At 35.3% G+C, this 139567-nt stretch overlaps 15 protein-coding genes and 1 non-coding gene across 17 annotated transcripts in view; 9 read left to right on the top strand and 7 right to left on the bottom strand.

The window, feature by feature from the left end:
* Nucleotides 1–1359: 1359 nt before the first annotated feature.
* Nucleotides 1360–15842, bottom strand: LOC136823492 (uncharacterized protein DDB_G0290587-like). The gene is made up of 7 exons (XM_067079680.1): nucleotides 15797–15842; nucleotides 6475–6574; nucleotides 5743–5812; nucleotides 4083–4373; nucleotides 3236–3322; nucleotides 2631–3040; nucleotides 1360–1916 (listed from the first exon to the last, which is right to left on the bottom strand). The coding sequence occupies exons 3-7, from the start codon at nucleotides 5798–5800 to the stop codon at nucleotides 1824–1826; spliced, it is 939 nt and encodes a 312-aa protein (XP_066935781.1). The 5' UTR covers nucleotides 5801–5812; nucleotides 6475–6574; nucleotides 15797–15842; the 3' UTR covers nucleotides 1360–1823.
* Nucleotides 15843–18635: 2793 nt separating this feature from the next.
* On the bottom strand, nucleotides 18636–19643 carry LOC136823503 (rhodopsin, GQ-coupled-like). Its single transcript, XM_067079692.1, has one exon. The coding sequence runs from the start codon at nucleotides 19641–19643 to the stop codon at nucleotides 18636–18638; it is 1008 nt and encodes a 335-aa protein (XP_066935793.1).
* A 10262-nt stretch (nucleotides 19644–29905) lies between these two features.
* On the top strand, nucleotides 29906–31489 carry LOC136823488 (uncharacterized). The gene is made up of 3 exons (XM_067079676.1): nucleotides 29906–30016; nucleotides 30495–30638; nucleotides 30975–31489. The coding sequence occupies exons 1-3, from the start codon at nucleotides 29962–29964 to the stop codon at nucleotides 31286–31288; spliced, it is 513 nt and encodes a 170-aa protein (XP_066935777.1). The 5' UTR covers nucleotides 29906–29961; the 3' UTR covers nucleotides 31289–31489.
* A 6520-nt stretch (nucleotides 31490–38009) lies between these two features.
* LOC136823487 (uncharacterized) lies at nucleotides 38010–39711 on the top strand. Its single transcript, XM_067079674.1, has 3 exons — nucleotides 38010–38121; nucleotides 38600–38737; nucleotides 39171–39711. Exons 1-3 carry the CDS (start codon nucleotides 38067–38069, stop codon nucleotides 39482–39484), a joined length of 507 nt encoding a protein of 168 aa, XP_066935775.1. The 5' UTR covers nucleotides 38010–38066; the 3' UTR covers nucleotides 39485–39711.
* Nucleotides 39712–42940: 3229 nt separating this feature from the next.
* On the top strand, nucleotides 42941–47951 carry LOC136823490 (uncharacterized). Its single transcript, XM_067079678.1, has 6 exons — nucleotides 42941–44398; nucleotides 44606–44649; nucleotides 45279–45378; nucleotides 45679–45722; nucleotides 47289–47377; nucleotides 47720–47951. Exons 1-5 carry the CDS (start codon nucleotides 44326–44328, stop codon nucleotides 47364–47366), a joined length of 339 nt encoding a protein of 112 aa, XP_066935779.1. The 5' UTR covers nucleotides 42941–44325; the 3' UTR covers nucleotides 47367–47377; nucleotides 47720–47951.
* Nucleotides 47952–49483: 1532 nt separating this feature from the next.
* On the top strand, nucleotides 49484–51854 carry LOC136823489 (uncharacterized). The gene is made up of 3 exons (XM_067079677.1): nucleotides 49484–49623; nucleotides 50552–50713; nucleotides 51703–51854. Exons 1-3 carry the CDS (start codon nucleotides 49570–49572, stop codon nucleotides 51802–51804), a joined length of 318 nt encoding a protein of 105 aa, XP_066935778.1. The 5' UTR covers nucleotides 49484–49569; the 3' UTR covers nucleotides 51805–51854.
* A 2195-nt stretch (nucleotides 51855–54049) lies between these two features.
* Nucleotides 54050–56959, top strand: LOC136823493 (lipase ZK262.3-like). The gene is made up of 5 exons (XM_067079681.1): nucleotides 54050–54189; nucleotides 54657–54869; nucleotides 55256–55493; nucleotides 56120–56316; nucleotides 56555–56959. The coding sequence occupies exons 1-5, from the start codon at nucleotides 54119–54121 to the stop codon at nucleotides 56760–56762; spliced, it is 927 nt and encodes a 308-aa protein (XP_066935782.1). The 5' UTR covers nucleotides 54050–54118; the 3' UTR covers nucleotides 56763–56959.
* Nucleotides 56960–58478: 1519 nt separating this feature from the next.
* Nucleotides 58479–72545, bottom strand: LOC136823511 (uncharacterized). Its single transcript, XM_067079701.1, has 13 exons — nucleotides 72403–72545; nucleotides 71908–72005; nucleotides 67893–69826; nucleotides 67275–67483; nucleotides 65985–66892; nucleotides 64527–64832; nucleotides 63648–63851; nucleotides 63176–63341; nucleotides 62628–62824; nucleotides 61574–61657; nucleotides 61128–61266; nucleotides 59854–60024; nucleotides 58479–59427 (listed from the first exon to the last, which is right to left on the bottom strand). The coding sequence occupies exons 2-13, from the start codon at nucleotides 71977–71979 to the stop codon at nucleotides 58949–58951; spliced, it is 4869 nt and encodes a 1622-aa protein (XP_066935802.1). The 5' UTR covers nucleotides 71980–72005; nucleotides 72403–72545; the 3' UTR covers nucleotides 58479–58948.
* A 349-nt stretch (nucleotides 72546–72894) lies between these two features.
* Nucleotides 72895–86666, bottom strand: LOC136823494 (UPF0193 protein EVG1 homolog). Of its 2 annotated transcripts, none has more exons than XM_067079683.1 (7): nucleotides 86548–86666; nucleotides 76451–76513; nucleotides 75585–75779; nucleotides 74970–75110; nucleotides 74156–74256; nucleotides 73670–73761; nucleotides 72895–73419 (listed from the first exon to the last, which is right to left on the bottom strand). In XM_067079683.1, the coding sequence occupies exons 1-6, from the start codon at nucleotides 86621–86623 to the stop codon at nucleotides 73690–73692; spliced, it is 648 nt and encodes a 215-aa protein (XP_066935784.1). In that variant the 5' UTR covers nucleotides 86624–86666; the 3' UTR covers nucleotides 72895–73419; nucleotides 73670–73689. The 2 variants fall into 2 exon arrangements, with proteins under 2 accessions (XP_066935784.1, XP_066935783.1); XM_067079682.1 differs by having other exon boundaries at nucleotides 73411–73494.
* Nucleotides 86667–86716: 50 nt separating this feature from the next.
* LOC136823496 (uncharacterized) lies at nucleotides 86717–89041 on the top strand. The gene is made up of 5 exons (XM_067079684.1): nucleotides 86717–86815; nucleotides 87177–87327; nucleotides 88364–88443; nucleotides 88635–88720; nucleotides 88929–89041. Exons 2-5 carry the CDS (start codon nucleotides 87195–87197, stop codon nucleotides 89020–89022), a joined length of 393 nt encoding a protein of 130 aa, XP_066935785.1. The 5' UTR covers nucleotides 86717–86815; nucleotides 87177–87194; the 3' UTR covers nucleotides 89023–89041.
* Nucleotides 86896–86969, top strand: LOC136823512 (small nucleolar RNA SNORD53/SNORD92). The gene has a single exon (XR_010849043.1). It is a non-coding gene; the product is annotated as a small nucleolar RNA SNORD53/SNORD92 (small nucleolar RNA).
* Nucleotides 89042–91771: 2730 nt separating the features above from the next.
* LOC136823502 (uncharacterized) lies at nucleotides 91772–92482 on the bottom strand. Its single transcript, XM_067079691.1, has one exon. The coding sequence runs from the start codon at nucleotides 92480–92482 to the stop codon at nucleotides 91772–91774; it is 711 nt and encodes a 236-aa protein (XP_066935792.1).
* Nucleotides 92483–99220: 6738 nt separating this feature from the next.
* On the top strand, nucleotides 99221–111014 carry LOC136823491 (arginine-glutamic acid dipeptide repeats protein-like). The gene is made up of 17 exons (XM_067079679.1): nucleotides 99221–99684; nucleotides 101163–101233; nucleotides 101509–101614; nucleotides 102569–102668; nucleotides 102909–103065; nucleotides 103354–103437; nucleotides 103900–104076; nucleotides 104646–104744; nucleotides 105148–105228; nucleotides 105513–105660; nucleotides 105818–105887; nucleotides 106206–106237; nucleotides 106462–106716; nucleotides 107388–107458; nucleotides 107740–107838; nucleotides 108041–108673; nucleotides 108852–111014. The coding sequence occupies exons 1-17, from the start codon at nucleotides 99552–99554 to the stop codon at nucleotides 110628–110630; spliced, it is 4095 nt and encodes a 1364-aa protein (XP_066935780.1). The 5' UTR covers nucleotides 99221–99551; the 3' UTR covers nucleotides 110631–111014.
* Nucleotides 111015–116737: 5723 nt separating this feature from the next.
* On the top strand, nucleotides 116738–126458 carry LOC136823478 (solute carrier family 22 member 15-like). The gene is made up of 9 exons (XM_067079671.1): nucleotides 116738–116895; nucleotides 122564–123004; nucleotides 123249–123676; nucleotides 123912–124136; nucleotides 124543–124677; nucleotides 124947–125035; nucleotides 125158–125257; nucleotides 125492–125694; nucleotides 126014–126458. The coding sequence occupies exons 2-9, from the start codon at nucleotides 122564–122566 to the stop codon at nucleotides 126172–126174; spliced, it is 1782 nt and encodes a 593-aa protein (XP_066935772.1). The 5' UTR covers nucleotides 116738–116895; the 3' UTR covers nucleotides 126175–126458.
* Nucleotides 126459–128686: 2228 nt separating this feature from the next.
* LOC136823477 (uncharacterized protein DDB_G0290587-like) lies at nucleotides 128687–132302 on the bottom strand. Its single transcript, XM_067079670.1, has 3 exons — nucleotides 130597–132302; nucleotides 130163–130330; nucleotides 128687–128940 (listed from the first exon to the last, which is right to left on the bottom strand). The coding sequence occupies exons 1-3, from the start codon at nucleotides 132178–132180 to the stop codon at nucleotides 128878–128880; spliced, it is 1815 nt and encodes a 604-aa protein (XP_066935771.1). The 5' UTR covers nucleotides 132181–132302; the 3' UTR covers nucleotides 128687–128877.
* Nucleotides 132303–137639: 5337 nt separating this feature from the next.
* LOC136823476 (protein CIP2A homolog L-like) overlaps nucleotides 137640–139567 on the bottom strand; it is a 6422-nt gene continuing 4494 nt past the window's right edge. The window contains exons 10-12 of the mRNA XM_067079669.1: nucleotides 139283–139365; nucleotides 138949–139088; nucleotides 137640–138057 (exon numbers count right to left, since the gene is read on the bottom strand). Coding sequence (XP_066935770.1) covers nucleotides 137902–138057; nucleotides 138949–139088; nucleotides 139283–139365 — 379 coding nt within the window. The 3' untranslated portion in view covers nucleotides 137640–137901. The remainder of the gene's footprint in view (nucleotides 138058–138948; nucleotides 139089–139282; nucleotides 139366–139567) is intronic.

Raw genomic sequence — 139567 nt, 5'->3', positions numbered from 1 at the left:
ATCTACTTTATAAGAATCAAATTAATAACTCTTGATTGAAGGCTATATGCCTTTCAATAATTAGTTCTTACAAAGTAAACAAAGGATGGCGAAAAAGATGAGCATATTTATTTTTTTATAAGCATCTACTTTATAAGAATCAAATCAATTACTCTTGATTGAAGGCTATATGCCTTTCGGTAATTAGTTCTTACAAAGTAAACAAAGTATGACGAAAAAGATGAGCATGTTTATTTTTATTATGAGTTTCTTTTTTATAAGAATCAAATCAATTTCAGAATTTTTGTCGTTTCCACTGTGATAACATGTGAGCGATAACTTCTCTTTTTGAGATGTGAGCGACCGTCTATCGCATGTTATCTCAAAAGTAAAGTTGAAACCAAGCTTTCTTCCTCCGACTTAAATTTTATCGAAAACGAATTTAAAATCTACACATGCGTTATTTTGCTTACTTAGGGATATTTCGAAAGGAAGCTCTGCGGGGCATTCTTAGCGACAGCTACTTGCTAGTATAATATTTTTCGCTGAATCAGTAAAAACGGCAAATTCTGTTTTTTTTTTGCAAAATATAGTAGAATATATCTTTAAAGCTTAATATTTTCAGTTTCAGTTAAGCTTTTTTTCTAAAATTTTCACAGCTTATTCTATACACGAATGGAACTATTTTCAAAAGAGATTTGTTTTCAAAAACTTGATTAAGACGTTGTTAAATCAAAATTGTCATTTTGAAAATTTCTAAATTTTCAGTTTGAACTTTGCAGTATCGAAAATCTTGAAATATTTCATAAAAATCATAAATTTTACATCCATCGCGTCGTAAATTTAAGGAAAAACACAAATATGTTCATAGTTTTTCCCCCTATTACCACTGGGCTTAATAATTTGATTTTAGCTACACCTCCGTCTTGGGGGCCCCAAACCTGCATTTTGACAACCAGGGGTATACTGTAAAAATGTTATCAAATAAATTTATGCCCAAAACCCTCTAAATTATATTTCAAAACTATGGTCAAAGTTTTGTATTCATATCTTAAAGATATCTCAAGAAATCGCTAAAATTTCAAACCTCCGTTTTGGGGGCCATTAGAAAAAAGCTACCTATCTTTAAGCGATTGAAAAATATTGTTGAAATTGAAAATTTTGAAAAAGACTTTCCAGGAAATAAAGTAGAGATGTTAAAGGTTTTCATGCAGCAAAAATCTTTGTAAAATCTCTTTTCCTCTAGATTTGAGAGAAATTTCAAATTTGATCCCCGTTTTGGGGGCCACATACTGTTTAGTTATATTAATTTCCTATTGTTTAGAAAATGAAAACACATATAAGAGTCAAGCAGTGAAAAGTTTGGAAATTAATCGTAAAGAAAGTTTATTCAATGTAATTAATTAGCAGGTAATAAAAAAATACAATAAATTGGGAAAAATAAATGATAATACTCAAAAAATTCATTAAAAATAAAGCACATTGTGTTTCAAAACAAAATAAATTTGTCTAAATTCATATAAATGGAATGAAAAATATAATATTTGGTGATGAGTAATATTCTGTTTCGAGAAATCAGTGGAGGAGTGTTGGTCGATTAAAATAATAAACGGATAACTGTTGTTAGAGAGGTCAAATTTACTTGCCAAAAGTTTAACATAAGGTCAGAAAATCAAACCAGGTCTGGGTGTTGGTGTACGATTTTCTTCCAGATAAGTCCAACGTGTTCAATTACAACTTAAAAATATCGTTGCTATCATCAACATTTGGTTCTTTATCCTTATTTAGTGATGTTGAATTATATTCTCAGGGGTGTTGTCAATCATGGCACATATGACGAAAATTTAAAATTGAACTTCAGCACATGGTTTTCCATGAATGGCAAATGATCCAACGTCGAAAAAGTCGGTTGGGGCTGTCGACACCTCAAGTTTGCCCTGAAAAAGAATTTAGCGGAAATTTATAAACATCCCCTTCTCACAGACTTCGTAACATTTCTTCAGTCAGTGGGAAAAGTAACTGACAGAAACTCGATGGGGGTTCATATTCCCATATTTTTTATGAACGGGGATTTAAATTCTTTTGTTTGCAACTCAAAATTTCAGTGCAGATTGGAATATTAGCATATTAGCATATGATGATTAGTTTATTATGTTCATCGGGGACTAAGTTTGGAGGATAATTTTCCACTGGGGACGATATTTTGGCCAATTTTTCGAGTGGGAAGGGTTCCCAGTGGGTCTGTGAGAATTAGGCGTTTATAAGATAACTCTAGCTCGAAATTTTAGGAAAAGTATTATACCAGAAAGGGTTTGATAAGTGATTTTTTATAAGAACATAAGGCTTTAATGGCCAAAATATCAAGAACAAATTAAAACCATTATAACGCTTTGCAAACTCTATAACACTCTATGTCCAAGAAAAATGGACAAAAATACTAACAAAATGGTGAAAATAAGAAAATGTTAAGAGCATTTTAGGCTTAAAAACTAATAAAGTTAAGAACATCAAAAGGCTTCAAAGTTTGGGGATGTTCTTATAAAAAACGTGCATTAGCTTCTTCACCCTATTTTGCATAATTTAAGGGAACCTTGGCAATATATATAAGCGTTTCAAGATTCTTATAAAATGAATTGTAATCTAATACTCACGGTTAATTGGTCACATTTGCCATTGATGTCTTGAGTGATACGAAGCCATTTGTTTTTTGGAAAATCAGTGGAAGTGTATGATTTGGAGACGCCTTGGTAGTGAGTGAAAGTTTGAGTTGCAATAGTGGTTGTTGGAGAATCAATGGCTGATGATCGGCGAACAACAAAACTTAAACAATATTTCTGAGATTGACAAAGTGCTGCCCAGTCGATGTTTCCGAAGATACCATTGCATTGGCAATTGTAGCTCGATTCCACAATGTTTCTTGGGATGGTAGTAGTGCTTACGTCACCAGTGGCGGCACCACCAAGTCGAAGGAAGATAGATGGGGCGGGGAAGGGTGTAGTAGTAGGTGCATAAGTGATAGTTTGGGTGGTAGCTGGTGGAGCAGTCGAAGTCATAACATCTCCTGAAAATGAATAATTATAAGAATACGACTTTTAAATTAAACACAAGGATACCATTGAAAAAACATTACATCTGTGTATTGAGGATAGTTAATACAGGTATGTTCTAATTTTTTGAACAGTGAAAAAGAATAGGTATGTATTAAGAAATGCTTGATGAAACAAAGAGAGAAAGAAAATTAATTTTTATTTCTTACTTCTTCGTCTTCTTCGTTTGGATCCAGAGGAGACAGAAAAACCGTTGCTGGTATGAACACTGCTTGACGTGCTTGTCAAATCTTGATCTGAAAAATAAATAATAAAGTCTGAACCTTTTCAGTCCACATTATAGGTAGAAGAACATTTTGCCGAAAAATAAGATGCAACCTAGTTTTATTTTGATGAGCATACCCGGGGGGGGGGGCAGCTGGGCAAAAGGACCAACGGGAACGTGCGGGTTCTAAGGGTACCTTTTCCAATATGTTTAAAATGCACTGTAAGGGTCGAAAAAACTAGAGATGCACTGTAAAGGTAGAAATTTCAGAAAATTTTTGAAAAATCTAGATATTTTGACCAAAAATGCTAGAATTTTGACCATTTTTTTGCACCAAAGGGATCGAAAATTTGGGGGAAAATGCACTCTAAGGGTATGATTTTCATAAATTTTTGCTGCACTGTTAGGGTGCAATTTTAAAAGCCAGTTTTTGGCCCACACATACCGTCAGTCCGCAAACACAGTGCCCCCCCCCCGGGTGAGCATACCTTACTCTGAAATAAAAGGGTAGCTTTTATAAGAATTTTTAATGCCTAACACCCATGAAATAAGAAAACGACAAAACCTTAGAAAATATTTTTTCAAAATTTATCAAACTATAAAGTGGTCGAAAAGATGATATTAAAAATTTATTTAGCAAATCTCAGAGTAAGAAATCCAAACTAGGTGTGAGGATAATTTTCACTCTAATGTAAATATAAGCAATCAGAGAAACAATTATTGATTCAATAAATGTATCGGGATCTTATTGTGGAAGAAAAAGAAATGAATCGGTATTTCCTAGAACTTACCAACCAAAGTTGAGCTATCGCTTCCTGGTTCAGTTGGCGGCAATGTGAATTCAGTTGTTGTAGCTGGAGCAACTTTAGTGGTGGTTGCCGGGGTAGCAGTGGTTACACCAGGGGCGGAAGTAGTCACTCCAGGGGCAGCAGTGGTTACTCCAGGGGCGACAGTGGTTACTCCAGGGGCAGCAGTCGTCACACCAGGGGCGGCAGTGGTTACTCCAGGAGCGGCAGTAGATACACCAGGAGCAGCAGTGGTGATAGCAGGGGCAGCAGTAGTGGAAGGTGCGGGTGTAGCTGCTAAAATAGTAAAGAGTTTCCTTCTTTTTACATTCAAATGATAAACAATAACCGAACTTAATTTGAAGTCTGAGTTCAAATGTGTGAAGCGATTAGCCAAGGTTGAAAAATGAATTATGAAAATATTACGACATAAATTGCAGGATTTTCTACATTCGTCCTGTATATCTGGCAGCAAACAATGTCCAGGATCATACTTTACAAATTCACAGTCAGCTGCTACATCGTCACACGCAGCAGAAAAGAAATATACTAGCCATAACTTTAATTAAAGTGCCACTACAGCAAAACGAACACATAGAGTTGAATTTGCTTTCAAAAGGAATGGTATTAGCCCTACAGTAATTTTCACTGCTCATATGATCTGAGACAAAATTCAGTCTTCAAATGCTAACAAATGCGTCAAGGAAGTGATTTACAGTTACAGTTTCAAAAGTAAAGCCCATTTTGTTTTGGCGTCTACTTAGAGTGACATTCGTGCCTTGCCTTAGACGTTTTTTTATACGAACAATTTTATAAAAATACAATGCTGAAATTTGGCCAAAACCTAAGAACAAATTAAGAACAGTTTTTACTGAGAAGTACATATTTCCATTTTAATTAATATAACAAGAACATTTAAGCCCGAAAACCTCATAAAATTCAGAGCAGCCCGGCCAGAACAACAACTTATTGGTATTCTATAAAAACCGTGTATCTAAGGATACTGTTTTCATATGTTATTCTACTGATGTACACGTTTGTTTAAACTACGCGGAGTGCTTAATAACTACTTGTGGTATAAAAAAGGGAATTTCCCAAAAAAGGGAATTTCCTAGATTCATTAATTCTCCAAGGATAAGAAAAAGACAGACTTAATACCGGGCTAATATTTAACCGGTTAACCATTTAACCGGTATAAGAAGAGTGACAAACAAGTGCGCAAAGTTGTGAGTTAATTGTCCAACTATCCTCGGTTGCTTAAGGCTCCCTGCAGTGGCAATTATAAAGTAAAATATATCTTTAAGATCAATTTAGATGATGAAAGGTTTTTCGGTTTTTATGAGTAAAAACTAGTAAGATATTATTAAAGCAACTCTCTAAAAACTTTTTCAGATATATCCATTTTTATAAACTTTTATCTGATCAGAGATCCCATATCAAAATCTATTACGTGGCAATGTTGGTACAGGCGTAGTTGAGGTTGCTGGATCAGCAGTAGTCACTCCAGGGCATCAGATTTTTATGCTATTATAATTATCTTTTAATACCATCAATAGATAATTACAAAGTCATAAAAATCTCCTCTACTACACAAATTTTGCGCCCCTCTTGGTTAAGCAACTGATTACGTAATAATTTCTGCATATTCATACTATTAACGACTTACGCAGTCCAAGAGCTCCATCAAGAAGAACAACAACAGCGATGAATTTTGTCAACAACATCTTGATAGACAACTTAAACAAAGAAAATAAATAGTTTTAGTTTGTGAGCAGTTGGGCTTTTAATATAAGGCCCTACTTTATGGGTAAAAATTGTCTTTCTGTCCCCGAAAGTTTGTTCGCCTAAAGGATAAGCCCTAGATAATTTCAGCCAATTATCTTTCTGTATAGAAGGAAAGTTGACCAAAACTTACGGTGATTAAAATTAAGTAGCTGGGATAAAAATTGTCTCTAAAGCTCTAATAAAGTGACAAAAGTTTATTTTGCTTTCATTTCTTTCCTTATTTCATATCTTATGGAATTCTTTGGAGGTACGACAATATCTATAAGAAGGGAGGCTTGATGTCGACTTATTCTTTCATTCATTAGATTAATAGAAAAAGAGTTTATTTTGGGAAGAATGCTTACATTTTTGAGTTGCCCAGTGGTGGGACGAAGCCCGACTACCCTACCCTGTCCATTAGTTCGATTTTTTACAAATCTAAACTCCAGTTTTGCTTTCGGGGATTGTCGGTTCCATTTCACACTCATTTAGAACTTTAGGCCCAATGGCCACCAATCATTTCCAGGGCCTACTTAGGTGGCTACAAATATTAATCATTAACTTTTGTTGAAAGTTGATATCCAAAACGTTTGACCCAAAAAATATGTCTCTCTTGGTAACTTGAAGTTTATACCTTGTTTTTGTGTTTAATTTCTTCTTTTTTCTTTCAACTGTTGCTCTTTCTTCTTCGAATGCTTTTACTTGCTCGCTAACGTTGATGCTTGTGATCCAAACTAAAACGGCACCCATATTTATACCACCAAAAATTCTTGCCTTTTGATAAAAATGGTAACATGATTTAATAAGACCTATAATTAGATTAGTTGATTTGAAGTAAAAAGAGACGTCTTTTGATAGATAGAAAACACTCGCTTGTATAAGAACATATTCAAAAAGAAAATGAGGCTCAGTTTTGGTCAACCCCTGGAAAACATTGGGAAAAATTGCTGCTTAAATACTGTTTTTTAGCCCTAATAACTAGATACTATAGAACATTTCCAGAACATTGGAGGCTAAAATCTAAAAAGAAAGAGCCTCGACCGAAATATATTGGTTCTTATAAAAAACATTCAATAACTAACCAATTTTTTCTCGCTATGTCTCATATGTTATCGTAGAATACCAAATTAGAAAATTACCCCATCAACTCAATTATGCTGGTTTGAGAAAAAATCAAATTTGATAATGTAAATTAGCTATGATACAGTAAAGCTTAAATGAGCGGCACGTGTCAAGATGGAATTTTATCAGCGCTAAAAAGATCATCCTGAAATTCAGGGGTTTGATGGAGGATAGAGTAGAAACGACTAAAAACATATGATCCATGAGAAAAAGTTAAGTATAAGTGACCGAGAGTTATGTTAGAAAGTGATTTTCTTAAAAATTTAAAAAGCTTTAGACCATATTCACACGCGACTGTTCCGTTTCACACCGAAACGGAATGAAGAAATTCTATTGGTTAAATTCAAGTTTTACGTCACTTCAAACCAATAGAATGCCTTCTTTCCGTTTCAAGCAAGTAGGAACCGTCACGTGCGATTATCATTTGATAATATTGAAAGTTTCAGTATTTGCTTAGGTCAAAGACGTTCAATGTACCATTGATTCCCTCCGATTATTCTAGGGAGGGAAAACAGTCCTGAAGGAAACAATAGAAATCAAAAATCAAAAAGAGTTTTCGTATCTAATCATTAAAGAATCGCCTATTATGAGACATTGTAGAAGTTTCATTAAAGAAGTTTTCTGCAATATTGCTTGTTATTGCTGACAGTTATAGCATTTTCTTATATCATAATATACACGTAGATGTTGCTTTTGATGTGAATCCTTTATGGTGTCGCTTCTCAGTTACTCCAAATTTTGATTATTTTTGACTTCATTGTGTTAATGTGGATAGTATGATAAGAGTCACCGCTATTCACTCAAAGTCACTTTGAAAAAGAGCAGTATAGGATCACAAACAGTAATGCGCATGAGTACTTCGAGCTATTCGATTCCGAAAAACCCCAAATTCGCTAGTATACTCATAAAGCATATGGTATGTGCATATTAAGTATTGAATTAAGATAAAGATTGATAAATTGTTAATCAAATAACGACGTTCCAAATCGAATCTACAAATTCAATGAAGATGTACTATTATCGGAAATTGAATTAAAATATTCAACATTTTCGGTAATTGAAAAGTGGTAATCTTGATCTTGACTTGCTTGTGCACTACTGTGATCATTGAAACCCGATGATTGACAACCTGTCAATCAAACTGTCAATCAAAATCTCATGTTTGACAAGTTCAAGGTTCGAACCCTATTCGGTACCTAATTCATGTACAATACGGACACAATATAATAAAACGTACCTTCTAATATAAAGATCAATATTACATATCTATGACAAAAGTTCAACAAAATCTTATTTTCAGAGAATCAAAATAAAAAACACATTGTATTCTGACTTAAAGAAAAAATGACTTTCATTTTAGAGTAAAAATGGTACAAATTTAAGGCGTGAGCAATTTCCAGTAATGAATGGTGAATGGTGAATGGTGAAAATGTGAATATCGAAGACGAAAAGTATGAAGATCTTTTCTGATTGATAAATTCTATACTCCCCTGCTAAAAGTTAATTCGAAAATCTACAACTGAAATATATTTGATAGTTTTAATCAAGCTAGATAAAATTTAAAAGACTATCATATCATTTTGTGGCTTGATCTAAGTCAAAAATTTTTCACTATTTTGCAATTTTCATAACTTGAACAAATTTGGATTGCCTTTTGCGCGCTTTCAACTTAAGGAGGCTCTATTGTATTAGATTTGCAGCGAAACGAGACCAACTGAAATTCAAGTTTTTTCATCGAATCAGTTTTGTTAAAAAATGAAACTTATCAAATTTAGTCCGATTATTGAAGATCATTTTAATATAAAAAATCCTTCAAGTTTTATATGAAATATCTTCTTCCATGAAGACGAACTAAAGAAATTTCCAAAACTACCATATGATTTTTGCTTCACAACTTGCATCCGGAATACAATATACACATAATGTCAATCAGTATAACATTTAGCTGAGTATTGCACCAGGTACCAGTCTGGTCAATCGAAGCTTTCACTGGAAACGTTTAATCTAAAGTACAACTTCTTCTTCGTCTATTGAAGCTTTCTATCTCGAGCTTGCATTAGGTGTACTGTAAGTGTATTTCAACAATACCCAACTGGCACGCAACGTTCTTTTAACGTTTATCTAACGTTCACAACGTCCATATAACGTTAGATGAACGTTAAAACAACGCTGTGTGCCAGATGGGTAATTATTATATCGGAGAAAACCTTTATATCTCATTACAGAATCACTATTCTGTAAAGGTACAGTTTGCTTCTTTGTCAAACACCTTTGAGCTACGCGGTAAATATTTGAGTCTAAAGATTGTTGTTTGATGAGTCGTTGAATCGTCGTCTTGCGTTTCCGACGACGGCGTCGCAAAAGATTTACGACGAAATCGACATCTTAGAACGTCAAAAACGAATCGACGAAAATTGGACATGCTTCCCGTATAAATAAAACAGTTGATGATGTTATTTACACCAAGAAATCGGATAAAAAATTCGACTATTGTTTTTAGCATCCCTGAATCATCCCAACGTTGCTGTGAATCTGCAATAACGATAGCTCTGACCAGTTGACCGACATTGTTTAGAATAATGGTAACAGAGAAAATAATAAGGGCTATTTGTATAGCACGTATGATTGATCGTTTCTGCCGATGGAGAAGTGTTCTTGATTTACTTTCTACACCAAGTGTATTTTGACGGCGTTGAGCTCCATTCATTGCTTTGTGAATTTTGTAATAGAAAAACACCATCAGAGTTACCGGGATGAGAGACTGAAATAGAAGTCGTGCAGTAAAGTAAGTAATGTTTAAAGAACTATGTTTGAATAGGGAGGAAGGTGAACTGTGACACTTAAGAACATTTTGATGTTTGGGGTCTGGTGCGAGACTTGTCGACATGAAAATACGGTATATGTAATAAACAACTTAGTACCCATGCTCCAAAACAAATCAAATGAATATGTTTTTGTTCCATCTTTCGTTTAAGTGGATGAACAACTTCGATATCGTTCGTATATAATGGCAAACAACATCCAGCATGTGGCATACATTGCGACGCCAGTTGGTATGAATATCGTGTATTCGCATAAGAATTCACCAAAGGGCCAGTGACCGTTTGCTAAATCTTGTGGTAAGTAATAAACGGGTACTAAAATACATGCGAACAGATCTGCTACTGCTAAATGAACAAAAAATAAGGTGTAAGGATGACGGCGTAAATTGTGACCACCACGCGTCCATGCAAAGAAAATAATGATTAAAAGGTTACCAAAACATCCGATCGTTAAAGCAATGACCAAAAATGGGATGGATAATTTACGGACCATCGATGTCATTTTTGCTGAATAATCTTTGGCGCATGTTTTGCAGTTCTTTTGTTTTCTTGTATTCTTGAGGAAAATAAATTCTTTGAGACATTTAATTTAAATGTTATGCTTATTGACTTTTGAATACCATGGACACAGTTCCTCGATCCCAGTCAACCGTCAAATTTTATAATGGAATTGTTTTTTAAAGGGATACCCTAATGGTAGCACTACTCATAATGGTGAAAAGATTATAAAACGGAAAAATTCATTGAACTAAAAATCGACCCAAAATAAGTAGTGTTACCACTTTTCTAAAAACATCGATCAATGGCGGATACAGCTTGGTCCAAGGTATATAAAGGTCAGTTGTCTATACCATACAAAAATTTCAATTCTTCAGAATAAATTATGAACATAGTGTTTTAAATATACTTAGTTTACTCTAAGACATTAAATAAGTCATCCGTATTAGAGAATAAGTTATGCGATAAAAAGCTCCGAATCGAATTTCCAACAAACATTAAAACCAAGGAAATCGATTTAACAATCAGGTCAATTTATTGTGTTATTTATTTCTGCCTCTGACGACTTGACGACAGATGAAGATCAGACAATATTTTATTAATGTTTAATTATATTGTAGAGGTCGATAGAAATGTCATTTAGAATTCATCTATAGAAAAATGCGTAGTTGAATGTTGCAGAAAAATGAATTATGCATGAGATTAGAATATCCCAATGAGATAAAAACCTAGAGGGATTCTCAACTAGCGCTTGGCCAAGTAAAACTTCGGACGAAGATCATCCAGAGTCACTTGGAGAATCAAGAATCGCGCGGACATAGATTTCTGCGGACCCGTCCTAGCGACCAGGTCTCAAAAAGCCTACTTCCCCGCTCTATTACAATTTCCCACCGTATGCTGATGCGCGAGCCATGGTCGCATGCCTGTGTGAAGATGCTTGTTTGAAGATGCCTGTGGAGGGACGCCCTCGGAAACAGGGGCGTGGAATAGTTTAATCACATCACCTCCAGAAATAGTCACCTTCAACTTCCTAACATTATATCTTCAGTGGTCGACCTCTAAATTTCGTTATTATTACACAAGAACTACTACATAAGAACAAGTTATGAATGCGCAAACAAACCGTCCGAAGACGTTTCCGTCAAATTCATGTTTGAAACACTCATCATTTTTTGGCGCCAAAAAGACATTCGCATTGACAAGTGAAGACTGTAGTATATTTGAAAATTGATTTTATATATTGGAAATCATCATAGAGAAGGATATTACTGTACATTTTCTACAACAAGAATTTTTAAAATATAAACTTGAAAGTCACTAGAAAAATACACCCCGTTATCAAAGAGAGTCCCTCCCACTGGAAAAACATCGTCCCAATGGGAAATTATACCCCGCTCAAAATGAGCAAATTATAAAAATTCTTACCGAGGTTTATAAATTCTTTGAAAACTCAACCTCTGCTACTCAGGGTAGCACAAAATAGGCTCCAACGACTTTAAACGAACGATGAGAATGAGCTAATCAATAAGTTTCAGCTGAAAACCTACAAAATATAGTATTTGCAAAGGGCAGAAAAATGTCATTCAAAACTTTGAAGTAAGCACCCTCGCTTATTATGCTTGCTCGCTATGCACTTAATAGGATAGATTATGTTTTATGCATTATGTACCCGGGGGGGGGGTACTTAGGCAAAATGGGTGCCGGGTATGTACGAGCCATAAGGGTACCTTTTCTCATTCCTCAAAAGTCTCTCAAAGAGGTACAAATTCAAAAGTTAGTCTCTGAAAGGGTCCCAAAATCACAAAAATCAAAAATTTCTCTCTCAAAGGGTCACGATTTCCAAGAATTTTGACCAAAATTTGATGAAAATCAAACCAAAATTTGGAAATAATGGACCAAAATTTAGGAAAAAGTCTCTCAAAGGGTCCCAAAATCACCAAAATTTTGTCTCTCGAAGGGTCGATTTTCGATTTTCGGCTCGGACATACCCGTCACCTCGCAAACCTAGTACCCCCCCCATTATGTACCCGTCGGTTTAAAATAAGTTTAACCCTATTCGGTCTAGGGGGGGGGGGCTCTTTCTGTTCGGAGGTCAAACTATTGGTAATAGTACTTGAAATAATAGAGCTTTTGCCGTGAAATTTTCTGTAAATTCCTAACTTTTATTTAGCTTCAAAATAAAAAAAAATTTGACAACTAAATATTTTCACACCTTGAGCATGATGACATTTCTGACAACAAGGTGTCACAAAAATTGACACTTTTCTAATACAAATTTATTTTTGATGTCAAATATATCATTTAAACCGTAACTTTTTGAATATTTAGGATAAAATAAGCATTTTAAAGTCAGACAACTTTTTTCCTAAGCCTTTGTTAGAATACAATAGCTATTTTTAAGAACAAAGGAAATTTTCGGTTTTTGCTCACTTTGGGCCTGATTAATGACGTCATCGAAATTTTTTTTTTGTCAAAAGTTACCTTACGTGACAAGGATCTTGTGTGCCAAGTTTCATCCAAAAAGACCTACTAGATCAAAAGTTAAGGGGTGGTACAGGAAAAGCCCCCCCCACCTAGTTCTGAACCGCCCCTAAAAGCCTAGGTTGAATAGGGTTAAGAAATATCTATTTGGAAAGACAATAATACAATGAATAAGAAATGAAACTGACAAATAAATATGGATTTGTGTTGCAATTTTGCGATTACTTTTTAAACTTGAAGAGCTTTTCCATCATAACCCTAGGAACACATTTAAGAGGCGCCCCCAGCGGTTTGCGTGATGCGTGATTTTGGTTATTTTTCGCTATTTTTTGCGTGATGACAAATTTTAGCGATTTTCGTGATGCGTGATGGAGAATTTTTTTTTGCGTGATGGCGTGATTAGGGGTCCCGCTGGGGGGGGGGGCCTCATTTAAGATTGTTTATATGAGAATATTTTACGCATATTCAATGTACTAGACTTTAAGGGCTCTGACCATAGTCCAAAAATTGATTTTGGTATTTGAACATAAAAGTTATATTTCAGGTTCCTTAACACTTTTAACAAAGAATTGCCTTTATAAATTGCTTTTTAATCGAATCCCTTAAGAGTAATTAAGAATTTAATTGCAAAAATGACGTTATGAACTTTAAAAAGATGTTAATAATATGTTGCATCACCCTCTTTTACAAAAAATGCTTAGTTTTAATGGGTAATTAACATTTTTGTTTCAAAATTTCTTTACACTGTCCGCAAAGAATTGAACTATTTTAAATTTTGCGGAAAATTTTTCTACAAAGATGTGTCAAAAGTTATGACTGTTTTTTTAAGCAAAATCCAGATAAAAAATTGATGAAAAACCACTATTTTGAAGATTTCGAGACAAAGAAGCATTTACAAAAATTTTCCGCAAAAAATTTTATTGTTCGGTAAAAGATACACCATCTACTGCGAAAAAAATTTCAAAATGTTTTTTCTTCGCCGAAACTAAGCTCTTCAAAGTTGAAATACTCTTCCTCACAAAAGTCTTCATTTTTTTCTTCATCAAATTTTTTCAATGCAATTTTTGAATTTTCAGATTCAGGAATAGTTTGTCTAACAGAAAATGTATAACATGCCATTGTTTTGTTGGTTACATCAGTCAGAAAACACATTTAAAACACGGCAATTATGAAAAATTCACTATGGTCAGAGCCCTTAAAGAGTTTGGGTTTTATGTAATTTCACTGAAAACTGTTGAAAAATTTAATTGGTCGTTTGATACACGTATTCGCTAGCAAAGATATTTTTTTGTATTTGAGATTATCTATTGGAAAAAAATACATTTTAGTTTGTTAATTTCGACATTTTCATATATTATGGGCATTGCAACCTTCATGGCAAAACTGTCTTAATTTCGCATGATTTAATTAAACAGAAAACTAGCCATAAATCTTGAACTACTCTTCAGATTGACCTTGTATTTAGAATGTAGACTTACTGAAAGCATTGAAATAGGTTGATAAAAAATAACTCCAATAAACATCCGGGTTCAATTTTTCAATTTTTCGATACAGGGCGATAAGCATTTCCCTTTTTTGACCGGGGTGATCTTAGCCAAATGGAGCTTTAGTATTACAAGCAGGGAGTATAAAAAGCATTAGAACAATTTGATGCTTAAAATAACAATAGTAGTCATAGCATCAAAAGATTTTACTGGTCTTTATATAAAAAAACTGTACCCCGGGGAAAATTTACCTCAAATTTTCCAACCCGGCGCCTTTTTTCAGTCAAAAATCTGCCCCGGTGAAATCCTGTTATTTTCTTAGCCACCCGGTGAGCTTATTTTAAACGCTACCGGGTTACTGAGACAGGGGTGTCAAACCTTAAAGCACCGAAAAGCTATACTTTATAGGGGGAAAAAATGTCGGGGGAAATTGACGAAAATTTTGAGGGGGTGACGAAAGTTTCCCCCGACGAAATTTTTGGCCGATATTTTATCACCCGACCAAAACTTTTACTCGATTTTTTCATCCCCGACCAAAACTGTTACCCGATTTTTTAATCCAATTTCTTTACGCCTTTATTAAGCGAAATTAGTGCTTTAAACGTCGAAATACAAGATCCATTTTTGAGCAAGTGAAGGAAACCATTTTATTTGGAAAATTTAGTCGGTTTGAAGTGACAAATTTGAAATTTGGGTCGGGGAAAAGTGACAAAAATGCCTCTAGGTGACGAAATTTTTCCCTGACGAAAAAAAAAACCCACTAAATAAAACTCCGACATTTTTTTCCCCGATAAGGTAATGCCTTGTGTGAATACGGGTCCCGGGGAAGGGGTACTATGGTTGCGAGCTGACGGGAGGATGCCGCCCGACTTTCAAACTTTGGACCCTTACTGGGACTAAAAAGGAGAAAACAAAGAAATATTTTAGGAATTTTACGACCCATAACTGTACAAATTTGACCAATTTTGACCAAATTTCGATCTTTCAGGGGGTAAAAAGTTGAAATTTTCTTATTTTTCCGACCCTTAGTGGGACTGAAGTTTGATTTTCAGAATTTTCCGACCCTCAGCGGGACTTTGGAAGTTCAAAAAAGGTACCCTTAAGGGCGGCACATACCATACCCTCCATTTGTCTAAGTACCCCCCCCCCCCCGGGATGCGGGCTTAGTTAACTTAGGCAACGAATCCAATATCGAAATTTAATCGTCATTTAAATGAAAACACTCCATTCTCACAGACCCGGTAGGATTTTTTAAGCCAGGCGGTATGAGAAATGACCGAGTGAAACTCGATGGGATTGAATTTCTCATATTTTCCATGGCTGGGGATTTCAATTCTTTTGTTTTTAAGTCATATGTTTTGGCCAATTTCCTCAGTGAGAAGGGGTCCCAGTGGGTCTGTGAGAAGGGGGTGCATTGAAACAAAAAGCTTGGAAGGTCTCAGACTAATCTCTTCGAAAAAAAGTTTGGGAAATCAATTTATTTACTTTTCTAAAATTTGAGAAATGAGTCTAAAACTATAGAGTTAGCCAAATATATCAAATATAATACCTGCCAAGCATATCTACCTGCAGTTTCTTTGCCTTCCAGTATATTTAGAGTACGGTCCGAAGTACGATTACATGTTTTTTTTATAAGCATATGCAAGCTCAGTTTTTGGCAACTAAACAATTGCTCTATTGTTTAAGAACAATAGAATGCTAATCGTAATGCGAGCCTGGTATAGGAGTAGACTCTTGCTTATTGAAAAAAGCACGTAGCCCATTGTTATTGTTTGATATATTGATGGCGAAATGAATAGCATGGTTTGTGCTATTATCTTAAATCATCGCTTAAATTTGCTACCTAAATTTTATTTCGGTTATTCTTTCACTGGTCAAACTTTCTTAGAAATAAAATACAGCTTTCGAAATTGTGAGGGTAGCGCTAAATTCGAAATTTTCAACAGACTCTTTTTGAGTAGGAGGCAACTTTCAACATTAATTAGGCAAGGACAATTTGAGCGCAGCCTCCACTCCTCAGCTAATCCATTGAATCTTGCTTTATCTTAAGAAATGTATTACTGGCTTTGTAATACAACATTAGAGAGATTCTCGTCTGACAGGGGTTTTGTGTTGATACGTCCATACATGATACGTCGAAACGCAGATTTTACTGGTCCAAAATAAGAAAACTGCACGATTTTTCGGTCTAGTTAGTTCATTTGACGGCCCGTGTACATATTTATGGTGACCATTGGTTACTTGGTGATCAATCAATACACTAAACCTATGAAGTATTCGTTTGTCTAGATTCCTTAATTCTTCAGAAAAAAATTTCTAAATTCTGGCCTAGAAATACAAAGTAAAACCCCTGTCTAGACCGTTGGGTTTATACTTCGTCGATACAGCAGTTGCACAATTAAACGTTTTCACAATTACACATAAGGCTTATCGATGGCCATAATGGCATAATTGTAGTTGAGTCCCGACACGGGATTATAATTCAATCCCGACTAAATTTTTAAGAATTTTCGTTAAAAAAGAACAAAAATGGCGGGACTGAACTGCAAGTATATATATAGTAATTGGCGGGACTGAACTGCAAGTATATATATAGTAATTGGCGGGACTGAACTGCAAGTATATATATAGTAATTGGCGGGACTGAACTGCAAGTATATATATAGTAATTTGCGGGACTAAACTGCGAGTATATATATAATAATTGGCGGGACTAAACTGCAAGTATATATATAGTAACTTAACAATAATTTTTCTTTTAATAGTTTAGTCCCTTTAAAAGAAGGATTGGCGGCTTGAACTTTGAAAACAGGGAAGAACGGGGCTAATTATAAATAATACGCACTAATTATAAGGCTTTTAAGTATTTGTCAGGGCTGAAATTCAGTCCCGCCATTAAATCATCGGGACTGAAATACAGTCCCGCCAAGTATTTGGCGGGACTAAACTGCAAGTATATATAATAATAATTGGCGGGACTGAACTGCAAGTATATATATAGTAACTGAACAATAATTTTCCTTTTAATAGTTTAGTCCCTTTAAAAGAAGGATCGGCGGCTTGAACTTTGAAAATAGGGAAGAACGGGGCTAATTATAAATAATACGCACTAATTATAAGGCTTTTAAGTATTTGTCGGGGCTGAAATTCAGTCCCGCCAAGTATTTGGCGGGACTAAACTGCAAGTAATATATAGTACTTGGCGGGACTGAACTGCAAGTATATATAATAATAATAATTGGCGGGACTGAACTGCAAGTATATATATAGTAACTGAACAATAATTTTCCTTTTATTAGTTTAGTCCCTTTAAAAGAAGGATTGGCGGCTTGAACTTTGAAAACAGGGAAGAACGGGGCTAATTATAAATAATACGCACTAATTATAAGGCTTTTAAGTATTTGTCGGGGCTGTAATTCAGTCCCGCCAAGTATTTGGCGGGACTAAACTGCAAGTAATATATAGTATTTGGCGGGACTGAACTGCAAGTAACTGAACAATAATTTTCCTTTTGTTAGTTTATTTAAAAAAGTCCATACCAAAGATACACTATTATAATTTAAAGCCCATTACCAATTATTGCCCGTTCTTTAAAAGCATTATAGAAAGGGGTTATTCTAAAGAACGGAAGATACACTATTATATCTTATAGTCCATACCCAAGTATTGTCCGTTCTTTAAAAGCATTATACAAAAGGATTATTCTAAAGAACGGAAGATACACTATTATATCTTATAGTCCATACCCAAGTATTGTCCGTTCTTTAAAAGCATTATCATATTTCTTTCCAATTTTTTCACAAATAAGATCATTAATTTAGATCTGAAAAAATCAGTCCCCCCGGGGGACTCAAGTGCAATTATGCCGCCATAATATTAAGAACAAGTTAAGAACATTTTAAGGCTTTATGGATTCTATGGCACCAAATTTCGTAGGAAAATGCACAAAATACTCACAAAATGTTAAAATTATAAACATTTTAAGAACATTTTTATACTTCAAAAACTTTGGATGTTCTTGTAAAAAAGGTGCATTTAAAGTCTGTTTTATGGTGCTTCTTCATTACACACAAGCCAAATTGATAATTGATAATCAATCTTCAACATTCAATACTTATACTTCAATAATCTAATTCTAATTACCGCATAGCTATCCCACCACTCGAATCTTTGATCGTTTTTTGGTCTATTACGGTGTCGTGAAAAAAGACGTGTCCAACTAATACAGACAAGTTAATGCGTCCTTTCCTGAAATATTTGAGTCTCAGGAGACCCGGTGGAATCTTTTACTCAGACGTTTTTAGCGATGGGATCACAAAAAAGGAGTTCCCGTTGATTATTTTTTCGAAATTAACATTTAACACATTTAATCGTTCCAGTTTCTTTTATCAAGGCGCGTCATCACCGACACTGACGGTATTTGTCCGTTTTCGATTAACCGACGAGTTCATCCGGCTCAATATTTGATGTCGACATGTGAAAACATCCATAACAAATTTCCGAAAAGGTTTCATATTGCCTGCGTAGACAAAACAATTGGAGACATTATTTATAGCTAATAACCTAATAAAAAACTCCACAATCATACGGAGAGCAATAGATGTCTTCCAAATTTTTGGGTAGTACCGGGAAGCTACGACACGCACAATATGAGCCATATTATTCAAAAGTACGGTAACCGAGAATATAATGAGGGTGATACGGATGGACTTTAGGACTGCTTTGTTCCGTATGGGAGCCGACAAAGATAACGTACTGAAGGAACGTGTTGTAATAAATCGATTCGAATTTGATAATTGCTTTTGTATTTGAACGAAAAAATAAACCATGATGATAACAGGTATCAAGGCTTGTGCGATAAAACGGGCGATATAATATGAAACGATTGTTTTGATTTCAAGCTGAGAAACAACGTTATTGAGACAGTAATACTGCCCTGTATTCTCGTCACGCACGTGGTGCGTGGCCAGGAAATACGGTACATGCGCAATAGTGCTTACGATCCAAGTGCATGCACAGAATAAATGTATTTCCCATCCTTCGAGACGTCTTTTCAGAGGAAACACGATTGAACGGTATCTTTCGTAAAGTATACCGAACAATATCCAACATGAACTGTATATGGTGATCCCCGACGGTGCAAAAACAGTGTATTCACACAAGAAACGCCCATAATACCATCTGCCGGTTAATTCAATTGGTAAATTGTAAACTGGAACAAATATGCAAGCTATGAGGTCTGTTATTGCCAGGTGAACAAGAAATAGAGTATATTTGCTTCGTTTTGATTTACTTTTAGATCCATAGTAAACAATGATGAAAATGTTACCGATAGTTCCCATGAGAAATAAGATGACCATGGATGGTATTGAAATATATTTGATGATATTCACCATTCTTCTTGGATGTTCTTTACAATTTCTCTGTTTTATGGAGATGAAAAGCAATAAAGAAGAAAAAGAACTGTATTACATCATACCGATCCCTCCCCGATCTATTCATTGTTTTTTCCCACCAAAGCCTTCGATTCAAGATAGATGAAAATGCTGACTTTATTTAGCCTAGAAATTTAAGCTAGATAGGTTCAGTCACTTGGTTTAATCTGATGTTTAGTTGATTCCAAGAAAGCTCCAAAAAAACTTTATCGTCATGCATCTTAGCCTACGGGCTTTATTAACTAGGCTTCACTTTGTTCTGATTGATGAGAGACTGAGGTGCAGACAGAGCTTTGTTTGTCCTTCTATTGCCTTTCGGAAAAAGGAGAGAGAAATTCGAAATTAGAGGTTTCATTTTCTTTTGATTGGAAAAAAATTGTTTGATTGCGGCAGTTTTTTAAAGAAAATTAGAAAATATTATGGTGCGAAAAGCTATTAAAATTTTCTATTTCTTAGAATCAAGAAAATATTTACTTTCATCATTATAATATTGTGAAGAAAAAGCTGCTTCTCAGACTGAACTACACAAAATTAATCATTCAACTCATTTTATGAAAAAATTGCTTTGAGCACCCGCTGATATTATACCATATCGATGGCTCCAGCCTTAACAAGCTGCTTATAAAAAATGTGTATTCAAAGATTTTTTATCAAAAGGAACCTTGACTCGCACCCTCGTTTGTTCAAATAATCACGGGATATCAAGGCAAATGTAAGCAACTTTTCTGTGGACCATATGGGGCCATATTGGAACCATCGAGGTGGGGGGGGGGTGTTGTATTGAGTTTGCGAGAGTATGTCAGAGCCTAGTCTTCTGCTCATCCTCTAGCGAAAAGAGTTTCTTATATGTTATAATTATATCTAGAGATCTGCGAGTCAGACTAGTCCAAGCCAAAGTTCGAAAATTGACCCTTTGATTTTTCAACTTTTAGCTCAAAATTACCAGATGTTATGACCCTTTTAGAGTTTCGTAATTTTGGGACCCTATCAGAAAATTGATTGCTAAATTATCGTTTTTTTTTGTACCCCTTTGAGAGACTTTCGAGGGTTTAGAAAAGGAACCGCACATACCTGACACCCATTTCGCCTAAGTACCTCCCCCAGAAAAAGACTCTCATTTAAGACAAAACTTTTTAAGCACAAAATTGTTCAGCTTTGTTCCACTGATGAGCTGTTGATTGAGCTGAACCACATTCGTAAGAAGTCAAAAAAGCTTTCATAATAATTTTTTTCAAACAGCGTTAAGTCCTGAAACACAGTGGGTAACTATTCAGAAATGTTTAAAAGTAGGCGTGAGATTAAGAGGAGTGTTTCAAAAAGGAGGGAAAAAGAAAATTAACAAGACCTAAAATCCTGAACATACTAAAATTCTATTCTCGAGACCCATTCGTGCACTGTCAGAAGATAATGATCTAAGAAAGAAAAATGAAAGTGAAAATGAAGAGTTTATTACTTTTGGTTGTTTAAAATCTTCAGAATATGAAAAACTCGCGGGCGTATCTCTTATAAGATTTTAAAAAGATTCTAAGCGGTACATAAGTCCATTCTTTTTCTTGTCAATTTGGCCTTAAACGGTGAAACTCTCTTCCGCCCGTAGGATGATTGGATTCGGAGAAAATGTTAAGAACAAAATGTCTACATACTTTGGAGTTTAGCACGCCCTTTATGGTTCTGATAAATAATTCTAGAAATATTAAAAAAACACATTTATTTTACAGTTAAAAATCGGAGACTCTAAACTGCTAATACCAACGATATCTCCATAGCATAAAACCAGAGATTTGGAAAAAGAGGATAAGAAATGCGCTATTCATATATTTGAAGCTAGGCTGTAGAATCTTTTGTTTCTATTGAAATGTCTGCAGCCGATCGATTGTTTTCGTTTTGAACCAATCAGAGCGCTTGATTCGTTATGCGCACAAGACTAGAAGTACAAACAAAAAATGGCAGCCGTGATTGATATCGAAAGTGAATTTTCTTTCTTTCTAAAATCGAGAATTTTGTTATTTTTTATAAGCACTTTTTTACTTTGGACAAGACTTTGGGTTGCGAAACATCGTAAAAATGAGGTAAAAAAACTATGCATTTCCATCCAACCCAACAAATAATAGTGTATAAAAATTAAATATTCTTCCACAGTGTATATTATGTATATTTGAATTACAGATTGTCATTGTTAGTTTGTATTTTTTTTCAGTGCATAATATGACTTCGCTATTTCTCTGAATATAAATCTTCTTTGCAACTGCTGCAAAAGGGGGGGGGGGTTTCATGGTTGGCGGAGGAGCGGAATCGGCCCTTTTTTCGGACGGAGTGGCGGAATTTGGCGAAAATTTAGACGGAATTACGGAAATTGGGTTTTTGACGGAGACGGAAAATTAGACAATTTTAGTGCGGAAAAACGGAATTTAGCAAAAAAAATTGCGGAATTTCGGAATTGGTAAAAGATTTTCAAAATTTGCGGAATTTTCGACAAAAATATTGAATTTCAAAGGAATTTTCGGTGACGGAATTTTGGTTCAATTTAAGACGGTGTGACGGAAATTGGAGAAAAAATTGGCGGAATTACGGAATCGGGTACCCCCTGAAACCCCCCCCCCCAAAAGATTAAGAACAAAAAGACTTTTCAGTATAATTTAACTTCATTTATAGGCCTTTAAAACACCTCAAATCAATGTGTATTATTGCAGAGCATGATGAAAAATAGATCACCGTTGACTTTACTTGAAGTAAAAAGTTGGATATACAATAAAAACGACCAAAGCCTTTCCAACTATGCTCTTGAGTAGTACATTTCATACAGATTTTAAGACTTCAAAGCTGATTAAAAATTGGATTATTGCTCCATGAACACTAAATGCAAAAGGTGTTATGACTCCATGCTAAAAAAATTTAAATCTAAATTTGAAAAATATAGTTTAAAGATAACATCAGACTGAAAATATGAATATAAATTTAAATTATAGAAGCATTTCTGGCTCTTCCTGGTTTGTTTACATTTGGCAATTTTGGCCTACATGTTCCCTGATTTGATGACTTGTTTTGACCTGCTTCCCAAATTAAGGGATAGCTTCAGGGCAAAAGCCCCCAAATCAAAATATAGACAAATGAAGTAGACTTATCATCGCAGCACGTATCCATTTCATATATACCATGCAATATGTATTTATGCCTCAAAATTCAGTTTCCAAGGACAACCTGGATAAAAAACAAACATCGATCAATAAAGATTCCAAAAAGAAGTTGCATCAAAATCCACTTCGCCAGAGAACATTTACATAATAATGTGTATATCGAAATCCTCAATTTTCCATTGAACATTCTAATAATAAATATATCGACATCCATTTTTCAAAGGGCATACAGGTCCAACCGCTCAAATCCACTTTTTCGTTAAATATAACATCAAACACCATAGAATTATTATTCCATCCTGCTTCTGTTGAGTCAAATAGATATAATACACGTAAAGTTTTAATACATCAGTTCCCACTCATCTTTTAGCAGTCCTTTTCTGCTGGCACTGCAGAGAACAGAAGTGACCGTCAACATGCAAAAATGTCTGAATCTTGAGTCAATCGTCGTTGCATCAGCAACCTGTACTTGGATGGCCAATACTTCTATGGGACGGTGTTGTTAACAGTATTTCACAAAGAATATGATAACTAGCCTGAAAATATATAAAATGTAAATCTGTATATGAAATTACCCTAATCCGTTTAAATACAAAATGCAAATTCCACGGATTAAACAATATTTTGAGTGTAAAAGTACCAAAGCCTTGCACCTTCTAAATCATAATCCACTGACTGGTCAAAATCATGGCCCTTCAGGTAGTCACAATTTATAAATATCACATGTCAAAGTTATTTTTTTGAAATGTTTTTGTTGTTGAAACCTTGAAATTTCCAACCCAAAAATCAATGGTTTCCCTAGATAAAGCTAAAAGTACAACAGAGGAAATCAAGTATACTTACTGAATCTCAATTCCATTACCATGGGGCAAGTTTTGCTTAAAATTACATTTTTTTTATCTAAAAGTTGAAGAAAAACAACAAAATTATCAATTGATTTTGCCCATCTTAAATCAAAATGCCAAGACGTTTTAGAGAGTGCCGGGGTAAACTAATACTTACATGATCACTATCAACCTTCCTACTACCCATAAAAATTATGTCTGCAACACAAAAAATTCATTCAGAGCAATACAAGCCAGAAAGAAATTGGTCCCAATTTTTCAAAATTTCAAGCATGCCTCCATGTCCGCCATCTTTACTCCCAGAATATGGAATGATTTTCCTCGATTTTCTCAGGGGAAACCCCCAAAAGATCAAAGATTCACTCCCCAGTCTCTTTTTCACAAAGAACTCACTGGAAAGCTTTATTCAAGGACTTTTTTCTTGAACATTGGTTAACCTGTACGTAACGCCATTTTGTTTCGGCCTTCCTTCTTGCTCAACTATTCTACAGCCTTGCTTCTTCAAAGGGTGCCGAATTCAAAGGGAAAGAATAGGAAAACAGCGAGCGGCAGCGGCGTTTCTTATCCTCTTTTCCCAAATCTCTGATAAAACTATGAGCCACACGTTTCATATATGTTTGTGGGAAGATAATATCAAACATAGTATAACTTATTTCAAATCCATGTATTTAGAAACTCGATTTTAGGAGCTCTTAATATTCTAGATCAAGAAATTCCAGATATGTATTTACCATCTGTCTATCTTCTACAATTCTTCAATTGATCTTTTATAAATATATTCATTCCCTTCGAACTTTGATAAACCATATTAACAAACTCTGTCAGTACTTGTTACAGTAGGAAACACATTTCTTTCCATATCCGTTCAAGCAAATCTCCCGACATTTCTTTGTTGATGATTTGCAACGATTAACACGTCCCCGGAGACGTCCCATTGGTGAAAGATTTCGTGGATAGTTTAATTTAAAGTCTGTCCAGATATAATTGGCAGTGGAAACAAGAATGCCTGTAACTTTTGATAGTCAAACACTAGACGGTTCCCGTCGTCGCAAACGCCGGTTAACGGTTTTGCTTGCACATCAAAAGCCTTTAAAATACGATAATGTGGGTTAATTCCTGACCTCCAGGGGATTAAGGCGGGGTCAAAATGCTTGCAACGTTACAAATCATTTTCAGAAGCTCATTTTGGGCTCAAACAAAGCGTATGACTAAGTAGAATAGGATTCAGTCTAGGCAGATGTTTTTTCATTTTGAAATTTTGCGTAATTCGCAAAAATCCTCAATTTTGCGCTATTTTGATGACGTCATAAAAATTGAAATCCCAATAACTTTTGATACAATTATCAAAATAATTTCAAATTTTGACCAAAGATGCATATTATTAATGTTATCAGAATTAAATAAAAAAATTTATAAAATTTGATGACGTCATCACTTTTAAGGCAAAAAACTAAAATCCTAAAAAAATGCTGACGTCATCAAGATTTTGAAAATTTTTGAAAATTTTTTTGAAAATTTGCATTGAAATGCATCTTTGGTGAAAGTTTGAAATTATCTTGATGATTCTATCAAAAGTTATTTGAATTTCAATTTTTATGACGTCATCAAAATAGCGCAAAATTGAGGATTTTTGCGAATTACGCAAAATTTCAAAATGAAAAAACATCTGCCTAGACTGAATCTTATTCTAATCAGTTATTCGCTTCGTTTGAGCCCAAAACGAGCTTCTGAAAATGATTTGTAACGTTGCAAGAATTTTGACCTCCACGAACCCGCCTTATTCCCGTGGAGACATCGTTTTGGCTTAAAATGCCGAATACAATAATAAAAATTATACTTCTAAACTTTCTACATTAGTCAAAATTTTGTGTCTGTAAGCCTCGATTATATGTCTTTTCAAGATAACGGAAGTTTGTGTTCAATGAAATGCCATAGTGACCCTGTCAAAATTATGGAGGGTACCCGTCGTTGCAGACGCCCAAAGGTGTCTGAGGTGGTGAGAGGGTTGCTTCTAGGAAAGAAAAAGCCTTAGTTGTGAAGGAGAGGCTCGCGCTTTGCGGTTGAGCACTGAAGGTTTTCCCGTTTGTTGGCTTCACATGAAGACAGCTTAAGACCGGCGCATATGCAATGCAACCAACATTGAAACCTTTTTAAATAATGTTAGACGAAGTTTAATCATCAAACAACAATGTTGGATTTTGTTGCGTGTGTTGATATAAAATAATCCGAAATCGTGCAACAAAAATGCCACACCTCTTTATTTGAAACTTTGTGACGTCGCAGTACTTTTTCATGAAATTGACGTCAGAACTTTTTTCGTTTACAAATAGCAGTGTAGAGTCTTCTCTAATCCGAGTTTTCTACACTTGTCAAACTTAGCGTGAGACTTTTTGTATCGAAGGTGGATAGGTTTTCCAGCCGCGGCGTTCAAATTTTAGAAACCTTAACATATGTTACTGGGCTAGCGTTACAGACATTTTTCATAAACTCATTTAGTATAGTAAGATAATTATGGAAATTTTTTTTGCTTGTTTTAGAGAATCGAAAGCGCTATATTTGAATGTATTTTAGGTTGAAAAATTCGCTATTTTCAGTGGTCAAATTTGCGATTGTAAAAGTTGACCTTTTTTTCTACTTATGCTATAACGTTCATTTTTACACCAGTAGTAGTTCAACCTTAGATTAAGAAGTTTGTTAAATTTCAAGGCGAACAGAAAAGTCCTTCGGAATATATGGGACCCGAAATACCCCTTGGTAGCACTTTTCTGTGAAATATCAAATCTCCAACTTATTACTAAAAACGGGGGTAGTGATACGATAAAACAGTTTTTCGATTATAACACATTTTGCGATCTCTTTAATGACCTCATAGCCAAACTGTGTTTAGTGTTTTGGGAATTAGCAAAGTTCTTTAATGATTTAAAAATAACAAGACGACTTAAAGTCGAAAATTTCGCCTAGAATTTAAACTACATAGGAAAAACAAGAAGTAGAGATTGAAGCCAATTTGAAATCTACTTTACATCGAGCCTTGACGAAACAATTTTACAAGAACAACGAGGCTTAAAATCGCTAAAAAAGAGACCAATTTAAGAACAACTGTTGTTTAGTTTTTAAGAACTGATAAACAAAGGTAATATCACCGTCAATCAAAGGTTATTTATTTGATTCTTATAAAGTAAATGCTTATAAGAAAAATAAATATGCTCATATTGTGCGCCGTTCCTTGTTTACTTTGGAACAACTAATCACCGGAAGCTATATCACCGTCTATCAAGAGTTATTGATTTGATTCTTATAAAGTAAATGCTTATAAGAAAAATAAATATGCTCATATTGTGCGCCATTCCTTGTTTACTTTGTAAGAACTAATTACCGAAAGGTATATCACCGTCTATCAAGAGTTATTGATTTGATTCTTATAAAGTATATGCTTAGAAGAAAAATAAATATGCTCATATTGTGCGCTATCCTTTGTTTACTTTGTAAGAACTAATTACCGAAAGGTACATCACCGTCTATCAAGAGTTATTGATTTGATTCTTATAAAGTATATGCTTATAAGAAAAATAAGTAAGCTCATATTGTGCGCCATCCCTTGTTTACTTTGTAAGAACTAATTACCAAAAGGTATATTACCGTCTATAAAGAGTTATTGATTTGATTCTTATAAAGTAAATGCTTATAAGAAAAATAAATAAGGTCATATTGTGCGCCATCCCTTGTTTACTTTGTAAGAACAAATTACCGAAAGGTATATCACCGTCTATCAAGAGTTATTGATTTGATTCTTATAAAGTATATGCTTATAAGAAAAATAAATATGCTCATATTGTGCGCCATACTTTGTTTACTTTGTAAGAACTAATTACCGAAAGGTATATTACCGTCTATAAAGAGTTATTGATTTGATTCTTATAAAGTAAATGCTTATAAGAAAATAAAGAAAAAATCAAAACTGTTGAGCTCAAGACACAAAGATATATGACGTAATCCAAAGAAAACCCGCGAAAATCGTCCGTGGTTATACGAGCGTGTAATTTGTAAATTAAATTTAGTGAGTTCGTCCACCGTATCAAGCACTTTCGTTTTCTAATTTTTTTTCCGAGGACACCGCAGAAAGGCTATCGTAATACTTTCGCTAAGCGAAATTAACAAAGGCAATATAAGTTCATGGTTATCTTTTCAGTAAAAACAATTATACTGTGATTTCACTTCGTTTCGAAATAATCAATGATACCAATAATACCAATATGCACCAACAATTAGACTTTCCAACTTTTAATTTCACTGTTTAAAATAGATAACCCCCGTTTTAATTAGTTGAGCTGCAACCCATTGAGTTTCAAGTCCGAAGGGCTAGAGGCAAAAATTTAAACCTTCTCAGGCAAGAGAAATTAAGCCACTTATTTCCCATCCAAACGCGCATAGAATTTGCTTTAATCATGACGACAGATTGTATCTAGCGGTTCCTTTGTTTTCGAAGACTACATTTTTATCCAGCGATAGATTTTAGTTTCAATCCGGCGTTTGTGTAAAACCTACGCGCAGGCGTTCTGGATGGAAAATAAGTGGTTTCATTTCCCATCATGGAGTCTCGAAACTCAATGTTGCAACCATGGTGCCCGTATGAAGTCCATTATTGTGAAGAATGGTTTCCAACATGATAATGATTCTAAGGAAGAAATTTTTAGGCCTCATCGTCTCTCGTAATTCCTTTTGACGAAAACAATCTGGCAACGAAATAGGGTCAGCTCGAAGATAAGCCTTTCAAACTTCAAAGTAGCACCTTTTAGCTAGAGCTGCTGCTTTTTAAACTCGTAGCACTACTTTTTCAGAAATTTTTGTCGCACATTTGAATGATCTAATGCTAATCCTCTTTTTCGTCTTTTGAGCCCGCTTTTGTAAAAATAGTGCTCTCGGAATCTGACACCATCTACGATTTTACTGACGTTATCTTAAAACACAAAAAAAAGATCACAAACATTTATTTCTTGTCATAATATTAGCACATCCACTTTCATCTAAGATAGAAAATGGAAGATTTAAAACGCAAAAATCAACTTCGTTATCAAAACCACATTGAAGCAGTGAAAGAAAATGCCTTTACGAACAAAAACACCTACTTTGGACGGATTTTCACCATTCACAGACGGAAATCTTTAGAAAATGCGAAAACACCGGTTTTTCCGACATATTTCCAGAATTTTTGGTTAGAAATTTTTTTTCAAAAATCAGGCTCCATCACATTTTAGGTATTGCCATTTTGCATAAGAGTGCAAAATTTCATTTAAAAAAATATAAAAAGTAAAGCTTCAGAAATTCAAGAAAAATATGTTTTCCGGCGATTTTCGGTTGTTTCTCGGTTGTGAACTATTTTGTTTTGACTAACTACCAAATTATTCGAAACGAAAAAAAACAAAATAAAAACAAAAGATTTTTAAATTTTTGCATAATTTGGAATTATCATTGGAATCAAATTTTACCAAAAACAAAGACGAGGAAGTCAAAAATGCACAAGGAAATTAAAAAAAAATATTGCACACGAAAAAATAAATTGTCTCTTATTATCAAATCAACCAAAAATTTACCAAACTTTTTGAATCACCAAATATCAAAAATATTGAAAAAAGATGACTCATAGTTTAATGTACTATATAACGCCTCAAGCGCTTTCCACTAGTTTCCATCGCGAAATCTAAATACTAATAGACCTTTTCATAAATTACGTTACGAACATCACTTGCCTCGTTTTGAAATCATTACCATGGTGACTAACTCCAAGCGGATTTTAATAAAACTACTTTCTATTGATAAAAAAGTCATTTAATGTCTCAAGGGGCATAATCACCATGGTAATTATTTGAATACGAGGCAAGTGATGTTCCGTGACGTAATTTATGAAAAGGTCTACCAAAGATAGATCCAGATCAAGTTTCCAGGGTACACAGCAGAAGTGACTTATTTCCAAGCATTTTAATAATGACGAAATATATAACAGCAAGGAAGTCAATAACGATACAATATCTTAGTGTGGCATCATGCAAACAATTTAGTAAAGAAACCACAAAATTTTACCCTCAAACTAAAACCAGTTTGAACTATATTGAGCTGAAATAATTAAAATAACAAAATTAGGCTTAAACCCACAACATAATTACACCTATTACACTGTGTAACTTCCTTGTAGAAAAAAAGTATAAAAAGGTCAATGTTTAAGTGAAAAAATCATCATTCTTCAACACAACTTGTGATCAAACAACAAGAAACAAAAAGATTGACAACTAATCATCATTCAAGATGAAGATCTGGAAAGCATTACTTCTCATCTCTTTCCTCGCCTATGCTGTCCAGTGTAAGTTGATACAGTTGACTCCTCACTAATTCGAGCTCGAAGGGGGAAAATTTTTTGTTCGAATTACAGAGAGATTTGTTGAATTACAGAAAGTATTTTAAGAGGATTTCCCCTTCAGGGACTGGAAACAAATCAAATTATAAGGAGATTCGAATAATAGAAGTTCGAATAAAGGGAGTCTTAAGGTAATGACTGACATTCCCAGTCCCTTTCTATCGTAACATCTACATCTTGGATTTTCCGTTTCTTTCTGGGGTATAGAACTGGGGTTAAATTCAAATTCTTGTATTTTGAATTTTTAAAAGAGTCGATTTTCGAGCTTTAGCTCGAACATAGCCCTAAGCTTACCCCTAAACTTACATGCTCCCAGGACCCTTTGACTTGATAATGTTTCCCTTTTGTTCTTTTAATGGGTAAAGGTACGTCGTAAAACAGTTTTTATTGATTTTCATCATAAAATATTCTGCTTTATTTTCAGGCGAACAAGCAGCAGATGAAGAGAAAGAAGTTGAATCATTAGACGAAGCAGCGAAAGAGGTAGAAGACGAACAAACGGAAGTCAATGATGTCTCGGATGAAGAAGAACAACAAGATGAAGATGAAGATGAAGATGAAGAAACAGGTATAATAATAAGTTAAATGACAAAGCTTGTTAAGCAATGAGCTGTGGTAACAAAAATTGATTAGCGAAGTCTTCATAACTCGAAAAAGTTTTCTGGTCTCTTCAGTTAACAATACCTTATAAACTAATCTTCATAACTCGAGCGTTCGATATCTCGAACAAATTTGTATTCTCCGTGCCCGTGTTCGAGTTATAGAGACTTCAAAAGTAGCACATGGAGAGAGTCTACTTTAACAGATGATAAAGGTTCGCAGCTTAACATAACCACCATATCAAATCACATTTGAAAATTCTAAAGGAAAGAGGAAAGAATATATTTTAAAATCCGAATTTTAGATCTTGAAGACCCAACACACCGACGCCGATCACAATTCGGATACCGACATCGATCAGGATACGGACGTCGAGTCGTCGTCAGACGTAACTACAACGTCTGTAAACGTGTTTGCGTCCACCGTGGATGTTTAAGCTATCACCGTGTCTATAGAAACCGATGCGTTCGATACCGTAAATTTTGCCACAAAACACGCCTCTGCAAACGATGCACACGAACCTGCGTTCGAAGCTGTCATCGCCCGAAATACGGACCAAGAAAATGCGGACCTCTTCGACACTGTACACGAAAATGCGGACCATACAGAAGATGGTAGATTTCAAACAAAATTTGAATCTCAGACAAAACTGGCTCAAGGAATTTAGACAAGGATAATGGACACCAAACTGTCTTAAAAAAAATAAATTTTTTTATTTCAATTTCTCTCTTGTTCGAGAAATGAAATTTTCTTCTTCTGTATTTTCTTACTTTACCTATTTCATTCACTATCTATGTATTTTTTTTTTTGTAAATTTTGCTGGCAAAATATAGAATTCATTAAAAAGCAAGCAAGAATTGTATTCCCTTTTATCGTTTTTGGCACTGTGAACTATCCCTGTATCAGTGACACGGTCAGATCCGACCCGGTGGATAAATTTAAAACTGGTCAAAAATTAATTCAAAATCTCTACCCCGATCATTATTGGGAAATTTATGGTCTTACAACGGTTTAATTATATCAATTAGGTCAACCCGGTCAAAATCGGAGAAACAATATTTTAATGGACTCAACCAGACTTGCTAACACTTCCCCAGATCTCACTCCAGTGAGTTTTAATATCTCAAAGTCAAGCCAGGTGAAATTCTCCTTTTATCATAGTCATCCGGTCATAGTCCCTTTTAAAAGTAAATATCTTTGTAAAAATTACGCGAGCGAAGCGTGCACGAAAATTTTGTGGGTATTTTCTCTCTTTTTGGTTAAAAAATGCCAATTCTAAGGAGCAAAAACGCAAAGGGGCGCCGAAATTAGTAATAAGAGACGTCTTTTATCGCCCTTTGTATTTCGGCGCCCCAGAAAATCGGCCGCTGGGGGGGCTACTGGCCCATGCCACCACGCTACTGGTCACCAACACAAGGGTGTGTTAGACTAATAAGTCTAATTTTGTCGTCAATTTGTAGGCACAGAAAGCATCGAGAAAAGTTGTAAAGAACGTAAGCAATTCTCAAATCCATTTTACCTATCATCTGGAGGGGGCAGCTAGGAAAACTGACCGACGGGTAAATGTTTTTCAAGATAGCTGAAATGCACTGTGAGGGTGGACATTTTAGCGAATCCCGAAAATTCTGATTTTTTTGCTCTAAAAAGGTTGAAAATCTGAGGAAAATGCACTGCAAGGGTATGAATATTAACGATTGTTTGTTGTACTGTATGAGTGCGATTCTAAGATTGCAGCATTTCCATAAGAGTATTACTTTTTAGCCATAAGAGTATTACTTTTTAGCAAGTCATGAAAATGATAAATGACTTGTTGAAAATATGCCAAGTATCATGACGTTTAAGCTAGAGGAACTAAAAAAAGAACGAAAAAACTACTCTTGAAAGAATTAACCAAGATTAGCCAAGGTTAAATACTCTGATGAGAGAAAGTGAAATCTTTTTGCTTATTAGAGAAATTTTAAGGGTCAACTTACTTTAATGAAAAGTTGTCTTGAAAACAAAGTAATGGTTTTTAATTACCAAGTTCTTGTTTCTTACGAAATGCTTAGAAAGACTGCGTCGAGAACCAACTTGATGACAGAAATCTACTTGGCTAACCTAGCCTTCATTAAAGTAAGTTGACCCTTAAAATTTCTCTAATAAGCAAAAAGATTTCACTTTCTCTCATCAGAGTATTTAACCTTGGCTAATCTTGGTTAATTCTTTCAAGAGTAGTTTTTTCGTTCTTTTTTTAGTTCCTCTAGCTAAACGTCATGATACTTGGCATATTTTCAACAAGTCATTTATCATTTTCATGACTTGCTAAAAAGTAATACTCTTATGGCTAAAAAGTAATACTCTTATGGCTAAAAAGTAATACTCTTATGGAAATGCTGCAATCTTAGAATCGCACTCATACAGTACAACAAAAAATCGTTAAAATTCATACCCTTGCAGTGCATTTTCCTCAGATTTTCAACCTTTTTAGAGACTAGTCCAAGCCAAAGTTTGAAAATCGACCCTTTGAGAGTTGACTTTTTAAGTTTCGTAATTTTGAGACCCTATCAGAAAATCAATTGCTAAATATCTTTTTTTTGTACCCATTTAAGAGATTTTCGAGGGTTTAGAAAAGAGACCGCACATACCTGACACACATTTCGCCTAAGTACCCCCCCCCCAGAAAAAGACTATCATTTAAGACAAAACTTTTTAAGCACAAACATTTTCAGCTTTTTTCCACTGATGAGCTGTTGATTGAGCTGAACCACATTAGTAAAAAGCTTTCATAATAAAAGCTTTCACAATATATTTTTTTTCAAACAGCGTTTTTCAAAAGTCCTGAAAAACAGTGGATAACTATTCAGAAATGTTTAAAAGTAGGCATGAGATTAAGACTCTAAAGAGCTTTGAAGTGTTTCAATAACAGGGAAAAAGAAAATAAAAAAGGCCTAAAATCCTGGACATACTGAATTTCTATTCTCGAGACCCATCCGTGCACTGTTAGAAAGATAATGATCTAATAAAGAAAAATGAAAATGAAAATGAAGAGTTTATTACTTCTGGGTTGTTTAAAAATCTTCAGAATATGAAAAACTCGCGGATTTCGTATCTCTTATAAAATTTTAAGATTCTAAGCGGTGAACGATTTGGCCTTAAACGGTGAAACTCTCTTCCGACCGTAGGATTTGGGTTCGGAGAAAATGTTAAGAACAAAATGTCTACATACTTTGGAGTTTAGCACGCCCTGTATGGTCCTGATAAATTCTAGAAATATTAAAAAACCCATTTATCTTACAGTTAACAAGTGATACTTTTATGGACCTACCTGGTTATGGATTTAACACATATATAATTGATATATACGTGAGCGTGAGCATTAAACAATCATTCAGAGCAAAAATAGTGACAATCTATTAAAATTAGTCATTTGTTTCTTTTAAAAAAACGTTTAGAAATCAAAATTTCATGCTTTTGAAATATTTTTTCATATTCAAGACTTCGTGAGCAAAATAACATCTATCTCATCAAAAAATTGAGTATTTTGGCTGAGAACATTGATGTATGCTTATTAATAGTGATTCTTGTAGATAAAGACGCGTTTTTTGAGCTGAAAAATTTGTTTTTTACAAATATCTGCTTGAGCCATCTTATACATACTTTCCTGCAAAAAAATCAGAAAAAAGCAATGATCCAATATTCCACAAAGTCAAAAAATCCCGTTTTTTAGCCGTTTTTTGGCCCAAATTTGCCCAAAAACATTTTTTTTCGAAAATCGGGCTCCGTCACATTCGAAGGTTTATAGTTATGCATCTTTGTGCAAAAACTCATAAAGAATGAAAGAGCCAATCTCGAGAAAAGCTAATACCTAAGTAATTGATAATGTGCTTATGAAAAAATGTCGAATTTAGCCAGTTTTTCTATAAAAACACGCCAAGCAACCAAAATTTCATGTCTAAACACACATATTCTTCAAAAGTAAGCCCCATGGGCAAAAAGACATCTATGTCATAAAAAAAATGAGTAATTTGACTAAGAACATTGATGTATGCTTATTAATAGTGGTTCTTATAGATAAGCATGAGTTTTTTGAGCAAACAAATTTTTTTTGCAAAAATCTGCTTGACCCATCTTTTACCTATGATGGTACCCTACTTTCATTCAAAAATCAGAAAAAATTCATGATCCAATTTTTCACAAAGTCCAAAAACGTTTTTTAGCCGTTTTTTGGCTGAAATTTGCCCCCCAAATTTTTTTTTCGAAAATCGGGCTCCGTCACATTTTGGCCACCACCATTTTGGACCTTTGTACCAAAAATCAAAAGATTCCTATGATTCAATCCTGAGAAAAGTTAGTAACAGACGAACGGACGGACGAACGGGCGGACGAACGAACACAGGTTAATTTATAGGACCTCCACCCCACCGGGGTAGGTCCAAAAATGGGAGACTCTAAACCGCTAATACCAACGATATCTCCTCCATAGCATAAAATTATGAGCCACACGTTTCATATATGTTTGTGGGAAGATAATATCAAACATAGTATAACTTTAATTTCAAATCCATGTATTAGAAACTCGATTTTAGGAGCTCTTAATATTGTAGATCAAGAAATTCCAGATATGTATTTACCATCCGTCTATCTACAATTCTTCAATTGATCTTTTATGAATATTTTCATTCCCTTCGAACTTTGATAAACCATATTAACAAACTCTGTCAGTACTTGTTACAGTAGCAAATTCATTTCTTTCCGGATCCGTTCAAGCAAATTTCCCGACATTTCTTTGTTGATGATTTGCAACGATTAACACGTCCCTGGAGACGTCCCATTGGTGAAAGATTTCGTGGATAGTTTAATTTAATTAATTGAGCTGCAACCCATTAACTTTAAAGCCCGAAGGGCTAGAGGCAAAAATTTAAACCTTCTCAGGCAAGAGAAATTAAGCCACTTATTTCCCATCCAAACGCGCATAGAATTTGCCGTAATCATGACGACAGATTGTATCTAGCGGTTCCTTTGTTTTCAAAGACTACATTTTTATCTAGCGATAGATTTTAGTTTCAATCCGGTGTTTGTGTAAAGCCTACGCGCAGGCGTTCTGGATGGGAAATAAGTGGTTTCATTTTCCATCATGGAGTCTCGAAACTCAATGTTGCAAACATGGTGCCCGTATGAAGTCCATTATTGTGAAGAATACCCTGAGTATCAGAGGTTAAGTTTTCAAAGAAAATAGTAACCTCTGAAGACAAATAATAGAAATTTTATCGCGCATGTGTCAATCTAATCACTGTAGAAAAAATCAAAGATGAAGAGCAAATATTACCATATTAATGTCTAGCAGACTGTATCAGTATGCAGTTTACTATTTACGAATTCCCCAGAAACCTCCAAGTGTAGTTGAAATGAGTTTTTTTCGAAAGAAATCTTTTGCATGATCCCCAAATGTATAACAGTAATTACTAAACTTTTAATTATGGAAATGTCACTTTAATTGAATCGAAATAATAGACAGACTTTATGTCATGATTCTCTATCACTTACTCTTTTTAAAAAGCATTGATGACTTTTTGTAAGTTGTGTTTTCAACGACGGGAATAAAAATATCGACTATGACGCTCATCCAAGATCTTGGATGGTCGTCATGGTTACTTTTGTCTTCGCTGATTGCGTGATGAATAGAATCTCGATTCGTTGGCACAGCGTAAATATATGATTTTGAGCTGTGCCTTCACGGTATGTGAACAATGGTTTCCAACATGATAATGATTCTAAGAAAGAAATTTTTAGGCTTCGTCGTCTCTCGTAATTCCTTTTGACGAAAACAATCTGGAAACGAAATAGGGTCAGCTCGAAGATAAGCCTTTCAAACTTCAAAGTAGTACCTTTTAGCTAGAGCTGCTGCTTTTTAAACTCGTAGCACTACTTTTTCAGAAATTTTTGTCGCACATCTGAATGATCTAATGCTAATCCTCTGACTTTTTCGTCTTTTTTAGCCCGCTTTTGTAAAAATAGTGCTCTCGGAATCTGACACCATCTACGATTTTACTGACGTTATCTTGTGACACAAACAAAAGATTACAAACATTTATTTCTTGTCATAATATTAGCACATCCGCTTTCATCTAAGATAGAAAATGGAAGATTTAAAACGCAAAAATCAACTTCGTTATCAAAACCACATAGAAGCAGTGAAAGAAAATGCCTTTACGAACAAAAACACCTACTTTGGACGGATTTTCACCATTCACAGACGGAAATCTTTAGAAAATGCGAAAACACCGGTTTTTCCGGCATATTTACGGAATTTTTGGTCAGAATTTTTTTTTCAAAAATCAGGCTCCATCACATTTTAGGTATTGCCATTTTGCATAAGAGTGCAAAATTTCATTTAAAAAAAATATAAAAAGTAAAGCTTGAGAAATTCAAGAAAAATAGGTTTTCCGGCGATTTTCAGTTGTTTCTCGGTTGTGAACTATTTTGTTTCGACTAACTACCAAATTATTCGAAACGAAAAAAAACAAAACAAGAACAAAAGATTTTAAATTTTTTGCATAATTTGGAATTATCATTGGAATCAAATTTTACCAAAAACAAAGACGAGGAAGAAAATGCACAAGGAAATTAAAAAAAAAAATATTGCACACGAAAAAATAAATTGTCTCTTATTATCAAATCAACCAAAAATTGACTAAACTTTTTGAATCACCAAATATCAAAAATATTGAAAATAGATGACTCATAGTTTAATGTACTATATAACGCCTCAAGCGCTTTCCACTAGTTTCTATCGCGAAATCTAAATACTAATAGACCTTTTCATAAATTACGTTACGAACATCACTTGCCTCGTTTTGAAATCATTACCATGGTGACTAACTCCAAGCGGATTTTAATAAAACTACTTTCTATTGATAAAAAAGTCATTTAATGTCTCAAGGGGCATAATCACCATGGTAATTATTTAAATACGAGGCAAGTGATGTTCGTGACGTAATTTATGAAAAGGTCTATTCTAAAAGCAAAACCAAAGATAGATCCAGATCAAGTTTCCAGGGTACACAGCAGAAGTGACTTATTTCCAAGCATTTTAATAATGTCGAAATATATAACAGCAAGGAAGTCAATAACGATACAATATCTTAGTGTGGCATCATGCAAACAATTTAGTAAAGAAACCACAAAATTTTACCCTCAAACTAAAACCAGTTTGAACTATATTGAGGTGAAATAATTAAAATAACAAAATTAGGCTTAAACCCACAACATAATTACACCTATTACACTGTGTAACTTCCTTGTAGAAAAAAAGTATAAAAAGGTCAATGTTTAAGTGAAAAAATCATCATTCTTCAACACAACTTGTGATCAAACAAACAAGAAACAAAAAGATTATAACTACTAATCAACATTCAAGATGAAGATCTGGAAAGCATTACTTCTCATCTCTTTCCTCGCCTATGCTGTCCAGTGTAAGTTGATACAGTTGACTCCTCACTAATTCGAGCTCGAAGGGGGAATATTTTTTGTTCGAATTACAAAGAGATTTGTTGAATTACAGAAAGTATTTTAAGAGGATTTCCCCTTCAGGGACTGGAAACAAATCAAATTATAAGGAGATTCGAATAATAGAAGTTCGAATAAAGGGAGTTTTAAGGTAATGACTGACATTCCCTGTCCCTTTCTATCGTAACATCTACATCTTCGATTTTCCGTTTCTTTCTGGGGTATAGAACTGGGGTTAAATTCAAATTCTTGTATTTTGAATTTTTAAAAGAGTCGATTTTCGAGCTTTAGCTCGAGCATAGCCCTAAGCTTACCCCTAAACCTACATGCTCCCAGGACCCTTTGACTTGATAATGTTTCCCTTTTGTTCTTTTAATGGGTAAAGGTACGTCGTAAAACAGTTTTTATTGATTTTCATCATAAAATATTCTGCTTTATTTTCAGGCGAACAAGCATCAGATGAAGAGAAAGAAGTTGAATCATTAGACGAAGCAGCGAACGAAGTGGAAGACGAACAAACGGAAGTCAATGATGTCTCGGATGAAGAAGAACAACAAGATGAAGATGAAGATGAAGAAACAGGTAATAACATGTTAAACAATCTTTTAAAAATGACGGAGTTCAGTTAATGATGAGTCTTTTTAAACTCGAACAAGTTTTCTGGTCCCCACAAACAAATTTAAACAACATTCAAAATGATAGAGCTCCTCAAGCAGTGAGCTGTGGTAACAAATATAAATAAGTGGAGTCTTCATAACTCAAAAACATTTTCTGGTCTCTTCAGTTAATAATACCTTATAAACTAATCTCCATAACTCTAAAATTCCGTAGTTCGAACAAATTTGTATTCTCCGTGCGTATTCGTACTAATTATGAAGACTCCAAAGCAGCATATGGAGAGAGTCTATTTTAATAGTTGATAAAGATTTCCAGCTTAACATAACCACCATATCAAATCACATTTGAAAATTCTAAAGGAAAGAGGAAAGAATATATTTTAAAATCCGATTTTTAGATCTTGAAGACCCAACACACCGACGCCGATCACAATTTGGATACCGCCATCGATCAGGATACGGACGTCGAGTCGTCGTCAGACGTAACTACAACGTCTGTAAACGTGTTTGCGTCCACCGTGGATGCTTAAGCTATCACCGTGTCTATAGAAACCGATGCGTTCGATACCGTAAATTTTGCCACAAAACACGCCTCTGCAAACGATGCACACGAACCTGCGTTCGAAGCTGTCATCGCTCGAAATACGGACCAAGAAAATGCGGACCTCTTCGACAATGTACACGAAAATGCGGACCATACAGAAGATGGTAGATTTCAAACAAGAATTTGAATCCCAGACAAAACTGGCTCAAGGAATTTCGACAATGATAATGGACACCAAACCCTCTTAAAAAAAATTAATTTTTTTATTTCAATTTCTCTCTTGTTATAGAAATGAAATTTTCTTCTTCTGTATTTTCTTACTTTACCTATTTCATTCACTCGTATGTATTCTTTTTTTGTAAATTTTGCTGGCAAAATATAGAATCATTCAAAAGCAAAAATTGTATCCACTTTTATCACACCCATGTAATTAGTGAAAAGGTAAGATCCGACCCTGTGGATAACCCGGTGGATATGATTGCCTTAAAATGGCCCATTTTAAACCCCGGGACACGATCAAAATTAAAGGTTTTGTTTTTACATAAGTGTTCCCGTTTCATATCAGACACATATTTCATATCGGGACAGTGTCTTCCTATTGTTATGATGTTATGCTGATATAAGCAAAAAATGTTTTTCTTTTCCACTTTCTGACCAGATTCGTGTCGATCCAATGCGAAAAAGCTTGTAAATTAAAATTGACGAGTAAGCAAACGATATCACTCTTATGTAAAAACAAAACCTTCAATTCAAATTCTCTTCCCCGAAAAGAAATTGAGAAATTTATGATCTTTACAACGGTTTAATCATATCATATCAATTAGATCAACCCGATCAGAACAATATTTCAATGGACTCAACCAGACTTGCTAACCCTACCCCAGATCTCATCCCAGTGAGTGTTTTTATCTCAAATTCAAACCCTTTTATCAAAGTCACCCAGCTGGATTTCAAAACTTCACCGGGTCACCGACATAAGGGTGTATGAGACAGTCTAATTTTTGTCGGCAAGTTGTAGGCACAGGAAACATCGAGAACAAAGTTGTAAAAAGCAATCCTCAAATCTTTTTACCTTTCATCTTTATTAGATTTCTGGGAAGGGGCAGCCAGACAAATCGACCGAAGGGTATCTCCAGCGGTTAAGGCTTTTTTTTCAAGATGGCAGAAATGGAAATTTCAGCAAACCCCAAAAAGAGTTGAAAATTTGAGGAAAATGCACTTCAAGGGTATGAAGTTCAACTATTTCTTGTTGTACTGTACGGGGGAGATTCTAAAATCAATTTTTTTTTCGCCGCAAATATCGTCAGTTGGTAACAATGGCTTATAAACCATAACTCGAAATCGCTTTAACTCGAACCAATTTATGTTCCATGTGCAGGTTCGAGTTATGGAGACTTCACTGTATAAGCCAATAAGATTGCAACATTTCCATATAAGAGTATTACTTTTTAGCAAGTCATGAAAATGATAAATGACTTGTTGAAAATATGCTAAGTATCATGACGTTTAGCTAAGGGAACTAAAAAAAGAACGAAAAACTACTCTTGAAAGAATTAACCAAGATTAGCCAAGGTTAAATACTTTGATGAGAGAAAGTGAAATTATTTTGCTTATTACAGCAATTTTAAGGGTCAACTTACTTTAATGAAAGTTTGTCTTGAAAACAAAGTAATGGTTTTTAATTACCCAGCTGGCACACAACGTTTTTTCGACGTTCATCTAGCGTTCACAACGTCCATATAACGTTATATGAACGTTGAAACAACGTTGTGTGCCAGCTGGGTTACCAGGTTCTTTGTTTGTTACGAAATGCTTAAAAAGCCGCGTTGAGAAGACTTGATGACAGAAATCTACTTGGCTAACCTGTAAATTTGTTAATATCTTGATGATGGATACACGTGTTTTTTTATAAGAACATCCAAAATTCTTGACGCTTTTGGATGCTCTTATCTTGATAAGTTGTAGCATTCCTAATTTCACCCTTTTTGTGAGTGTTTTTGCCCACTTTCCTAAGAAATGGGGTAGACTCTATATAAAGCCTTAAAATGATCTTAACTTGTTCTTGATATTTTGACCACCTGTTCTTAAATAGTTTGTTCTTATAAAATAACGCATACTTAAAAAACCAACAATTAAAAGGAAAAAGGTGATGATAAGCAGTAACTGGAAACAAGTGTTTGATCTGATAAGGGTAATCTGGATTAATCTCAGTGTGAGTGTAGTAAGCAAGCAAGCAAGCACTTTATATTTGAAGTGACATATACGCGTTTTTTATAAGATAAATTTTATAAGAACACGAGGGCGAAAAACTAAGCTAAAACCTAAGAACAATCATGAGCCTCAGAGTTCAGACATTACCAAGAAAGTATTGATTTTAATAGATTTTTAAAATATTTTAAACCCATTTTAAGTTTTTAAGTTAAGAAACTAAGCCTATTAAGAACATCATAAGAATATTTAAGCTTGAAAATTTCAATAAAATAAGAACGGCTAAGCCTGTGCCAAAATTTAATGGTTCTAATAAAAATAGCCTGTATAATCAGTTCCATCAATACTAAAGTTCAACAGAAACAGCTTTTGGAAAAAAAAATGAAAATACTTTTTTTTTCATTTTGTTTGATTCAGTCTCTGGATCATGAGTAAGCGACAGCACATGTCGAGTTCAATTTTGCTACTTTTGGCATAGCGTTTTCATAACTGTTTTTCACAGTAGTACCTTTAGGAAGTACTGAGCAAAAACTAAGCAAGTCTAGAAAGAATTTTTTGTCTTGTCAGTTAGTAATTAGTTCGGTGTGACAGTGATAATATGATTTGAAAAATATGGATTTGCGCTGACTATAGGGATCAAAAAGTAAAAGCGCATGTTTACAAATAGTGAACGGCATTTACAGTTGACGCTCTCTGATTCGAATTTCAAGGGAAATTATGTTTTCATCGAATATGGGCGTGTGACAAATAGTAGAGCGTCGTTTACGAGAAATTCTTGTTAACAGAGATTTTATTCAATATTATCGAATAATGGAGCGTATCGAATAGTAGAAAATCGAATTAGAGAACGTCAACTGTATTTATTGCTGGTCATATAGATGAGATGGATTTTTCATAAGATACTTTCATAATTGGTCATTTGAAGTGATTAAAATGACGCGTTCTTTAGAAAAAGTAACAAATTGGTTATCGATCAACCAAATCAAAGAAGAGCTTGTAAAAACTCTATCTCGTTCCGGTTTATACACTTAATGGCGCGCCCATGTCAAAAGTCTCTTAAAGGGGTACAAAACTGATTAAAAAGCAAACTGAGTCGAAAATTTCCTCTCTCAAAGGGTCGTGATTTTCAAAAAACCTGGACAACAATCGAGTGAGAATCGACAAAAACTCTAAGGGTCCCAAAAACGCCAATTTTTTTCTCTCTCTAAGGGTCGATTTTCGATTTTTAGTTTGGACCCGTCACCTTGCAATTCCCCTGAGATCATACCACATTGAATACAATAGAAGTTTCTGTTCCCGTTTCTCAATTTTCAGAAATCCTTATACAGTGGAGTCTTCATAAATCAAACCTCTAAAAGTAGAATGTCTCCTTAACTCAAATAAGTTTTCTGGTCTCTTTAGTTAACAATGCCTTAAAAACCTTACTTCATAACTCAAAAGTTGAATAAATTTTTGCTCCACTGTATATTTATCATACAGAAAGAGAACAAGGAATACGATTCGGTAAGCCTCGCCACCAATACGGATTTTACTGACCCTGTATATCCCGTATCCCACCTCATGGCGCAGAATTGACGTTGCGCTTTGTGTCATGCGTTGAAATACATGGGGTTTGACGTCACTTTTTTACGTCAAAAAAAGAAGCTTTTTAAAATTCTAATGTTTTATAGCAATTTTGTATCATCACTTTGCACGGGAGAAAACCGGATATAACTAATAGTATATATCATATATAATAGACAGAACAAGGAATTCAAATTAGAAAAAATGACAACAAACAACCACGACAACACTACAACCACTGCCAACACTTTCACAACGTTATCAACGACCATCAACAACTTATTCAACACAACATCCGAAACTACAAACGACACAAGAGAACATTACATTACATACCCAACGACAACCACAACAACCACAGGAACAACAATACGACCTTTAACGGAAGATGAGCTAGCCGATCGGCGAAGATTTGCAACGATCGTTATAGTCTGTTTCAGTTTAGTAGTGTTGATAATCGTTGTCGTGGTAACGTACAATCATATCAAAGACAAACGTAAAAAAGCTTTACAGGGAAGTGAGGAGGACTTTGAAGATGGTGAACTTATTGATCTGACTGGACGGAAATGAAATATGAATAATTGTTTGTGAGAGCTGGACAATTCAATTAAGTAATGTGGTGAACATGGTTCAAAGGATAACATTAATTCACTATTTTTTAGGTAAAACAAGAAAACAAAGACGAAGCAATCAGAATTATTGAGTCTATTAATTGATTTTGAAGAACGGTCTTCGCGATGGACATTATTTTTCGCGATTAGTCGCCGTTTGAGTATTTTTCAGTTCGTGAGCTACATTTAAAAGTGCTTAATATTGTAACCGCTTTGTAAAATATTTGAAAAGTTCAATTTTTAAACTATAAAAAACCTAACCGCAATCTAAGAGAAAATCTCTTTGACTTGGAAAAATTAAGGTTTTGTAACGCAATTTATTTTTGATAAAAATACATACCAAGGGTCCAAGAAATAAAGTTGTATTTGTACCATAGAGAAGACGTTGTTAAGGTTTGCTTGCCTGATTTAATGTTTACCTCCAAGAGACAGATAATACCTTCAAAACTCAACATTGCATACAGCTGATTAAGTAAAAGATGTGGGTACCAAAACTGTCTTAGAATAAAGTTAATATTTGGTGAACTCTATTATAGTCGATCTTTATGGCAGCCAGGTAAATAATTACTGTCGAGAGCAACTATATATTATGAATATTCCTGCTATGTAATACGAATAAATTGCTTTATGTCAGTTGAAAATCAGAAGATGACGATGAATTGTGGCTTTCTTTTAATTTTTGGTGTTTTGCTGGTTTTTGGTAAGACAAATTTCTTTACAGAATTTCTTTCAGCGATCTGGTAACTAAGGAAGACTAGAATCATTCATAATAAGTATCATACAGGTAATATATGATAAATGTTAGTTTGTATGGAAATTTCCCTTATCGTACACTATTTCGCGTACACGCGAAATTTTTAAGTGAATTTTAATCTTTTCACAAAATAGTCTTGTTTCCTATTCACAGGAAGTGCAATCAATGGTGAAGACAAAGTCATTTGTTTACAAAAGGTAAGAAACTTTTTACATCACATACCCATAAAACGATCTACTTTAACCAGGCGGTTGGGCTCGATAGGATCGATCATCGGAACGGATCAATAAATTACTTATCGATTCCAAAATGGAATCGAATGGGATCGATACTCAATGATTTCCTGGTTAGGATCATGTATCGATTACTTATCGATCTTTTATTGATTTTTTATTGTTTCTTTATCGACCCGTTTCGACCCGATCATCCATCCTATCAAGCCCGACCGCCTGTACTTTAAGTTTATCGATCAACTAAATAGCCGGGGAATAGGGGATGAGCTGAATTCACAAGATAATATCTGTTTACGCATGCGCGTAAGCAAAATTTACAAAAAATTACAATATGCGGGCCCTAAAAATGGAAATTCAGTTTGTTTTTTCACGATTTTTTTCGTCTAGCCGCTATTCCACCATGTTTAGCCTCTGGAATATTTAAACTTTGAAAATTTCGTGAAAATTAGCGTTTTTTAAGAAGAAGTATTTGATATTGAGGAATGTAATGTTGATACGTAAACAGATATTAGATACATTGTAGTCAACAGTTTTAGGACAATTTCGAATGCGGCGGGGACCATCCTAATTTTATATCAATCTATTGTTTTCAGTGTCAAAAGGAGCGATTTCATTGTGGGATGTTTGGGAGAAAAGACTGCTCACAAATCTACAAATGTTATCAGATGTGTCAAAACCACATTACAAGCGAAGGTTATAATTCTTTCAAGTTTACTTTTCAGGGGAATCATTACCAGAATGCAAGTCGAGAGATACGTTCTCAAAAAACTTGAGAAAATAAATGGCACGCATTAAAAGGAAATTTTTCACATTGAATTCAGTATTCAACACAAAATCTCTCGATTTTCAGGTTCAACCCTTTAGCTAGCAGCCCGCCTTATTGTCAGCTTGAAAAGACCTAGCTGGATTGATGGGAGGATTCCTGATAGAAATATCGATTCACTAGGTGATAAAATAATTAGAATTTCAATTTCAATTCAATTTTCGTTTTAGCCAAAGTCATCGATACGTTACAGGAGGATCCAGACTGCTACAAGGTAAACAAGATTTTTTCTATTTGAAGTCAAAATCTCAAATAATTAAGATTTCATTCAGGGTGCACTGGAAACAGAAATGGTATTGAAGTATGCCTAATTTTAGTCTTCTGGATCTAGAATTAGATAGGCTTTGATACTCGTTGAGAAAATTTGTTATCGAATGGGATTCGAACCTAGTTTAGGTATAGACTTATTTCTTTTTTTATGATTTTTGTTGGCGAGAAACCATAAAAAAAGAAATAAGTTTATACGGAAACTAATTTGAACCAGGACTCTATTAGACAGAAGGAGGTGGTTGACAGTTTTTATGGTAGAGAGAGGTAAGTCAATCGTAATTGATATTTGATTAATTATAGCATAAAGGCCGGTATCCACTCTTGCGCAAAATGGACGACAATTTTTTTCTTAACCTTTTTTGCTTGAAGAAAAGATTACATCATAATAAAGTTTCGCGCAAACAAAAAAAAAGTTGAGGGAAGTTCTACTTTTTTGATCTGTTACGTCAATTTGGTCATTTTTCAACCGACCAATGACCTTACAAAAACGTCAAAAAGTTTTTGCTCATGTCGTGCAAAAGTGGAGGCCGGGCTTAAGACAACGAAAGCAACGAAAACAAGGCTGAGTCCTAGAAAACAGTTAGTTCTACAGCTTAAAGTCGGGAAGAAAATGGTTCCATGAGGTGTTCGAACCAGAACCCTCACAGACAAACAGAGTTGATTGGCAGTAACAAAAACAATGCTGACCATTAGTATAGACAGTAAGCCCTAGAAAACAGTTAGTTCTACAGACTTAAAGTCGGGAAGAAAATGGTTCCATGAGAGGTTCGAACCAGGAGCCTCACATACAGACACATTTGATTGACAGGTTGATTGACAGCTTAGATCGAAAGGTGGCAAATGGTTGTCAATCATCATGAGCCTTTTAGTATATGTGGCCCCACTTAGCCCTTATCTTTGAGTTTCGTGGCGGAATGGGAGCCAGAGTGTGAAGACTGGAGTCAACAGGAAAAAAGTAATACCTTTTAAAGTACTTCTGACCTCAGTAATTATTTCCCGGAAATAAGTACTCTTCAGTAGACCAATAGATAGAGGTGCTTCTGGCTGGAAATTAAGACATTTTTTTTTTGAAGGGAGTATAAATTTTTTAAAGAGGGGGCACTGATTTCTCAGGAAAAAAGAACCGGGGAATACTCATCCACTGGGATATTTGTACTCCGGAAGTACTTATTTACTGTAACACCGGGGTTGAAATTTTCGAAGTTTTAAACTATCTGATAAAGGGACTAAAAGATTGAAAAGAAGATGAAAACAATGATAGCCAACTTTTTACTCTTTTGGTAACTAATACAGGTTTTGGCTTATTTTGGCGCTAACTCAAAATCTTACCCAATTTTTATGACACCTTTTTACGATATAAACAATATGTCGTAAAAGAGAGAGGGAAGATGGAAAAAATGAATCCTCTGAGGCTCTGAGAGATAATTCCGCCTTATCAATATACCGTGATTTGTGATCTCCTAAAAAGACTCAAATGGAATTTTAATGAATATTTGTATTTTTTTTACAGTGTTTACTAGCAAAATACAGATGTGTGATCGAAGGGAAACTTGATTGTGATGTGGATTTGGTTTGTTATTGTCATTAATCAGTGGAAAGGTAAACAAGTGTTTTTTCCGTAATGCTAACATAATCCCGCCTCATTTGAAAACATAAATTCGGGATATTCATGACGTAATGTTTTATACAGAAGCACCCAAAAAAGACCGGGTAATTTAAAATTAGAGACTAACGCCCGGGCTATTTTGGATACTCCGTAAAAAACTTTACGTCATCGTCATCATGAATTGCATCGAGTTTAATGGGCAGACTATTCAGTGAATTGTTTAAGAAATCAAACATGGGCTGAAAACCGCTAATTCATAGTTTATAAGGGGAGGGTCGCGGGAAGAGAATTTTATCAAAGATCGTATTTGATTTGCTTTTGCAATATATTTTCAGATTTTCCTTGGGAAAGTGATCAGATGAACTAAATATCCATTAATTCCAGTGGAAGAAGGAAAGGAAAAGAAGATTTCCAGATGTAAATAATTTTTTTGATAACTTTTGTAGGAAAATATTGGTTTACTTAATGGTAATTATTGTGTGAAATTTGTTAAACGTAGAAAAAAATTTCTTTCATATCTTTTTGAATACAATATCCAGATATAATTGGAGCCAGGATCAATTTTTTGAATCTCTGCAGTGCACTTAAGTCTTATGCCTTACATCAAAATATACTCCCCTCCATTTTAGACAGGGATCAAATTTTAGTAATTTAAATTAAAAAATATGCACCTTGAAATTTACATGTACTTTTTTAGCTGATCAAACTGTTTGCCAAATCATGGCGAAATTTGGAGAGTTGCAATAATTACAAGCTCCTTGTATAACTATAGAGTGGAGTCTCCATGATTCGAACCTCTATAACTCGAATATCTCCTCAACTCGAACTCGTTTGTGTTCCCCGTGAAATACCATTTTGTAAATATTTTGGTGCAATTTCCAAAGAAATTGGGTGTTTTTTAGAGTCATTGAAGGCTTAAAATGTTCAACTTGTTCTTAATACTTTGACCAATCGAAGCCTTATGCTCTTGTATAATTTTTCCATCTCCACATTGCTAGTTGGAACACACTAACTACTACACTAACGGAATGGCATGGTTGTGAGCTCAGTGATGCTTTCGAATATAATGTGACAAATTCAATTTCATTAATGGCTGAACCATCATATCAATATTTTTTTGTAACCATGTTTAAACAGTTTTTTAAAATGTTGTAAAAATCACTTGCTCCGGAAGCACTGGACAGAAAAATAGTGTTTTTTAGCTGCTCCAAAAAACTTTCAAAGGTTCTGGTGGCTGGTCAGAAGACAACACGAGAGCGACTGTATCCACTTCATTGTAATACACAAGGGCAAATTTACGATTGATATAATTTGTTCCTATAAAAAAGGGTTTCAGATTAAAATGGTCACAAGAGCCCTTTTCACACCAAAAAGGATAAACATATAAAAAGGCCCAAAAAGGTTCTTTCGTGAGGAACAAACAAGGTGTAATGAATTTGCTGCCGAAATGTCACCAAAAACGATTGTCTGATTCTACCGAAAAAGAAAACAGAAGAAATACATATACACCTTTTTTTATAAGAACATCTAAAATTTTTGAAGCCTTCGGATGTTTTTAAGCCTAAAAAAATGTTCTTAACATGTTCTTATTTTGACCATTTTGTGAGTATTTTCCCAGTATTTTTGACCATTTTCCTAAGAAATAAGGTAGAGTCCACAAAGCCTTAAAATGTTCTTAACTTGTTCTTAACATTTTGGCTATCGAAGTCTTAAATTCTTATATAGTTTGTTCTCATTAGAAAATACGTAAAAAATGTTTGGAGATGTCTGTTTAGGTAGCAAACACAGCCGTCCGGCCTGTTTAAAGATGTATGGAACAAATATTTCTCATTTGTTAAACAAACACTTCTCTCCAGACATTATTACATTTTGTTATGACACGGAAGATGAAAGTTGAGATGCGGTTTTTCATAACAAGTGCTGCAATACGTAACTATAAATAGCTGATCAAAACAAACGACAAAGGTATTATTGTCAGCCTTTCAACCAATAGAATGTCCACTTGTCAACATTTTAACCAATAGAATGCCCGCTTCTTAAAATACTTAACCAATCAAATGGAATCAATGGCAAGGAAACAGTATAAATGGAGTTCTCTTCTCCCGGCAAATCTCATCACACAGCATTTCTCCATAAAACACACAAAAGCAACAAACTTCGGATCTCGTAACTCTCACAAATCAAAATGAAGTTAGCCATCGCCCTTGTTATTGTTTTGGTAGCATCTATCAATGCCCAAGTAAGTAAACGTTGTTTTTTATATAAGGACATTCTAAAGTTTTTCAGCTCTCGGATGTTCTTATAACTTTTTTAATTTTAAGCCTGAAATGTCCTTAGCATGTTATCCATTTTTCTGTGTTTTCGAGGCTGTAATGCCTTAAAATGAATAGATTAGATTAGATTCTTTAAAAAAACAAAAGATCGTAATTCACTCGCACTAGCTCTGGCATTCTTTCGATGTGCTTTGATTTCAAATTACTTATACTTCCTACACGCAAAAGGGCAATAGTACTTTTTTGTTATTTCACTAAGTGATCGAAGCCTAGATTTTTTCCCAGGTTGTTGTCGCAAAATAGAATATAGTATATTCCAATCTAGTTCTTAAATAATAAACATCAATTCTCCATAACTCGAAAATTCCTTAACTCGAACAAATTTGAATTCAGACAGGTTTGTTAATTTTAATGGACCTTTCCAGAAAAAAAACCGTATACCCCTGTTGAGGAGGTCCATTTCCGTTCCAAGGGGGTAAGGTTTGATATTTGGTGGAATTCCACAGGGAGATACAAAAATCTGTCAAAAATAACTGGAATTCCATGGGGGTAGCCTTTTTAAATCCTAGTAAAATTCAGAATTCCAGAGGGGTTTAATACTGAAATTGCCTGGGATTCCAGGAGGTTACAGCATTTCTAGCCACAGAGGGATCGACGTCCTCAACAGGAAGTATTCATGATATGCACCACTGGAGAGTCTTCTGAAAATTTTTAAGCTTTTTCCACCCAGTACGTCACTTAAACAAAAGAAAAAGTGACGTATTGGGTGGAACAAAAACAGAAAAGTTGCATAATTTAGTCATTGCAGTGGTGCATATCATGAATACGTTGTTTTCTGGAAAAGCCTAATGTAGCTTATTTCATCATTTTATTATTTTATCCTTCTTCTTGCAGCAACAAGTCAACAACTGTGTAAACTTTCCAACTTGCATCGCCCAGAAATTTCAATCAGGGATTTCAGGAATGGACCTGATTAAAGCCCAAGAAACATGCAGTACCGATTGGCTTGTATGCACTGGTGTTTCTGCAACAAAGGTTGAGGGATGTTGGGTTTCTGTAAGTCTTATTTAAGTCCATTCACTTTAATTGCACCTGTTTTTCTATCGTGTCGGAAACCTTTTTCAAGGCATTGCTATAGTTAGGCTGGTATTGTTTCCACATTGTAGCAAAAAAGGAGTACATACATTTAAAGCAATTGGCGATATCGGCTTAACGTAAAAACTCAGATTTGACCTCCGAAAATTGCCCACAATGCTTTGCGCGGAAAAAAGTTCACGGTGAAATCTTTTCCGCACAAAGCATTGTGGGGAATTCTCGGGGGTCAAATCTGAGTTTTCATGTGAAGCCGATATCGTCTATTGGACTTAAGTGAAAGTTTCTTACCCTAAAGTAGAATACTGTTAATGTCTTCATTGCATCTCGGGCCTATATATGTTCCTGAATGCAGGTAAGATATAGTACATTAGATTCCAACACGCTTTTTTTTATAAGAATGATGTTTTTTCATTTCATCATGGATATTTTTAACTGTTTGGCGAAAATCATCCAAATATACTCTTACGGTATTCTTAGGTTAAAATCGAAATTGGCGATAAGCAGGTTAAAAATGCATTAAAAATGGCATTCTTAGGTTCAGTTGCTAAATTCTATGATGGTGATATTCTTACCATATTCTTAATTTTTTGGCCATTTTCATCATGGAATTCTTATAAAGTGTATTCTTATAAAAAAAAGCGTGTACACCCTTTCTCTTTTATTTAAGAACAACTTTATAATAGCAATGAGGCTCAAATAGCCAAATGCACTGAGTCTGGAATAATTAAATTTCAGGGGTAGGGGTCAAATTGCAAATTGGATATAAAGCCCAAAATACCTCAATTTCACACTATAAATAAGAACAGGATAAGAACAGTCTAGGTTCACAGTGCCAAAATAATAAGAACACTCGAGCCTCATCAAAAATCTACTTGAGTGTATACAGAAAACCATCATCATTGGTTCAGGCCGACAAAGGTTTGAAGAAAACATTTTTCTCTATCTTTTAGTGCAACATTCGTGCTTGTTACAAACTGGATGTCGTTGCTGCAAAGACATGTTTCAATAACGGATTCCCTTCTTTCAGAAAATGCATTGAATCACCTAATTAATGTGTAAAAATTGTATTCGTTATTTTTGTTTAATAAATACCGTAACCTAATTTCTTCATCCCATTTCAATTCTTACTCATACCCAAACTCCTCTAATTCTATTGTTAGATACTGCATTACTGGGCGTTTATTGAATTTTTAAGATTTTAGAAGGGGCGTTTATTCGAGTGGGCCGTTTAAAAGAAGGGGGTGTTTATCAAATATTCTTTACCCAAGGTCACTTTGATAAAGTGAATGGGAACCTTATTTTGCCTTTTCGTTTACTGGAAAGCTTTTCCTTTAGGGAGGAGTGTTTATTCGAAGGGGCGTTTATTCGAAGTAAAACGGTAACAATGTCGTTATTTTAATGACAGAAGGCCATCACGTTGTTGTGGAAGTACTCTTAGAAAATTATAACCGTTAGACAGCCAGGTACGTAAATATACGTTTAATAGGGACCAAATACCAAGTAATTTAAAAAGACGAAAACTGAATGATTTTAGAAAGAATATAAAATTAACTTTCTAATGATGGTAAAATCCTTAAATCTTATTCTCAAGCTACAATCAAAGAAGAACCCAATTTTTCAAAAAATTAAGGCGTGCCAAAGGTTAATACTTTCTGGCTCCGGAGCTGACTTAAATCACGGAAATTAGCTACTGTCGGATGGTACTACTGAGTTTGATGTTCTCTTGAAAAGTAAAACTAAGGTTTAAAAAATGAATGATGTCGGCAATCTTTGGAAACAGCCTAAATTCCTGGTGAATACGATATGGAGAAAGCAATTTCGTTGTGATAATTGAATAAATTATACCGGATTTCAATCTTCCCAAGGTATATATTAGCAACCCCAAATATTAATTTTTTAACATCTTCTCTTGAAAAATATTGAGTGATAATTAGGGTTTATAATCGTAGGTGAATGGTTAGTATTTTAGCTCTGAGATTTAGTTAAAATTTTATTTTGAGGAGCAAAAATAATTCACGTTCAATTACAACAAGCTTCATAAAAAACTATCAATGACTGATTCCAACAGTTTGACCACCCTGTTTCGCAGGCTCGATATCACGCATAATATAAGTAGTCCCCAAAAGTTCTGGACCTTGGTACTTAATATTTCAAGAAACTTTCTCCTTGTTGTGAAAAAGGTCAGAATAAGAGTTCGGCAAAAATTAAAAGTGTCAAGAAATTCTATAATATTTGCAATCGGGGAACATTTTTGTCACAAACTTCCCAGAGGGTGAACAAACTTCATATGAAAAAAGTGCTGGGAGTATTTATTCCCCAGGAATATCAAGTACTCCGGGAGCGAGGTTAAACATTTCTATCGAAAGCCCAATGGAGATTGAAATTCTAATTATTCTCAGGTCAAAGAATCCACTGGGCATGGTTTTGCAGTGGAAATGTTTAAATTGAATTTCCCAATGGTGCTAAAATTGGAGGTTATTTTAACCACCGGGACGAAATTTTGACCAAATTTTCCAATGGGGAGGAGTCCCACCGAGTCTGTGACACAGGGTGTATTTGATGAAGTAAGCCTCTTCAAAAATTCAGCCAATGACAAGTAGGAAAATTGTGAAGGAAGAGTAAAGGTTTTAATTTTTAAAATTAGCTTCGAAAAAAATAAAGTCTAATTTACAAAATATTGAAAGAGCTTTTTACCATTGCATAATGCAATTATTGTAATTTACAACATTAAATCTAATCTGATTTAAAGGTTTTGTTTTTAAATAAGGCTGATATCGTTTGCTTACTCATCAATTTTAATTCACAAGCTTTTTCGCATTGGACACGGATGTAGAGCAAGATTGGTCAGAAAGAGGAAAAGAAAAACATTTTTTGCTTATATCAGCATAATGTAACGTAAAAATAGGGGGACACTGTCCTTATATGAAATATGTGTCTGATATGAAATGGGAACACTTACGTAAAAACAAAACCTTTAACCCCTGAAAGGTTTCTTCAATATATTGGGAAAAAAACATAATCTTTTACAGCCGTTTCTGGACTCATTTTTTCTATAACGTTTTGAAATAACTTATGAAAATTACATGAACAAAGCTAGTCCTGCCTCTGCAATTGAATCGAGTTCAAAATTCAAATAAGTCAATTACAGTTTCAGAGCTTTCGACCGATATTTTTATGTTTTAGATGAATAATTGATGCATGGAAAAGTGTCAAAAAATGGCCATAAATTACTTAATTACAGGGTTTAAAATCACAACTGGTCAAATTCACACCAAAGGCTCATATAAAAAGTCTTGGTCCCAAGCAAGGTCTCATAATTGAACCTGAAGCCTTCTATTGTGGAGAAATCGGAAAAATTCGAGAAAAATGAAATATCTTATGGTATTTGCAGTAGTGGCTTTCGTGGCGGTCAATTTGACAACTGCAGGACAATGCCCGTAAGTCAATAATCGAAAAGATTTTGAAACTGTCACTATATTTCTTCAGCACATTTTTCTTCCTTGGCAATCCGACTATAACCCATCCTAACCCATCCAAACCCGAAATTCATGATATTAATGACGTAGTGTTTTATTTTTCGTATGTTTTTTTAATTTTCGTCTACTTTAGTCATTTTTGATATTTTTAAGTGAAAAAAATAAAAATAAATTCTATTTTTCGTTCTGATAGGGTCCATTTTTCAAATTCCAGCGGCGAGTCCTGGTCCCTGGCATTTTTCAGTAGCTTTATCGCTTGAATTCAAAATTCAAAACTCGGTCTTTTTTTAGGTGCTTCGTTCAAAAATATTACGTATCCTTTTTGGTTTTCTTGTTCTAGATATTAATAAGTTACCTTAGCCTAGGGTAGCAGAATGGAGCCTCTCTTAAAGGACATTTATGAGAAGATTTTTTTTCTTCACGAACAGGGCAAACACTCATTACATCTCAATGACCGATCTACAAGAAGCTGCAGAATTTTCTGCCCTGGCGTACGTTGATGATGTCGTGTCAGTGAGTAACGGGTACACGATCATGAAAGTCATTGAAGAGAGTATCGACACAGAAAATGAAATCAAAGCTCTGGTGGCTGAAAATGCTGCCAAGAATGAAATCATCGTCTCTTTTAGAGGTGCTCAAGGGTAAGAAGAAGGGACGAGATGGAGTTTTTACAAGCTCTTGTTTGATTTGTTTGGTCTTTAACCAGTAATAAAACAATTGTGTTACTTTGTCTAAAGAACGTGGCATATTTATTACTTCATATGACCAATTATTAATGTATCTTATAAAAACTCCATCTCATCTGAAGAAAGAAGCGTTTCAGAATGTTTTGAATGTGCTCTCTTGAACATCAAGAAGCGTTTTTCATTTAATTCACGCAACGGTTATGAATTTAATGCTCACGAAAATTCTAAAACCAGGATTTTTACAAAGCCCCTGCATTTATTTTCCCCTAGGAAAATGAAAGAAATTAGTTAAAAAAAGCCAAAATAAGTTCTTAAAACTCTTCATACTAACGTACTTTCAGAACCGGCCAAATGTTCTCTATACTGGAAAGTTCTTTAAAGAGAAAAACCATTGATTCCTGGTTTGGATCATCGAGACAAAACATCAAAATCAACAAATACTTCTACCAAGCATTCATCAAAATCTTGCCAGCATTGGAACCATACTTGGCACTCCCTGGAAAGAAATACATCTTCACTGGACATTCGCTTGGAGGAGTCTTAGCAAGCATTACTGCAATGTACACAGCTAGACTCAACGTAAGTATTCCTATGGGTACGCAACGAACGTCTCATGGACATTCAATGGACGACTTTAAGACCTTTGGACGTCCTAGAAACGTACATTAGATGTCTAAAAGACGTTGCGTGCCCATTGGGTTGAATACCATTGGTTAAAGCAAAGTTTTTCCTATCAAAATGGAATCAACACTACAAGTTAGCCCAGAGTTTTCTCTCTCTCTCTCTCTCTCAATATTTTGCTAAATTTTAAGCTGGAAAACCCTCTTTTATACTTCACTGATACGGAAATTCACCAGGGACGGAAGACTTTTAAATATTGAAATACATTTTTGATCCAGCAAATCTATTAATGTTGTTTTGAGCCAAATTGAATTCTAGGCTGCTAACAGATTCGCGAACTGAAATTTGTGTATTTGCTTGTTTAAACTTGCCATTGCTTGATAAAAGAAAGTCGAAATAAAGACTGGAATCTCTAATTCATCATATAATAATTTCATAATGTTTTCGAAAAACCACGGGTTTTTTGCCAGTAGTTAACATTTAAGATTTGCCACTAACTGGCTAAAAACCAGGGTATTCCTGCAGAAAACATTTCGTTATAAGTATCATGAATAGTAAAATTATTTTAATCTCTGTCATAACAGAATGGTCCGTGGTCAAACCCTCAAACCTGTCTCATCACTTTCGGACAACCGAGAGTGGGAGATTCTAACTTCGCTCGCAAACACGATGAATTGATTCCAACCGTTCGAAAGATGATCTTGTTGAACATTCATGACCCGATCACTAAATATCCATTCGACATTCACTTCCTCTCTCTCTACTATCACCATACCAAAGGGTAAGTCATCATTTGCATCTTGTAAAATTCAGGGCTCGAAAAAACAGTCGGACATCAGACATTGTCAGACCCAAATAGCTTCATGTCCGATCCAAAAATCATAATTTTCAAGCTAAAGCAACCCTGATCGGACATTTTGTCCGACCCACTTGAAATCGTTATTTCGAGCCTTGAAATTGACAAATTTTTCGTGGGACACCAGCTATATTTACTGATCTTTTTACCTTTCAACTTTCAGAACTTTCCTCCTGAACACCGACAACAAAAATGACAAACAGATTTTGACGTGCACTGGCAGTTCACAATGTAATGTCCAACAAGTCGTCAAGACTGTCAACCATTACATGCAAGCTTACATTGATTACATCAAGACTGACACCAAACTGATTGGCAATGACAAGAAAGCCAAATCATCTATTGCTGAGATGTACTCCAACTTGTGCTAAGATGAAGACATTTCTTTCTTTCTTTTCCGTGAAGAAAGCTATCGCAGATTGGTGCGATTATGGTAAATCCTCATTGAAACAAATTACATTTATGGTGTAGGGCTAAGGCGAAACTAATGTATTGTAAATCATGATATAATGAATTCTGAATATGGAATTATTATTTGCTGTTTGAAATAGATGTTAATCGCAACGAGTATCATCCGCGTGCTAAATTATTTTTAGATCTCACCTTAAAATTGGACAACAAAAACTTTTGATCCTTTCATGGTTAAGGATAAATAAAAGCGAGCTTAATGGGCTTTCCTTGAACAAATTTGAATATGGGGGGAGACGGGAAGGAGGATATAAGATTTCTTGGAGATTTACCCCCTCCCCCTGGAGATGTGACTTTTGATCCTTCGGACAGCAGGTCTAACCGTCCGGACAAGCATTAGTTGACCCCTTGCCATTCAAAATTACCCTCAAACAGGGCGAAATTACCCCCAAACAGGGCGAAATTACCCCCAAGCAGAGCAAATTAACAAGGTAAATTTTATAGATTTTTCAGTATCCCCCGGACACAATATCCTTCAACCCCCATGTACGGACATTTTTTGAAAGAGCTTAATTATCCTTCCATAATGCATATAAAAAAGGATTCCAAGATTCAACTCGACGACCATAAAATGCTGAGTGGCAGTCAGTTCAATGCAAAATCTCGTATTACCATATTTGGAAGAAACCATTGCGTAATGTTATATAAATGTTCTACATCACACATAATGCGCATGCGTAAATTTAAACCACAAGCGATTATTACACGCGATGATATACCAGGAAATGAAGACTAAGGGGTGTGGAGGTTTGTTACAAGAAACATTTTTTATAGGAATATCGATGTTTTATAAGAAACACTGCTTATAAATATCGATGTTTTATAAGAAACATTTTTTATAAGAATATCGATCATTCCAGTTAGGGTTAGGGTTGGAGACCCAAACAATAGCATAATTATACTAATTATGCTATTAATGATGTAATCTTTACTATACGAGATTTTTCATTGACCGCCCTCGTGGGTAGCGACCTTAACACCTCCCGATATGTTTAAAATATAGCGATATTTTCTCAGATCGACATCACAAAAGCTCTCTAACCTCATTTAAAAGAGGGTTACAGGGTTCTCAGCGTTACAAATTTCTCCCTGGTAGTCTACATCTAGCAGCTTAGACATTTCTAATTTCATTTTGGTTGACAAAGCCGAATTTGAGGAAACTAAACCTTTTTAAAAGGCGTATATCAGTATCCTTTAGCGAAACAGGCAATACGCTTGCACATTTTGTTACACAAAATAAGTAATCTTAAGGAAAGCTTTCAGCAACAAAAGGATATTTATGGAGCCGGGAGGAGGTACTAGGTTTGCGGGGTGACGGGAATGTATGAGCAAAAAATCAAAAATCGAAACTTTGAAAGAATATTTTTTTTTTACATTTCTGAGACCCTTTGAGTTATTTTTTGTCAAAACTTTGGATGATTTTTCCCGAAAATTGTGACCCTTTGAGAGAGAAATTTTATATTTTAGTGATTTGACCCTTTGAGAGACTTCAAAGGCATTAAAAAGAGTATCTAATGGCTCGCACATACTCGACACCTGTTTCACCTAAGTACCCTCCCCCACCCTGGGTTTTAAAATGGTGACATAATAGAGCAGAACTGAAATTTTGTTGAAAAAAGTTTCAAATCAGAAATATTATTTGATAATGTAGTTTAAAATAAGATCAAATGAATTCTTTCCAGTGAGTGGATCGATTGAATTCGATACGGTTATGTGCACATCTAATTAATACAGTTAATGTTAAAATACAATTCAAAGCCATTAAAGTTATTTTCGTGGTAGTACAAGCTAACAATCAGTAACGGGACCACCATATTCTTTTACACACAACTAGATAAACTAACTGCTCACAGATTTCCCGTGGAAGTGTGTTCAGTTGACTAGTCCACCAAATTGTTTTCTATTTTACATTGGATTTTCGAACGTTCGAATTAATTTCGAAACATTCGAATCGCGCTGTTGACGACGAGAATTGAAAACATGGCAGACTAATCAGCTCTAAACCTGGACACGATTCAAATAAACGGATAGTCCGATCCAGTCAAGTAGTTTAGAGATCAGTGATCACTTCACGAAACGTCTTAGTGTGTCAGACCAAAGATTGATCGTTAGAATAATCAGGTGTTTGATCGTCATTTTGTCTCATTTCTAAGACCCCGTCTTCACTGTCATTATCATCATTGCCCTGCACCAGAGATTGCAGAGGAGTACTGTCTTTCTTCTTTCGTACCGCTGTCAACGAATGCATCACAACGGTGGCTTTGGGTTTAAAAGTATCCGTTATGGGTTCTTCAGGAGGGGTGGTTTCCTCCTCCGCCTCCTCTTTGTCATCTTCATCGTCTAAAATCAAACGGGGCGGTTCAAGGGCGGCTTGTTGGCGTGCTTGAAAGGAAGCATAACCAGCTCCTGGGGCGGCAGACATTGTATCACTTGTGCCAATTGCAATAGCGTTAGCATCAAGAACAGGTGCCACTGAGCTTCTTTTACGTGATTGTGTGTTTTTCGAAGAGGGCGGGGGGAGGCAGTTCATAGGGATAATGATAGCGGCATCTTCAGTGACAAGATCCTCTGTAGTAAAAAAATATATTTTTAGTTAAAATATGTGGCAAATTTTATTTGAAGCTATAGCATAGAAATAACAAAATAACAGATGCATTTTTTAAACTCTTTATTCAACAAATTATGACATGGCCACTTTTTTAACGTTTGATAGAAAAACATGCTTTAATATCTTCCGGATGTGAAAAGCTGAAGCATTAGATATATCATAAATCTTAACCCCATCTTAACATTATTTCGTAGAGGTCAATAGACCTGTGAAATACAATTAAATGATGATGAAGGTTATGCAGGCATTTGTTGATTTTCGACACGAAGTTTTTTATTCAAAAAATTAAACATAAGCTTTTCGACAGTTGTCATCTTCAGTGCAATATGATTTAAATAGAAAGTTGAAATAACTCTATGAATAATGAATAATGTCAAATAGTATACCTTCTAGTATAGCAGCCATTTGTTGTGCATGTTGCTTCTTAGACGGTTTGCCAGTCTTTTCATTCTCTTCCTCTTCATCGAGCTGCTTAGCTTTCTTGTCGCTGTTGACTTTTGTGAACTTCTTGTCACGCAGGGCTTTCGTGTGGTAACAGTACACCAGAACAATGATTACTGAAAATGAATTTAATGATACAGTTGAGTCTTCATCCCAGCTGGCACACAACGTTGTTTCAACGTTCTTCTAACGTTATATGGACGTTATGAACGTTGTATGGACGTTGAAATAACGTTGTGTGGCAGCTGGGATAATTCGAACCTCTATATAACTCGAATAACTAGAAGTTTTCTGGGACTTTCAGTTAACAAAATGCCTTATAAACCTTACTCCAAAACCCACAAATTTCCATAATTCGATAAAACTTTTTTCGTTTTTCGTGCGTGTTCGAGTTATGGAGAGTCCACAATATAACAATAATTGATAATTTTGTTAGCCAAGCTATTTGAACTCGTTGTGTGACGTCAATTTTTGAAATATGTAGCCTCCATGGAAGCTATATATTCGAAAATATTGGACAGCAAAGAAGCCAATCAAATGTCGCTATTTACGCGCGTCGGATAATAATAAGCAGTTATTGGACAAAGTCGAATCAAATATGCAAAAATATTGGGCGTGCGAGAAAAGATATTGGACGAGGCTTCGCTGAGTCCAATATCTTTTCTCGTAGCCCAATATTTTTCATATTGGATGAGACTGCGTCCAAATAAATGGTTTATTATCCGTTCATCGCTAAAATATTTCTCGTTTTCAAACATAATTCCAATTTATATGCTTGTAAATCTGTTTTTTTGGTAGTTTTTTATTCAAAAGTCTTATTTTATTTTGTGACGTAACGTCAAAGAGAAGATGCTCAATTGTCATTGAACTCGTTGTGTGACGTCAATTTTTGAAATATGTAGCCTCCATGGAAGCTATATATTCGAAAATATTGGACAGCAAAGAAGCCAATCAAATGTCGCTATTTACGCGCGTCGGATAATAATCAACTATATTATCATAACGAAGTAACAGAATATTTCAACTGAAAATCTACGTTTTAGCCGCCTGTAAAGTACTTTACGACACGCTTTGAATGATCTTGCAAACAACCAAATTTAAATGGATAATCAGATGTTTCGATCTCGTGGTCCTAAGCAAAACTCCAAATAATTTTTGCTTTTAAGAACCAAAAATCTCAAACAATCTGATTATCACTTTTAAGGTGATAAATACTTACGTATAAACAATCCAATCACAGCACCAATTGAAATATAAATGGGCACCCAATCCACTGTGACTTCCCCAATGGGCGGGATGGTTGGAGGAGGCGGTTTGGGCGTTGTTTGTGAAATGTCAAACATGTAAACGTCACCACCCTAAATATTATATTCATTATTGAATGTTAATTATTCTCGCATACGTATCTTTTATAAGAACAATCTATAAAAGTGCATAAGGCGTCGATGGCCAAAATATTAAAAGCAAGTTAAAAACATTTTTTAAGGCGTGGACTCTACTACAACACCTAATTTATAGGAAATAGCACAAAATACTCACAAAATCGTACCAAGAAGAACATTTTAGGCTTAAAACTCAAAAAGTTAAGAATATCGGAAGGCTTTAAAAATTTTGGATGTTCTTATAAATAAATCCTGGAATAAGAACTGAAATAAGAACTCTCACCTGGTTCATTTGAACTTTGAAGGATTCCTGTTCCATGATTTCATCCATCTGCATCTCGATATTGATGTTCCGTCGCTCACCAATCTGAAGAAATGAAAAACGATGAAACTTTTAAATCATCATTCATAACCCGGGTTATGTCATGCAAAATTAAAAAGTCAAAAACCTGCAATTAAGGTACAGCTACAATCGTTGCTAGTATATTATGGCACATTTCTGGCGGTCAAATTTAGATACAGGGCAACAACAATGTTGGTAGGCAAGAATCGGTCCTTTATCCCGCTCCGACAGCATTAGCAAGTTTATGTACCTTATCGGGGAAAACTTCGTCGGGGAAAACTTCGTCGGGGAAAATTTTTGTCGGGGAAAATTTTCGTCGGGGAAAATTCGTCACTTGCTGGTAGTTGGTAAACGCATTAAGGCCGGGGAAAATTTTCGTCGGGGAAAACATTCGTCACTTGTCAAAAATTTCGTCACTTTTGCCCGACGAAGTTTTCCCCGATAAGGTATTTGCACTTAGGACGGAAAAGTGACCAAAGCGGTTTGCAATATCGGGGACAATAAAAGTGCTGATTTCACGTCGTCTTCAGTCAGTCAGGGTTTATACAAAGTAAAACCTTACCGCCTCCGTCGCAGAAAAACACACATACATAAACTCGGTATTGTTTGGGGGAAGGGGAGAAATGTTCTTTTTGGGCTTTGTGCCATAAGTTTTGTCAATGATTGTAAGACTATAACTCAAACTCCCACAGAGAAGACAATTAAATTTCGAGTTATGAAGTAAGATTTACAAGGCATCGTTAATTGAAGGGACAAAAAAACTTGTTCGAGTTAAGGAGACATTTGTGTTACAAAGGTTCGAGTTAAAAAGACTCTGCTGTATCAGGGTTGAAGAAATATGCATGGATGGAAAGTGAAAAATCAATTTAGAAATATTATCGAATTTAGATAATACAGAATGTGGGAATATTATAGAGATGAAGTGAGATGAAATGGAACAAGTTGACTAGAATTTTTGGATTTGAGCAAAATAGTGTTAAAATCAAGTATATACCTTGTCAATGATGTAGAAGTGCATAATTATGCCGATGACGTCAGCAATCGTACACCCAGTGATTTTCATCCTCTTCATGCTAATACCGAGCAATTCACACAACTGTGTCTTGAACTTGGGGCGAAAAAAATCGTATTTGGGAGGTGAGCATCGGTTGTCGTCCGCGTAAAAGTACATCGCGTACGTCAAGTTGTCCGCTAGATGTGAACAATAAGATACGTTTAAAAAAATGAATTTTAAACAGATCTTTTGCAAATTAGGCTACATATAGCCACATTAGGATTTTTGCCTAATAAGGACAGAATTCATATCTTTATTAGGCTTAATAGTTTAAAATTCTTCACAATAGAGGAAGGCTTCAGGCAGCCTAAACCAACTACTTTTTTCGTAAAAAAGACGCGCTTTCAAAAAAGCTGAAAAGTTCGTGGTGATACGGGCGACAGTAATGAAAATAGAAATCGTTAAAATAAAAATATTACCACATACATTTGACTTGAAAAATAAAAGCTCAAAAAAGTCTTACGAAGACAGAGTTTTCTTGTTCTTACCTAAGAAAGGCGATTCAGTTGTCGGAGGATAAAGTGGTGGCGTTTTTCGGGCGGCAATCTTTCCCACCCTTGAACATTGGCAAGTCACTATCCCGGCTGTCAATAGTGTTTCAGTGATGCATTCAGATTCATTGAAAGAGCTTTTGTTTTCGTCCCATAATAAACACTATGAAGAAAATTTAAAGAGTCAAACGTAATCAATTCAAACCTCAAAGTTATCAAGGACATACTCTTAGGTTCCAAATAAACGGGGGGGGGGGGTTGGAAATTGTACTTCTGAAAACCCAAACGCCCATTTATTTTGAACCTAAGAGTAACTTTCTAGATAATTTGACAATGTTTGACATCGAAAAAGGAAAGAAGGGTAGACTTTTATCAGAAAACACAAAACAATGAAAGGGCAAGATTCAAATGGAGGTAAACTTTCTTAAACCCTCTTTACATATCAGTAAAAATCACAATATAATATTACCTGGATATCGTCACCTTTCTGCACGCTGGTATCGAGGAGCGGTAAATTAACTTCGAATGCGGTCTCATTACCCAAATCATGACGTTTATACGTCTGTTCGTCAGGGTGTAAAAACCATGCATCGATCTGATATATGTCAGCGATGGGTCCACCACTGTATTGGTTGAACAGATAGTTGTTGAACACGGAGCCTTTGTAGATTACCTAAAGTTGACAAAGAGAAGTTAAAAATCATTTTAACCAATCTAAATAAGTTTGAGTTTATCGACCAAGTAATTATTCATATTGGAAGTTTATTGTGGCTTGGATCACGAGATTAACGTGCTGGTTCGAGGTAGAGGAGGGTGTTTTCACCACCATTGCTGGTACTAAGATTTTAATCAAATTAAAAAAAATTTTTTTACGGCAGTTCTAGATACACAGTATATTGTCATCACAGTAGGGCTGAATCATTTAAGATTACCTCTGATCAATGCCATACTCTCTTTCTTATACATATACTCTCTCTAATCCGCTCTTCTTCAAGTGACCAAAAGATTTTTCGAATTTGAAAAAGATTCGGATTACAGAGAGTAATTTATACCACTTCCCAGCTGAGGAGACAAACCATTTTAGGTTTAATTACAGAAAGATTCCAAAATAAAAGTTCGAATTAGAGAGAGAGTTGACTGTACCTTATCGGGGAAAACTTCGTCGGGGAAAAGTGACGAAATTTTGGGCAAATGACGAATATTTTCCCCGACGAAAATTTTCCCTGGCCTTAACGCGTTTACCAACTACCAGCAAGTGACGAATTTTTCCCCGACGAAAATTTTCCCCGACGAAGTTTTCCCCGATAAGGTATACACAATCAAATACGAGCAGCTTGAAATCACTAACCTCACTAATGTAAAAACCATGGCATTTTTGAGCATTTACATCATCACTACAATTCCAAGCTTGATATTTACTTTTCAAAGCATCTATTTTCAAAACAGTATCAGGGTCTCCAATGGAATGGAAAGAAGTGTATTTCACACTGATTCGATCGGAAGTCCAATCTTTCTCTACCAAATATGGCGAGTCTTTGTCTTGTAGCATTTTCATAATGTATGGTTGAATGATTGAATCAAGAGAGGGTTGGATTATTGCCACGTTATCACCGTATCCTAACAAACCACTCAATGATTGAAGAACAGATTTGAACTGAAATGAAAATTAAAAAAATAATGAATAGAAGATTAAAATATCTAGTACATTTGACTCTCTCTACTTCGATCTTCAACTTCAAGGGATTAAAAATTTTCTTCGAATTAGAGAAGGATTCGAATAACAGAAAGTATTTTATACTGATTTTCAGCTGAGGGGACCAATATTTTAGTTCGAATTATAGAAAGATTCGAATAGTAGAGGTTCGAATTAGAGAGAGTTGACTGTATTAGGAAAAGTTGGTATGTGGAGGCAGGGATACCCGGGGGGGGGGCAGCTGGGCAAAAGGACCGACGGGTATGTGCGGGCCCTAAGGGTACCTTTTCCAATATGTTTAAAATGCACTGTAAGGGTTGGAAAAACTAGAGATGCACTGTAAGGGTAGAAATTTCAGAAAATTCTTGAAAAACCTAGATATTTTGACCAAAAATGCTAGAATTTTGACCATTTTTTGCACGAAAGGGATCGAAAATTTGGGGGAAAATGCACTCTAAGGGTATGATTTTCACTGACTTTTGCTGCACTGTAAGGGTGCAATTTTAAAAGCCAATTTTTGGCCCGCACATACCGTCAGTCCGCAAACCCAGTGCCCCCCCCGGGCAGGGATACTACCTCTGCCCTGTCTAGTCTAGACAAAAAGTGAGCAGGAATTTGGCAGCTAAAATCTCTGCTTGAAAAAGAAATAAGTTGTTGCATTGGCGTCAAAAAGGGTATTGTATTCAGACAGCCAACTTTCTGCCCACTTAAGCTTTGGTTTTTGTCATCACTGATATAAAGTGTTCAATAATTTGGTTTCCGAAAGTTTCGGAGAAAGCAAATGGTGCAGTTCCGCTCCGATGAAGTAAGTGGAGCGAGACCGTTATGTTCTGACAAAGTCTTTGAAGTTTCGAATTTTTTTTATGTTCACACAGCGTTTCAGAACCATTTCGGAACGTCGTGCGTAATGTCTAGGCATGGTATCAAAATCGAAATAGGCAGGGTGAAAAGTCGGGCCGTTCAAATCAGACATGGAATATTTTATATAAAACGGTATAATGCGAAAGGAATCTCAAAAAAGTAAACGAACGACTCCCGTTCTCAAAGGAATTAGAATTTGAAAAAAAAGGACGATTTTCAATATTTGACCAAATCAAGAAAAACATAATGTACCTGGAAACCATAATCAATATCTCCAGAAAGGTCCATAAAATCACTGTGTGACGTCACGTGTAAGAGAAAATCATTGATCTTGGAAGTCATGTCTTCATGCAGACGACCGTTCGACCTTTGAATCAAATAATTGATGGTATTGATAGCTTGGTCAATGAGCTCTGGTTGAAAGGGTGATGCCATGGTGATATCAATCAACTCAATAACATCCGTTTGAAGATCACTTTCTGGTAACGCTCTTCTACGGCGTTTTTTGACCACCAAGGAGTTAAGGTTAGGTTGTAAAATGAGTTGCATCGTCAAGAAAGCGCAACCTTCGTACAAGTTATACTTAAGCATTTCTTTCGTTGATTTACTGACCAGTGAGAGGAGGTTTGTATCTTGATTTGAAGGTTTGGTGAGCACAACTTCGTGGTCTACATAGTCTAACATTTCAACATCATTTCTGATTTGCGCAAAGATCTTCAGATTCTTTGATTCACCAGCTTCAAGGTCAGCCAGTAGAGGTAACCTTACTTTGTCAATATAATTCAGGCTGGTCCATCCAGTGAGATACTGAACCGGAATCAGATCGGTATCAGGGTAATACCCGAACCGGTACGAAAGCAATGAGTTTCCGAATCCTGATAAAACGTAATCCAAGTGAAATCGGAATTCAGTCGCAAGGCTTTCACCAGATTTTGGTTGACGCACCAAAAACGGCGAATAGATACGCGTGTAGGTCACTCTAGCGCTTGCAACATTTTCACCAAAAGTGCATTCACAAACCAAGTCAATCTCTTTTAAGAAAGTGAGGCCAGGGATCCTTAGAACAGCAAGTTGCACGTGATGCTTGGTCACACCTTGATCAATGGTCATGGATCCTGATTGAGTCATGGTTGATGGCAAAATGTTTTTCTTGGACAGATCTGCAATAGAATCATGAAAAGGTCATTTTTAAATCTATCGAACATTATCTGTTAACAGGAAAAAATACAACCAACACAAATTCCAAACTCATGGATCGACAAGCGACTCTCTTTCTTTGTCACCATCTCAAAGAGTAAGCTTTGTTATGTTAGAATGTTCACTTGACGTCTAGGTCACTATTTAATTGAGAAGTCCTAAAAGAAACCTTGCGAACCTAGACTGTCATAACATTTCCACGAATATAACAGTGTTTCAGTGAAAGGTTTCCTTTGCCAAGTAGTTTAAATTTGAAGTTCTAAGAAATTTGAAGTCCTAAGAAATTTGAAGTCCTAAGAAATTTGAAGTCCTAAGAAATTTGAAGTCCAAAGAAAATTTCCTTACCAAGACTGTCATAACATTTCCACGAATAAGACAGTGTTTCAGTGAAAGTGCCAAAGGCTTCAGCAACGAAAGCAACAGGAGAAGCTCTTGAGATTCGATGTTGTGATGAGTAGACAACCAACTGAGGTGTGTTTGGTGGTAAGATGGTAACACTGACTTCATCTTGTGCTGACCTTGCACCTTTCGTGTACAACAACTTGAAAGTGAACCTAGAAAAAAAAGTAAAGCTTATAAACTTACTGGGTTTTCTTCAGGCAACGAGAGACTACACCAATCAAACGATCTATAAGGCGTCCTATTTAGGGTCAGCGAACGACAAATTTTGTCGGTCCAAGGCACGGGAAAAATACAATTCACTTGTCGAAATTTCGGTTTATCGCCTCAATGAGATATTCACGCTAATCAATAAACTGGGACTGCTAATAATTCGCCGGCCTAGAATCTAAAAATCGCCGGAGTTAACTTTTCATTAACCAGCCTATCAAAAACAAAGTGAAATCCCTGATCTTTTAGTAAAAACGTAGCAAGTGATTTGAAATTCTATCCTAATCTAGCTTCGAGATACTTAGCTAGTGGTGACCACTCCAGGTTTGAAATCAAAAGGTGTTTCAAACTTACTTATTTTCAGTCGGTACTGATCCATTGACTAACAGTGTCGGGAAAGTCAAATTATTGATTGGAAGATTCCACATATCTCCAGTAGTGGTTATTGCCTGACCATTAATATCCAAACAAGCATTTCCATTTTCATCAATACAGCTCCATGCTTTTGTTTCGGTATCCGTCGTTTTCGAATCAGGATCACGTGATTGACTGCCGTCCAATCGGAGCACTTGATTCCATCCTGCCGTTAAGTGGAACCCACGTACGCGAGCTTCAAGCGGTCGGGCAACGAAAGTGAAATTGGCAGTCTTTGTGGTAATATTGACTTGAGAAGATTCATTGACCTTCACTTTGACTGTGTACATTTCGCCATCCTTTAACATTGATCTTCTGATGACGTAATGATTGACTGTTGTCTGTAAGTGAGAATCAATCTCTACATTCAAGCTTGTTGATGAATAGCTCCATTGATAGGTTCGGTTGCGATCCCCATCAAAGCACGGTGGATAATACAAAACAACTTCATAGGCCAAGTCTTGGTGAGCAATCCGTCGCAACTCGGTGGTTGGGAAACACTGGTAATCAAACGAAATGTTTAACACGCGGACCGCGCGGGCTCCAAACGCGTTTTCAGCTTCCACCCGTAATTGGTAAATTTCAGATTCATTGAAAATGGACAATGGTAAAGATATCTCTGCTTTGTTTCTAAAAGGTTCCAAGTATAAGGTAGCATTAGGATTGGTTGGTATTGGACGGGAATATTCTATAATTGCCGAAGAGGAGAACACTAGATAATCTTCTATCGAAGAAGAAGGCTGCACATTCATGTCTGCTAGACTTGTTGAAACCACGGGAGCAAAAGACGTTGCAAAAATATCGCTTGAAGTAGGGTCTACTGGCATGCTGGATGAGGCTTCCGGTACGAAAGAAGAAGAGATACTGCCAGTATTCAATGCGATACTCTCTTCAGTTATAGAAGTCGATTCTGATGCCTGTTCAATAGACGTGTTATTCATTGGTTGATTGTAGAATGTCACTGATGACGTAATCCCATCGGATATCGGTGATGACGTAATCCCATCATGCACCACTGTCGCGTTGAAAAGATATCCAGTAGAATTTAGATATGATGATGATGCGATCGACGACGTCATTGAGACAATATTAGATGACGTCATTAAGTCGTATTGGGTGCTCGATATTACAATGGATGAGGACGAAGGCGGGATTGCGGGTGGTGGTGGTAAAGGGAGATGGCCCACCCATTCAATTCTCCATATGATTTTTCTTAAAGCTCCGTAAGCCAGCCCCGTCGATTTGTCTAGGTTGAAGTGTAGATTACCGTCAGTGCATCCACACATTTGTTGACGTCCGTCAAGAACGAGGTTGTATGACGGTGCAGTAAAGAACGTGACTTCAATATCGACAGGTGCGAAATTCTTAGGGTTTGCATCAATAGGATAACCGCTTCTGACAATAGCGTATACTGAAGGTATGACCTCTATAGAAGTATCTGTAAGCTGTCGACAGATTGCATTCCACCCTAAATGTTTCTGCAAGGTAGATGTGTTAAACACAGTGGAGCAATCAGTGTAATCAAGAGTTTTGTTCAGTGTCTCGTTGAATGTGATAATGAGACGGCTTAAGTCGTTGTTAAACTTGGCTTCTTCCATCATGATTGAGGGGCGCCATGGGGTCGGTGTTGGCCGAGTAGTGGTCGGTATAGGGGTTGTAGTATTCATAAGTTCTGTATCATTGAGTTGTGTGTTATTTGAGTCAATGGTAGAATTGGTGTTTAAAGTTGAGTTAAGAGTGGAGTTGGAAGTTGAGTTAAGAGTGGAGTTGGAGGAATCTGTAGTAGAGTTTGAGACGTCTGTTTGGTTGAAAGATGTGTTAGTGGAATTGTTGGTGGAGCCATCCTCGGGAATCGTCGAGTTGGTGCAGTTAACCTATAATTATTTAATAAGTATTCAATCTTAATTTTTTGATATCTTTTATTGCAGGTTTACAATTTTCTTTGAGATGGTACCTTAAGTGGATTAATTGAGTTTTTGCATGAACAAAATTTTGCAAATTGGCCTCTTTTTCATCCAATTTCTCTCACTTTCGTAGAGGCCTAAATTCCGATTTTGAATATTTCGCGAGGACTAACTTTCGCGAAAAAATGGCCAAAATACGCGAAATTATCCACGCCAAATATGGTCGACTTTGGACAGTGTTGACTGGTACAGTTATGGGGGGGGGGGGGCGTAAAATTGCCGCCATTACTTGATACATTATTAATTGTCTTTATCAAGAATGGATAGAAGCTGTCATAAAAAAGTTTTCATCGTTACGATTTTTTACCCCTCGTGCTTTGACAGTTTCACGGACATTTTAAACATGAAAATATCGCCTATCGCCGCCAAAATCTTCAACAAACTTCTTTTACAACGTATCGTTCCAGTTCTTGATCCTCTTCTAAGAAAAAACCAAAATGGTTTTCGGAAGGGAAGAAGTACTCTTACACAGATTTTAGCCATCAGGCGTATTTTGGAAGAAATGCGAAAACTTAACAAAGATGCTTTTATTTGCTTTGTTGACTTTAAAAAAGCCTTTGATTCCATATCTCGTGTAAAAATGTTTGAAATTCTTAAATTGTACGGCATTCCAGAGAAACTCATTTCAGCCATCAGGGCACTCTATGTGTCCACCAAAGCAAAGGTCATTACAGCTGACGGAGACACTGATATTTTTGACATTCATGCTGGAGTTCTACAAGGTGACACCTTAGCTCCCTTTCTTTTTATCATTGTTTTAGATTATGTTTTAAGAATTTCTGTTGACTTATCTAATGACAAGGGAATCAAAATTAAAGTTCCCCTGCGCAAGCGTAACCGCGGCCTTTTTCTGACCGATCTTGACTTTGCTGACGATCTTGCCTTAGTTTCTGAGAGTATTCAAAATCTTGAAAGTCTTCTTCACTCACTTGAAACTTCGGCCAGTCAAGTCGGTCTTTATTGCAATGCTGGAAAAACTGAATTTATCAGCTCCTCTGGGATTGTTCTCCCTTTAACTTCCAAGAATGGTGTCAATATCAAACTTGTGAAGGATTTTAAATATCTTGGCTCTCATATTAACAGCTCTGAAAACGATTTTAAAATTAGGAAAGGTCTAGCTTGGAAAGCTTGTAATAAGTTAAACAAGATATGGCACTCTAATTTGTCTAACGCTCTTAAACTTCAAACTTTTAGAAGTCTTGTCGAGCCCATTCTTCTATATGGCTCGGAGACTTGGACCATGACAAAAACCATGCTGAAGAGCCTTGATGGCTGCTATACAAATCTTTTGAAAAGAGTCCAGAATCTTGATTGGCGCAACCACCCAACCCTTCAAGAGATATATCATGGACTCCCAAGAATTTCCTCTGTCCTGACTAGCAGGATGCTCTCTTTCTCAGGTCACTGTTTCCGTGCGAAAAACGAAATGGTGTCTGAGATCTTACTTTGGTGTCCTGCGGGCACTAGGCGCTCGAGAAAGCGCACTTTTCTTGATACTTTGAAACGAGAAACAGGGCTAGAGATTGAGGAACTGGGCACTGCAATGGCTGATCGAGAGCTGTGGAGGGAGGGTTATTGTTTGTTTCCGACCTAGGTCCATTCGGACCTAGGTCGAAGGATGATGATGATGAAACATGAAAATCTTTGAATATGATTTTTTAATCAGCGTATAAAGCAGATATTACATTTTAGGCTCACAATAGCTCGATAGAATGGCGAAAGAGAAGAGGATTAACATAGACATACTCTCGGGTATCTAATAGCCAGGGGGGTTGGAATAAGCGTGGGGGGGTTGGAAAAAAGAGGCTAATACGGCAGAATTAGGACAAAAGAGGGAACATTCAAAAACATTTTCCCAAAAATTGATAAGCAGGGGGTTTGAAATAAGAATGTTCTGGGTGGAAAAATTTACCGGAGAAAAAAATTAACGTACCCGAGAGTAAAGGATTAAATATCGGTGTTCATTAAAAACAAACTGATATGGTACATACCTGGTATAAGCAGTAAGAGGAAAGGGCCAGAAACCAGGTCAAATGAATAACGTAATTTCTTTGTATTCTCATGTCGAAAGAATTTACAATGATTTAGCCTAGAAGAAAAAAATTAGTAAAATTTCAAATTTTCCGTTTCTCGGAAAGAATTCTTCTTTGAAAATGAGTACATTTTGAGAATTTGACTAGTCTAGCATGTCAGACATCATATTCAGACATAATTGAAATTAAGCAAAACTAATGGAAGGAACAAAGTAGAGTTTATACAATATAACTGTTTTACATGGATTATAAACGACAACAATTAAATTCAAGAAGTTATTTTTTCTCCAAAAAAGCCCTCCTTCCTTCTTTGAAAGTGACTACGCATTTTGAGAATTTGACCGTATAAATATTATGTTTTTTCCTCGGAGAGAATTATTTAGTTTTACCATTCTCCTTTATACAGCATATCAGGAAATAAATAAAATCTGTATGGAAAAAGAAATAAAATACCTGTGATTATGTGATCATGATGGTGCAATGCGAACACAGAATTGACTATAATTACCACTTGAAATTATTTTAAAAAAATAGAATGACTTTTTTTAATAACATGTAATTTTTTCTACTCAAATATGTATAAAAGTTGATATTTTCATGAGAATACTTAAAAATATCGAATCGAATTTTTCAGATTTTTAGTATTCAATAGAAATTTTGAAATTCTATATTTAATTCTGAATGAATCGATGAATCGAGATGAATGTACCTTATGACAAATAGGATGAAAAGATGTTTTGCTGTTACCATGTTATCATTTTAAGCATTCAAAAAATGACATTCTTCTTTCAGGTAAAGGGTAGGGGTCCTTCGAGATGAAAAAAAATGGAAAACTAGGATCATCATTGAAAAACAAATGGTTAAAAAAGCGAGAAGAATTGCCATAAAATGGCTCGCTGATCAGCTTTTAAGCGTCGAATACTATATCGATTTAACCATAAACTCTTTAAAAACTAAAATGTGTATTTTCACAATTTAAAATTTTCTACTTACAACTTTCAAAATATACATCAAAATATACAAAATCACAATTGAAAATTAATTCAAATCAATATAGAAAATATATAAAACATAATAACTTATTAAACTCCGAAGCGTAATTAATCAAAAATAAAACTTTTTTGACAATACAATTAAAAATCGATGTTTTTGATCACAAGTTAAGTTTTCAGGTGTATTGGCGTGGGATAGAAAAACATGCAGTATTTCATTGGGAGCACTGAAACTGTTTTGATACATTATTCGTGAATTGTGTAACAATCAGTGGTCAAAAAAAGGTTTTTCGTCTGAGACGGAAAGTACATTCTACACAGCACATTTGCATACCCAGCTGGCACAAAACGTTATTTCAACGTTCATCTAACGTTATATGGTCGTTTTGAACGTTAGAAAAACGGTGAAACAACGTTGTGTGCCAGCTGGGTATATACCTGTATATACTTGAAACTTTGGAGAAGTATATGCAGAGTTCTGAAATGGAAGATCCTCTTTCTTAATATACTTCGCTGAGACTTAAATCCGTCTGAGACGGAAGAACTTTTAACACTGAAAAATAAAAAGAAGTTTGTTCTGAAGAGTGCTGCGTTTCCACCTGTTTCGCTAGAAGGATACTACTTTTTTTCCTTGGTTTCATGGTATTAGTCAGTTCCCCGCCCTTGAGAATGACTCTGTATGGAACAAAAATGACAAAAGAACAATGAAAGGAAAATAGACGTCTTACAAAGCACACCACCAACTGCATCATGATTCTTGTAGAGCCTTTGCCAATTCTGTTGTTCGCTTTTTGTCAATTACTTCCAAATCTCGGATTTTCTATGGAAGTGGAAGTCCCGATAAATGAAGTTATACCGAAAACATATTAATCGATTCAAAATAGTTAAAAAAATAACAATTACAGATATTATATTCATTGATAGCTAGGCCAACTACTTACAGCTTTCCTGCGAAGGTGTGTCCAGATTTTAAGTGCACTGTCGGTCATAGTTTTTCTATTTATGACAGATTTTTGAACGTTTCAATTTTAATTTCAAAGCATTCGAATCGTATGGTTGGAAACCAGAAATGAATACAACTAGTCAGCTCAAAAGCTAGTCAGTCACACTTCATTACGATCACTGATATAAACACCTTAAAAGAAGATTAAAATTGAAACGTTCAAAAATCTAGACATGTATTGTATCTGTTAGTTATACCCAGCATTTATTACCTGTGAAATTTCGGTCTCAATAAGGGTGCGGTATTGTTTTCCCTGGCCCAATTGCTCCATTTCTTGCAGGAATTCCCTTCGCTCTTCAATAGCTTGCAACACTGTAAAACAAGAAAATTCATTATGAAGTATTATTGACAAATATCAAAAGAAAAATTGGTACTTGAGAGACTTTTTCCAATTTTAATCTCAAAGTTACCAGAATTTATGACCCTTTGATGAGTCGATTATTGATATTTCGTGATATTGGGATCCTTTCAGAGATTCAATGGCTAATTTATTGTTTTTATACCCCTAGAAGTCTCTCTACAGTCTCTCTTGGAGGGTTTAAAAAAGGGACCCTTATGGCTCGCACATACCCGACACCCCCTCCCCCCGCCCAGGATAGCTTTCCAAGGTATGAATATCTTTGGATTTCCGTCAGCCCTAAAGTTTTGAAAAAATTGAACAGTACAGGCTTCAAACACCATAAAATACCTAAAAATATTTTGCACTTAACTAGGGATTCGGCAGCCCCCGATGGTAGAATTTTGGGCGACCCAAATCGATCGCATGATCTTTCAGGGCAAGGGGGTTCCATTCATGAAAGGGGCTGTTTATAGGCTGTTTTTTGAAACAGCGGCGGTCTGAGATAAAGGTTTTTACATCACACATTACCACACATTCTTGAAACTTTGGAGAATTATGCAGAAATTTGAGGTGGTAAAACCTATTTATATACTTCGATGAGACTGAAATCCGTCTGAGATAGAAAAACTTTAAACAGTATTGAAACAAATTTTCTCCCGAATGAATATCATAAATATGTATATACCATCGTCGAATTCGTCTTGTGGTGTTGGAGGAGGTATGTCTTCGAATTGTATTTGTTTACGATTGAGTGACGGTTCTGGTATGTCCACACCATATGACATCTTGTTCTGAAAAGCACGTTTGTCTTTTGCAGTGATAAGCTCTAAAAGAATAAAAGCAGAAAAAGAATGTTCAAAATTCTCAAACCATTTAGCACTTTTACCTGTTCTGTCCGAAAGCTTGGTCACTACTTAATTACACCCCTGTGTCACAGACCCACTGGGACCCCAGCCCCACTGGAAAACTTGGCAACAATTTCGTCCCCGGTGGGAGAATACCCTGGAATTTCACCCCCACTGGGAAAATGACTTTGATTTCATCCCCATTCGAAATTCAATGTTTAAAAATTGTACACCAAAACCATCCACACTGGATTTTTCAGCCGTGGAACTATTAATTTCTATCCCCATCGGGATTTCAATAGGAATTTTTATCCCCACTGAGGAAAAAAGTTCCAATTATATTTAATTATATTGAGTCAGATTCAAAATTCTGATTTTTAATTTAAACAAAGTAACGTATCAGATCAATTATTAAAAGTGGATGGATAACTAACAAAATTGTGGAGAGCACTTACTTCCTGGAGAAGGTTTATATTGTACAGGACTACTATCTGACATCACTTCTATGGTCTCTTTCTTTCTTTTACCAGCAGAACCAACCAGATGTTTACCAGTCATTACTTTTGGTGTTGGAGCCTTGACCGGCGATCTTGCATTAGACCTTGTTTGACTAGATGTCGGATTGCAATGGACTGGTAGTGATTTCCCATCTATTTTGAATAAAAAGAAGTTTGATGTGTTGGAAACACAATATATATCCCTTGCCTTTACCCACTAACTACTCACAGATTTCCTGTGAAAAAGTGTGTGTAATTTTAAGTCAACATCATATTGTTTTCTAATTTACCTTTTAAGACTTTCGAGCGTACGAATTTCAAAACATTCGAATCACACAGTTAACAAGATACATTTTTGCCAGACAATTTGATAACAAAAAAACAAAAACTTAATCCGATGTCGAAATCAAGAAGATGAGCTTATATTCGGATTAAGTTTTGTTTTTCACATTTTACAATCAGAACTGAAAACAAGATGGCGGATTAAGATCAAGTTAAGCTTTGCAGTATTGTTATAAAACATACAAATCGGGCTAGACTTAAAAAAATGTCACTCGACCTTAGATTTTGGAGTTGGGTCAATCTGTCGAACAAAAGCACAAGGGAATTCACGATTCTTATAATGCTTAAGATAGAACGAGACAGTAGACACAATAGAAGTTCGGAAAAATATTTTCTTTTTAAAAATGGCAATAAATTTTTTTTGGGTCGACAGGTTTTGAGGTAGGATCGGTTGGACCCTCAGCAAACAACCAGGCATTAAAATGTTTCTCTACTTTAAAACAATGAGAAAATGGAAATTTATTTGGAATAAGAATAATTACCTTTCAGTCTTGAAGAAAGTTGCTTTCTTTGAAAATTTGTAAGCTTCGATTCTGTCATCATTACTTTGATAAAAAAAAGCAAGAAAGATTGAGAACTTTACTAAATTTAAACGCGGCTTGTGAAAATTTCAGATAAAAGGGGTGGCTTGGGGTTAATTTTTAAGGGGGGGACCTGGAAGATTTTGGTAATTTGCAAAAGAGTTTTTTCCACTTATTTTTTAAATTTTGGTAACCTAAAATATCTTACACTGTATCTGTTAAAGTAATTATTGAATTCTTTTTTGAATTATTCATATAAGAATTCATATTATTGAATTCTTCATTTTGATATCCTTGGAATATAATTTTAGATTGTAAGAGTTTGTGCGTAAAAGGTTGAAAAAAGAGGGGGGTTGAATAAAGGGGGGGGGGTTGAAACCCCTCTGCCCACTATGTTCCCACAATTTTCAAATAGGTAAAATACAACTTTCGTTCATACAAAATATGAAAATTTACCCATAATGTAAAAACTAGTTTCTAATTTTGTGTTTACGCTCTCATTCATTGTTCACATAAATTTGATGGAGCGTCTTACTTAAGCACTGAGTAAATAAGACCACTTTCGTTGTTATTGCAGATTTTGATATTGCATGGGGAATGTGTTTGTCAATGTGCTTTATTTATGTGTCAACTCAGTCAGGAGTTTTTGCCTAATTTCCCCAACTTTCCTAATTAGGAAAGTGAAACTGTTTTCATAAATTTTGTAAGAAATATAAAAAGTTGTATTCCCAACACCAACCTCCTCTAAAAAAATTTAATGTGAAGAAATTCATAGGATTTCTGTCCTACTATATTCTTTCAGGAGATTTGAGATTTGGGTGGCAGAGCAGCATATGCATCATCTTTTATATAATATAGGAGTCTATAAAGAATTCTGTAGGGAATTTCCCTTCTGTCCACTATTTCTCTCAGTTTGAACCACAAGTGATTTTGTGGTTTAGAGATACTGGGTAAATCGATCGGGCCAGCCAGGGTGCAGTACGCAGTGATGATAAGTCCATTTGAGTCCTTTCTTTTTTATTCTTAGGTGACGTCACTATCGATGCTGACTTGACAGTCAGTCAGGAGTAATACCTTAAACAAGGCGTATACCTTGTTCAAGTAAGAATTCCAAATTTCTATTGTTTGATACTTCCTATTTAGGAAGTAGTGGGAATATTTCCCAAACTAGTAAAAAGGGCACTCTCACGTCTATACCATTGGAAAGAGCACAAAAAAATTAATTCCCGTGGTGATTTTTAGAAAATTCCACAGCCGGAATTGATCACAATCTTCAATTTTAAAACAACCTTATAAAGTCCAGTCTACATCGGCTTTTTTAAAGGGTGTAGAGAAAGGGCTTTACGCAGAAAATACAAAACAATTCAAAATGGTACCCTACAGTCAGGAGTAATACCTTAAACAAGGTATATGCATGTATCTTGTTTAAGGTACATCCTATCCTAAACAAGGTATACACCTTGTTTCAAAGTATACACCTTGTTTAAGGTATTATTAACCATTCTTCTTTGCTTTGTGTCTTCCTCCCCTGAATTTATGGTATACCAAACTTAAATCAAATATAAAAAAAGATTCCATCTGTAGATTTTGATAATTTTTTCACTACTTGGTCAATCAAATACTCCTCTTTCCTTTGTGCTAAAATTCAACATGCCCTTTTTCCTATAACACATCTAAAATCGACGTTTGTTCAAGAAATCTTAAAAAATACCTTAACAAGGTACCCCAACAAGGTATATACATGTACCTTGTTTAAGATACATCCTAAACAAGGTATACGCCTTGTTTAAGGTATTACTCCTGACTGACAGTAAGAACAATGGAGTTAACCAATTTTATCAATGCATAATTATTACGAACGACTGAGAAAGTTTGTGTGACACAAAAATTGCGCGATAAACAAAGCGCTAGAAAAACGCCCACTGAAAATTGATAATAGGAATTTATTGGATATTTCACAAACGGTGTTTTTTTAATTGTAATTATTATAAATTCAAAGTTTTCAAATACTATTTTTTGAAAGGCACGTTCTGAGATCAGAAATTAGACGAGACTAAACGACGGAACGACGGGGGTGTTTTAGTATGTAATATTAATTTATCATTTTTTCATTTTTATTATTCGCAAATGCAAAATGAAGATTTTTTATTTTTGAATTAAAGAAATATAATGTATGCGTTTTAGCAAGTTCTCCCTATTTTCGTTAAAATAAATCTCGCTAAAACATGCCGAATCGACAGATTGCTAAAATTTATCCACGCAAATTTCACTAAAATAAATCCAGTATGTTTTTCTTTCATTTTTTATCATTTTCATAACCGGGGATGGGGGCGTACATTTCCAAGTTTTTCTGTTCTCAGTCAAGAGATTTTTTACGACATGGGACTGCATTGATTCTTGTATTAAAAAATATTATTTTATAATTTTGGTTTATTTTATAAAGATAACAACATCTTCCTTTCGTTTCTTATTTTCTGGTGGATTTGACCCTTGCACTAGAAAAAAATTCTGTATGTTCATTGACCTACTAGTTTCTTTTGGCTTGCTAATTTTAATCTTCTACATCTTCATCGCTGATTCTGGATATTCCGCTATGACCAAATCGTTGTTAAGTTTGTAAATTTTTACAGCTTTTTTGTTTGTAAGAAAAGGACTAAACTTTTTTCAGGGAAACATTTCGTGCATTAATTCTTTCTTCAAAATCGTTGCCCTTGCTAAAATTAATCCACGCGAAATTTTTGTCAGACGAGTATTCACTAAAATTTATCCACACAAAATTTTTTGAATTCGTGATTCCCTAAAAAAATAAATCCAAAAAAAATCAAGATTTTCCTGACTTGCTAATATACGCTAAAATTGGTCTCGCTAAAAGTTCTACGATTAAAGTATATCCTATTTGATTGTCAATGCCAAAAAATATTTCGTTACTTTAAGAATAATCTACTGTGTTGCTTCGACATTTACCCCCGGATTCTTTTAGTAGGCACTTCAGTCACATGACTAAAAACACGCATATGTTGAAACCGACTGACTGAAAGAGTAATTACATAAATTATTGTGGAAGAAGTGAACGCTTCAAACAAATGTTTGGGAAATCAAAAAGACAACTTTTGTAAGGATGTCAAGTTTTTTGAATATCCATGTTTGTGACGGACTGTTGAATTGTTGTTGGAATGTTTACAAGACTCCTTGACAGAAAATCGTTTTGTTTTATTGTCAATGATGATAGTGCCATTATTAACTTTGTTAGATCTGATATATTGATGGTTGTAAGTGCACTTTACAGTTTTGATTCCCATTGAAGAATCATATTCTGGTTTTCATGTTATTATATGCTGTTTTAGAGCTTTAGTTTTTACAGCTAGCCTGTCTTTAACTTTTAGATGGTGCAGTTCGGAACCCCACACGGTGCGATGATGTGATTGGTCAAAATATGATACCGGTATGAAAACTTAATAATCAGAATTGAGAAACTAAGTCTCAGAAACTCAGACAGTCGGAAAAGTGAAAGACAGGATGAGAGAAAGGAAAAAAATGAAGGTAACTTTGGGCGATCCGATATAACTTCTTCCCTAAGCTGTGACACAGTCTGTGTTAGCCATTCCGGCTTTGCTTGTTTTTTATTTGACGCTTATGAAAATCTTCAATTTTAGGTCCAACTTTGACAAGCAATTGTTCTTTGTGTAGTTGAGCTATGAAATTAATTATTTTTGAGTAATTTAGAGCTTTCTTTTAGCTTTCCAACCATATATAATATGCAGGTGTAATATTCTAAAATTAATTCTTTCATTTAAGTTATTATTTTACTTTTCATACTTCAGACATTTTCAGCCTGAAAATGAGGACTAGAATTATAGAGAGTGGTACCACTGAAAAATTTTACCCTTTTTTAGCCTAAAACAGTTATTTATATGCCACGGGGAATTTTTCCTCCTCCTTTTAGGGGTAGGGGTAAAATAGCACTATCTTTAAATCCTACTGTGCTAAAGTTGTTTTGATGCATTCCTACCTGAATAAGAATAATCTGAAAAAAATTTTCCATTCACCTCTAAAATATTCCTTATCCTGCTCCAGTGCAGTGCCAAAATCGAGATTTCCTCTATGGTGACCATTTGTATGAAGTTTAATGTATTTTGCTTAGCCAGTATGAAATTTTGAAAAAGAATTAGGTAGCTCCATTTTACCATTAGGGCTTCCTTTCCAGGTATATTTTCCACTCCTGAAAGTTGAAAGGCTCTAATACAATCAGAAAAAAAGTTATCTTACATAGAAAAATGCTGTAGACAACCAGACCTACCCCCAAAAGACCCCCATTTTACGACTTTTGGATGATTTTAGAAAAGTCATAACTTTTGAACCTTTTGAGCTAATGGTCTGAAAATTTCAACATTTCATCATCTTATTATATAAAACATGAATGCCAAATTTCAAAAATGGAAATGTCATGGGTCAGATGTCATCATGTCAAGTTGACAAGCCTAAACTCACTAGTTCCGCATGATTTTGTGACCAGTTTTTGACCTCAAAACTGACTTAACTGCTTCTGAAAGTGACTCTAGTTGCTTTATTTTTTTAGTTAACCATGAATTAGCATCAATACCCTCCAGCTATGTTTTAATAATGATAGAACATCAACAATCAGAATTTTCGGGGTTTTAGACCCTTTTTGTCAGTTTTTGGTCCGGCAATTCCTGAAAAATGCATGAAATGGAAAAAAAATTTCAGATAATTGTTATTCAGGTAGTAATGCAAAAAAACAAACTCTAGCACAGTAGGATTTGAAGATAGTGCTTGAAAAATGGTGGTTTACCCCACCCCTACCGCTTTATAACGTTTTTATTGTTTTTTGCAATGCAATGTCTTCTTTTTCAAAAAAATGTCTTTTCATTTCTTCCTTGAAGTGTTAGCAAGCCATTACAAAAGGAGTTTGATAAAAGTCTGCAGTCAAAATGAAGATATTTGGATTTTTTTTATTGGATTTTGAAATTGGAAAACCATCAAAAAGTGTATATTTCTGGGTTAAATTGTCAACCTCAAATGTCTAAAAAGGTGCTATTTTAGCGGAACCAAAATCTCAATATCTCCGGAAACGCTTATCATTAGGAGGTCAATTCGGTAAATTGCATAGATCCGCAACGTTGCAATATTCCACAATGTTGCGATTTTTCGTAGCGTTTCCCCAGGGTTGCGCTGCTATTTTACGCAACGCTTCCAATTGAAGCTTGTGATTATGAATACCAACTATGACAACCAATTTTCGCAAACAGAAGCAAATTAGGCAAAATCTGGCATATTTGAAAAAGTAGCATTTCTTCCAAGAATGATTGTGAATAATCGCTAGGTTAGGTAGGAAAAGTTTCCTTTTGAGTTGTTCTTCAAAATGCACATTATTTTGGGACCCCGGTCCAGGCCCTGCGATGCCGGTTTTGGTCCATAGGCTAGGGCTGCGAAATTTATGCACCGATAAAGCTGCGGAATTTCGCAGCGTTGCGGAATATTACAACGCAAACAATGCGAAATTACACAACGTTGTGGATCTATGCAATTTGCCGAACTGAGGTGTATGATCCCTCATTTTGTTTCTTTTTTGAAGCTCTACAAGATGAACTAGGTTTGATTGCCACCAGATAGCATCTCCAGAAGATTTTTCAAATTTTAATTTTTTTTCAAAACCTATCCTATCTTGTAGAGCTTTGAAAAAGAAAGAAAATGAGGGGTCATAGGCCTCCAAAGGATAAGTGGTTGTAAAGATATTCAAATTTTAGTGTCAAAGATTTGACTAAAAATGTCAAAAAAAAGGTTAGGAAAATAGCTTGGAAAAATTCGAAAAATGTGTCAAAAAAGAAAAAAAAGAAATTTTCCAGTCATGCCTCTTCAATTTTGCACATCTCTTTTTCTAGTGTAGCTAGAGACCTGAAATTTGGAGGGAGAATTCTTTGATGGTGTTAGAATATTATTATATAAAAATATTTATTTATTTATTTAGTATATTTATCAAAATAATAAAAGATATATATCTTTTTGAAAAAAGAAGACATTATTGCATTGTTTTATTTTTGTTTTTGAAGAAAAGTAGCTTGGAAAAGGTTAAAATGAGTCAAAAAAGGTGGTAGGACCCATTTTCAAGGGGCCTCTGGAAATGGAGGCACAAAAACTTATGAGAAAAGAATAATTTTTTCTGAAAGGAGACCCCAAATGAAAAGAAAATCCATTTCGACAGAAATAAAAACTTTTTTTTTGGGACATTACAATGCAAAAGAAGCAAAAAAGTGAAAAAAACTACATGAAAATGAAAGAATTCAAATTAGCGAATGTGATTTTTGAATTCCTAACCCTTTTTCTGATAAACATACAAAGTTTCAGCCTTCAAATACATTTTCCTCCGTTTCCAGACACATTTGTTCATCGATAGTTGGAATTTTTTTCTCCCGTCAGCGAAACAATTTTCAAAATGTTCTGCATTTTACCAATTTTTTGCCGTCTTGCCCGTCAGTTAGCCGCACTAGCGTCCCACCAAAATACATATCAAAGATTAATGCTGCGAAAGCGCTATATCGTTTGCTTGACTCTCAATCAAAAAAATGCACTGCATAACTTCTAAAGGGATTCATGAAAAAATAACCCAGCGCTTTTTAATGAAATTAACATTTTCAAAAACTTTGAGAAATTGCCTAAAATTTGAGCCATAGATGAAAAAATTTGAGCCAAGCCAACCTTGAAAACTAATTTGAAGATCAACTTCCCAAGAAAAAGATCTATGGGGGAGGCGGGACCCACCTAGATCCGCGCACTACCGGATAGGCTATCTCCCGGAAATTTTGCCGGACCTCAAACAATGACCCATTTACATGTGCGTAATTGTTTTTACTTTAGCGTATAAACAAGGCGTTAAAAATCGAAGCGCTGTCTCGGGAATTGAATGACAAATTTTGGTTGGTTGATTTTGGCTGCTGCACGTTTTATTTTGTTTCCAACTTTCAAGTTTTAATTAATATTGTCTTGCGAACTTGATTCAGGTAACTCTCATCCTTGTTGTTGAAATGTATCCTGTAGATGACTGATGTAGCGACTCCAGAAGTCATGCAACTTTCGTTGACGTCAAACCAAATGTTTCATTTTTCCGTGAACTTTGAACCCTTGGAACTTTACTTCTATGTATGCTAAAGCGTTCCGGTTTTTACTAAATGAAAGCCCGTGATCTTAGCTTTCCAGCGGTATATAACACTGTGGACACGGGCTAGACGGCAAATTGGTAAAATGCCGAACGTTTTGCAACATTTTGAAAATTGTTTGCCGACGGGAGAAAAAAAATTAGCAACTATCGAAGAACAAATGTGTCTGGAAAAGGAGGAGAATGTATTTGGAGGCTGAAACTTTGCATGTTTATCAGAAAAAGGGTGAGGAATTCAAAAATCACAATCGCTAATTCTAGTTCTTTCATTTTCATGTAGTTTTTTTAACTTTTTTGCTTCTTTAGCATGGGAATGTCCCAAAAAAAAGTTTTTATTTCTGCCGAAATGGATTTTCTTTTCATTTGGGGTTTCTCCTTTCAGTAAAACTTATTCTTTACTCATAAGTTTTTGTTCCTCCATTTCCAGAGGCCCCTTGAAAATGGATCCTACCACCTTTTTTGACTCATTTCAACCTTTTCCAAGCTATTTTCTTCAAAAACAAAAATAAAACAATGCAATGTCTTCTTTTTTCAAAAAAAGATATATCTTTCGTTATTTTGATAAATATACTAAACATTTCACAAATATTTTATATAAATATTTTTTAACACCAGCAAAGAATTCTCCCTCCAAATTTGAGGTCTCTAGCTACACTAGAAAAAGAGATATGCAAAATTTAAGAAGCATGACTGGAAAATTTCTTTTTTTTCTTTTTTGACACATTTTTCGAATTTTTTCAAGCTATTTTCCTAACCTTTTTTTTGACATTTTTAGTCAATTTTTTGACACTAAAATTTGAATATCTTTACAACCACTAATCCTCTGGAGACCTATGACCCCTCATTTTCTTTTTCAAAGCTCTACAAGATAGGATAGATTTTGAAAAAAAAATTAAAACTTGAAAAATCTTCTGGAGTTGCTAACTGATGTTGTTTTTTCTGAAAGCTAGATTTCCTAGTGTGACTAACTGCCCGTGTCCACAGTGTTACATACCAGACCCGATCAATCGAACTTGTCAAACCAATCGAACCATCGAACTAATCAAACTTCATAGAACGATTAAAGTTCGATTAAAAAAAATAATCGAACTTAATCGAACACTCACAATTTTACCGGAAATTGGAGTTCGATTAGTTTGGTAAGTTGCTTCAGTTCTATTAGTTCGGTAGGTTTGTTATATTTTAGTATAGCAAAGACAAACTCAGGAGGTAAGGTAAATTGCGTTTTGACTGCTTTTAACTGTTTTTCTAATAAAGAATATCTTCAAACTTGACTTCACTGCCCTCCTGGAATGGCTATCTGTCAGTTACATCAAAATGCCTCGAAAATGTCAATATGAAAATTGCGTAATCAGAGAACGTATGTCTCGCTCATTATAAAAAGGCCGAGACAAACTTTCAATAATTGGATTGTAACATCGAGTTAAGTCTCTTTTGTTAAGTCACCAGGGGGTAAATAAAACAGACCTTGATACATTTATCGTTCGTTTCAACTTGACCATTTGTTTAAAACTCAGCCTCCTAAATATTTGGGGTAGATAAAATATGTACAAAGAAATTCATACTTTTCCAACCCGGCCAATCTTAGGGTGCGCACTCGTCGGGATTTTTTGCGTGGAAAAAGTCGAAAATCAAAATTAGAACATTCCATCCATCATAACTAAACCTTAACAACTCCAAACTTGTTCATTCTTTTTTTTTAAATACTCAGAATTTATCAGAGAAAACAAAGAAAAAAACTCCATCCCATTACCTACCTTCAATAAAAAGATATATCATTTATTAGACATCAAGGTGAAAAAATGGCGACTCGGAATTCGTGGCACCACCGTCTACCTTGACCACCATTTTTCAAATGCCTATCGCTAATGAGCTGGATTAGTTATAGACTCGCGGTTTTTTTTATAAAACGCGGGAAAGATAGTACTTTAGTTTTTCACGTGGTAGCCTTTTCGATAATCTACGGGCCGTCTTTAAATCGAGAAAGAAGAAGAAATTTCGATTTTTCGGCACTTTCCTGAAATTTTTATCAGGGCTACCACATATGGTTGGAAAGCTAAGGGTTTCAGCTTTTCATTGGTAAAATTTGTTTTTAGCTATCATTTCCAGCTCATTAGCGATAGGCTAAAGTTTAACAGTCATCGGGCCGATTTTCAGACCGCGCCAGCAAAACTCCTCACGCCCCGCCACACGGAAGGCTAGATTTCATCCGCCATTTTTGGCGCGATTTTGGTGCTTCATTAAAATTATTTCTTGCTGGCGTGGTGTAAGGAGGCGATTCTTTGAAAAGGTGGTTTTTTTGTGGTTTGAAAATGGAATAACTTTGGAACTACTTAACCAATTTTAACAAATGACCCCTCATTTTTCTCACAAAGGTAAGGACTTTCAAATAAAATTAGTTTGGTTTTCAAAATTTGAGGGGAAAATTTTGGCCTGACCACCCTACCAATCTTTAAAAAAGAAGCGAACAATAAAATGTAATTACCCTTTCCAAATAAACCTCTTCGGTGGCGAGCGTAGTCTACTCTGACGTAATTGTAAACTTTAATGGGAGTTTGACATAGTAATGTAATGTTGTTGATCTATGATGTTGTTTGGGGAATTATGAAGTTCTCTGGGATTTCGATTGCATTTATTCAGGTTGATTTTTTATGACTTCTAATGGTACTTTTTCTAACGAGTTTGATTACTCTGTTCTCACACTTATGTCTTTTTTTTTGCGTCCTTTTCCATGATTACTTTTATTTATATTTTTAAAGACAGGTAAGAAGGCATATTGATGTAACTGTCTGTGTGTGCATGTCTGGGGGGTATTTCATTTGTGAATAAAATTTGAAAAATGTTTTGGTTCAACCTCCTTGAATAAAAAAATACACAAACAACTTACAATTTAAAAGCTCTTGAGTCTCTTTGCTGACAGAACATTTTGCATAATTGAACATTGCTCCATTTTTGGCCGCCATCTTGATTTCCGATGCTGTGATTTGTTTTCGAATTTCGCAAAATCGGGAAATGTAGTACACTCTGTATTTTGCCGAACGAGTTCAATTTTGATATTTTGCCCCGGTAAATATCGGTCATGCTATATAATGCTTCGATAAAGATGGTAGAGTAAGCTACATTCATCCTTTTACATCCAACAGCCGAAGGCAAAGGTAAGCTCTAAGACCATGAAGGCGATATCTATCTTTATCTAAGTCATCCGACCACCACATCAAGTACTTTTTGAATCCAAACGCGATGATGACAACACAGGTATTGATAGTTCCTGAATTTCAGTGACGAAATACCCCTTGGCTGTCTGAGCTTTGAAATAAGGAGTAGCTGTTAATTTTTGTGTCACATTGATTTTTCTAAAAACTGCTGATACTATCATTTAGTTATCACAGTCATTCATTGAACTGGTGAAGGAAGAAAGCACTACACCATTGGTGACGGACTTCACAGTTTATGAAAATATGACGTTTTTAGTAAATATGGTTGGAATACTATTAACGTATCATATTTTCTTTAAAGACAACCTAAGGTTTCAACATGGTTAGAATCAGCGTGTTAAATGACTGCCTTAAAAGCATGGTCAATGCTGAACGAAGAGGAAAACGACAAGTCTTAATCAGACCAGCATCAAAAGTTGTCATGAAATTCTTAACCGTCATGATGAAACATGGTAAGCTGAGTTTTTATACTGAGGCAAAAATAACAAATATAGTGTTTCTGGTAATCAACCGGGTGAACAAAAGATATTTTTTGACCCAGCTGCAGATCGAGTTTTGTTCGTAAGTAGTTCATACATTAGTTCTCAGGCTTAATTTATACTGTTTGTACATGAAAGATCTTTGAAGTTTATTTCAATGATCTTAAAAACAGCATAGAAAATGTTTTCTGGCCGGTCGCATGACAGCTTTTTTCCTTCACCCACGTTTTGGAAACACTACACTTTTTTATTTTTGCCTGATTAACTTTTTTTTATATTGACTTTAGTTACATACTTTCTTATGATGAATTTAGCATATTCTGACACCTCTTGTCCGAGGCTTTTTGCCAGTGAACAGAACCAGCTACTTATGCCTGAGGAAAGTGATATTGATTTTATATTTGACTCCAGTAACTAAATACAGCTTGTTTGGCCTGCCGATTTGTCCTGTGTTAGGGGTAGTGGGTGTTTAGATTAAAGGTTGTTTCAAATCCAGAACATCAATTTTTTTTCTTGCCGTGTTTCTGTTTGATCGCTTCGTCTGTGTTGAAAACCAAAACAAACGGCCCGATGTTTATGTCTTTTCTTTAGTTGATGACCCGAACGGTCCTTGAATTTTCTAACCTAAAATAAATTTGTGAGTGACCCCTTATCCCATCATATTTACCAATGATATATTCTATGTAAAATTTACAGGGCACATAAGTGGAGACTGGCCTTTAGGCTATCTGCAATTCAAGTCTGCAGGGCTAATGGCAAATTTTTTCTCAAACCTACCTACAAGTTTTTGTTTAACACATTTTTGTTCTTTACTGATTTCTCACTAGTAATGTAAATGTAACGAAGTCTTTCTTTTTATAGAGGATCAGTAGTGATGACTTGCACTGGGTTATGAATTATATGATTCGCTCAAGCATGACTGAACTGATCTAAACAAATTTGGTTTTGCAATCGATGGATCCTTTCCATTTACAAAATGTAATTTGAAATTTGTTCGTTTTTCAATCAGGATACATTGGTGAATTTGAATACATTGATGACCACAGAGCTGGAAAGATTGTTGTCAACCTTAATGGAAGAATTAACAAGGTATTTTGAGAAAACTTGTAAATTTCATGTAAACTAAATTTCAATGATGACCTACAAGTAAAAGACTAGAGTCTCAGAAAATCATGTTGAGACGTCCTTGCACAACTGACGAAATTGATCAGCTTTAAATGCACATAGTTAGCTACAGTAGGTGAACAGTCTTATAAAAACAATATTTTTCCATTTCACAGTGTGGTGTTATTTCCCCACGATTCGATGTCAAATTGAAGGATATTGAAAAATGGTCTAGTTACTTGTTGCCATCTCGTCAGTTTGGGTAAGTCTTTTTGCTTTCGCAATTCTTACTGGTTTTGAATTGATTTTTTAAGTAAATGCTAAGCACAATGATGAATTGGGTAAATGCCAGTTCTGCTGCTGATACGTGATGTGGAACTTACCCTCAATATCTGAGTAGCTTTAGAACTTTCATGCCTAATAAAATATACATTTTGACATCTTTTAACCTTATCTCTCTTTCTTAACAGATTTATCGTAATGACCACATCAGCTGGAATCATGGATCATGAGGAAGCCAGGAGGAAAAACACTGGTGGAAAAATTTTAGGATATTTCTACTAGAAGAATTCTGAAAAATAAAGATCATTTTGTTCTTCTCTTCCGTCCTTATTAAGTTTATGAAAGTTTGAAATTTTGACCACAGAAAATTTGGCGATGCCGTACTTTTGCTAAAAAATGAGCCTCCAATAGGTAGGCAGGTCACGGGCATACTGGAGAAGTGGGACGGTAGTGGGACGGTAGTGGGACGCTAAGGTGGGACGCTAAGGTGGGACGGTAGTGGGACGCTCTCTCGTAAGGCTTTTGTATTTTTGCTTCTCTGATAATTATGTACGAGTAAAAAAGAACTCAATATGAGTAAATGAATACTTTCAGTATTAGTTGTTATTCTGATCGGAATACTCTCAAATGTATAAAAACGACAAAATAACAATGAAAATCCTGCCTATTGTTTGTATGCGCGAATGAAAATGTTTTACGCAATTACATTACGTCATTTTTTATTACTTTTTATGGTAATATAGAGACATTTGCTCTCATAGAAGAAACATGACTAACTTGCTCAGTCGGTAGAGCATCAGATTCAAGATCAGGTGGTCCAGGGTTCGATTCCCCCACATGTTTTTTTTTTTCTTTTCTAAACTAATCTATCCACAGGGATCAAAAATATTTCAGACCTGATCAAAAATATTGATTTTTCAAGCACGGAGGACGAGAAATTTATCTTTTTAAATAGCAGATCTTGTTGTTGTCCTTTAATCTTTTGATACTTTTGATACAATTTTCATCCATCTGTCTTTGAATCATACAAAGTTCCAATACACTTTCCTCGAGATATACACGGGGGGATATTGGCAAAAAGGGGTACGGATGCTCCGGGGGGGGGGTACTAGGTTTGCGAGGTGACAGGTATGTCCGAGGCAAAAATCGAAAATCGCCCCTTTGAGAGACAAAATTTTGATGATTTTGGGACCCTTTGAGAGATTTTTTCCCTAAATTTAGTTTAAAGTCTGTACTAGACGGACACGGTCCTCCGCCTACTTTGAAGTGTTAAAAATTGGTTGGCTAGTCAGACAGGCTAATAACGTTTTTTCTGAAACAAATATTCTTTTGACACTTTTTGCCGGACAAAATCGGTTCGGAAAAACTGGAGCAACCTTCGATTGCCTTATCGGACTTTTTAGCTGTTGGACTAGATGATGTCGGATGCATGACTTTTGAAGACTCCTCCCCCCAGTTTGTGAAATCATCATTCTGAGCAGTTTTCCAAGAGAAAAATAAATAAAATCTGTATTTCCAATTAAATAAGACAGGCTATGAATTTTCGCATAGGAAATTGATTTTCTGTGGTTTCTCAAGGGAATAATAATCTTTTTTTTCAAAAAGAAAAATTCAACTAATGATTGCTCAAGGAATTTCAGTTATTTTGTATTTTTTGCAAGGGAAATACCTTTTCTTTCAAAAGAAAATCAATAAAGTGCTGTGATTTTCCTTGGAGAATACGTGAAAATTGATTTTCCTGGGAAAGAACGGAACAAAGGATTTTCCTTGGAAAATACGCAACAACTAATTTTCCTCAGAAAATACGGACCAGTGATTTTCCTTGGAAAATACGCAACAACTAATTTTCCTCAGAAAATACGGACCAGTGATTTTCCTTGGAAAATACGCAACAACTATTTTCCTCAGAAAATACGGACCAGTGATTTTCCTTGGAAAATACGGTCTAGTGATCTTCCTTGGAAAATACGCAATAACTAAATTTCCTTGGAAAATACGCAATAACTAAATTTCCTTGGAAAATACGCAATAACTAAATTTCCTTGGAAAATACGCAATAACTAAATTTCCTTGGAAAATACGCGATAACTAATTTTCCTTGGAAAATAAGGGACAACTAGTTTTCCTTGAATTAATTATTTTAATCTTCTTATCTTCTAATCTTTCTTATCCTTTCGGGCTGACCTTCCAGCACAGCTGGTTTATTCCTTTTTTTTTTTTTTTTTTTTTTTTTTTCATCATTAATTTCTTGATCTCCAAAAGTATATTGGTTCTTCTTACAAGAAGTTGAAATATTTTATGTATATGTTATGTATATAAATGTATATAAAATTCTATGATTCAAACTGATACGAAGTGGACAGCTAAACCATTAATGGAAGCTTAGTGGGCTGGTCGGCTACATAGTATAGAAATAGTAAATCAATGGGCAACCTAATATAGAAGACGCTGAAAAATAGGTTCGTCTGATAAGATGATATAGATAAAAAAAAACACATAGGTCGAATTGTGCAGGTTGTCAAAGTCCTAGTTATGCAATGAAATAGTAAATATTAAATATTAGGGAGAAAAACTACTTATATGATAATATTTTAATATATTCATAGGAGATCAAACTGAGAAGAAAATTCGAATTTAGAATAGACTAGACGTAATAGCGCAACATCGAATTAACATCAAAACTAAAACCATTCAGTTAAATTTGTAGATATTGTGATGGCAAAATTGTGGAATGGCTGCGGTAAAATAGAATATATATAGGTTCGGTCTCATTTAGGAATATAAAATGCTAGAACAATGTTTTAGATAAAGTAAAATAAATATTAACATAAAATAAATATATCAAAAGGGGAACGCTAGAATCGCTGGTGGGCTAGAAAACACAAGAAGAGTGAGTCCAAATATATAGCAAGTGATTGAAAATAAATGACCTTAGAAAATAGACTAGGCTGCAAATGCTAAAGACTAAACGTAAGTATCAGATACTAGATCGACTGTGTTGATTAAGTTTGTGACTCGAGGTTGAATTGAATTAGCTTAGAGATTTGGCTAGCGCCCTATCAAAATAAAAATTCCAGCATTTATCAGCAAAGCTTTCCTTTTTGTCAATTCGTTTGATATCAACAGGCAAGTTGTTGAAGCATTTTGCGGCCTCATGTGCAAAGGTGCCAGTTAGACGAGATGTGTCCTCAATGTCATGTGCGACCAAATTACCATTTCGGAGCTCTCTGTCTGGATCCGGTTGTCTATTGAGTTTGAGGTATGACGGCCAGCTGGGGTTGTGGAAAGCGCTATGGGCAATCTTGGCGATTGTTAGATCAACCATCTCAGAAACTGGTAACCATTCGAGATCGATTACGTCACTGGTTCTGGCATAACGTTTGAGCACGAAGCCAGCGGCGGCGTTCTGGACTTTCTGAAGACGCTCAATCTGGGCTTTTGTAGCATCGGATAGTAAAGCGATGCCATATGTCAGTTTACTGAGAACCAGTGACTCCATAAGCATCTTGCGCTGCTGCCATGATGCGGTGTTCTTGAATCGTTTTAAGCAGCGTAACGTGGCAAAACAAGATCTCATGGTATGGTTGACATGTTCAGTCCAGTCTAGATGCTCATTAAATCTAACACCGAGAATTTTGAAATTTTTGACCTGTTCAATATCCTGTCCAGCGCTTTTGATAACCGTGACGAGTTCCGCGAGGGAATGGCGTTGTGCAAGTTGTCTGGTCGAAAAGATTGTCATTTTTGTCTTTTTTGTGTTTAGACAAAGATTGTTTTGCTCAGACCAAAGGTTGATGTTGTCTATTTCATTTTGGACCGATTCGATGGCGCTCTGCAGTTCTTGGATCTTTGTGTGTCGGAGTAGCGTAGTATCATCGGCATATAGCAGGTATGTGCTCGGACCGTTGGTGTTTATAGTGGTCACATACAAGTTGAACAAGATCGGGCCAAGTATACTCCCCTGTGGAACGCCAAACTGTACGTCTAATTTGCTCGATGATTTATCGTCGATTTGGGCGTATTGTTTGCGTTCTGATAGATAATCTCTAATCAAATAAAGTACTTTTCGAGAGAAGCCAAGGTTACTAAGTTGTTTTTAAAGTTCGATAGTCAACGGTGTCAAAAGCCTTTGAGAAATCGGCAAATACAGATAGCGTTACTTCGCTTCTGCTCATTGCAACTTTAATATCGTTTTTCAGCTTGAGTAGGACGGTTATAGTTGAATGCGATTTTCTGAAACCAGATTGACTCTCGAGGTAAATCGATTTTTCTTCGATGTGCTCGGTTAATTGTTGGAGGATAATTCTTTCAAAGACTTTTGACAAGATTGGCAGGATGCTGATTGGTCTGTAGTCTGTCAAGGATTGGGGGTCGGTGACTTTGGGAACTGGGCAAATTCGACTAGTTTTCCATTCTTCTGGGAAGGTCGATGATTGGATACAGTTATTGATGATATCGGTTAGAGGTGATGTGAGATATTGGGATACTGGCTTGATGAATTTTGAAGGGATGTTGTCGGGTCCGGTGGAACAATCTGATCTAAGTTTCTGGATAGCTCTCGAAACTTCATCGTACGTAGCAGGACGGAGATGGAAGCTGTCTGGATGTTCGGGTAGTTCTTCAATGAACGATTTTGAGAGGTGTCCTGCATTTCTCTTTAATCCTAGGAAGCGTTTCTCTTTATAAAAATAATTTTACATAAAAATATAGCATGCTTTTGTTTCGAAACTGCTGATGCAAGATTTAATTACAAAAAAATATAACATGATAGTTTTCAAGTGTTATACATATTTAGTGCAATCGGCTCTTGCATGTTGGAAATAATCTAAAATCATTTCTTTAAGAAGTCAATACCTTGACAGGGTAAAATTATACAAGTCATGGCAAAATAAAGGTCTCATGATAATCATTGTTCACTTCTCTTGCACATCAGCTGCGTGGCCGAGTGGATAAGTCGATGAAACGGCAACTTAAGGGTAATGATTATAGAGAGTTTGAATCCTATACGGGTGCGACGAAAATTGTGTTATTTTGTCTGTTTTGTCAACATTGATCAAACTTTTTCTGGTTTTATGAGCTCTTATTGATATTTTTGAAAATTTCCGTTAAAATTTTAAGAAACAAAAATTGGGGGGGGCAGTCAGGCAAATTGACCGACGCCGCGACGGGTATCTGCAGCGGTTTAGGCTATCTGATATTCCGATGGCGTATGGGGCGGCCGCCCACGCTAAAGCATACTGTCAATTGGTAACCCCCCCCCCTCAGCTCAATGCAGTTTGATTCAAGTACAGTATTTCAAAATGGATAAGGTTGATTAGCGGGTGGAGAGTCAAGAGTCAAGAGTTATGACTTTCCCTTGTCTTGAAAATCTAATGTTCCAAAACTTTCAACTAAAAAAATGCTAAAAAATTGGCTTTCGTCTTTTTTATTATATCTTATAACACTTTTTTCAGAACCACGATGAAAAGAAAAGCAAAACTGACTGAATATGCTGCCAAAAAAGTGATTGACAGGTCTAGAAAATGATTGACAGGCCCGGGTTAGATATTTCCGTGAGCAATCTCGTTATATTTATCAAAAAGTAATATACTTGTGGAAAGCCCAATTATTCTACTTTTTCGAATGCTGTGTCATGGAATTTTTTTAACAATTAAATAGAACGGGGTTTTCTCTGATGTAAACAAACCTCGAGTCCTATCCTGAAAATTGACATTGAGCGTAGAAAAAAAGACAAATGAAAGTATTTTCCTTTTTAATTCATATTTCCAATAATTAAAGACTAACTTGAAAACACCAAGAGTGAAATGTAGCTAAATGATTAGAACGCCTTGCGACTTAGAATTTTTTTTCAAAACTGAAAATTTGACCCTGGCTCGAACTACCAAAGTCTCTTTGTCAATGATTCTGAGTCCGGCACGCTAGCAATGTACTATCGAGTCGATACGGTACTACGCAATTCAAAAATCCTTATAAAAAACACTACTGCATATACGGGTGAACTGACCTTGGACCTCATGGGCTAGGTCTTTGTAGCTTCGATCAAATTGATTATGTTATTATTTTATAATCCATTCACTATGAAAAAAGTCAAAAACATTTCGATCGATCTGTGTATTGTTTTATAAGTACTTGACCTGTCCCTCTTCACTGTATTATAAAAAGAAAAAGACAAAATACATATAAAAGAGCGTCCCACTACCGTCCCACCTTAGCGTCCCACTACCGTCCCACCTTAGGCGTCCCACTACCGTCCCACCTTAGCGTCCCACTACCGTCCCACTTTAGCGTCCCACTACCGTCCCACCTTAGCGTCCCACTACCGTCCCACTTGAGCGTCCCACTACCGTCCCACTTGAGCGTCCCACTACCGTCCCACTTGAGCGTCCCACTACCGTCCCACTTTAGCGTCCCACTACCGTCCCACCTTTAGCGTCCCACTACCGTCCCACCTTAGCGTCCCACTACCGTCCCCACTTAGCGTTCCACTACCGTCCCACCTTAGCGTCCCACTACCGTCCCACCTTAGCGTCCCACTACCGTCCCACCTTAGCGTCCCACTACCGTCCCACCTTAGCGTCCCACTACCGTCCCACCTTAGCGTCCCACTACCGTCCCACTTTAGCGTCCCACTACCGTCCCACCTTAGCGTCCCACTACCGTCCCACTTGAGCGTCCCACCTGAGCGTCCCACTCGAGCGTCCCACCTGAGCGTCCCACCGTCCCACGTCCCACTTCTCCAGTATGCCGGTCACGGGTGGTTCGGTGGAATCATGCCGTAAGTTTTGACGTATTTTTTGTATGTTGTGTCACGTGATTAAATTTAAAACCAATGAAAAGCGCGCATGCAACATTCTATTTTCCTTATAAGGAAAATGACGGCATTTTTAAAATGTTGCTAAATGCAACACGATATCGGCACGATGTGAAAGTTGAAAATGTTGCTGAGCTTTTTTAAATGTATGTGGATCGTTGAGTTGATCAAATGAATTTGTTGGTGAGAGTAGCAAGTGGGACTTGTCTGCGCAAGGTTCGTGTTGAAAGTTTATAGATTTCTTGACAAGAGTTTTGTGACAAAAACTACTTTCTTCTCGTAATTTTCTATGGAAACGTTATTTAATAAAGTGATGACGTAACATACTATTGATTTTTCACATAGCTTCTCGTATAATTTTTTTTATAAACACTAAATACTCTCTGTGGACATTTTTGAGAAAAGCCTTGAAGAAATTTCGCGATTTTGTCTTAAATAAACAAATGATTAATCTTTTTATTATCTAATGAGAAAATGAGCACAATGTTATTATTTTGTTCATAACACGCTTTTGTCGTTTCATCCTAACAATAGCCATCTGTCTCTCTTGAAAGTTGAAATCCTCTGCAATGGAGAACTCTATAATATGTTCTCAATAATGTGAAAAGTGTATTTAGATCGTGGTGGGTTGTCTGGCTCTAGCGGAATGAACGGGTTAAAAAGTTAAAAGAGCATTTAGCTATCAATTTTTTTGGTATAAGATTTCAAGATATTATTTTAGAAATATTTTGTCAATAATTTAGAATAAAAATTCATTAAACCATGTAGTAAGAAAAAGGCAAGATAAAACAAGGCTACGGCATACCAACAGTTTTGTTTAAAATAACAACAAAATAACAAGCTTTGTTCTAAACGTTTAAGATATGTTAAACTTTATTTAGTTTTAGTGTTCCTAAGTGTTATTTAGTATGTGTCGATGTGTTTTTCGTTATAGTCTCTTGGATTGATTAGAAATGAGTTGTTTTTCTCACGGGGATTCGAAAATTGGTGGACCATTTTGATTTTTTTCTCTTACTTTTTCTTTAATGCACCACTTTTTCTACATTTTTCACACAGCGAAAAGTTTTCGTTTTGTTATCTCAAAACCCGAAAAAAAGATGATATCAGAGAGAAGTTTCCGAGAAAACTGTCTTTCTTGAATAAGGGGCTTGGAGAAATTCTATTACGTTGTTGTTTTTACTCTTTTTGGTTATTTTAGGTTTAAGTTAGTAAGACTAGGGAACTGGGAAACTTTAAGTAATTTTTTTCATCAAAATAGATTCTTTTTTGTCTCTACGTTTCTACAATTATCTGGGTCGCGTGCTTATGATATCAACATTTTACATCAAACTTTTTTTAATGTCAATTTAAAAAAAAGAGAAGTGAGTTCGAATTACTTAACAGTTAATTCATCGCTAATGTGTCCTTTTTCATTAAAAAATGTTTTTGTATTGAAAACCCTACTCACTTTGAACAAAGTTAGACACAGTTTGGTTTGTTTGAAAAGTTGTAAAAGCTTTGTGTGAGTTTGCTTTTTAACCAAGAAATCTGGTAAGCTGATATTATTTCTAGTTTGTGAAGTGGTAACTAAAGGACGGTAATTACGACATTAGATAGAGAGAACGGTGTACAAATTGCCGCTTTGTTTTATCTTGAATTGATTGTTTATCAAAAGAGTCGATCGATCCAACTTTCACTACGTAATTCTTCGTCTTATTTTTGTCAATCGACAGAAAAATGATACCCTTCTTTTAATTTTAGCATTTTCTCGTGGGTGGTGGAATAGATAACTTTATTGGAAACATTTCCGAAGTATTTTTCTGGCAAAATTCTAGGCTTTTGGAACACAAGTTAAGTTCATTTGAAAGAGATTGTGTGATTTAAAAAAACCAACTTTGTATTTTATTTACTATTAGAAGTGGATTTTGTTTTTGTGAATTATGCATGCGTTTGACCTGTGTCCCTGTGAAACGTGTGAAAAGAAGATATTTTCTTTTCTAGCCAAGTTACACATATCTTTTTGTTTTATATTGCTAGAAATTGATTTATCCCTCATCTCAAAATACATGAAGTGAAAAGAGAATGTATAGTTCATGAATAAATTATCGGCGAATCAAATTTAGACGGATTTTCTATTCAACAAAAACACTTCCATTTTTTGAAGGTTTGTTGGGGGTTCTCTTTGTGATAGTGTACACGGTCTCTTAAAGCTTTCTGCCTGTCTCTTAAACAAAATATATAAATTGTGAATTTTGTGTTCCGTTAAAAACAAACCCATTTTGTCATTTGGGTTTTTTGCATTGACATTTTGGAAGATGCTTGGGCAAGCCAAGACTCCCTCCTCTTTTTATCTATTAAGACTTTCTTTTAATGATGTTGGTGTTGTTTTAAGAATGTTCTTAAGTTTAATTGATAAAAGCTCGGAAGCTAGTCTCATTAATGAAAAAGTCTTGCTGTGTAAACAAGTTGAAGTCTGTCCATTTATATAAGAAAGTTTTTTCTTTCGACCCTCAGCTTGGCGTGAATGATTGATTTTTTGAAAAAAGTAAAATATTTTTAGGTTTTGTAGTTTTAGGGTGTTTACATTTTTTTCGTAAGGTCATGTGGGTATAAAGTAGTTTTGGTTTGTTGTTTGGCCTTACAAATCTTCCCGGTATAAAGAAATTAATATGTGGTATAAACAAACGGTTTCGTTTTACGCCCTGATGTTTTGATAATGTATTTAGCCACCTCTGGACTTGAAAATACATAACTGTCAACAGAAAGGGATTTCTCTCATTGTCTTGTATACGTGTGCGCTGTCAACTGCTGTCAAAAATGTTTTTGCATAATTACACTTCTTTTCTCGGATGATTAAGTTTTTAGTAGCACGCCTGTCTCTGTTTCTTACATTTGATTTAATGGCAACACTTGTTTCGTGGGAAATTCGTAAGCTTGCGACTTTTAGGTTATTCTTTTTTTGGTTTGATACATTTCAGAGGTGGTTGGTTTTGCTTTTTGTCTTGGCTCATTCGGAAATCTGCCATGTCTTTTACATAGTTTATTTCGATTTTTGTTTTTTTTTGTGAGAAAACCCAAATGTTTTTGTATTTAAAAAAAAAGAGTTTGATACAAAAACAGAATTAGAAAACAGTGAATTTGTATTTTTAGATATGCGGCTGTTTTGAGTTTCTCACTCAAGCATGAGTGTAGTACCGTGAAAAAGGGTAACTTGCATCAGTGGAGGCTAACATGCATATCCCTCAAATGAAAGACCCGGCTGGTCATTAAAATACGAAAATAAATCAAAACAAAAATAGTAGAGTAGAGCTGCCAGCGGAGCTGCGTATGTGTATTTTAATGACCAGCCAGGTCATTCATTTGAGGGCTATGCATGTTAGCCTCCACTGATGCAAGTTACCCTTTCTCACGGTACATACTATACACAGATTGGGTGGAATTAGAAATGTTGTTTTGAGATGTCAGAAGGATTATTTATGTGCAGTTCGAAGAGAGAGAAGGAGATTAGTTTTTTTTGTAGTGTCAGTGTAGTATTAGTTTTCGGCCCGTTTTTTGTATGTCAAAGTCTTACACTGTATCGGGTTGTTCATTAGATTTTAGTTTTCCACGAAAATATCCCAAACAATATATTTTACTGGACTGTATGTATTTTCTCACTTTTTACCATGCTTGCTATTTATTACTTTTTTCAGAGATTCAAGAAAAATGAAAATTGTTTAGTTTTGGATGACGTCATCGAAAGGAAAGTCTGTAATAAAGAGAAGAGATTCAACCATTCTCAAAATTCGCTCTCACCCTCGCTTACTCACATATAATAATTGAGCAGGAGAGAAGAGAAAAAAGGCGACCTCGTGTTTTTTGTATGAACATTTCTGTTGCATTTTTGATGAGATAACAAGATAAAAAAGAAAGAAGCGAGCGATCACACGAATCAATGGTTTCGTTGAATAATTTATCATTTGTTTGAAAGATCAACCAACATTTTTGTTCCAAAAAGAAATTTTTATTTACATAACGAAAAATGACAATGGAGAATAACGAGGATAGCAGCAGCGGTGGAGGGGGGAAGAAAAGCAATGATAAAAATGGTGGAAATAAAGAGGATGAGAAAATAACGCAATACTCCGATGGCAAAGATATTTATCGTATCAATGGTAAGAAAATTCTACCTTGTTTTACGTTTCAATTTTGTTTGATTTGTTTCGTCGCTTCAAACAATTTCACTTCAAAAACATTTGTAAACACTTTAGTAAAAAGAATGTGTTGCCCAGGCAAGACCGTAGTCGGGATAAGTTTCGGACGACTTTCTCAGCCTTTTCAGGCGTTTTTAAGATATTTTGACTAAATTGGGTTGCGTGGCCTTCTTGCAAGTCCTACCTGCCTGGTTGCCTGCATATAGCTATCAAAGAAACGACTCGTCATATGTTTTTTTTATAAGAACAAACTATATAAAAACTTGAGGCTTTGATGGCCAAAATCCTTAGAACAAGTTAAGAACATTTTAAGGCTTCGCGGGCTCTGAAACATCCAATCTCTTTGAAAAATGGTCAAAAATGCTAAAAAATGGCGAAAATAAGAACATGTTAGGAACATTTTTAGGCTTTAAAACTCAGAAACAAAAAGTTAAAAACATCCGAAGGCTTCAAAATTTTGGATGTTCTTATAAAAAAAATGTGTATTCGTTTATTTTTATAAAACGACAGACAAATCAAAAACAAAGTTGCCTTTTTAGCAAACTTCGGAAATCGAATCAAACTATGTATTGTAAACGAAAACTTTCCTCCCTTTTCCCTCGCTAAAGATTTCTATCATCTTTATCTTTTTTCGTTTTAAAGCTTTGTACGTCTGAATTTCGTAAACCAAGGAATTTGTGCAAAGTTAGTTTTCTTAGTAGAAATTGTTCTTTTAAAGAATCGTTTTATGACGCATTCTGTTCAGGTTTTAAGTTAAAGTGAGAAAGATTGAGGGGAAAGAAGGAAGACTTGTTAATCCTTCATCGAAACCTTATGAAAGATTTGTAACTTGATTCCCCTAACTTTCTCATTCGTGTGTTTTCAAAATAACATTACATAAAAATAGAAGGATTGTTGTTTCATAGGATGAAAAGGAAAAATAACACTTTTTTGGTTTTTCTATTTTTCTTTTTCATCAAGAAATTAATTGTACCCTCTTCTACAGCAGTTTTTGTTTTCTTTAAAGAAAGTCTTTTTTTTTCCTACAAAAAAAGCCCAATAAGTTCAGACTTGATACATCGATTCACAAAAGTCATTAAAGTGTAGGTGTTTAAAATTCAATATCTTGCTGTAATTGCCGGCAATCATAATTTAATAGCTGATCAATCATTTCCATGAGTATAAATAATTAGTAAAAAAGTGACATTAAAAAACGAATTTTGTCTTTTTTTTGCAATTTTAGCACAAGCAAACATAACTGCCTCCCACAGCCGGTATTTCCTCTTCCCAGAAAAGCGGCATAATTTCAAAACAAAAGCCTCGATATGTCTTGGTATCTATTTTTACGGGATTTTTACTGAAAAGTTTCAGCTATATTATCAAAGCTATTGTATTTTTGTAGCTTTTTATTCGAAAAAGATTGGCAGTTCTTATAAGAAAAATACTTTTGTTTTTTTTAGATACAGTCTACATTGAAAGTCAAAGGCCTGATCTTCCGTATTACATTTGCTCCATCAAAGATTTTAAAAGGGTAAGTGTGTTTTTGGATTTGAAATTCCCTCAGTCAATTTTTCAAAAGAATCTTCGGAACTTCGTAATCTTATGAAAAGTTTTGAAACTGTTACATAATGAATGAGTTTTTCCACTATTGCTGAATTTTTGTCATTCGAGTGTAAATCAAAAAAGCAGCGGAATAAGAGATACGTCGTAATGCGATAAAAATGGCTTGATAAAAAAGTGACATATAAAAAGTCATCATTGAAATCAATAAGCATGTCTTGTGGATTTCTTTTCTTCTATTTACAGAGCAAGAAAGATAACATCACAGTCGATGTAGTGTGGTTTTACAGACCATGTGAAATTCCTGCCACCGTTTATCAATTATTGCTACAAGACCGTAATGCCGAAAATGGTACGAGATACTTTCCCTCCTTAGTTCAGTAATTGGAAGTCCCTTCTTTTGATGCTGTTTGATTTGTATTGAGTACTTCCTTTTTTATATAAGAATGGTATAAATCAATTTAATCATGGATATTCTTAACTTTTTGGGGAAATTCATCCTAAAATATTCTTAGAGCAATCTTAGGTTAGGATCCTAATTCAGACTAGATTTAACATTTAGTACATAGGTCTCAAGCATAAAATGGCATTTTTGTGAAAGGAGTGAGGCTTGCTTTGGGGTAATTGACAATTTATAATTGAAAATACTCTAAAAATGGCATTCTTAGCTTGAGTAGCAAAATTCATGATTCCATATTCTTAGCATATTTTTAATTTTTTGGTCATTTTCATCATGTACATTCTTATAAAGTGTATTCCCCGTGTATTCTTATAAAAAAAGCGTGTACTTCCTTTTTTATATAAAAAAAGTCATGTCATCTATATGCCATTTTAATAAAGTTGTAAAAAAGACATACACTTCTCAAAGTGCCTTTTAAGCTAAGCTCTAATTACTATGAGTATTGTTATTCAAGTAATAATCTGCATTTTATTCGTTTTGAATAATCTTGGATCCTCTCTTATTTCCCCCCGCTTTTACTAATCAATTAGTTATCCCAAAATCTATAAATGAAGTCAGTCTAAACAAATAACATGTAAAACACTTAAGCTATTTTGATGTGTTTAAAACGGTTGTGTGATTTTCAATCATCTTATATCCTTTTGTCAAAATAAAGTCTGTCATCCATTATTGACATAGAGGATCAAATGACCTCTTTATCTTAACTGTATACTGTTATCTCTTCAAACAAATGTCTTGTCAATTTTTTGTTTCCTCCTCTAAACTAACAATTTTATAATTAGTTTATTTATACAAAAATATTGAAAAATAATCCTTTTTTAAAATAATGTTGTACTTTTTTTTAAGGATCGGGAGAGCACAATGTATTGCTGGACAACCCGGTGGTCAAAGAAAGGGAACTTTTTGTTTCCGATTTTATCGATATGTTTCCGGCTTCGTCTTTACGGTATGCGATTGATTTGTTTGATTAATATCTAAATATTTGTTGCCTTGCCTTTCCATTGTCAACTCTACAACAGATTTCATGTTTAAAACCGTTTTATCGTCGTCTCAAAAAGAATTATAAACTTATTAAAGAAGCATTAGAGACATAAATTACTAACATATTTTTAATTCAATAAGTCGTCAAGCCCCATATATTCGTTTTTATTGACTCAATTTGATTTTTGTTTGTTGGTCTTTTCAGAGGTCATGCGCGTTGTAATCCTTTTAATGATGTCAAGGATTATATGATGGAATATATAGCAGATAAAGACAGTTGGTATTATATCTTACGTTACAATCCTGACACAAGAAGAATGGCCAACGCGAAAGGAGAGATTCGTATTGGGGCTAGTCATCAGGTATTCTTTCTCATATTTCCTGTCTCTTAATCATCACCCTGTTCAGAAGCAAAAGAAAAATGAGAAAAGCCAATTAAAAAACAATTGGAATGTCTAATACAATATTCATGGCAAGATTTACATCGTTTGTGTAATTCTTTGACAGTCAGGCTCTTTAGACCGGCTGTTGTGCTTTTTTTTAAATGATAAAACAAATCCGACAATCACTAAATGTAAACATTTTCCGATATAAAAGTTTAGGTTTGCCCTTCTACTTTGTCTAACTTCACCGTCGATTTTTGTTATTAGGCAACTCTTCCAACTTGCATTGAATACCACAAGAGAAGCAAAGAGGATCTGAAGGAATTGCACCAAACATGCATGGAAGACATCGTAAGTTGATTTTACGGACCAATTAGCCATACGTTTTATGCTTTGGTTTTGTAGGTGTTTTTAGCCTTAAGACCGCTGACCTATTTATAAATCTTCGACTAAACTTTATCCGCTATATTGACCGGTGTTCTTTGGAAGTTTTGCCCATAAAGATGCCATTGAACTGCATTGAAGTGTAGAAATCAACGTTAAATGGTGCTACAGCATCACAACACACACAAGTATTCAAGAAAAAGTAGATCTAGCGCTCTCGATGCATTTACACCGCTATTGACTAGTGCTACTATTAGGGTGTCACTTTTTTTAAACTCCTATCAAAGATTTTGGTCGGACGCGGGAACAGCCTTTAGTCAAGAAGAGAAACCTCCTCCATCAAATGGATGGTAAGAAAAGAAAATTGGGGAGGGTTCCCAGAACCATCCGGAGGTTTTATAACGCTTAAATTCAATATTGTTATTTTAGATCTGGGATCCACAAGGAATTGCAAATTCAAAGTTGGTGGTGTATCTTCGCGCTGCTGGAAGCATAACTTCCTATAGTGGATATTGGCAAAACACTCAAGAAAGTGGTCCCTGTATCATCGACAAAAATTTAAACATGGTTTCCCAAGATTTGCCGATTCAGTACTCTTACGATATGGTGAGTGTATTTTTCTATTAGGTCTTGACAACTACCAAGAATCTATAGTATAACGATTCGTTTTCCCTTCCTTTGGTCAATCCTTTCAAATATGTTGACAAGAAAGTATTTCGTAAAGGTTTTCGGTGATAAGCAAGCCCGTCTATAATCAACTCTTTCGATACCAATTTTAGGTTGCCGTACAGTTTATTGAGAACCTTTTTCTAAATTTGACATGTCAAGAAATAAATTGTGAAAAGAGCTTTCCAACGAACCCAAACTTGAACTACCGGCTTTTTCAAAACCGTGGAATAGAAAAAGTTTCTTCCGTGTACTCTAATTCTACTTTCGGAAATTACTAAATTTTCACTAATACAGTATAGTCTTTTCAACTCGAACCTCTTTAACTATAATGTCTTAACTTGAAAAAGTTTTCCCGACCCTTCAACAATGCCTTTTATATACCTTAGTCCATAACTCGAAATTTCCTTAACTTGAACAAGTTTTATGTTATCCGTGCGTAATGGAGTTATAAAGACTCAACTGTACCTCTGTATAAAGTTAGATCGTTGTCTTTTCATATTTGATAGTTGCACGGGCACAACTATGATTTATCAACGGCATTGCAAGATCTTGTTTGTAACCCGTCACCAAAGAAAACAATGAGATCGTGGTCAGATGACGAAAGAGTGAGTACCTTTCATAATGTTGCTACATCAGATTTTACTTAAGGCTCTTAAGCATTTCAGACGAAACAATACACGAAATCGATTTTGAATCATTTTCTACATTTGAAAAAACTGAATAAATTCGCATAAAAGGTATATAAAGGTTTCAGGTCTTAACTTTTATTCGAGATTCAAAGGGTTTGTTATAGATGCAAGGCAAACGAGTGATGACATGTTACTTTTCAGTTCGTTCGTCGGCCGTGCATTTTACTTGATGCTGAAATCTTAAGTGGAAAGGGAAAGGTCCTTGAGTAGTACGTTGTAAAAGAAAGTGGATTTAAAGCCGTGTGTATTTTGATTTCCTAAGGGTTGTTTTCCTTCTATCTTTGGCTCTTATCTTCATCCATTTTGTTTTTGTTTATAGAAAAAATTCATGAAAGGTTTGAGATCATATGGGAAAACATTTCATCGAATCCGTAAAGAGCTGCTTCCTGACAGAACCACCGTAAGTCCGAGACTTTTTTCATATCACATATTAATTTTTCATAGGAATGTTGTAAAGTTCTCTTTAGACTTATTGTAATACGGGTTTTATAAACTCAATACAATCCATTGTGACATGTTGAGAACCTAGAGACTGATTTATAATCAACCAACCTCATCCTTATTTTCTCGGCTTATAAAAACAAACCGCGATTTTTATAAGAATATCTTCATTGAGGAATTTAGATTTGACGAGATGAAAAATTCCTGCTTTAACTTTTGTTCCTTTGTTTTCTCTTCTCACAGAATGATCTTATCCAATATTATTATTTTTGGAAGAAGTCGTCAATTGCATCAAGTTCTCGACCTCACAAACGTGGCGGTAGACGTCATAATGTGTTGGCTAGAAAGACCAGAACCACAAAACCAAAAACAACAGAAACCTCTGAATTTTGTAAGGCCATTTCACGTGTCAAGAGATTATTATAGTTTTGCTTCAATAAAATAGGATATTGTGGTTTCAAAAGCGTTTAGATTATCAAAATAAGACCTCACAGTTTGTATTGAATCCCTTGGATGTATAATTTATGATTCTTTTCTTTTCTTTTCAGTGGAATTGAGTTCGTGCAGTGAAAATGAATTTGATGATAGTGATGACAGCGAAAATGTTCGCGACTTAAGGTATTTTTAAACTGTTTCTTTAAATGATCACTATCGTCCGTTAGATCTTCTAAACCCACATGTGTGATGCTTAGCGTCGTGGTCGGCCTTTTAGGGATTTGTAAAGAGTCGACACAGAACGTTGCCCAAAATAATTAACCCCTTCTCAGTCATATTAGATTCGTTTCCAATCTTCTCGAAAGCTGACCATGCCGTTAAGAATGGTTAGCTTTGTACAGGGAACTATTTTTAAGTTAAAATTCTAAGATCTGCTTTCCAAGTCTTTTTTTTCCAGAAATTGTGATCATGTCTGATTGTTATACTTTTTTCCTGTTTCAGTTTATACGCATGTCGCCACTGCTATACAACTAGTAAGTTATGTTTGAAAGTTCTAAATATTCTTTGCAAACTGATTTTCGAAAGCTCTAAGCCAAAAGAAATGAAGAATTTTAATTATTTGAAATGAGCTTGATAACGCTTGACCGAGCTGCCTTTCAAGCGGTAGAGAATTGAAGTGGGCTAACATTTCTACTTCGTCATCGTTTAACGATAGAAAAATTCTGTTATTTCGAAAACTCGACCCATTTTTCTTTAGAATCACCAAACTGGCATCATGCTGGCAAATCGAAGACTCTTTTGTGTTACGATTGTCGGTTATACTTCAAACGGTATGGAAAAATGCGTCCATTAAGGGAGGAAGAAAAGAGAGACCCTCCGCCGTACATTTATAAAGCAGCTTTTGAAAATTTAGAAGAACAAGTGCCTTACACTGGACGCATGCGCACTAGAAGATCTTCGACGCCTGTCTTTTGTAATCCTGCTACAATGAAGAATCGCATACTTCAAGATGGTAAGACTCTTGTGCTTATAGAAAATTATATTCGAGTACAGTAAATTAATTATTAGTTCTTTGAAAATCGGCCCCTATAATGTCACGCCAATCTTGAGCGGACAGTATTTCTGTATTTTAAGCTGAGTAAGTAGGTTTGAAATATAAGCTGGTTTACGGGTGGAAATCTTATTTATAACATTTTGGAATAGACAAGTTTTTGTCGAATATTTAGTTTTTGAATACTGAAGGAATCAGTTCATGTACTTCTCCGTTGAGCTCTCTCTTCTACTTTTGTAATATTCCTGGATGTAATATCTCATCTCTATACTAGACAAGTCTTCTTTGCGTGTGTTTATATGTTTAATTTGAGCTTATTAATACGAGAAGTAATGTCTAAGTACGAAAAGCTGTGTTTTTCATGAATAGAAACGAATTTCTTTGATAGTCAGTCAGCTTGATAAGATTAGGGAAGTACTTTTCTTTAGGATATCTTCTCAGTTAGCTGTTATTTTGATGAAATATAAGCCAAAGAAAGAGTTTTGTTTCTCCTGAAAAGTCTGTTCATATGAAATTCCATAGAAACCACATTATCTGATGTTTTTAAAAGAAACAAACCTCTCACTATCAAACTATTCGCGTTTAATGTTTATGTTTTGATTACTTTTTATGATTTGTTGTATTTTTTTTAGCCAAGAACAGTCGTAATAAACAATCAACACCACTACCTACCACACAAGAAGCCGAAGAAACGGAGCCTAAGGTTTGTTTGTCTTTATCTCTCTGGTCGTCGTTAGAACGTAAAAAAGTGCTCCTCGTATTCGAGTAAACACGCTTCATTTGTAAACAACAAACCAGAATGAAATGTTTGATTTGTAATCTTCTCGCTTGTCCTTTTTTGAAAATCAAACGTGTTATATTGGAAGTTTATCGTGGCTTGGATCACGAGATTTACAAACGTGTTAGTATGTATGTCATCATAGGTGTTTGCATATCATACAGCGAGACTATTCCTAAAACTAGATGCATTTTTTCTTTACGTAGGCAAAGAACAAACGAAAAGCCCAAAATGAAGAGATGGAAGGAAAGGATGAAGAGAGTAAGAAAAGCCGCGTAGAAAGGAATGAATCGGATGATGCACTGGTAAGAATGATTCTTTTTTGCTGTTTTTAATGTAGAAAACATAGAAAATTAGTTTCTTTTGTGAATTTAGAAGTGTTTAATAGAACCTCTCCTGGAGTCAACCCCACAAATCGCGTTTATTTCATGAAACCTTTTACTACCATTTCCCGATAACGAAGATATTTATCCCCTGTAGCATAAGTTCATTCTTTTATTCACGTAGGACGCAGATGACGAATCTGAAGATAGTGAGTCAAGCAGCCGTGCAGAGAGCAGCAATGGGCCTTCCACTGAAAGCTCGCGGTCACAATCACCCGTTCAGACAACCACAGTGAGCGAATCTAAACCTCAAGTTCACAGTACAACCACTGTCATTGCGTCATCGTCAAGTGTATCTAGTGAAATGACACCAAGTATACAACAATCTGTGATCTTGCAGAAACCGACCATACAACCTGAACAACAAATGACGGCTGTCAAACAAACGATTCAAGCTCCGCCTCAAGATCGGGTGGAGAATACTTTCCAACCAATTAAAGAAGAAAACGATGAAATTAAACCACGCACATACGCCCAACAACAACAACAGCAACAATATCAAACACCCATCAATAAACCCCCACCCATGCATCACCATCAGCACTTCATGAACGCCCATCATTCGCCCGCTGTTCAACCGGAACTTTTCTCAGGTCCGCCCTCGCCGGAAATTCCCGATGACATGGAGAAGTTGGAGAAAATCAACCAGAGATTCGAGTTGAGAAGGACTGATCCGCAAAGTACATGTTCGAGATGCGAAAGAATTTACACTTTCAAAAGACCGAAGAAACAACGAAATCCTGAACAGGAGCATCAGGTACACCGCTGTTTTGCTTTCTGCAATGTTCTAATCAAATAAACTTTCTGACTTAAAATCATCTTGCGGGCCTCATTTTGATAGTACTTTTACCAAGATTCTGCTATGTCATTCGAAACTAAGTAAAGTAATTAGCATGAGTATATTTTCAATGTTGTCTATTTTTTGTTTTATTCAGAAACGTATGTTGGAAGAGCAACATGCTTTACTTCGCCAACGTGAGAAGGAGGCAGCTCTGAAGCGTCGTGAAAGTGGTAGTCCTGTGATCAGTCATCACCAACCTGCACAAATTACGTCACATTTTGAGATGCAACGAGAGAACATGCGAGAGAACATGCAACGAATGTTGCAACAACAACAACAACATCATAGAGGAAGTGGAGAACGATACATGCCTTACTTCTCCCACGACCACCCTCATCGACCGGGAAGCCCTCCACTTTTTGAAGGCAAATACCCTGCACTGGTTAAAGGTCTTGAAAGACAACCTACTGACCATCGATCGCAGCATGCTACATTGCTGTCGCCTCACCCATCGCATCCAGCTCATCCCTTCGTACCACAAAGAAACTCAGAAGCTCTCGAGTTTCACCGATTATCTCAAAGCGGCCGTGGCCCCCATCCACCGCACCCTCCACATCCAACAAGTGCCGCCGAAGCATACCTTCGTGCACATCGCACGAGTGGAGACTCAACACCTGGTGACCGCCCACATTCAGCAATGGATCGATCTGCGTTGGAACCTCCACCAGTGAGCGGATCACTAGTTCAACCTCATTTACACGCCCACCACCACACGCACACCCATTTACACCTTCATGATGAACATTTAAGAAACGCCTCACAAGCAGAACCGAGCAATCCTCACCTTGAACGCCGTGAACACCTCAACATTCCACCCACACCGCCCATCCCAACGCATAGACCTAGCTCTCGACCAGGAACTGCTGTCCCTCGTGAACTTTACGAATATCCGCATCACTCTTTCGCTGCTGCCAATGAAGCTCAAGCTCGTTTAGCGCGCGAAATGAGTCGACATCGTGTTCCGCACGGGCGGGAAAGCCACCCTCCATCTGTTGTCGGTCGTGAAGGCGCTGTTAGTCCAAGTTTCCCTCATGATCCACAAGAAATGATGAGAGACCCTGTTGCATATCACCATTATGTTACACAAAGAAAAAATTTCCCACATGGCACACGTCACGGACATGGCCAAGCGCCTGACCTCAGTCCGCGAGGCTTACCACAAAATGTTCGTCACAATCCTGAGGCGTTTAATCGGGAGGCTATCGAAAAACACTTGAATGAAAAATTGACTTCGACTGCACACTTTGAGAGAGCTGAGCGTGAGAAAATAATGCGCGCAGAACATGCACGTCACATGTTACTTCAAGAGAGAGGACCTGCTTCTGAGGCTGCCTTAAAAATGAAAGGAGAAATGCTACTACCGCCTGGTGCAGAGCGTGGTTTTGGGCGAGAGGATATTCATTCTTCTTATCATTATGACCCCGTGCGTCGCTCTTTATATGAACGCTCTGCTCACCCAGACGCTGCTTTCCTCGTCCACGAACGAGAAAGAGAACGAATCGAACGCGAGAGGGAACGCGAACGAATGGCGCGTTCTTCAGTTTTCGATCGATCAGCTGTTAGTGAGCGTGAACGAGCGCTAAACGAACACATGCTTAGTGAACAGCACCGCGCAATGACGGAGCGTGAACGTGAACATCGTGCCATGAGTGAACGTGAACGTGCTTTGAACGAGCAACGTGCTCTACATGAGAGGTATATGAGACAGGCTCAGGAAAGGGTGCCTCATGCTCGTTCGCCTATGGAACATCATTTAGAGCGACAACCTCATGACAGACTACCGCCGCATGAGCGCGCGGCACACGAGAGAGCGAGTATAATTAGTGGACATTTTAAACCAGAGACAATCGATCTGTCGTTATCAGAGGATTAATAAAGTTCTTAAATGTTGGCGTTGTGTTAATGATGATTAAAATATTCTTAATGCTTGAACTGATTACTACATGATGTGTTTTAGCATCTTACAGAATTGTTTGCGTGAATTTTACACTTGTATATTACCCATTCTTTTGTTATTCATTACTTTTTTATACAGAGACATTTTTCACAAAGGGGGGTTGGTTGTTGGTAATCATTTCGCTGACCAAATAATTTGGTCTTTTGCATCCTGATTTTTTATTACTGATGTATATATAATCTGTTAGTGATCATTTGCTTCATATTTTTTAGGATCTTTCTTTTTTAGAAGTCACCATGTTATCATTAGATAGAATTATATTTCATTTATGAATTCAAATGAATTGTGTGTGATTTCTCTAAATCCAACCAAGTCCCACTCCATTTCCGAAAGAAATGGTCAAACCGCCCCAAACCTTGTGTGTGCTTCTATTTCTATTCCCAGCTTAACCGCCCCACTACAAACTGCATAATTATCATTTCTTCATTTAGTCTGGTAGCATTATCTTAGCCCGAACCTTAAAAGTATAATATGTTGCTGAAATTGCTCAAAGGCTCCTTCGGGGTCCTGTAAGTAACCACAAAAAAACGAAAGTCGATTCGGAAAATTCGGAACACTTTTTGGGCATTTTATGATGACGTCAATTTTCATTACTACAAGCTCTTGCTAATAATTTTTCAAAAAGTTTCCAAAAATGAATTTCGACTTTGGTTATCTTATTTTATCTAAGTAGTAAATATTTTAGGTCATATTTTCCAATGGCCCTGCAAATGTAGGTTAGCAATTTTGGCAACCTTGTTATGACGTATACTTTTGGTATTGGGTTGAATCTTCCACCGTAGTTTCGAAAGTGTTAGGTTATGTTCCACTATAACATGGGCGATAAAACTAGAAAAATGTACCTGTTTTATTGCAACTATTGGATGGGAACTTTTCTATACCCAGGTTTTCAGAACCTTCCTTCGATACACGCTTTTATTTTTATAAGAATATCTTCTATAAGAATATCAGGGTGAAAATTGGCCAAATCATAAGAATACCCTAAGAATACCTTCTAGGGTGAGTTTCACAGAATTTGGTAAGAATACAGTCAGTTTGTATTTGGTTAACAGAAAAATACTGCTTCTTTTGTGAGACTTAAATATAAACTTTCAGGCAGAAAAGTAACTTTAGCTCCAAATGTTTATTTAAAAGTCCAAAACTCTCAAATTGATCATTCCTCATGTTTGTAAAAAAGTCAAGTCTAAAAAGTAAGAATACGTTAAGAATATTTCACCCTCAATTTTGGCAATCTCTTAAGAATACTTTACCCTCATCCAAAGTACATTATTCTTATAAAAAAAAGCGTGTACTCATGACACCCCATTCTCACAGACCAAGTAGGATTACTTAAGGGCTCTGACCATAGTGAATTTTTCATAATTGTTGTTGTTTTTCATAATTATAAAATGTATTTTTCTGACTGATGTAACCGACAAAACTAAGGCATGTTACTTTGATCGTAGAAATTTTAGCGAGACTAATTTTAGCGTTTTAGCGAGTTTTCTCTATTTTCGCTAAAATAAATCTCGCTAAAACACGCCGAATAGACAGATTGCTAAAATTCATTCGCGCGAAATTTAATTTTTTCTTCAAAATCATTGCCCTTGCTAAAATTAATCCACGCGAAATTTATGTCAAACAAGTATTCTGAAAATTGCATTGAAAAAATTTGATGAAGAAGAAAATTAAATTTACATTTGCGAAGACAAGTATTTCAACTTTGAGTTGAGGACCATATTTTCGATGTAGAAAAAAAATTTTAGATTTTCGGAAAATTTTGTAACAGCTTCTTTGTCTCAAAACCTTGAAAATAGAAGTGGTTTTTGACCAATTTTTCGTACAAAAAGAGTCATTTACCTTATCGGCCCTAATTTTAGTCACCTCGTCAAAATTTAGTCACTAAGGGCCGACTCATAATTAAGTTTTGACCATTTCTAAATTTTTAGTCGGCCCTAATTTTAGTCACTTATAGGGTCAACTAAGTTTTGGCCAATAAGGTCGAACTGAAACTATCTTCATTGGTTCCATCAAATAAGTATTCAGCAAGGTATCACCAGGGTTTCTGGGCTATATTTTGGGTAATATGAAATGACGTTCTTCAAAAAAAAAAATACTAGGATCATACGAAGACGTCAATATTCGTTACGAACCCCTGCAAAAAAAAATTTCAACAAGCTAATCCGGCGATTTGGAAAGTTCCTGTACCAAAATCAGTTTCATTGAAAATTGAACCATGCTTAATCGTGGACATTCTTATAAATAATGTTTCTGTTTGAAAAAACAACGACATAAAACGAAAAAATCCAATGAAAATCCGTGAAAATCTGCAAACAATTTTTTCTCAAAAATCGAACTCGACCATGTTTTGAGCATTGCGAAAACGCATCTCTCTGCAAAAAAAATAGAAAAAACTATGAATGACTGTAACGTGCTAAAGCACTGGGCTCAACTTCAGTATACGTGTGAAAGTGAAAGGCCCAATTGTAAACACTTTTTTTAAAAGGGCAATTGGTACTAGGGATAAGAGATTGTAATAAGCCGATTGTAAATCCGTTGTGAATGGTGATTGGAATAAGAGAAGGCTAAGTCGTAAACCCATAGGGTGATGAGTAATCAGGACTAGGGAAGGCTTAAAATTGTAATCCAAAAGTGATGGTTACTCGGAATAAGGCAGGGCTAAATTGTAAAGTTTGGTTGATAAGCCTACGTGGCAATCGTTCACATGAAAGGGAAGGCTCGATTGTAAACCCAGATAGATGGATACTTAGCAGGATAAGAGAAGGCTCAGTCGTAGGCAATTTAAGGAATAAACAAAAATCGGAATGAAATATCTAAATTGCAAAAATTTAAGTAGAAAATTTTAAGGCATTGAGATTTGAAAAGTTAAAAAATGATATTTGACGTCAATAAATTCATTTACGTCAATGAATCTAAAAGAAAATTTAAAAAATATTTTTTGACGTCAATTATTTTGACTTTTATGACGTTAAATAAGCGCCAAATCCCGGTAAAATGGGAATAACTCGCGAAAAAAAGCGAAATTTAAGAAAATAAAAAAACTACCCCTAAGTTTTAACATGAGGAGGGCGTGTGCCAAATTTCAGCTCCGTCAACCAATTATTCCGCTCTCTACGCTGCCCCAAAGTTTGTGGACAAACTCACAAACTCACTCACAAACATTCTGAGATTCTAGCTCAACTGAATTTGAGAAAAATTCGAGAAAATGTCAAAACTCCGGTTTTTCCGGCATTTTCGGCCGGAAAGAAATGTTTCTTTAGACAATCGGGCTCTGTCACATTTTAGCATTGCTATTAATAATGTTTTAGAATGAAAAAACAACCAATTATAAGGAAAAAGTCCAATGAAAATCAAGAAAAACGGCGATTTCCGGCATTCTCGGCCGGAAAAAAAATTTTCTCAAAAATCTGACTGGCCATGTTTTGGGCATTGTTAATACGCATCTTTGAGCAAAAAATCAGAAAAAACGAATGATAAAATCTCGAGAAAATGCCAAAAAAACAGATTTTCCGGCATATTTCTGGCATTTTCGCCCAGAAAATTATTTTTTCAGAAATCAGGGTTCGGCACATTTTGGGCATTGCCATTTTGCATCATTGTGCCAAAATCAGAAAAAACTAATGAGCCAATCCTGAGAAAAGCTGGTAACAGACGGACGAACAGACATCGGTTAATTTATAGCACCTCCACCGGGGTACCCGGAGGTAGGTTCAAAAAGTTTTCATAACATTTTTAGTTTTCTCACAAACTACACTTTTCTTTTTTTTATAAGAACAATTTTATAAGAACAATGAGGCTCAAAAATGCCAAAAAATAAGAACAATTTAAGAACAGTGGAGAGGCTGAAGTTAGAGAGTTATAGCAAAAAGAATCACTGGTTTCTAAAATCCTCTAAATAGTAAAGTAAATAGCCAAAACTTGTTTTTTACCTTAGAAAAAATAAGAACAAAACAAGAACAATTCAAGGCTCAAAGTGCCAAAAAAATAAGAACAGCCGAGCCTCAGCAAAAATTTACTGGTTCTTATATATAAAAAAAAGTGTAACGTCAAACTTGTACACTTTTTTCTGAGACACCCGGTATAATTCAACTGAAAAATTTCTGGGGAACAGGAAGACTTTACAGAAGGAAATTCAAACTGAAAATAAAGGAATTATAAATTATATATTCTGTATACTTTTTTATTATCAATCATTTTTAATCTATTATTAGAAAAATATTTATTTTCACAAATGAATCTTTTTAAGAGTCAGACACCAGACAGTTTGGGCAAGGTATGTACAGTGTGTCCATAGAAAAAGGATATACCGTGAAGGTGGGTAACTCGCATCAGTGGAGGCTAACATGCATAGCCCTCAAATGAATGACCTGGCTGGTCCTTAAAATACAAAGTTAAATCAAAACAAAAATGGTAGAGGAGAGCTGCGAGCGGAGCTGCGTAGCTTATTTGTTTTGAAATTTTGCTACGTTGATTGGTCAGTCATTTGAGGGCTATGCATGTTAGCCTCCACTGATGCAAGTTACCCGACTTCATGGTATGCACTTTGGTATACAGAAAAATCATTGAAAAACCTTTTGGAGTTCTGTTTCTTTTTTTATGGACACCATGCCACCTGTAGAGCATCAAGTCTTTTTAGTTTCACAAGAATTTTAAATAAAAATAGCTACCTAAAATTAACAATGATAATTGTTTCATTATATCTACTCTAAAAACTTTCACAGTGAAACATGTGTGTTGTAATAAAATCTAAACACAGTTAAGACGTGAAATAAAAATAAACAAGAATTTCTAGAACAATGTTATAAAAACAACCACCAAAAATCTTGATTTCAGTTAGATTAGAGGGTGTTTCACTTTTTCTTTTTATAAGAACAAACTATATAAGAACATAAGCATAGCTGTCAACTCCGCCTCGCAAAAATGCGGGAGAGGTTCAAGCCGATAATCCAATTTTTCCAAATCAGAGAATTTTTCGTCCCAATTTTCCAAATTCAGGAAATTGTGCCATGCCGCTTTTTCAAAATCTGAATTTTTTTCAGGAAGTCGGAAAATTTTTGGAAATGTGGAAGATGCGGGAGAAAATCTTGAAAATGTGGGAGATTTGGCTGAATTTTTTCCCGTGGGAGAAAACGTTGGCATGCGTTAACAGCTATGCATAAGTGGTAAAATTTTAAAAACAAGGTTAGAACATTTTCAGGCTTAACACTCAAAAAAGTTAAACTATCCCTTCCCTAAGTTAAAAAAAATTTTGATTGTTCTCATAAAAAAAACAATTTTATCAATTCAATTTCATAGCTAGTGTTTTATATTAAAAAGAAATACAATGTAGCAGTAGGTTTCTGGAAGAACTTCTGTTCTTAATTAGATACAATAAGGCAATAACATGACTGGTTTGCAATAATGAATGAATGATGGTAATGTAATGATATGATGCAGCAACCCACATACACACAAAAGTACAAAAAAAGTCAAGTGTTGTGTGTTCAATACATTTAGCCGCCCTTTTGTGAAAGACGGTTGATGATGAAGTTAGATGTATCAAGGAAACGTTCAACACAGTTCCCGAGGCAAGATTGTTGTTTTGTTTCTAGTTTTGCTCCAGTTTTATCAACACATTTGTCCCAGCACACTTCAGTCAAATTGTGAACATGTTGTTGAAATTTAGCCTTCTGTGTTTCAATCGCGATGAATCTTTGCATCTCAGGGTCGACCTGTTGGTTTGCCATGATTAAAAGAGTTGTAGGATGGACAGAAATATAACAAAAAATAAGTCTTTCTTTGAAATTTTAACAGCGCAGCAGCACAAAAATCAAAAAATAAGCCGGTGCATGTGTTCAGGGGCCGGTGTAAAATTTCATGAAAGTTCAAAGATTGAAAAAAGAGCAGTACCGAGGGAGCTAAATAACGCCCTCCCCGCCTAAGAAAATTTTAGCCAATGAGAGATTGTTTCATAGTTCTAAGGCGTTTCCGCGGTGCGTGCCCTAATGAATATAGCTCGTTTAGGTAATGGAAAATTAAAAATGGTAGCTCAAATCAAAACTCATCAAAACAATCAAAAACCAAAACAGGAACAGGAAAAAGAGAAAAAGATCAGGTAGAAGAGCTTTAAAAGAAAGCAGAAAACAAGAAAGCGAGTAAAGCTCAAAGGACACACAACCACAAAAATCAATGAAGTGCTAGGGTACGTACATTGTTTTTATTCTACTGTATAAGAGGGATTTTGAGCCTCCAGTTAGAGTCCCCTGACCACGCAGTTCATTCACTGCTAGTGGTGTTCATTATACTAGCGAAGCCATATTTTATCTAGGCTACAGTGAGAGGTCCTAAATCCGACACCACTGCCTAATTCCGAGCCCCCAAATAACTGTTATGAAAAAAAATTATATGTTTACAAACATTCCCTCTCCAAGTTGAATGATAAACTATTGCTAGAACTCTCGAAACAAAACATTATCTAACCATCTAACAAGATAGCTGTAATGTCAAGATGTCAATTAATGTAATTAAAAAGTGTGAGTTGTAAAAATAATTACCTTTCAGTTAGTCACACTAGCGTCCCGCCAAAACGCTTATCAAAGATTAATGCTGCGAAAGCGCTATATCGTTTACTTGACTCTCAAGCAAAAAAATGCACCGCAAAACTTCTAAAGGGATTCATGAAAAAATAACCCGGCGCTTTTTAATGAAATTAACATTTTCAAAAACTTTGAGAAATTGCCTAAAATTTGAGCCATAGAATAGATGAAAAGATTTAAGCCAAGCCAACCTTGAAAACTAATTTGAAGATCAACTTCGCAAGAAAAAGATCTACGGGGGAGGCGGAACCCACCTAGATCCGTGCATCGCCGGATAGGCTATTTCTCGGAAATTTTGCCGGACCTCAAACAATGAACCATTTACACGTGCGGAATTATTTTTGCATTAGCGTATAAACAAGGCCTTAAAAATCAAAGTGCTGTCTCGGGAATTGAATGACAAAATTTTGTTGGTTGATATTTGGCTGCTGCACGTTCGCAAACGGTCATTTTGTCTCATTTTAAGTTTTCAAGTTTTATTAATTGATTGTCTTGGGATCTTGAACTTGAGTCAGGTAACTCTCATCCTTGTTGTTGAAATACATCCTGTAGATGACTGACGTTATTTTTTCTGAAAGCTAAATTTCCTAGTGTGACTAACTGCCTTTTATTCTGGATCAGTTGCTCATGTTTAAAACGATAACAGTCAGTGTAGACCTAACTAAAGCTCTAAAACAGCATCTAATATTAAACATGAAAACCAGAATATGATTCTTCAATGGGAATCAAAACTATAAAGTGCACTTACAAACATCAATTTGACAGATCAAACAAAATTAATAACCGCACTGTAATCATTGACAATAAAACAAACGATTTTCTGTCAAGAGCCTTGTAAACATTCCAACAACTTCCATCAAAATGATCTATCACAGCTCAGTCTACCATTTTTAGCGCGGTCCGAGGATTGATCTGAGAACGCTCCGCGAACTCCTGCGCGGGTGAAAAATTCAATCTGCCAATCAACTTCTCAAGCGAAGAGTACGCGAAGCGATTCTAGCTTTACGATAGTGCCGCGGGACATCAATGGATAGTATTCAATCATCATTTTCCCTTTATTTTCATTCCTAGAACTTTTGCAAAAAAAAGGAAAAATAGAAAAGTTGTATTTTTTACTGCTCTATTCACATACTGAATTTGAAAGATCTTCTATGTGGCGTTTTTTTGCAAACTTCAAAAAACTGATTTTTGTCCCTCTTTTGCGGGACTTTGGCTTAAGTGCTTGTGTGCAGCATAGGGTACAAAGTCCAAACATGCGTTTCCCGTAATTTTTGTGTGAAGAGTTAGGTCTACACTGACAGTTTTGTAATAAAAGTAACTTGTGCGGGAAAAATACAAAACAACTTGGGCTGGATGGTTTCCATCAAGAAACAAACAGACAAAGTATATTAAGAGGTCAAACCTGACTGAAAGGGCATTTTCCAAGCACATTTTCCTTACCACTGTTTTGGTCTGAAAATGGAGGTTCAATGCAGTGGCACTGCAGTTAGAGTCTACCGCCCAGTTGGTGACCAATCCTATTTTGCAACTGAATGTCTTCAAACCCAGAAAAACCATACAAAAATAAACTTCAGAAGAATTTCTTTTATTCTTCCTTGACCTATCTACCAAATGAGAAACAAACAAGTAAAACACATTTAACTTTTTCCGGTAGCACCCAAAACAACCTGTCACTTGTGGGCGTAAAAGCTTCATAAGAAAAAAACACTTCAACTGCCATTCATAAAAGTACATCATGCCCAAAAGGATGATTACTGTTTTAGAAAGTTGTGGATTGTTGACTTCTTTCAAGTTTTTGCACCTGTCTCAATCACATTTAATTTTAAGCGTATGTGTTTTTAGTAAAGTGAAAGTGGCTTGGGGCAGCGTAGCTTTTAACTCTTTAACACGAAACACATACTTGAGCTTTGTGCTCAGCCAATGCTGCACACCACAAGCACTTACCAGTATATCCATACAAAATTTAGGGGAAACACATATTTGGACATGCTGCATGCAAGCACTTAAGCTAAAGCTAAGCTGAAGCAGGACAAAAATCAATGGTCACATTGTTCTGGTCTTATTGACTAGAACTTCTGCTTTCACCAAAGTCATTCAAAGTTTGCAAAAGAACGCCACATAGAAGATCTTTCAAATTCAGTATGTGAATAGAGCAGTAAAAAAACAACTTTTCAGAATTTTTCTATTTTTTCCATTTTTTTGCAAAAGTTCTAGGATTTAATGACAATTGAATACTATCCACGGATAATCTGGGCACTATCTTAAAGCTTTAATGGGTCGATTCTTACAAAACTCTATCCTTGAACCACATGTGTTTGTTTTTGAAATGGTAGCACAGATGCAGATCATAGACCTTAATTGCTAGACACAACATCATATTGGATAATTTAACCATTGTTTTGATGCTGGAGTTTTTATATTTAACATGACATAGTGTCTAGTGAAATTTCTATTCTGATGGAAGTTATGTAAATGTTTTATCTTGACAGAAAATCGTTCGCTTGATTGTTAAATGATGACAGTATATACTGCTATTAATTTTGTTACATCTGACAAATCGTTAAAACTGCAACAAGAATCAGTCCGACAACAGAAACTTTGATTGATCTAATTCTCACAAATAACTCATCAAACATCAAAGACACAATTGTTTGTCCCTTATCGATTGGAGATCACGACATATAATCGGTTGCAACAGAAAATTGAATTGTGCAAAATATGAACCAATCTTTAAATAAACAAGAGATTTTAAAAACTATGACCCTCTGGCACTCTTAAATGACGTGAAAAAGATGGATTGGAATCCTTTGTACCAAGTTATGTAAACTCCTCATACTACTAAAGTAATCAAAGGAAAACCGTCTCCATAGCTACGAAAAGATCTGATACTGCTCATGAACCAACGCAATCTAGCTTTACGAAAGGCACGTTGAACAAAATCCAAAGACGATACAAAGAAATACAAGAAACTTAGAAACAAATGCAACGGAAAATTAAAAGATTCAAAAAGAAAACACTACAAAGAAACTCTAGAAGAAGACAAATCAAACCCGAAGAAATTTTGGGACACTGTCAAAAAAATATTCCTGACAAAGTCAAAATCAAGTGTACCCAGAAGATCGAAAACGAACGAACAGCAATCATCTTCTCTGATTATTTTAGCGAAGTCATCAAAAAGCTAAAATCGACCTTCTCAGTGTTCACCGACCGCGTTTGGAGACCACCTAAAATTCGTCCACCAAGAACTCTTCAAGCCTTTAATTTCACCTACGTACCGAAAATTTTCGTCGAAAGAGAATTGAAAAATTCAAAGCGCAACAAACAACAGGTGCAGATGATTTACCTCCTGGAATGTTAAAAGACTGTGCCACTGAGATATCCAAACTTCAGGAGAAGTTCCAACACTTTGGAAACAAGCTATTGTCTCACCTATCCACAAATCCGGGGACAAAAAAACAGAAAACTTTATTCTCATATCGATCTTGCCAACGTTTTCAAAAATATTGGAGAAAGCTGTTAGAAGCCAACTTTCTGACTTCCTCAAAAATAAAAACCTACTGACTGATCGTCAATTTGGAAACCAAAAAACCGATCAACCAAAATTGCTAGTGCTCTACTGTTTGATGACATTAGATCTTTGATCGACAAAGTAAAACTAGTAGGAGCTGTCTACATCGATCTGACAAAAGCATTTGACACCGTTAGTCATGCTATTCTACTGCAAAAGCGTCAAGAATACGGGATCTCCGCAATAGAACTGAAATGGTTTAAAGGTTACCTATTTAATAGAAATCAGCAAGTCTGTATCAGTAACTCGTTATCAAACAAACAACCGTTGTTCACTGGCGTACCCCAAGGATCTATACTAGGTCCTCTGCTATTTTTAATCTTATTCAACGATTTCCCAGAATGTTTGGAGAAATCAAAAGTCATCATGTACGCAGACGACACCGTAATATATTGCAACGGAAAGTTAAAAACGCAAATCAAAAGTGATCTGAGTCATGACTTCAATAAAGTTTCTGAATACTTCGACAACAACGAATTGATCGCTAACTTGAAAAAGGGAAAGACAGAAACTATGCTCTTTGGAACAGCTATACGTCTCTCAATGATCGACAAAATCCTTAACGTTTTTTACAGAGGCCAACAAATTAATTACGTACAGGAATACAAATATCTCGGAAACAAAGTTGATCCAAATCTGAACTTTAACAAAACCTTCGATACCTCCTACAAAACAGCATCCGGTCGACTGAGACTTCTCCAAAAACTCCGTTCTTACCTCACTAAAGATGCAGCCTATTCTATTTTCACCATGATGACTGTTCCAATTCTGACGTACAGAGGCCCGATCAAGCTGACATACACCGAAACTCAGAATAAGCAGTTTAAATCACTTGAATCTAGAGCTCATCGACTGACGGGGAAACGTATTCCATCCATACTCAACTTGATCCATGCAGAAGCACTAAACTTGATTAAAAGCTCGATTGATAATGAAACTTGTTCAAACCTAAACGGTTATTTTAAGCTGAGAAAATATACTAAAACAAGGAACAATGGGTATCTGATGGAGACCTCAAAAATGAAACTCGAACTTGGAAAACAAAGCTTCAAATATAGTGGAGCTAAACTTTTTAATGATTTACCAATTAAAGTTAGGAAACAATTTCTTCTAAGGATTTTTCTGACGCCATGAAGGTGCACCTGAAAGTTTAAGCAATATCTTTTTATTGCTTTTTTTAAGAGCTCTACAAATTGTCTATCCTACTTTTTAGCTTTTTAGCTAGTTTTTAGCTTCTCTACTATGCATCTTCTTTACTACACATCTCAGTCTTAGTCTCACACCACTAGTCTCTCAGCCTTTCTGGCCTCTTTGACCACGATACTCATCCTTTGATGCATATTCTTAGACTAAACTCAGTCTTTCGAAAACATTAATTAGATTTTAGATTTTATCAATTTATAATTGTATTTATTTTTAGTATTTATGTCATTTTATGTAATTTTTATCTTGAGTGTGTGTATTGAGGTGTGATGTGAAGCGAGTGTACGATTTGGGTGAGAGGAGTGACGTTGATATAGCAGTTGTAAATTTTTATTTATTTAACTGATGTATGCTCCTCTTTAAATATTAATAAATGAAATGAACTGATTTTTTGAATGCATTTTATGGTTTTGAATCCCATTGAAGAATCATATAATAATCATAGGGTAGAAACAATAAATAATGGGCATTTCCTTTTTTGATAAAACCAACTTTTTTTACAGATGAGTGATAAAGAAGAACTTTTGGGAATCGAAGATGTTGATCTAGATGATGATCTTGAAGATGACTCTGAAGTGGAATTTGAATTCCCACTCAAAAATGTTGTTGGTGGTGAAAGCAGAAGTTCTAATCAAGAAGACCAGAACAATGTGACCATTGATGAATACCTTATCAAGACTGGAGAATGTGGAAAATATCAAATCATTATGGTCTTCCTGATGGGATTTGCTATGATCCCAATGTCGTTCCCACCTCTCATATTTTATTATATCGGTTATGATCCACCGTGGAGCTGTACTGCTAACGTGTCACATCCAAATGGAACTTTCTGCACCACACATAACGCCTCACAATTATTCAAACATACAGAAAATGATAGATGCTCTTTGAATCAAGGAGAATGGCACTACATGAATCATGGAAGATCCAGTGTAGTTACTGAGGTAATGGTTACTTAAATAAAACTACTTCAGTAAAATTTTTGTCCATGACGTGTGTAGTCTTTTAAAAGTAAATTGACTTTGATATCTTCAAACAAAAGTCAACCTTTTTTATAGTAGAAATGCCTCTTTAAAAATAGACAAGTGTAAGGCTTTTGATTTCTACCGTCTGTACTCTCTAACGCTATTCTTATTTTGTGCTATATTAGTCTTATATGAATTCAAGAATAATTCTTTTTCATTTCAGTTTAATCTTGTCTGTAAAGATGCATGGTTAGATGCGTTGACAGGATCTATTGTATTCGTTGGTTGGGGAATTGGAATATTGACTTTGGGTTATCTCTCTGATCAGTATGGTCGAAAGAAGATTCTTTACCCTGCTATGTTGTTGACTCTGTTAGCTTTGATGGCTCATGCATTTGTTACCAGCATATGGCAACTTCTTGTCGTGCGTTTTATCATGGGTTTTGTTTATTCTGGCCCTGCATTAAATCATTATATTCTATCGACTGAAATAGTTGGTCCGAATAGAAGAGCATTAGCATCGACACTATCAAGTTGTGCATGGCCCATTGGTGCATTTCTAATGACCATAAAAGCATATTATTTAAACAATTGGAGACACCTGGCATTGTTCAGTTCAGTACCATACATGTTTGGACTCATAACGTGCATGTAAGTCAGCCCAACTATTTTTATATTTTCAAAATTTGATTAACCCTCTTGATACCGACAAACAAAACTATTACCCAAAAAATTATTTCGATTTTTCAGAAAGTGATATTAAATGGTGTTTTAAATTACGAAAAATTTTAAAAACACTAATTTTTTTTGTTCGATATTTCATAGTTTTTATTGCAGAATTGAAACTGATTGTTTTTAAAAATGATTGTTTTTGTAATCTTTTCAGATGTGTTCCAGAATCCTTTCGCTGGCTCCATGTGAAAGGCCGCACTGCAGAGGCGGAGAAAATCTTACAAAAAGCCTCAAAATGTAATAATACCAATTTTATAAATGATTTATCATTAGAGAAGTATCAAAACTCATCACAGGAAAAAGCGAAGAAGGTTTCGTATCTTGTACTCTTCAAAAGTTGTAAATTGTTCGTTATGATGATTTCACAAGCTTTCATATGGTAAGAGTTAAAATAAAAGGTCTTTTTGGCCAATTTTTTGCCATTTTAGCTTTACTTCATAGATTTTTAGATTATTTGCCTCGATAATATCTTTCCAACGGTGAGTAAATCACGGTTGCTGAGAATTTGTTAATGATTATATACCCTTGTCTCTAGTAGTGAATGGGATTCGATCAACCAAATCCCAAGTTCTTATTCTTGCTGTCCTCCCTCTAAAGTGTCTAATCATGCCAGTGTAACTGAAGTACAGTTGGGTACAGCTCAATCTCTCATCAAACTGCAATATTTTTTTAAAGATGCTTCAAGATGCAACCCATGTCTAAAGTACATTTTAGGAAATCCTATCCTTTTCACAGCTCTTGCTGTTGGCAAAACTTGAATCAAAATTCGATACCTTCTTCCTCAGGTTTAATAGTGGTATGGTTTATTACGCGTTATCTTGGGCTTTCTCGGACCTTGGTGGAAATATGTATTTGAATTTCGTTTGGTCGACATTGATAGAACTTCCAGGAGCTCTGATCTCTTATTTCTTACTCAATTTGTAAGTTCATTCAAATTTGATTATTCAGATTGTTTTATGTACATAAAGCTGAATACTAAAGGTACATCCGAAATAGAGAATTCGAAGTGTCTGTCCCTTAAAGAGGGAGGTTAGAACATTCTATATTACGAGAGATAAAGCTATACTTCAATAACTCTTTGGGCCAGCTCTGTTCCATTCAAGGCTAGCTGTTGCAGGAATGAGATTCGTAGCAATTTAGTTACACAATCTTAAATGTTTTTCTTACACCAATTCTGTTCTTCTTTTAGCATTGGGAGGAAGAAAACTTGTATTATCATTTACCTATTGACTGGTTTATTTTGCTTAGTTGTAACTTGCATTCCTGAATCAGAAAAAGGTTCGTATATTTTCTTCATAATTTTTTCACTTTAGCTTGGCACAGTCAGCTGACTGAAGGCTACACAAATTTGGCTAAAAATTAAAAGGTTTCACTCGGTCAAATCATGTATTTCATTTCAGTGGCGAGGCTTGTATTTGGATTACTTGGCAAACTAATGGCATCAGCGGGTTTCATGTCCATCTATATGTGGTCGTCAGAAATATATCCAACCTGTCTCAGGTACTTCTTCGCTATTATTATTATCGCTGCGTCATTGCTTCTTTATTAACGTTTGACTTTGGCGTTATTGATAAAGTCATTTTTTTATTAGTCATTATGATACAAAAAAGTCTCCATTACTAAGTAAAGACCGATGCCAAACATTTATCTTTAAAGTTATCGAGAGTCAAAGTGATAACAATAATTTAAGATTCTTTCTGAGTGAGTTTATTGTTTCCCCTTTTTCTCCTCCAGAACACAAGGTATGGGTATCAACATCGTGACTAGCCGCGCGGGCGCCGCTACTTCACCTTTTATCAAACTACTCAACCGCATCCACCCTGCGGCTCCATTCGGCCTGATGACCACCACTTGCTTCATTTCAATGCTTCTGGCGTTCGTTTTACCTGAAACCTTCAGAAAACCAACCAGAGAAACTTTAGATGATATTTACCAAGGTTTGTTTTTGCGAGATTATGTTTTGTTTTTCAGGATCATAGCTTCTTTAAAGTTTTCCTAATTATATTGGAAATTTCAGGATTTTTTAACTGGGAGACTTCTCAGTTTAATTTCTCAAGTAGGGAAGACTTCTGGTGGATCTGTGATGCAGTGTTGTCTCGGATCAATGAAATCGATAATGTCAAAATACATAGTGTATTTGGGCGAAAATCATGATAAAATTTAATTCTTGACTTTTTTACAAATGTTTAAAAAATAATGAGATATTCCCATCCGATATTCAAAAAATTACGTTTTTCTCCATTATTTCCTTTGCAGACAATAAAACGTACACACACAAGATTCACTTTGCATCTTTCACGCAAGAAGACGGCGGAGGAGATGAAGGAATGGTCAGAATTGATGGCAATGAAAATGATGAAGACATTGAAGATACCGAACATCTTCTGGCATCTCCCGGTGATTATGCTATTGCTTGATATATTGAATGATGAATATTGATGTATTGATGTATTGAAGGGTAAGGATGCGACGCTTGGTGGATAAAAGGCGGGGTACGGATAAGATCTCTCCAAAGGTTGGTTTTCGGAAGTTTGGTCTGCACGTATCCGGTATTCTCCAATTCTGCTACCCCATGGATGATTATTGATTATTTGAATATTCAATTCTATTCCTGGTGAAATTTGTAAGTTAAATGAAATCGCCATGTAAGGTTATAAATTATTGGCTAGATTTAATCAATTCTTAATATTTCCAACTTAGTGACAGCATGAACATATAAACGACTGGACATCCATCTCTTTTGTCTTTTTGAAGATAACACAGCTAGCTTCGTTGCCGCCTCGTTAAAAGTATAAAATGAAACAATAGATTTTGATGATATACCACTTGCGAATAGCTTGCTAACAACGTCAAAACTTCGACAAAAGTCTCTGTTGTTCTACTCTTCTCAAGTCTTTTATCTATATTATAACAAAGATAACAGAGGCAAAATCATCGCCAGCTTGTCAAAACTCCGACTAATATTTCTAAATTTTGACTTAAAAGTGTCTAATAATTTTAGAGAGTGTCACATTCTAATTTCCATATTCTTATTACACAGGCTCTCAACTTTGGAAAGCTATTTTTTTCAAGTCATAAAAAAAATTATTGGAGTGACAAAAGGGATTCAAAAGTATACACGCAGTTGAAATTCTGCATTTCAGAGTTGAAAATGTTGATAAAATATATTACAAACTTGTAAAAAATTTCGAAAATAATTTTTTTGTGCATTAGGAGTAATGTTCAAGCTCTATCAATCTTTTTAACTAAATAATTCAAAGAAATAAAATTATGACGGAATATTGTCGGATTTTTCATACCAATTTCGAAAAACAGGCGGCAACGAAGCTCGCTTCAAAGAGACAATAAAAGATAGATGTCCAGTCGTTTATATGTTCATGGTGACAGTCTACGTAGTTTTTTACCATAAATGCTCTACTTCCATGAAAGTCTTATTATCCGGGGGTACTAGGTTTGCGAGGTGACGGGTATGTCCGAGCCAAAAATCGAAAATCGAGCCTTAGAGAGAGGAAAAATTGGCGTTTTTGGGACCCTTAGACTTTTCTCAAAATTGTTGTCGATTTTCACTCGACTTTTCTCCAAATTTTGGAAAACACGACCCTTTTGAAAGAGGAAATTTCGATTTTCGTGAATTTTGGACCCTTACAGAGACTCAAGTTCCTCTTTATTGGTTTTTGTACCCCTTTAGAGACTTTCGAGTGTGAAAAAGGGACCATTATGGCTCGCACATACCCGGCATCCATTTTGCCTAAGTATCCCCCCCCCTCCCGGGCCTTATTATACTAAAGTTCAACTCAGTTTTTACTGCTACTTTTTCCACTGTTATATATTTTTGTGACATGGTCCATCCAAATGCTAAGGACTAGAAAAATACCCTTTTAAAAACATCAATCTTTAATTTTTAGTTAAATAAATGTTTAGTTTTTTTAGAATTAGAATAACAAATTTGTATATTATTATGTTTTTTTTATTTTAGTGGTATTTAGGTAATTTTTTTTAAGAATTTATTTATTTGAGTGTGTGCTTCTTGTGTTTATTTGTTCGTGTTTATTTTTTATATTGATAATTTGTATTTACAACATACAGTATTATATATTTTTACCTATTCTATTTTACGAATTTGGGTTACGACAACTGTAATTATTATGGCTGATTACATTATCTTTTAGATTTAAGGAACAACCGGGTGATAGCTCAAGAATACCCCTGTTTCTTGTTGTGTTTTTTCGGCAATTACCCCGTTTAGAGCAGAATTTTTTGTAAAAAGGCCAAATTGCTTTTCGAGTGATTTTGGGATTAATATTCACGAGATTGCTCGTCCGAGTACCAATTTGATTTTATATTTTTCTTATAATTTTTTTATTACTTTCTATGTTTTGTTAATATTATTTTGAAATTATTTTTTGTTACAATTTTTTTCAATTGCGCAATGGTAAGCTAATTATTCAATTATCATTCCAACAGAAAGAAATATTATTAAGGGTATACAAAACTTTGTCTCTTCTTTCCTGTTTCAATGTATACCTCACCCTTCAAACTTTTAAAGAGACTAGATTTATTTTTTATGGTTTTTGTACCCTCTTCAGAAACTCCCGAGAGCGTGAAGAAAGAACCTTCTTGCCAACATTTTTTCTTAAGTGTAATACGATGTTAACTGATAAAGTAAGCGTAAAAAATAATTGCAAAGCACTGGCGGATTTAAGACAATAAAGCAAGTACGTCGGAAAAATGCGAGGGAGTGCAGCGCTCGTTAAAAGACAATGAAATTTCATTGCAAATCTCTTCCTCTGAAAAGTTTGCCGTGGTCTAAAACCGCCTATGCAAAGTAGACGCTGTTTGATTGGTCGATTTACACTCCGATAAAAACGTTTTAGGTGGTTCATGCAGCCTAATCCTCAAACGACCCTAGGTGGTGAGAAATTGATCGTATTCTTTTTAACATATTTTTCTTTGTTGAAAATTAAAAACAGATAAAAATAATCGACTAACCCACAGTCACTTACTGGTTAAATTTTATATGACAAAATTATATATTAAATATCACTTTACAATAAGATAATACTATTTGAGCGAGAAAATTGTATCATCACCATTCTTTCGATCTACTGGCGTTTATATGTTTAATCTTCTTCTTTGACCAACTGAACAAGAAGGTTGATCACACAGAGCTGAATAGGATCGTACTGAAATAAAAAAGTCAAAACAAATCAATGTTAATGAGAGATAAGAAAAAGAAGATAGATAGGCCTTTTCCTTAATTACATATTTAAGCGTATGTTAAGCATTATCTTGAGCCTAAATAAATTTTCCAAATTTCGCTGGTTTTGCCTGGAATTTTACGGTATTTCGGAATTTCCTAAAATTTTTTTTTAGGATATAAGCATCCTTAAAGCATTTTACAGCTTTGTAAATCTCTCGATCTAGTCATCTCCGAGCCAGTTTTTAGATTTTTGTATGCTTATAAAAAACATGTACGTCACTATAAGCATATCCTCGTTTTAAAATAAGTCATCATAACTTTTACAAGTAGTAGTATGGATAATAGCGAGTACCTCACTAATTTTTCATCGCGTTTCTTCTTAGTTGCATAAAAAACGCGGGTGACGTCTAGTATAGGCTACGTGGATAGTTGTTAGCTACTCTTGTTTATTTCATTGGTTTGTTTACGGTAATGATTGATGACAAAGTATACTTCCTAATTTTGGAATACAAATACATTTAGGAAAATCAGGCATTTGTGAAGTATTTGAAACTGCTAATATCTAATCTCAATATCTAATAATCAGCGCATTGCCATATTAATATAGAAACCAGCCAGGGAAATGATGATGCATTTTCAAATAAAGAATTAATGATTTTAAAGGAAACTATCATTGTCAAAAGTTATTTTTAATAGATTAAGTCAAGAAACTTTCAATAATCACAGTGACGAAAAAAATTATTATCGTTATTCGTACTAAACATTTGACAGCTTCGAACACTATTGTCTGTAAACAGACCCCACATCTCTTTTCCGTACACTACGTTATACGTAAGATACACTCTGTACAGAGTATAACACCCCCTTCACACAGACCCGGCAGAATTCTTTCAGCCAGTTGGGATAAAATTAACAGACTTTCACTCGACGAGGATCGATATATTCCCTTATTTTTATGAGAGGGGATTTAAATTCTTTTGTTTTCAAGTCAGAAAATTCAGTGGGGATGGGAAAATAGCATAATATTTTGCAGGGAGGATTGGTTTATCTGATTATTTTCAATGGGGACGAAAATTGAAGTATAATTTTTCCACCGGGGACAATATTTTGGCCAATTTTTCTAGTGGAAAGGGGTCCCAGTGGGTCTGTGAGAAGGGGGTAGTACATAAGGTTATCCAAAGAATTATCAATTTTTCAACTCTCACCTGTGACTGTTTTTCAGGATTCTTCAGGTCACTCAGAGCGCTGAATTTTTGGACAGCGTTTTCCACTTTTTCATAATCTTCGCTTGGATGGAGAAACATACGGACTGGTCGATTGATTGCATTTTTCAAAAGTTTCTGACATCTTTGTAACGTCTTGGTTATTGTCACCTAAATACAATGAAATATTCTTGTATTTTGTTTGGAAACGTATAGTCCAATTTTTAGGAGAGGAACTTTTTCGTCAATTATTATGGACAAGTCTTTAACGAATTACGAAACCCCCTTTTTACGACTTGATGAGTCATAATACACGCTTTTTAACCTGACTCGATATATTGGAAAATTTAGAACGTCATCGGGTTTGAACACGAGGCTCAATTTGGCAAAAAAATAATTCTAAACTACTTTGAAAATTTCGAAAGAAAATATCTTACGATATTTGTCTTGGTAGGTTGGATCGTTGTTTCTTCTTTTGTACTTGTAGAAGGTGTTGTACGTGTTGTAGGGGTTTCTTGTCGGGACGTTGAAGCGGTCTTTGATGATGGTTTACCAGTGCTTTCTGGTGTTATTGATGAAGTCGTGGACTCTGTTGCGTCTTCTTCTGTTGTCTTCTTTACTGTTTTAGTTGTCTTCGGTGTCGTCGTCACTTTCTTAGGAGCTTTTGTTACCTTTTTGGGAGATTCGGTTGTTTGCGATGATGAATCTGTGGTAGTTGAAACTGTAATTGAAGGTGTTTGCTCATCTGTTGATTTTGATTTTGTTGGATTAGGAACCTCCTTGGTTGTTTTAATGCTTGTTGTTGGTGGAGCTGTTGTTGTAACTGGTGCTCCAGAAGAACTTCTAGACTTTGATTCTGTTGTAACGGTAGTGGCTTCGGTGGTTGTTGGTTTTGTCGTCTTCTTTATTCTTATATTTCTCGTTGTTCTTGGTTGATTTTCAGTGGTGATAACAAGGGTGGTGGTGGAGGTGGTTTCTGGTGAACCTGTTATCGGTTCGGCCGGTGTCTGAGATGTGCTAACAACTGCAGGATCAGTATTTGTTGATGGTGCTATCTTTTGAGTTGATTTTGTATCTGTTGTAGGCTTGGTAAAAGTTGGTTTCGTTTTTTCTGGTGTCTTGGTTTGTGGTGATTCTGTAGTTTCCCTTGGAGACTTTGTATTGGAGATTGTTTTGGGTTGTGGAGTAGATTCGTTTGGTTGTGAAGGCGTTGTTGAAGAAACTGTGGATGTCCCTGGTGCCGTAGGAGCAGTCGTTAAATCTGGTGTTTCAGTGGGAAGAACGGGGTCATATTTGATGTTGCAACGTTCTCCTTTGTATCCAATGTCACAGATACATTGTCGCTTTTCAAGGCCACGTGGAGTTGTGTAGGAATAACAGTTGCCGTGGTTACAGTTAAATCCATCACAAGACGAACAGTTCACATCTTTGTAGGTGATCAAGGAGATGCGACGATCTTTCACGCTAGGAGGTGAGGCGCAAGTACCAATCGCTTTATTCTTGAGATCTTTAGGTATTATTGAGAAACAATCACAATTTATTGGATTACCGTTGACGTTGATATAAGTGCGAGTTTTCTTGAGTATACTCAAGGGAAAGGTTGTCAGTCCATTGTTGTTCAATTTGATTCCTTTAGCCAAAGGGGCGTCAGCGTGTACAAAGTCGTCTGGTAACACCATAATTTTATTATTCTGTAGATTCAAATCATTCAATTTTGGCATTCCTCCAAATGCTCCAGGCCAGACTTCATCAATCTGATTCTGATCAAGTCGTAATAAAGTCAACTTTGGTAAATGACCAAAACTTTTTGCAGTGATTCTTGTAATCTTGTTGTTTTGCATGTGAATGCTTCTGATTTCCTTGGGAAATTGTCCTGGTACTTTGGTAAAAGGGCGCCGTAAGGGTGCGCAGTTGGCGTTGTTGTTTAAACATGATAGACACGGACATCTAATTTCGGATCCTTCAGAAAGTCCAAACCAGAGAGCAACAACCAAAGTTAACACGAGTACGATCTTCATCATTCTTCCACTTCTCAAATCACAGCATATGATTTAACTCGATATTGAAAATCACTTGCGAATTATGAAGCTAGAAAGAGAAAATTCAATCAACCCCGCACAACTAATTTAGAATCACAAGAAGCAAAGAGACAAATGAAGAATTGATTGATACTTCATACTTTACATGCGTTTCCTTGCTTCTTTTATATTCTTATCCGATGTGACCTCATCGCAACCTTTTTAGATTCTTGCAATTTCTTTTTCAAAAGTTTTTCGAATGCCAATGGCAGTATGAGGTTATTTAAAATACACGCGGGAGGAGTGTAATTTTACCATTCTTAACGAAGAAAATGACTTCAAAAAGTCTCCTCCGCTGTCAAACATCATGAAATTTTGACAACTTCACGTCAATGATTTGTGATTTCTGGCTTTTGAGAAAGAGAAAGTTAATCACTGACCTCATTCCATCCTGTCCAAAGACAATTAAATCGTGTAACAAACCGGACATATCATTTGTTAAGCATTACGTCATTTTACTGATACTTAATTACTCCTGGATAATGACCAACTTTTTTGTTCCTCCTGGTGACCACAAACTATTCTGTGCACGTGATAATTACCCGGGGTAATTATTTGGTAAAGTAATTTTCCGTAAAGAAAATCCTCCATAAATTTAATTCTCTTATAAATACAATACACTAACAAATACACGATACAATAAAAGGATGTTTCCCAAATTTCGTGTTCAGAAATCCCTGAGCGTTTATGAAATGAAAGTTTTTTTGTGTGTCAACCTAGCCTATGTATCTACTGTTGCCAAAACACTGGTTTTTAAATTGTTTCCGTCAGTATAGATTGACCAACCATACATTGTGAAACATTGTTGGGAGGGTTGTTGAACCTACGTAAGGGTTTGATCAGAGGTCAAAAGTCTAAATATGTGCAATGTATAGCTGTAGTTCTTAGTTTTGAAACGTTGCGTTATGAACATTTTTATGTAATATGGCTTAGCAAAGTTGACAAGATCTGGGATCATCAAATTGCTTTTTTAATTCACTCCATTGAGTAAAATGAGGAAAAGATTTGGCAAGTTTTGGAAAAATTGCAGAAACTAGTGAAACCATTTTCAACTCGAAATCCTATTCAGTAAAAGTGAGATATTTTTTAAAAGAGGTTCATATAACCTTTTCGTTCAAGTTTCTTTACTGAATTTTTCTTCCATTGACCGATTTCCTTTGTTTAGACCTGCTTTTCAACCCCTGGAATAAAAAGATATTAGAAAATTAGAAGTTTACTGTGCTTACAGACGCGTGACTTCTACCCACAGGATAGACCAACAACACCTAGAGAGGTACTCTAAGGTATTCCCCCAGTAATTAATTCTCGAAAATTTTTGGACCACCCATTCTTATTATGACTCTTTTAGTATATAATTATCTTATTTTGGGGGGTTTTAGAAATACAATTACAATTTGTGTCTCATTTCGAAGTATAAACATATATACTTGTGGTTGGTGGTTTCAGTAATTTGTAAATGCCAAATATAACTTGATCGTCTAAAACTTAAGTCTAAGAACTTTTTAGACAAGCTCCCTACCGAGTCCTTTTCAGAAATCTAAAAATTTATCCAGTGGAATTTAACTATACACATCACAGTTTGGCATTCTCAGAAATTCAACCTGGGGAGACGGACTTTAAGACGTGTTCTGCATCGCTTTCAAAAAATGGTGGAAACTCAAAGAAGCATCGAAATTCGCTAAATATGAACAAAAATCGCGATAAAAACACCCAAGACCCACCAATTGAAGCAGCAAACACAACTGCAACATGCACCCTTGTTACGTGTATTGATGATGAAGATCAAAATCGACTCAAATGCCGTAGCTGCCAACGTATGGTACATTACGAATGCACACAATTGCCACTTTACCAACTGCAAATATTCGCTAACACATACAATAATCAATATGTATGTCACAATTGTGTGCGAATAACGAGATCCTTAAGAAGTAAAATCGGAGAAAACAAGTACCATATGATGCAAGAACAGATTGCTAAAAAAGACGACGAAATCAAAAAACTCAAAAAACAACTGACCAAAAACCGAGCAGTCATCAACAACGACATCGAAACAATGCTAACACAAAAGATGAGCGACCTAGAAGCCAAAACAAGGAAAATGATAAAAGAAGAAATACAACAGACAAAAGATTTTATGAAAGAGTCATCCCGTAAAACCTACGCTGATATAACCAAAGCACACAAGGAAAATCTTAAATCTGTTGTTGCGGAACAAAAAGAAGAGGAGAGGAGAGAAAAACGAGACATCGAATCAAGAAGAAAAAACATCATAATTCATGGACTCTGTGAACAAGCTGAAGACACGAAAGAAGAAGATCAAGAAGAGGACAAAAAGGAAATTGAGGATCTGCTCAAAGATATCGGCATCCGCGACATCAAACCACCGCATCAACATCGTATTGGGTTCGCACATGAAAATGGGGCGAAGAAAAATCGTCCAGTAAAGGTGACTTTGCAAAGTGAAGAAGAAAAAGAAAGAATCATGAGCAACCTTAAAGCCTTAAAAAAGTTGAAGTGGCTTGGATATCATCTAAGCATCACTGATGATTTCACCATCAATGAAAGAAGAAAAATCAAAGAGATGTGCGAAAAAGCTAAAAAATGGAACTCCGAATGTGATGGTGATTTCATTTGGCGTGTGAGAGGAGGTCCCAGAACAGATAACCTTCACTTGATAAAAACAAACAAAAACTTTGCCAACCAAAAGCTGTCAGTATCTAGCCTCAGTAGCAGCGACGATGAGCTGCCAACAAAACATAAGTTTTTTTCAATTGTAAAGTAGCGTTGACTTTTATTAAACTTTGTTGCTACCTTTTCGTCAACATGAAATAAACTATTACTTACTTACTTACTTACTGAATTATTCAACGCGTAAAAATTGACCTTTCCCCGAGGTTTACTGGACGGTCGCTAAGGTCGGGGCATCCTCTAATCGGCTGATCATGCCATTTTCACTTACATAAAATTTTTCTTTCATATTAACTTGGCCGTTGTATTCATCTGATCAAAAGAGGTATGATGGCACAAGTGCAAGACATTTGTTGCCCAAAAAATGAGGCCATTTTACGCACAATTGCAGGTACATCTTTTTGCATTTCTTCCTAACAGATCACTAAAGGGTTTTGTTGAGAACGGCGCCTCCAGTAACCCAAAACATGTGGAAAGTAGGGTAGGTAATAGGGCGCCAATCCGGCAAGAAATATGTCTGCAAACAGTTCAATGGATCCAGTGTACTTGTGTATGATTCGACTGAGATAAGATAACATCGTATCACGTGGATTATGATAGATGTAAATCATCTGAAAAGATAATTACCAGTACAATCATTACAAGCTAATAACGAGGCCTTCGAAGTTATTGACATAAGTAAGTCTGCAACCGCAGTCAGAGACAACCCGAAGGCTCTTTCGATAGCTATCTACCCGAAAGTGGGGGATGGCGACATACTTTTCCCCTGGATTGCTCCACTTACAATTGACCCTTCTCTCAAGGGGAGAGGCATCTAGTACTATTTTGTACAAAAATACGGAGTCTTTGATGACCTGGCCCTGCACATCGTAGCCGATGTATCTTACCTACCAAAAAGACCATAGGAGGCCATTGTTGTTTGTCGTGATGTAGGAGCTAAAACGACACCCAACAATGGTTATCACCTGATGATGTGTGGATATTGCGTATCCTATGTTGGAGAGCTGTCGGTGGAAGTGTTTATCTTTTCTCTTGTACTACGATCGCTTTTTGACATTCAGACAAACAAACATCTAGCTAAAAAAGAGGCCCAATACAAGCAAGATTGAGGTTTCTAAATTCTACAATCAGAGATGGAACGTAAAAAAGCGTTTCTAATTTGAACGTAGGTGGAGCTTGACCTAGGTTCAAATTAGAAAGCTAGATAATATAGTAAGTTATAAGGAGACATCAAGAATAACGAATCTACAGAAATATAGATATCTCGCTATACATCTTCCTGATGTTTTATCAATGCGAAATCCAAAATTTATAATACAGTCCTCTTTATTCTTTGTCCCAAGTTTTTTGGTACATGTATACAAACTAATGGTCCTGAATGGTTTGATCCGGTGGTAGGGACCATGTGGGTCAAGGATACATTGTTCATAAAATTCTTTTAGATTTTCATTTTCTTCTTCATTTAGCTCTTCACTTGTAACATTCTCCGTCATTTTGTTTTAGCTTTTAGTAAAAAGATTAATCAAAAATTATTCAGACATATTCTTAATTTGTGGCTAATCTACAAAATTGATTTTATTTTGAAAAAAATCATGCGAAAGATTGGTTCGTTTCACTGAGATTTGCCAAGTCCCATTTTACCACGCCAATTCAATATTTTGAAACCATGTTGTTTTCACTTTTTTTATTTTTTTCCCGAAAAGGAACTGAAATATTGATACAGAGGAGTTATACGTAATTTTGTCATTTTATGGATGCTGAAACCGTTTCATAAGGATTTGGCATTACAATAATTCTGCCTTTTTCATCTCTGACGAAAGACTATCATTCGACTGTAACAGATAATGAAATACCAAAGCCAAGGGATGTGTAAAACAGATCCAAGCAATAAACAAAGAAAATCTAATTGTATAGAAATTGATATTTTGTTGAAAAATTCTTTATGATACAAAAGCAATATGATTTTAGATTAATACATAGACAACACTTATTAAAAGTTGCATGAAAAGTGAGAAAAGTTGGGTTCGAGTCATTTGGATTGAATTCAACCTATCTGAAATTTCAAATTCTCTGATGCCAATGGCGAGAGAAGATTGACGCACCAACAGACAGATAAGTCGTTAGACATAACTCAACTGAAATCCAATTTTTCTGCGGTGTTAGAAAAATCTATCTATATCTTAAATATAACATAAATCTATGAAGGACAAAAAGAAAACAAGTGATACTTTTATGGACCTACCTGGTTATGAATTTACCACATATTATCTACGTGAGCATGACCGTTAAACAATCATTCAGAACACAAATAGTGACGATCTATTAAAATTAGTCGTTTTTTTTCTTATAAAAAAAAAACGTTTAGAAACCAAAATTTCATGATCTTGAAATATTCTTTCATATTCAAGACTTCGCGAGCAAAAAAAACATCTATCTCATCAAAGAAAAAAATCTGCTTAAGCCATCTTTTACCAATGATGTTAGCCTACTTTCATGCAAAAAATCAGAAAAAATTGAAGTACAAAAAACCCGTTTTTTAGCCGCTTTTTGGCCCAAATTTGCCCAAAAATTGTTTTTTTCGAAAATCAGGCTCCGTCACATTTTGGCCACTACCATTTTGTACCTTTATACCAAAAATCAAAAGATTCCTATGATTCAATCCTGAGAAAAGTTGGTAACAGACGAACGAACGAACGAACGGACGGACGGTATAACGGACTAACACAGGTTAATTTATAGGACCTCCACCCCACCGGGGTAGGTCCAAAAAACAAACAAAAATATGATACAATACAACCTAACATCGAAAATGACCACAACATAAAATATATCAACGTTGAAAATAAAACATTCATATATTATAAGTTTCTCAGCCAAGTAAAATCATAAATAAAGAGTTATAGATAAGTAGCTCCATACAATCCATACGTGGCCAAGAAGCAAATCTACACTCCAGACAAACCTGCAACATGGCTACTTGTTCACATTCATTCTACCAGAAGTCAGATTGTTTATCATGGCAGTTATTTGCGACTGTTTATCAACTTCTTCTTGCAGCTGCGATATCTGATCCTCTTTATCCTTTATACTCGATTCGTGATCGATTATTGTCGATTCTAAACTTGAAACCTGAACGTGAAGAAAAAATATATAACTATCATGTTTTATCACTCCTAAAACGAATAGCAAATGCCTAAGAAAAAAATACTTTTTTCAGAGACTCATTGAAAGTAGTGTTACTTTAGGCGTACAAACTTTCGCGAGCAGAACTTTCGCGAGGACGAAAAATAGCGAAATTCATTTAAAGACATTTACTTTCGCGAATTTAACGGAAAAGTATTTTTCGCGAGCATAAACTTTCGCGAATTAAGACGTAAAATTGAGAATTTTCACATGAAAAAATGGCTTAGAGGGACAAATACTTCGTGGATTGGCTTGAAACATTTGTCCTTTGACTTATTAGTATTTTACCAGGCTATAAAGTGCCATAAAATCTACATTTTTATTAAGTTTGAAGTTTTACAGATTTTCGATTTTGTCAAGAATTTTTCGCAAGCATAAACTTTCGCGAATAGCCCTTCCTATAATTTTTAAAGACATTTACTTTCGCGAAAAGGGCCAAAATTCGCGAAAAAAGTTTGTACGCCTAGTATCGTCTCTACCCCATAATAAACATGAGCCTGATCTCCTTTGTTTCGTTACAATCTATATTTTATGCTCAAATGTCAGGCTTATAGAGTTTATCCCTATAAAATTGTTTAAGGTTTAAGGATAACTCTCTTAAACTTTCGAAATAAAGATAGGTGTCAAATCATTACGTATCAACAGAAAATGTAATCATATTGCATGTTAGGTTGCCATGTTAGGTTAATCATCAATGCCAAAAATTAATGAGAGAAAATTTTCAGAGGGGGAAGGGGGCAGTGACAAACGATGCTCTGATAAGAAAACTGATATTAAAAATAATGCAATGGTGATATTCTGAGGAGTGCCATAAAGGCCCTTGATTAATCTTAATACCTTTATCATAGTATCGTGTAAGGACTTTTCAGTTTTCTTCAGTACTTTCTCAGTCTCCTTGCGTTCTTTACTCAGTTTATCGATGTCATTTAATTTGGTTTGATACATCGATTCGGCTTTCTTGATCATATTGTCACGCTCTGACAAGGACAAGAATATAAAATACACTCAAATTATAAGTTTAGAAGAGTTTAAAAGAAAACATTTAGATTGGATATTCTATTTTACTCTTTTGTTTGCCATTTCCAGTCAGTTACGTTCAAATATAAAATTGACAAAAGTGTCAATGGTTTCCCTTTTGCAATAAGTATTAATATGGATTTGTGTTAGTTACCTTTGATAGTTTCTTCATTTTTATTTATAATTTGATTCAACTTTTTGACTTCCCCTTCAGTCATTTTTATATGTTCGTTTGACCTGTGGAAAAAATAAGAGGTTAAGTTGACTTGTTTATTAAGTAAGCTCAGTCCCACATACATTTTAAATTACTAATGTTTTTTGGCAGTAACCGAACCGACAAAACAAAGGTAACGATAACGACATAAATATTTTAAAGAACAACAAAAATATGCTATATCTAATTAAAGATTTTGTGTTAAACTAAGTTGATAAACTAATT

Source organism: Clytia hemisphaerica, unplaced genomic scaffold (genome assembly GCF_902728285.1).
Source record: "Clytia hemisphaerica strain Z4C2 unplaced genomic scaffold, Clytia hemisphaerica genome assembly, whole genome shotgun sequence".
In the NCBI taxonomy this organism is placed as follows: Eukaryota; Metazoa; Cnidaria; class Hydrozoa; order Leptothecata; family Clytiidae; genus Clytia; species Clytia hemisphaerica.
Note: the sequence above shows the minus strand (reverse complement) of the source record. Positions and strands in the feature narration are given on the sequence as shown.

Excerpts from the sequence above, each read along its gene's own strand:
- LOC136823503 (XM_067079692.1), bottom strand. The coding sequence starts at position 19,643 with ATGGTGAATATCATCAAATATATTTCAATACCATCCATGGTCATCTTA.
- LOC136823492 (XM_067079680.1), bottom strand. The coding sequence starts at position 5,800 with ATGTTGTTGACAAAATTCATCGCTGTTGTTGTTCTTCTTGATGGAGCT. Across the intron at positions 4,374-5,742 it reads TGATGGAGCTCTTGGACTGC|CAGCTACACCCGCACCTTCC; the intron begins GTAAGTCGTTAA and ends TTACTATTTTAG. Across the intron at positions 3,323-4,082 it reads CGATAGCTCAACTTTGGTTG|ATCAAGATTTGACAAGCACG; the intron begins GTAAGTTCTAGG and ends TTTATTTTTCAG.
- LOC136823487 (XM_067079674.1), top strand. The coding sequence starts at position 38,067 with ATGAAGATCTGGAAAGCATTACTTCTCATCTCTTTCCTCGCCTATGCT. Across the intron at positions 38,122-38,599 it reads CCTCGCCTATGCTGTCCAGT|GCGAACAAGCATCAGATGAA; the intron begins GTAAGTTGATAC and ends CTTTATTTTCAG. Across the intron at positions 38,738-39,170 it reads AGATGAAGATGAAGAAACAG|ATCTTGAAGACCCAACACAC; the intron begins GTAATAACATGT and ends TCCGATTTTTAG.
- LOC136823491 (XM_067079679.1), top strand. The coding sequence starts at position 99,552 with ATGACAATGGAGAATAACGAGGATAGCAGCAGCGGTGGAGGGGGGAAG. Across the intron at positions 101,615-102,568 it reads AGACCGTAATGCCGAAAATG|GATCGGGAGAGCACAATGTA; the intron begins GTACGAGATACT and ends CTTTTTTTTAAG. Across the intron at positions 105,661-105,817 it reads AACAGAAACCTCTGAATTTT|TGGAATTGAGTTCGTGCAGT; the intron begins GTAAGGCCATTT and ends TTTTCTTTTCAG.
- LOC136823490 (XM_067079678.1), top strand. The coding sequence starts at position 44,326 with ATGTCAGTTGAAAATCAGAAGATGACGATGAATTGTGGCTTTCTTTTA. Across the intron at positions 44,399-44,605 it reads TGGTGTTTTGCTGGTTTTTG|GAAGTGCAATCAATGGTGAA; the intron begins GTAAGACAAATT and ends TCCTATTCACAG. Across the intron at positions 45,379-45,678 it reads AAACCACATTACAAGCGAAG|CCAAAGTCATCGATACGTTA; the intron begins GTTATAATTCTT and ends TTTTCGTTTTAG.
- LOC136823496 (XM_067079684.1), top strand. The coding sequence starts at position 87,195 with ATGGTTAGAATCAGCGTGTTAAATGACTGCCTTAAAAGCATGGTCAAT. Across the intron at positions 87,328-88,363 it reads AACCGTCATGATGAAACATG|GATACATTGGTGAATTTGAA; the intron begins GTAAGCTGAGTT and ends TTTTTCAATCAG. Across the intron at positions 88,444-88,634 it reads TTAATGGAAGAATTAACAAG|TGTGGTGTTATTTCCCCACG; the intron begins GTATTTTGAGAA and ends TCCATTTCACAG.
- LOC136823478 (XM_067079671.1), top strand. The coding sequence starts at position 122,564 with ATGAGTGATAAAGAAGAACTTTTGGGAATCGAAGATGTTGATCTAGAT. Across the intron at positions 123,677-123,911 it reads TTTGGACTCATAACGTGCAT|ATGTGTTCCAGAATCCTTTC; the intron begins GTAAGTCAGCCC and ends TAATCTTTTCAG. Across the intron at positions 124,137-124,542 it reads ATTTCACAAGCTTTCATATG|GTTTAATAGTGGTATGGTTT; the intron begins GTAAGAGTTAAA and ends CTTCTTCCTCAG.
- LOC136823494 (XM_067079683.1), bottom strand. The coding sequence starts at position 86,623 with ATGGCGGCCAAAAATGGAGCAATGTTCAATTATGCAAAATGTTCTGTC. Across the intron at positions 75,111-75,584 it reads ATATAAACCTTCTCCAGGAA|AGCTTATCACTGCAAAAGAC; the intron begins GTAAGTGCTCTC and ends TTATTCTTTTAG. Across the intron at positions 73,762-74,155 it reads TTGAGACCGAAATTTCACAG|AAAATCCGAGATTTGGAAGT; the intron begins GTAATAAATGCT and ends CCACTTCCATAG.
- LOC136823502 (XM_067079691.1), bottom strand. The coding sequence starts at position 92,482 with ATGACAATCTTTTCGACCAGACAACTTGCACAACGCCATTCCCTCGCG.
- LOC136823493 (XM_067079681.1), top strand. The coding sequence starts at position 54,119 with ATGAAATATCTTATGGTATTTGCAGTAGTGGCTTTCGTGGCGGTCAAT. Across the intron at positions 54,190-54,656 it reads ACAACTGCAGGACAATGCCC|GGCAAACACTCATTACATCT; the intron begins GTAAGTCAATAA and ends CTTCACGAACAG. Across the intron at positions 56,317-56,554 it reads TACTATCACCATACCAAAGG|AACTTTCCTCCTGAACACCG; the intron begins GTAAGTCATCAT and ends TTCAACTTTCAG.
- LOC136823511 (XM_067079701.1), bottom strand. The coding sequence starts at position 71,979 with ATGAGAATACAAAGAAATTACGTTATTCATTTGACCTGGTTTCTGGCC. Across the intron at positions 69,827-71,907 it reads CCTCTTACTGCTTATACCAG|GTTAACTGCACCAACTCGAC; the intron begins GTATGTACCATA and ends AAATAATTATAG. Across the intron at positions 62,825-63,175 it reads AACTGAATCGCCTTTCTTAG|CGGACAACTTGACGTACGCG; the intron begins GTAAGAACAAGA and ends GTTCACATCTAG.
- LOC136823488 (XM_067079676.1), top strand. The coding sequence starts at position 29,962 with ATGAAGATCTGGAAAGCATTACTTCTCATCTCTTTCCTCGCCTATGCT. Across the intron at positions 30,017-30,494 it reads CCTCGCCTATGCTGTCCAGT|GCGAACAAGCAGCAGATGAA; the intron begins GTAAGTTGATAC and ends CTTTATTTTCAG. Across the intron at positions 30,639-30,974 it reads AGATGAAGATGAAGAAACAG|ATCTTGAAGACCCAACACAC; the intron begins GTATAATAATAA and ends TCCGAATTTTAG.
- LOC136823477 (XM_067079670.1), bottom strand. The coding sequence starts at position 132,180 with ATGATGAAGATCGTACTCGTGTTAACTTTGGTTGTTGCTCTCTGGTTT. Across the intron at positions 130,331-130,596 it reads AACCTACCAAGACAAATATC|GTGACAATAACCAAGACGTT; the intron begins GTAAGATATTTT and ends CATTGTATTTAG. Across the intron at positions 128,941-130,162 it reads ATCCTGAAAAACAGTCACAG|TACGATCCTATTCAGCTCTG; the intron begins GTGAGAGTTGAA and ends TTTTTATTTCAG.
- LOC136823489 (XM_067079677.1), top strand. The coding sequence starts at position 49,570 with ATGAAGTTAGCCATCGCCCTTGTTATTGTTTTGGTAGCATCTATCAAT. Across the intron at positions 49,624-50,551 it reads TAGCATCTATCAATGCCCAA|CAACAAGTCAACAACTGTGT; the intron begins GTAAGTAAACGT and ends TTCTTCTTGCAG. Across the intron at positions 50,714-51,702 it reads TTGAGGGATGTTGGGTTTCT|TGCAACATTCGTGCTTGTTA; the intron begins GTAAGTCTTATT and ends TCTATCTTTTAG.